We start from the raw sequence: 144,179 nt of genomic DNA, 5'->3' as shown, positions 1-144,179 counted from the left end.
CATATCTGAAAAAGCATTTGCTACTTTTACCCACGTGTTCAACATGCCAAATATAATAATATAGCATCTGCCAGGTATATTGCAACGGAGTATTAAATTTATATTTATCGAATAGGAAGTCGACGCTATGGGACACCGACTAATCCGAATCAATAAGTAGGACTAATAAATAAACTGGTACAACTAGAATGAAATAAAATGCTGAAAATAGAATAACCTGATTCTAATGCTTCCATTTTTTTGTTTCTCGACTTTTCGATGTGTTTATATCTACAGCCTTTGGATGAAATTTAAAACCAGACTTCACAGGATATCGATCAATTTCAAACATATGGGGAATAATACGAAGTAGTATAGTACGAACACACAACTATACATCGTACGAGTAGCATCAGATCTGTGCTTATAAAACGGATTAACCTGAATCGTACATTGCTCTGTTTTTATATTTCTCAACCTTTCAATGTGTTTACGCAAAGATGAAATTAAATCGTAAAATGTTAATTCGGTTAATTTACACTTAACGTATTGATCTCTTCCAAACGGTTGTTGCCAATTGCATTCGTGTAAGTTATAAAATAAAAAGTGTGTCGCAAATTGTACTCGGGTACATTAACACATAAAATCTATGGTTAACAAGATCAACTGCTCTTACATCCTAAGAAAGAAAAAAATCTTTAAAATATAGACTCTCTTTGTTTATATAACAACGGGGAAATGCTGTTCCAACTGATCCCCAGGGAACCAAAGGATGGATTTAAAAGGATACAACTATGTCATACTAGCAATGGATAAAAGTAAAAACAGGGGAAATGTGACACAGCATCCAGTGGGGGAATAACACAATGGGGAATAACTTTGTTGATGTGAGTGTACCTTTTGTGTTATTCCCCCTTTGGATGTTGTGTCTCATTTTCGCTATCTTTGTTTAACTGAAAAGAGAGCAAGGAACAACAACTTGATTTGAGGAAACAAATAAAATACACAACGGTAGACAGGAGGCAACAAACAACAAATGTACGCACAGAAGTAGGTAAAGTTCAATAGCCAAATATTACAAAATCCACTGCTCACAGCAGTGTTAACCTGCAAAACTTGAACAACTTGGATGAACAGTAACACACGTGTATAAAGGTGCACTGAAACAAGTGATGAAAATCACTCTGCACATAAATCTCAAATTTCAAACAAAAAAATTGTCCGAAAATATTTCATGGAAAAACTGACCTTATGATTTTTATTCCTCTTTATGCATTTTCAACGTTTTCTAATATTAATGAAACAACATGTCAAAAGAATTAAAGGATCAGTTGAATATAATCAGCATTTTTGAAAACATTGGATATGATGATAATATTATTGATAATTGTGCTTGATCTTTCATTACATAACTTGTTCCCTAAGTTGTAAACAAAATTCACTCACTACAAATATCCGCTATCCTGGGGGGGCACTTCAATATGAAATGGATATGGGTGTAGGGCTGGCACTTTCGCACTAAGGGGCATTCGGTGAGAGCAAAATGTAAAAAAATATGGGGTCATTGGGTGAGAGCATGATTTTTGGCATTCGGTGAGAGCAAAATGCAAAAAATATGGGGTCATTGGATGAGAACATGACCTTTTTTTAAATGGAATCTTTGGGTGAGAGCCGAAACAGCGCCACAAAACATCGAAAATTGAATTTCTAGTTCTAAATGGCTTAAAATTTTATTGTTTTTTCAAAATAAGTAACAAATTCAGTGACAAATGAAAGTTGCTGTTCAAATTGAACTTGTAAGGGTCTTTGGGTGACAGATCAAATGGAAAAATAGGGGGTCTTTGGGTGACAGAGCATGTGTTCGTAAAAAAATATGGGGTCTTTGGGTGACAGCGATGCTGAAAAAGGGGGCCTTAACAGCCCTACATACGAGTCACCTCCAAAGTTGGAGTGCCCCCCGGGTCCGCTATCACCCACATTTTGAGGGCAGGGGGAAATATTGAGGCTAAAATTTCGATTTTGAAGCCATTTTTCAAACGTCACCACGGTTAAGGTCACATATTAAGATGGATTTGTGTATGTGATGTGGGTTGGGTCTATACGTCACAATAGTGTGTATACAATGCCCTCAATGTATTCCCGGGGGTGGGGAACGTCATTAATGTAACCACACAAAAGATGATCTCCCGGCCCCCCTATCTGAGGGTAGGGGTCATAATTGAGCTCCTTTACTAGTGCAACGTAGTGCATAAATGACTACTCTATTATGTTCTGTCGTTCTGTACCATTTAATGATCACGATTAAGACTCCTACCCTCAGAGAAACTAGGAGGGACCAGGTGGTCATCTTTTGTACGTTTACATTAAAGCCATATTATAACATTTCCTAAGGAGAACGCCCTCAAAAATATTTTAAATTCTGGTTTTTACACGATTGTAATGTACTTTAGTCAATAACGATACTCTGCAAAAATCAAGACTTTAGGTGCTGTAGTTTTGTCAAAATCCGAGATTTTGAATAAAACAATGGAACCGGCGTTTTATTATTACGATGGAAATATTAGTCGAACACGTATGCACAATACGTACACGGCGTGCAGGATACACATACACACACACCGCGAGGACCGTATTACAACCGCGGGAGTAACATGTACGGGTGCTAGTAGTAAATTCCAATTTTCTATGCTTTACCTCACTTGTTCGGCTCAAAATTAAAAGGGGACATATCTGACAATAAAAGCTAACATTTTATGGAAAATAAATACTAATCTATTTTTACAGAAATGTTATAATATGGCTTTAATGACTTTCCCAACCTCCGGGGATACATTGAGGGCATCTTATACCCACTAATGTGACGTATAGACCCACACGCACATCACATACACAAACCCACCCCAGTATGTGACTTGACCTTCCTTGACCGTGGTGACGTTCAAAAAATGGCTTCAAAATCGAAATTTTGGCCTCCATTTTCCTCCATTCACGATGTGGGTGATGGCGGATATTTGTAATGAGTGAATTTTGTCTGCAGCTTAGTGAACAAGTGATGCTATGAAAGATCAAGCACAATTATCAATAATATTATCATCATATCCAATGTTTTCAAAAATGCTGATTATATTCAACTGATCCTTTAATTCTTTTGAGGACTTTTGTAAGTTAGGGATTTATAGTTGTATTTTGCTGATATCATTGAAGGTTAGCCTACCTTAGCAGCCGGCCTGATTTTATTTATGTCACAGCAAGTAGTTCCCACTGCGAATCGGGATGAAACTCGCGCGGTACGGATTATGCGTTATAATACTCAATCCACGTTAAGACTGTATAACGTGCAAACACTCCGATTTGTTGCTTCACAAAACATCTGACCACGCGGATTAGTAAAGTGATCCTTCCCCTGTGGCCCCCCTATATATAATTGAAAGGTCACGCTACCTTCACTTCAGGCTTCTAGGGTTTCAAACATAAATATCAAAGACTTTTATGATAGTGGTCAGATATGGATGACCAAAAAACATACAGAGCTCTGCGCAACTACCACGTTCATTATGCCATCGAAATGCAATCCGAATATCACTACGGTCAACTAGATCACGCTTATGAGTCTTAAACTACAATAAAAAATGAGAGCCACATGCGACGTAAATTCAACCTGGCCATGTGTCCTGAACTCGCCACCCTTAGCGTTACATCACAAATATCATGGATTTTTTACACCAAACGAGTTTCTAATTAGATTATCTCCACAATTATCAACCCTAAACTAGCAAAAGTATACCTTTTTGGAAAGCTGAAAGCATAGGCAATTCAAATATACACATTTCATTTTATTATACAGGGTGACCTTCAAGTTATACAGGGTGGAATAAAAAAAGATTCGGATAAAAATGGGTTACGTAATGCATTGCTTATTACCAATTTGCAGTAATAAACTGGAAGTAAACAACATTCATTTGGCTAGAGGATAGAGGGAGCCCAATGACTTTGGAAGAAACCAAAATCACAGCTGTTAGATTCCTCATCAAATGTCCCTTCAGAAAATATATACTTTGACATCCTTATTACTTACTATAGTGTTTAATATGAAAACGGGTAGTTTTGTATGGAAAAGTTTGTATTTTTTAGACTAAACCAATCATAATTCATTAAAAATAATCAGTAGAATTGTTTAGCTGTAAGGGCATGAGTCTTTTAGATGCTGAATAGAGTCAAAATCCAATTTACAGCCTTTACAGAATATCAATCCCATAGTACGTCAGTGTCAGTATTAAAAAGGCTAGCGGAATTCTTTTTACAGGGTTGACAGTGCATTTTATCTAGCAATGAAATGAGACCACAAGCATGACAATAACGTCTTGCTTGGCAGAGATATCATCATTTAATTTGAGTCGAATTTGGGAAAATGTAACATCGCCACCTTTTTTGATGGCGAGTTCAAGACGCACCACCACCTAGTCTTAAGGGGCTGTGCAATAATTATGAGCCCTGGGGGAGGGCAACATTGGGGGGGGGGGCAAGACATTTTTGGCGAGCCGAGAGGGGTGGTAAGCATTTTTTGGCAAGCCAAGAGGGGGGTGGGGCAAGCGATTTTTGGCACACATTCATGGGGCACCTTTTTAATAAAACGCTCTAAAAAGGCTCAGGAAAACAGTACGGAAACGCTTAAATATGCAAATTTTCCTGCTCGCTGCTCTCGCAACATACATGTACATCATATCTAGGCCATTTAAAGTTTGCAAATTGGGATCCCAAAATTTGGCATGTTCAAGGGGGAAATAATTTTGGCGGTCCGAGAGGGGGGGCAAGCGATTTTGGCGGTCCGAGAGGGGGGGCAAGCGATATTTGGCGAGCCGTTTGGCAAAAAAAAAAAAAATTATGGCAAATTATTAAAAATTTATTTATTTTGTATTTTTTATATTTAATTTAAATATCTGTACTACTACTAATAATGATTATGTACTATCGTTAGCCTTGACGTTAGACTGGTCAACTGTTTGGTCATCAGCGCATGTGCTATCACTGAGTTATTCAGTTACCAATAATTAGCTATTCAACCATTTCTCTAGTGAACTTTATTTTTTCCAATATCTTAAGGGGTGGGGTATGAACGTTTGGACAGTATTTATTGTGGGACATGAGAGCACATCAGACATATCGAATTGCATTCTGAATACGAAGAATGTCCTTCTGATATCAAATAATTTTGATTTTTTTAAATTCGCAATGTAATACACATTTTATGGCAAATGATTAAAAATTGATTTTTTTGATATTTAACATTACTCGAAGTAAACTTTATAAATCTGATGATTTATACTTAAAGTGTAAGTAGGTGAGATGAAAAGCCGACGATCAATTGAAAATTTTGACCTTTTGTATTGAAGATATGGATTTTCCCCCCAAAACACCAACAAAAATAGGTCTTTTGGGGGGAAAAATCCATATCATCAATATGAAAAGTCAAAATGTTCAATTGATCGTCGGCTTTTCCTTCCAGCTACATACACTTTAAGAATATATCATTAGATTTGTAAAATTTACTTCGAGGACTGTTATAATATCAAAAATGTGAAAAATATCAAATTTTAATAATTTGTCATAAACATTTGTATTATATCGTGAATTTCAAAAAAATGAAAATTATTTGATATCAGAAAGACATTCTTCGTACTCAGAATGCACTTCGGTATGTCTGATGTGCTCTCATGTCCCACAAAAATACTGTCGAAACGCTTAAAACGCTCATTCCAGATCCCTTAAGGATCGTAGCTACCTATAAACAGCATAAATAATAAATCAAACACAAAAATTACATCATGATACTGCTTCAACTATCAGCAGTGCCTGTGATATATTATCCGACCAATATCGGCAACCGGTGTAAATGTATACAAATTGGGTACCAGTTTATTTTCGATTGGCAGTATTCAAGAAACGTCCAACTCAATTTACTGTTTACGTTCACCGTGCTTATCACTACGCCATCACGGTACCATAATATATCACGCGACACATGGACGTCTTGTGCCAGAAGCGAGTAAATGTTCCCCTAGGAGCACCAACTGCAACATTATATGGCATATACTCTGTTTGGCAAGCTTTATACAGAACAGGTATTATAGAGCATCAACAACTTTAACTATATTGAAATACCATGTGCGTAGTGGTCGAAAATGTTATCTAACCCTAACACCCAATCCTGCTTTTTGCTATCGGAAGTTAAAGAAGAAACGAAAAGGAGAGAAGATGAAGAAAGAAGTCATTTGGCACCCATCCCTGGATTTTAACCTTAGTCCCCCGCATGCCAAGCACACGATCACCGACCGGTAGCCACACGGTTAACGCTGCCCCGGGCAGCGATTCCGTGAGCATATATCACTTATGGTGATTGCACCATCGCATACCATGGGATTCACGTATGAGCAATGGTTTTCATCGTGCTATTTTGTGGTATTTATGGGTGCTAGGGTTAACATAAGCTTCAATCTAGGAAATGCATGTTATCTAACCCTAACAGCCAACCCTGCTTTTTGCTATCGGAATTTAAAGAAGAAACGAAAAAAGGAGAGAAGGTGAAAAAAGAAGTCACTTGGCACCCCCGGGATTCGAACCTTAGACCCCCTCCCCACGCATGCCAAGCACACGATCACCGACCGGTAGCCACACGGGTAACGCTGCCCCGGGCAGCGACTCCGTGAGCATATAACACTTATGGTGATGGCGTCATCGCATACCTTGGGATTCACGCATGCGCAGTAGTTTACATCGTGGTATTTTGTGGTATTTATTTCCTTTGGAACGTTCATGAGCTTTTACATTGTTCCTCTTCCTTTGGAGGCTAGAAAGCCACCGACTGCAACCACATAATCTGTGCTGCAACAAAACATGGCATTACACTGTTTTACAACCGCTTAATGTACGATTTTTTTTCTTCAGAATATACCTTTTTTTTTTCAAAACCCATTTTTTGGCATATTTGTAATACTTACACAAACTTACATCTATGAGCAAACTGTCAAATTCGCCCTATTTGTAGTAAAATGTGAAGATTTTCTCTTGGTCCAACATATTATCATAGTTTTCAGATTATGATCATATGTCGGAACGATCGCCAATCTTAGTCTCCTACGCAGCCACACATGTGAAGGGAGCATAACCGAACTGGCTGCGTAGGAGACTAACTCTGATTCCGCACTTTGCGTCCTAATCCAAAAAGTGCGAGATATTCAGAGTGACAGAGGTAAAGTTGATGATGTTGTTTCTTTGCAAATTTCCAAAGTTTTTCGCGTCCAAATGTATTGGGACCTTACATAATAATAATTGCATATTAACTATTTTATCATTTTGGAAGAAAAAAAGAAAAATTTAAAAATTTAAAAAGATCGTACATTAAGGCTTTAATATACAAACAGCAATTATAGAACATTGGCAACTTTAACTACATTGAAAGACCTTATTCTTAGTAGTCGAAATGTTATTTAAAGACCTTAACCGACAACTTCATTTGTAAACGTTCATTAGCCCTTTCTTTTACTTCAATCCAAACTTTTAAGGTAGATTAAATTTCATATTTAATAAGAAACCAATAAAACATTAATAAAATGATGAGACTTATCGTAACCCATTACTTTAATGTAGATTCAGCATTCTAGGAATAGAGGATGTTTGGAGATGCACGACTTCTCAAAGTTGTTTACAACTGTTTCATCGTCGCTGTTTGCGTGTTTGAGCCATGTTTACATTGTGGCTCACTTACCGTTTCTCATTGTCTCTTTTGCTGCCCTATTGACATCTTTATCGTGTTATTTTTGCCCTATTTATTGACTGTTGTTATTCAAAAATATTATGCTTTCAACTGTAAGAACCCTTGTAATAATAATAATAATAATAAAACCATGCTTATAAAGCGCAATACACAATTAAGTCTCAAAGCGCTACATAAAAAACACTGTATACAAATAACAACAGAACAACAAGTTTAAAATGTAACCATGGTTACAGGCATGATATAGAAATGAAGCATTAAACATTTTAACATTAAACAAGTATGTTTTCACAGAGCATTTGAATTGATCAACAGTCTTAGATATTTTAATATTGTAAGGAAGATTGTTCCAGAGCTCAGCTGCAGCAGAAGAAAATGAACGTTGACCATAAGATTGAGTTGACACTGGTGGAGTTACAAGAAGAAATTGAGAAGTAGAGCGAAGATTGCGTGTAGGCTTATATTCATGAAGAAGTTCTTGTAAATAAAGAGGTGCAAGTCCATGAAGAGATTTGTAGGTAAGAAGAAGAATCTTATACGTTATGCGGGATTTGATAGGTAGCCAGTGTAGTTCGCGGAGAATTGGAGATATATGATCACGAGATTTTGTAAGTGTTACAAGTCTGGCGGCTGAGTTCTGAATGCGTTCAAGCTTAGATATTTGTGAATCAGCAAGACCATAAAGTAAACCGTTGTTATTATCCAAACGACACGTTACGAAGGCATGAACAAGTTTTTCTGTAGTATGTTGATCAAGATATTGACGAATTCTGCTAATTTTGTAAAGAGCATGAGAGGCAGATCGACAAATATTATTTATATGAGATGCCATGTTTAGATCATTTTCAAACAGAACACCCAGATTGCGCGCATTTAAAGATGGTTCAATCTGAGCATCGCCGATACACACAGTTGGAATACTATCACTGGATCTGAAGCGTGATGTAATATGAAGAACTTCAGTTTTGTCTTGATTTAACTTTAGATGATTAGCAGTAGACCAGTTTTTAATATCCCTAACACATAGTTCCAATCCTGAAATTGTAGCTGATGATTTATCATCTTTCAAAATAACATAAACCTGTGTGTCATCTGCATAGATCATTCTACTAATTCCGTGAGCATCAATTATGCTTTCCAAAGGGATGAGTACATTGTGAAACCTAAAGGACCAATAACAGAACCTTGAGGTACACCCTCATCAAGAACATGAACAGAAGATTCCTTGCCATCAATAACTATCGACTGAGAACGATTTGTAAAATATGACTGGAACCAATTTAGAGCTGATCCAGTTATGCCGTACTTATCAGAGAGACGTTGGAATAAAATGTCGTGATTAATAGTGTCAAATGCTGCTGAATAATCCAAAAGAATCAGAACGGCCTCCTGGCCCTTATCTGCAGCAAGTAACAAGTCATTGAAGACACGTAACAAAGCAGTCTCTGTGCTGTGATTAGATCTATAAGCACTTTGCATTTTGCCATTTAAATTGTTCTCAAGAAGGTAACTTTGTATCTGTGAAGTACATGCACGTTCGATTGTCTTTGAAAGAAACTTTAAATTTGCAACAGGCCGGTAGTTTTTTAGTGTCTCCGGATCTAAACCAGGTTTCTTGATCAGAGGAACAATTTGAGCATGTTTTAAATCGTCTGGAAATTTTCCATTGTTGAGTGATAAATTCACAATTTTGGTGATGATTGGAGCAATTTCATCGAGACATTTTTAAGGGGCCAAGTCGGTATTGGATCAAGTCCACATGTGGAAGAGGGGGATTTCATGGTGATGTTCCTAACATCTTCCTCAGAAAGAGGTTTAAATCCAGAGAAGATGGCTGTAGTAGATTCACAAATATCTGTTGAAATAGCAGTAGTAGAAGGCAAGTTCTTAAATTCCTCACTGATATGCTTGATTTTGTCAACAAAGTAACTTGAGAACCGGTCAACAAGTGGAACATTGGATGTGTCGGCAGGTAGAACCTTTGTAGATTTAGGGGTACATAAACTGTCAACCTTTTTAAACAGCTGGCGAGAGTCGCATCCTTCCAATTGCATAACATGATAATCTCGCTTGGCGTGTTTAATAAGTTGGTGATAACGATTAGACTCTTCTTTGAAGATCTGTCTATGAATTTCCAGTTTAGTAGAATGCCAGCGGCGTTCACAGCGACGCACTTGTTGTTTCACTTTGCGTAACTCCTCATTATACCAAGGTGCGTGCGGCCGACAAGTTATTTTCCGAGTTATAAGAGGGGGATGTTTGTCTTGTAAATTACACAGAACAGAATCATATTGTGTTACTAATTGATCCAGATCCGAAGCAGGTGACAAATGTAATGATGAGTTTAAGATATCACTACGGAAGGCGTCTAGGTCTATATCACGAAGTTTGCGCATCTTTATTTCCATCTTCACTGGATCAGGTCTACCAATATCTAGTAAACATTTGACAGCAGCGTGATCAGAAGGTAGATAGCCAGTAGGAGAAAAATCAGACGCAAAGTTAACAGATTCACGAGTCAAAATTAAATCCAAGGTATGTCCATCTCGATGCGTTGGGAAAGTGATATGTTGCTTCATGGAGGCGGATGTAATAATATCCAAGAACATTGTAGCTTCACGATCAGATAAAATATCAACATGGAAATTAAAATCTCCCGATATCATTACATATCCAGGAATACAGGAAACAAGTTCGAGAAATTCAGAAAATTCGCTCATAAATGTACTTGTAGTTGATTGTTTATTTTTAAATCGTTGTGGCCGATAGATGACAATGAGACGAAGAGGTTTTTGATCATTAGCAGATATTGAAAGATCAATGTATTCAAAGGACAAAAACGGGGTTGTTTCATTTACACGCACATCGAAGTTTTTTCGAAGAAATACCAATATACCACCACCAGTTCTGTTTTGGCGAGGGACATGATGTAATTGATAGTCCGGTAGAGTTGAAGTAAGATCAGCGATGGCGTGATTATCACGATGATCACCATCAAGCCAAGTCTCAGTTATGGCGAGAATATCAATACGATTAGTAATAATTTTAAAGTCCGAGATCATTACTGTCTTAGATCTGATAGATCTGGCATTCCATAGAGCAAAGTTTGAACAAGCAGACTTATGAGATTGTGATGAATTAGTGGGTTGATCAAGAGTATTAGCAGCTTCAGATGTTGTAGCTGGGATTGGTCTATTTCTTCTCCTTCCTCGCTTACCCCGGTGAGATCTTCGAGGTGGACGAGGTTGGATTCCAATAGTATCAATCAAGTTCAGAATTGTCTTGGGCAAAGAACATGTAGTAGTAGTCGAATTAAATGAAAGTAGTTGTTCCCGATTATAAACAATTTTATGTTGGCAGAGTTTAACATCAGCAGTGTTTTGATTCACATTATCAGGTCCAGGGTTTGGATTAACATCACCAGAAACTAAAAGACTTAGTTGAAAAGTTGCTGTAGAATTTGAGTTATAAGCAATGCGAGCAGCTAGAAACTTGAGATGATGTACCACTTTCTGATTACAACAAGGTATATTACATAGGCTGTTAACAGGTTCAAGTTCCATAGTATCCATGTTAGGGCCTATCATAGGGCATACAAGCCCAGACAGGATGATAACCAAGATAAACACTTCCATTGTCAAATGATGATTTTATTGATCCACCACAATAGAAGAAATATTGATTAAGATGGTCAACAGTGAAAGTCATGGATGACTCAACAGGATGTTGTGATGTGTGTGTGTAACCATAGTAGAACAGTGCACAAACAAAATTGAAGATTCATAAATTTAAAACTTTCAGCAAATATTCAAAAAGTATAGCATCCAAAGGTATCAAAAATGTCCAGCAGAATCTAGAAGACAGCAGCTATCTATAGCGATATAATTTTCAAATCTCAGTTCACATTATATCCAGCACAAAGTAGACAATAATACAGACAGTGTTTTTGAGTGGTCACCTGTACAGGAGCGCCAAGTTCATCTGTACTGTTGACAACATCCTCTTCTAACTTAAATTATGCTGCACTCCTCAAAAGAATTAAAGGATCAGTTGAATACAATCAGCATTTTTGAAAACATTGGATATGATGATAATACTATTAATAATTGTGTTTGATCTTTCATTACATCATTTGTTCTCTAAGCTGCAGACAAAATTGACTCATTACAAATATCCGCCATCACCCACATCATGAGGGGAGGGGGGAAATGGAGGCTAAAATATCGATTTTGAAGCCATACTCAAACGTCACCACGGTCAAGGTCAAGTCACATATTGGGGTGGATTTGTGTATGTGACGTGGGTGTGGGTCTATGTCACATTAGTGGGTATAAGATGCCCTCTATGTATCCCCGGGGTGGGGAAAGTCATTAATGTAACCGTACAAAAGATGACCACCCAGCCCCCTCCTCGTTTCTTCTCCGAGGGTAGGGGTCTAAAAGGTGATCATTAAATGGTACAGAACGACAGAACATATAGAGTATTCATTTATGCATTACGTTGCACTATTAAGGGAGCTCATTATGACCCCTATCCTCAGATACCGTATGTGAGGAGGGGGCCGGGAGATCATCTTTTGTGCGGTTACGTGAATGACCCCCCCCCGTGGATACATTGAGGACATCTTATACCCACTAATGTGACGTATAGACCCAAACACACATCACATACACAAACCCATCTCAATATGTGACTTGACCTTGACCGTAGTGACGGTGACTCAAGATGTGGGTGATAGCGGATATTTGTAATGAGTAAATTGTGTTTACAACTTAGGGAACAAGTTATGTAATAAGCACAATTATCAATAATAGTATCATTATATCCAATGTTTTCAAAAATGCTGATTATATTCAACTGATCCATTAATTCTTTTGAGGAGTGTATTTTAATTACCCACTCGTATCACGTTTACATTGCACGCGTTTTGCAAACAATGGAATACAAATTTCAAAATCGGAATATGATCATTGTAATATTAAGATAGTTAACTTTGGACAAACGAAATGATAAAATCAAGGCACTTAAGGAGGTACTACATGCCTGTGGTAAATTTGTGACTATTTTAGCAATTTTCTCAAAAAATAATAACACATTGGTAACAAAAGTTATGTATATTATTGGGGCAAGGAAATTTCAGTGACTCGAGACAAGCGGTTCAGTATAATGATCGGAAATCCTTGCGGTACCTTATTTCTTATCATACGAACCACTTGTCTTGGGTTACTGAAATTCCAGTGTAGTAATTGGAAATAAATTGCTCTCAAGACTGCAAACCTGTTTCTGCCCAGTTTTGATTCGCGGACCTATTTTCTCGATAACTATAAAAATATAACTGTCTTGGCGACTCAAATTCATACATAAGCGTTTCACTTTTATTTAAGCTATCTCTCTGATTATTAGTCTAAAGGGCAGCCCAAAATACCCCAAAAAGATTTTATATTTTACTGAAACTCGTTAGGGTTACAGTCATGTTAGTGGTGTGCTCCCTCACGGGCGCAGGGCCGGCAGGCCAGAGGCCGGAAACTCAGATACGAAAACTAAACAATCCAAGTGAGTTCCAATATGGAAGGGCCCCGCAGGCGATGTTTTGCGATTTTCTTTCCTTTACCTCAGTGGTCCGGCTTAAATATAACCGGAGACATATCTGACAGTAAAAACTAACATTTTGTGAAAAAGAAACACAAATATATACAATGTTACAATATGGCTTTAAGACAATGTTTACTAAATGTTATATCTGTAGACATATATGTTATATAACATATATGTTATATTTGTAGACATATATGTTATATTTGTAGACATATATGTTATATTTGTAGACATATATGTTATTTTCATTTTAGTAAATAGTTACAACAAATCTTTAAAAGCATACATTCGTGACAAGTGTGTGCTGGATAACATATTTTTCACGGATTTTTCAACCGTTCACAGATTGTTGTCTCCTAGTTATATCAAATTATATCCAATTACATTATGTGCATTCCTATGTCTGAAAAGTATTTAAATGAGACGAGAAAAGTAATTTACGTGTGAGGGGTCATAATTCTCTTTATGCTGCCTATAAATTATTGATAAGATTTACTTTAATACAATATGCGACACGATGAGATCCAAATAGAAAGATGAATAAATTCATCATTATCAATGGCGCGGGCCTATGAATACACAGGGGAGGTTGCCTCTGTCCACACAATTTTGTATTGCGCTGGTATAGTAGTTACAAGGGCCTGGTATTATCATCATTATGTTTATCTACCTGGACTGAGAATATTCACAAATTTAGGGCACAAGCACGGTACATTCAAGAACTGAATTGGGTTTACATCAATGTGCATTCTGTTTTTGCAAAGTTTTGATTATGACTGTACATATATTTCTTTTTAAAATATATCTTAAATCAGGAAAGTCGTTGTCACAGCATGTACAAGACAGTATTAGCATTTAGAAACCTTAACAATAGACGAACTAAACGCAAAAAAACACACATCTCAGCTGCATATCACACTCACTTAAATATCTCCCCACCCCCATTTTATTCATTTTAATTGGTCACTTCAAAAGGCTGCATGTCGAAATAGGAACCTCGTCTCATCTCAATATTGGGTCGTTTTAGAAATAAAGAATTAGAATTTTCAGATCTCACACCACCAAATCAGAGTCCCATAGAGATATGTGCTAAATTTGCCTTAAGAAAACGTCATTTTTTTTTACAGGAGCGACTCAGTTTTAAGCGACAGCTATGATGGTTGAAATCAGCCCTTGCCTGATCCCTTTGGCTGGGAAAAAATATAGGTTGACCGTCATTATTTTTTACGACTGGCCCTCGAAGTCTACGATGTCCGGGAATTGCCTATTTTACAGGCAAAACCATGCCAGTGTTTCTGTAAAGAAGAGGCTGCTTAAAATCATTAAAAGTTATTCGATCCCTCCCATCTGTGGTACACTTGCAGGAATGAATATTACTAATCATGACCAATCCAAATTTGGCTAAAATTATGCAAATTTTTGCTCATTTTAATGCTTAAATTGAGAAGTGAAATTAAGGGCGCACAACCATATAATACTATTTGGTGGTGTGAAATCAGATAGTTATACACCATCAACACATATCTGGGACTCAATTTCTCATGGTGCCCAAACTCCTCATTTAACCTATTCTATTCTTAAACTTAATTTATTCCCTTTTAACATTCTTGTTAAATTTGAAGTCATAGTATTGTATTTTGTTTGAAAAAAACCTTTAATTAACTATTTATTTGATAAATGCCATCGAAAAATCCTGATTATATTAAATCGTTGGGTATTGGGCAATGAACTAATGAAAAACATTTACGAGCTGACTTACTATTCAAATCCTGAATAAGCCCAATCGCCATTCAAACTTCCGGTTTTTGAGAACAGTTTTGGGACACTTTGACCTCTGACATATCGGGAAAATTTACGTAATTATTATTAATTTTCTTATTATTGTCACAATTTTGATCATTAAAAATACCAAATAATTAATATATAAAACACTAATATTTTTTATATTTGTTTTAAATATTGTAAAACATTTTAGATTATATTTTGTACGTACAAAAACCCAATATTTCTGAATTTTCTGAAAGGTCAAAGGACAAAGTGTCCTAAAACTGCAAAAACTGTCCTACAATGCATTGCAAACTTCCAATGCCGATTGGGCTTATTGAATTGAACAGTAAAATCATCTCGTAATTTAAAAAAAATGTAATGCTTTGCATGCTGGTCATAGGCTTCAACATAAAAAGTCCAAGTTTTAAGATATTTTCTCAAAATATTAAGAGCTACTTCCATATATGGCCTTAATCTTCCACATAGGGAGAGTGAATTTCAAATGGAGTTACTTTAGGAGTGTGTGAGTTTAAAATAGAATAGCCCACGTTTACTATCGTTCCAGCGCATTTTCGTATTATTGCGTCATATTGTGTACATTTCGTTTTTTGCAAATGAACCTCTAGTTGGCGTGTATTAGCGATGGGGCATAACTACAGAATACCCACCTCACCTCCCAACACAGCGTTAGGGTTAGGGTTGGGGTTAGGGTTAGGGTTAGGGTTAGGGTTAGGGTTAGGGTTAGGGTTAGGGTTAGGGTTAGGGTTAGGGTTAGGGTTAGGGTTAGGGTTAGGGTTAGGGTTAGGGTTAGGGTTAGGGTTAGGGTTAGGGTCAGGGTTAGGATTAGGGTTAGGGTTAGGGTGAGGCACCCTGAGCGGGGTATTCTGTAGTTACTCCGGCGATGGCTCGATGAAAAGCACATCTTCAAATTAGAAATTGAAAGAAGGAAAATTCTTTGACCTTGAATATTAATTGCTTGGCGAAATGCGAAATATTTCGCCACAAACATATTTTCCTACCCCAGTTACACAGTGCAAGGTATGTGAGGATATGGGTACTCATATCGGTTTTCTTTGTGTTACAATGTTATTTTGGCAGGTGAATGAACGACAACGGTATAGGGGAAAGATGATACGAGTTCACCTGTTGGATGCATCCGTCTCGATATGATTATTTTCATTTGATTTAATGAAAAAGCATCTATGCTGTTTCATTGTATGTTGCCTGTATGTTACCAATATATGTGATTATTATCCAACTATTATTGGACAAAAATAATATCAAATTGCTGCATACAATATATTCAATAAGATGAATTACATAAACAATAAAGGTATACGTCTGATAGTTTCAAACGTCGTCCACAATGTTCAAAAAATCAAAGGCAGTCATTTCACAGTTTCATTCTGAAAACAAAGAGCAAATCATGTGAGCTTTCATTCTACCTCAATTTCAATGATGCCCATTGCTTTTCTATGGTAACTTACGTTACCAAGGGTATACACATGCTAAACAGGAAAACAATTGAATCTAAGACAATTGTTGCTGTCATATTGTAAGGTGCATGTCAGGCGGCGGATGACATGATCGAGCCGGCAACTCGTGAAACCGCCCGGCCGTATGGCATTTTCCAATATAGTCGGTTAGTTTTGTGGGGCTCATTATCGAACCCCAACGGTTTTAGCTTGTATTTATATTATTTATCAACCTACCCAGGCAAAAATTTAGGAATGAATCATGCCCATGAACATGCCAAGATCTTGCCATGAACATGCCAAGAACATGCCCTATTTTTGCTAGCAACGGGCATGAAATTTCATGAATTTGGGAAATTTTGATGGGTTGTTCATGGTCACCCATGAATATTCATGCCCTTTCGTGCTTTTCTTTTGTCATGCGTGTAGTCAGAGCCTTGACATGTTCAGGGCATGTTCATGGGTAACTCATGGGCATGAATCGCGGTCAATGTCAAATTCTCTCTACTTTCATGCACATAAATGCCTTATTCATGGGTAACTCATGGCATGACTCATGGTCAATGTCAAATTTTCTCTACTTCCATGCCCATTAATTTTTATTCAAGGGCGTCAATTACAATTTTAATGGGTTCAATATTAACGACCCATGAATCCTTGATAGAGGATTTTCATGCCATATACAAAACAAAAGCATGACATGATTTGCATAGCAACCAGTAGCGAATTTTGGGAATGCCCATGAATTATTTTTGCCTGGGTAGGCCTATTTGTTTGTGATATTTCAAGCGTTTTAAAATTTCAAAATAATCCCATTGAATTACACGGTTGACGATGAAAATTTACTGAATTTAGAGAATGCAATGCGGCCACCACCTGGTACATGTCACATTTTCAAAATCAATGCTTTGTCAATTCTGGATGCTTTTATTTGATATGCAAAATTCAAACAAACTTCAAAGAAAGCACGTTACGAGATTTCCCTGACCGTTTAAGTTTAGACTGCAATGCTTTGTAACAAGACGAAAATTGGAACACCGGCTATCTGAACACGTAACAAGACGGCTGCCGTTTCTAAATCTACCGTGCCTGATCATATCTCCAGGAGTAATAACTCCCAGCAAATAGACTCGGAAATGTGCTGGAAAAAGAACCCAAAGAATTTTCCAGAAGAGTCATAGAAGAGTCTAGAAGCCATACCCATCAGGAAAAAAGGACCGAACGCAGAGACACATGGCTTGACTTGGATCTGTCATGGACAACCTTCTCATATCCAAGACCACCAGGGGGACGAGGAAAAGACCTTTGACGTCATCTACAAGTGTAACGTCATACAAGCTTGTAAAACTTTTAAGTTAAAAGAGCCTGAAGACGCAGTTGGTATTGTGAAAACGCTCCCGGTAAGCGGTCAATTTAAGTAGTGATGAAGTTAAAAAATTCTAATTAAGGCTTTTCGCCAGCCCATAGGGCTGGTACCTAATTCTGAGATGGGATTTGTGTACACTAAAGATTAGCTAAGATTATAGCCTTCTTCTATTGGTATGAATTTTTTTTTTTTACTTCTTGTGGTGGAAATGTTTTTGATGTCTGCTAATTCGATTTGCAAGGAAAAGAAGGTATGTTTTGCCGTTTCAACGAACGAAAACGATTGAGTATTGCCAAAGTTATGTTTGAATTAATTATGACTTAAAAAGTTATCATAGGTTAGGCCTACACATATAAACATAAACTTGTTCAGCAATCAGCATATCAAAAATATGACATGGTCAACAATTAGTAATTAGCGGGGAATGATCACTGGAACAAGGTCATATCAGTGGACTACTGAGCATAGCATGATGTTTGGTTGCCTGTGAGTGCATAATTGATGTTAATAACAGATCTAATAATGTTGTAGAATCAAAATCTTCATTATATGGACCACATTGAAGTCAAAGTTATTATCTATCCTATCCTGTATCGTTTTATGGATAAAATTGACTCAAACTGTTATTGATGATATTATTGCTATCTTTAACATTAGTTTTGTCTTTTCAACGGGAAAAATCCGATGGAAAATAAAGTTTTTAGGGGTTAGCTATAATATTGAACAATAAATCCCATATTTTGGCATGCACTTATAGAAAATAAATAAATTATTGTCTTACTTTATAAATTATAAATACTGTAAAATGACACATAACTAAAGTGAGGCCACTTTCTATCTTTTTTATTTGATTCATAAAATTACATTCAACAAAATGATTGAAGACTGAGAAAACACACAATGCAGACTATTACAGAATGGAGTAGGTAAGATGCCATGTCCATAGCTTTGCAGGAGTTTCGGACTAACAATCAACACATTCAAAAATACAGTTTAAAAGTGAAGATTGTAGTGAATGATCAGTCCTTTTATCATGTGCTTGCCACTATCTACTTTATAGTAAACTATACATTGCGAAATAATATAAAATCATTTTAAAATAAAATGTGCATGTAAGTTGAGTTTATATAGCGAATTAACTAACAACTGCAGTGTATTTCTTGATTTTAATAATAAGCATGCATGGGTAAAAAGCAGTAAAGACAAAAATACAGAACAATTTGGAGTAATGAATTAAGAGTTGACAGGAGTTATAGGAGTTAATGCTTTTTGCTGTTTCAGTGTGCATGTTCTCAGCATTGATGGTTTGGTGAACTGTCATGTAACATGGATGTAAGCGTGATCCTAAAAATGCCTTTCACGGTGACCCAAACTATTTACAAGACCTCTTCTGCATTGAGGCTGGCCTTCCCTTTTAAAGGGAATTTTTATCATGTTTTTCTTCACTTAATATTGATATTTACAATATCATAAATTTAAATACGACTTTAAACGCCCCATTGTTTAAAAGTATCCGACGTAATAGTACTAACCAGGTGGTTCATGATTCAACACAATTCGGTCATTTTTGCTACACAAAGACACGACAGTTGCCCAAGCTGATTTAGGACAAAGAGAGAAGAAAAATTACGTCGTGTGAAACTTGATTGCGATGTGTGTAACGCATTTATATTTCATATCGGCATCTTGAATATCAGTGAATCTGTATTCTTTGTGGGACGCGTTCAGCTTTTTACTCTAAATATTGCTGATCTGTTAGTTCATTTAGTGTTGATCTTTTGAAAGTATTGTTTCCCTGTAAAAGTTCCCTGGTTAAGTGTTTCAGGTAAAATAAATAATTTAAGGGAAGTAATTCTCGTGTATTTTAACACTTTTAGTGTTTTATTTACACTAATACTACCACACAATTCCTGGTATTAATCAGTTAAAGTTTGTAATTGAAATTTTGGTGAATGGACTAAAAACTTATCGAAATGGAAAGAAGGTGAAAGTAAAATGCTTCTCAGAGATTTTCAATATTTATATTACCAGTGGAAGGCCACTGTTGTGGACATGGTGGAAGTAGAGTCTATTGTGGAAGGCAACATTCATAAATGTCAAGCACAAACCGTCCTTGCTCTGTCGTCTATTGTAAACTGGCCTCAAAAAGAAACTTATAATTTTTCACAAGGTCATATCTTAAAATCATCTCCATAAGAATGAACAAAAATTGCACACAGGATTACTTCAATACTCTACTCTAAACACATGTCAGTAACCAAGCAATTGTCCAACTGACACAACAGCAAAATTCACTGTAATCGAACACCTCCCTGGACCAAAATTCACAGCCCAACAGATTTCTTTTGTTGGGTTCCAATTATTCGCCTGTGAATGTGGTCCCGAAAGCTGTGCCGTGTCAGTGCATTTTACTGTTGTGTCAGTTGGACAACTGCTTGGTTACTGATATGTGTTTAGAGTAGAGTATTGAAGTTATCTTGTGTGTAATTTTTGTTCATGTACAGGCGAATAATTAGAACCCAGCAAAAGAAATTTTGGTCCAGGAAGGTGTTCCATGTCAGTGCATTTTGCTGTTGTGTCAGTTGGACAACTGCTTGGTTACTGACATGTGTTTAGAGTAGAGTATTGAAGTAATCATGTGTGCAATTTGTGTTCATTTTTATGGAGATGATTTTAAGATATGACCTTATGTGAAAAATTATAAGTTTCTTTTTGAGGCCAGTTTATATATAGGCCTACCCGTGTCCTAAATATTTATGGTCATAACAGGTGATGGATAACTGTAGTAGCAGAGCATTTTGCGTATTTGAATATTTTCTTGTGTTCATTTTCATAATGTAATACTGGAGGTGTGCCTACAATTGTATACTAAATTCCATTCTAATTTGCCCGACATTACTTCACCCAATTTAGCCCATCATGTACAATATATTGTATTATAGAGTTTGGTCCAGCAAATTTCTGATGCTTCCTCCATTCCACCCAGGGACGACTGTTGATGACGACATTATATTTCAATTACACCGTTTATAATGTCACCTCGGCTAATGTTTCCTTATGGAATTTAGTAAAATATCACGAACTTCAACTGAATCTCGAACGGAAAACAAACGGGAATTATACAACACACAGCTACATTCAGAGGGCAATGCTTTTGTTTGCGGTATTAGCACAAATTTCGCGAATAACACTCCGGTTGCTATTAACATAACCTATGTGATTAAAATGCAACAGATATGATATAAAATAAAAATGGCGAAAGTTTACTTTCTGATAATTGTAGTAAATAAGGTTATATTAACTCAAAATTTGTTTTGTTCCTTGTATAGTTTTAGCGGCGTGATACATTTTGCCCCGGGTTTTGGGGAAAATTGGACAGCACTGAATGGAGATTGGTAATAATTATTACTAAGCAATAATTGGCTAAAATGCCTCCATCGTCCTTTGGCAGTCTGAACAAATAGCATGATCAGGTAGTGTATCTAAATAGCTACGTTCTAAATTCAAATTTAAATTTAATGTAGATTGTATTGTAATGGTATTGTTTTAATTAACACATTAACCTCACGGCAAAATATTAAAACCTCAAAATAGATTTGTAGTAAATTTCATAAAGATCGTTACAAGTCGGTTCGGATCAGGGTAATAATAAGCCCGATTGTTGGCTACACTTGACTGTCCTGCAAAAATTCCCCGACCAGCTATCTACGGCGACCCCCTTCGTTCACCAGGTCACTTGTGCCTGGCCGAAGTTTCGTCAGCGTTATCTCCTAGATTGTTTTAATTAGTAAGTATTAAACGTACAAAACATTACTAATTAAGTCTATTTATCGCACAACTATGAGTCTACTGACATTGTCGGGGTTTTACGGGTGTCCCAAAAAAAGGTTACATGTAGATTTTTGAAAAATAATCTAAGTTAATGTTAACGTATATAAATTTCCTTTTCGTGACATAATCTATGTACCCTCTACTAGTACCCGTGCGAATGTCAAGTTCACAACGTACGTAGTTTGCCCGCATTCCAGACATTCCTGACCAAGCTCTCTACGTGACATAAATACAACACGAGGTTCATACATGTATCACCGTGACAGCCACCGTGCATTTGGCGGGGCACTTGATGTAGTATTTTATTCTGATAAACAAAGAATAAAACTTGTTCAATTTTATTTCAAGAGTTCAGTCAGAAATGCAAAAAACAAACAGCAGCGACTTCAAGTCAACAAAATCAAGCAAGGCCTATATATAAAAATTCCCTTTAAAAGGGAAGGCCAGCCTCAATGCAGAAGAGGTCTTGTAAATAGTTTGGGTCACCGTGAAAGGCATTTCTTAGGATCACGCTTACATCCATGTTACATGACAGTTCACCAAACCATCAATGGTGAGAACATGCACACTGAAACAGCAAAAAACACCCGTCAACTCTTTAATTCATTACTCCAAATTGTTCTGTATTTTTGTCTTTACTGCTTTTTACCCATGCTTATTATTAAAATCAAGAAATACACTGCAGTTGTTAGTTAATTCGCTATGTTAACTCAACTTACATGCACATTTTATTTTAAAATAATTTTATATTATTTCGCAATGTATAGTTTACTATAAAGTAGATAGTGGCAAGCACATGATAAAGGACTGATCATTCACTACAATCTTCACTTTTAAACTGTATTTTTTGAATGTGTTGATTGTTAGTCCGAAACTCCTGCAAAGCTATGGACATGGCATCTTACCTACTCCATTCTGTAATAGTCTGCATTGTGTGTTTTCTCAGTCTTCAATCATTTTGTTGAATGTAATTTTATGAATCAAATAAAAAAGATAGAAATTGGTCTCACTTTACTTATGTGTCATTTTACAGTATTTATAATTTATAAAGTAAGACAATAATTTATTTATTTTCTATAAGTGCATGTCAAAATATGGGATATATTGTTCAATATTATAGCTAGCTCCTAAAAACTTAATTTTCAATCGGATTTGTCCCGTTGAAAAGACAAAACTGATGTTAAAGATAGCAATACTATCATCAATAACATTTTGAGTCAATTGTATCCATCAAACGATACAGGATAGGATAAATAATTACTTTGACTTCAATGTGGTCCATATAATGAAGATTTTGATTCTACAACATTATTAGATCTGTTATCAACATATCAATTATGCACTCACAGGCAACCAAACATCATGCTATGCTCAGTAGTCCACTGATATGACCTCGTGATCATTCCCCCGCTTTGACCATGTCATTTTTTTGATATGCTGATTGCTGAACAAGTTTATGTTTATATGTGTAGGCCTAACCTATGATAACTTTTTAAGTCATAATTAATTCAAACATAACTTTGGCAATACTCAATCGTTTTCGTTCGTTGAAACGGCAAAACATACTTTCTTTTCCTTGCAAATCGAATTAGCAGACATCAAAAACATTTCCACCACGAGAAGTAAAAAAATAATTCATACCAATAGAAGAAGGCTATAATCTTAGCTAATCTTTAGTGTACACAAACCCCATCTCAGAATTAGGTACCAGCCCTATGGGCTGGCGAAAAAGCATAGGAATATTCATTTCACTATATGTTGATGACAGAAGATACAGCGTGCAGAACTGCTTTCACCAAAAACGTGTTCTTCTCTAATGACCATTTTAATTTACTTGCTACCACCAAGAGTCAAGAAGCTGTAAAACTGATTTATTTTCAGTGTACAATATTTAATTTTTTAACATGTTTCTTTTGTGCAATAAGTTCAACAATGAAAAATGAGAGAAACATAAAAAGTAATTAAAAATGCCTGTGTTCAAATTTCGTTGTGCAATATTTTGATGGTTACCCATTCTTGACACCCCTGTCATCTTGCGCTAATAACTTAAGCTGTTTTTTAAGATACGGAATTGAAACTTAGCAAACAGTTAAAGGAAGGATGGATAAATAATATCTGAAAAAATTACATTGTTTTGTTGTACCATCACAAAATGCGGTTCATTTTCTACATGTAACCTTTTTATTGGACACCTTCGACTATGTTTATAAAATATGTATAGTTTGATCAGCTCGTAATCGGCTTGTAATAATAGCAGATTAATATCAACATATTCATTTTCTTGTGACATCTCACCAGAAGTATTACGAATCATTAAATCAAATCCCATATTTTGTCTACTTTCTTTGACACGCATAATATAGACAACTATATCATTTTTAACGTGGTTCTACTTTTCGGCGCAGTAAAATCCGAACAATTCCCGCCGATTTCGAGCTGACCGAACTATAAAGTAAACATGACGCGTATAACGGGTTATCTCCGATTCATGGTACTCTACTATTATAGTACTCTTAGAAGGCAATTTCTTCCTTCATATTGACCACCCGTATTATCCATTGCACGACTTCTTTTGCTTATATGTTGATATACAAAATGCCCTAGTGATTCATTTCTCTGGTAATTACCAGTGACTGCTATTACAGTAATGCAGTTAACGATATATCGTTCTCGTTACCAAACCAATAACGACGTCATGAGATGGGTCAGATCAATGATTGATGTCCGAATCCGTGGAATGGGTTTAAAATGAGGTATTCTCGTAAAATCCTTATGTTTTAAGAAAGAAACGGTCAATTTTCGAAATTCAAAAAGTAGGCTATATGAAAGCTGTTTTACTGCGCAAATACGTAAGTTACAATTCTTTCAAGGACAACCTGCGATGTTGTAATGGTGTAGTGGCAGCAGGTGTTGATGACGATGTTCACAAGATATATTGAAACAGGATTTCAGGCTTCGATTTTTTTTTTCATTTGGAAGATGTGTTGCATTTACGGATAGCGACGTTTGCGTGTATGTTTGCACATCAGAAACACCAAATTGCATACCAAGCACAATTTCAGGGCTCGAATAGAGTAGCATAAATCGCTACCACTCAGGATGTTTCTCCATGATATATTGGCATTTTGTGTAAGACAATTGGCCCTGAAGGAGTTCAAATGTCGATAATGTCCAAATCTACAAAATGATTTTCAATTGAAGTTATTTACTTAACTATTCGTTGACTTCATTCCTGTGAGTTTATCAGTCCGGTCTGACTGTCTCGCCAGGAAACACTTCCTGTCCAGGCAGTACGCTACCTGAGCAGGCGACATGGTATCCCACAATGCAACGCTCTATTTCAAATAAAGCATCATTTAATAGACCATTATTTCTTAGGTTATAGTAAAAAAAGTAAAGGAAATATATGAAATAATCAATGGATATAGAATCAGTGGTATTGTTTCATCAATAGTAATTAGAATCAAGGTAATTTGCATATTTAAATCAAATGGATACAAAAACCGTTAGACCTAGGAATATTGAATTTTCCAAATAAGTCAACTAAACCTGGCAAGAGACTGCAAGACATACAATCATGTTTTACATCAAAACTGTTTAAAAGCACTAAAAATGGCAAGTGCAAAAGGATAACTACTGATTCAATAAATTATTGTATTATACAATATCATAGCATTTGAATTGAATTATATATAAGATCATAAATTGTATAATAATTATAAATTCACAATAAGCTATACTTACATTTATTAATTTATTGTATCATCCAAGTCTTACCGAAGTATTCTTAATTGAATTGCGTTTATAACGTGATCGTCAAATATGTAGAAAAGTTTGGTTTAAGAAGAGCTTCCAAAACATTCCATGATGACTCTTTCATGACTACTGGCGTAGGTATGTAACTTCATTAAACACGAATGTAATAAAAGACAGGGCAAATATCCACTCGATGCTTGTCGTAGTAATAGATAGCAGCTTTGCAACGGGAAAGCATGATTGAATTTCTGTACCAGTTCGTATGATTGATGATTCTTCACGTGGGTGACGAAGTTACTATGCGCTATGCACGATGCGCCGATTAACGCTTTTGAATACTCATACTAGGCTGACTTTTTGAGCCTTTCAACCCCCCCCCAAAAAAAAAAACGTATATGCATTTTTAACCATATCCAAGCGAGCATTGAATTTTTGCGTTAGCCCTAAAAAGCGCAGTGATTTATAATGCACTACGAACTCGCACAACGCCTAGACGTTGATCCACAAGCCTTAGCACACTTTACAGGTTGTCGCTGACCACTACGGCCCACGTCATTCCATAAACCATTTAACAACAAATCAGGGACTTTGCTTCTTCAAGATCGCACACCCTACACTTTCCATAACCTTCGCAACCAGGATCAGCTTCCAGAGCTTCGTAAGGGTTACAACGAGACAATTAGCAGTAAGTTCCTTGTCCAGGATTCTTGTCATTTTTCTTTGCAACCAATATTATCTGCCTAGTGAACCCTAGTTTATTATTTTCAAACCGTCAATTGAATCTGGTATTCAAAAAACATGAATAAGACTTTAGTCAGTTTCTAAAAGAGTACATGTAGAATATTAACTAGAAACCACAGTTGTGTTTGACCAAACACGAATATCTATGCCCGTGACCACACCTAACCCCCTTCCCCTATTCTTAAAACGAAAACTGATACCCCTTGGTATAAGCTTTAAATGATATAAGTATCATTATCATAGCACCTAAAATTTAAAAACCGCCCAATTGGGCGCCAAATCCAAAAGTTGGTGACCATTATGTGGAAGCCCTTTTTATAAGCTTTAATTGATATAAGTATCATCCTCATAGCACTTAAAATAAAAAAGCGCCCAATTGGGCGCCAAATCTAAAAAAACTGGTGACCACCCCCTTGGTCACCCCCTTACAAACCGTGACAACCCTTAACCCTCCTAACACCCATTAACCAACCACACGCCATGTCCCACATTGACAGCCTTTTGAGGTGGTCCAAGGCACCAATATCAAAATGCCTACACATTCCCTTTTAAGGGAATTTTTGACAAGTGATCAATTTCCTTGACGTACGATTCGGGCCGTTATCATTGCAAACACAGGTAGCTAACAAAACGCTACCTATTGCGCTACACTGTGTTAATAGGTTGTACCTAGTTTGCTTTTTAAAGCCTTTGAACTTTGACCTCTGGGGTTGCGGCTACCACAGAATACATCTAGGGTCATGGGCCATCATTGTACCAAGTATGAACCCGGAGGGCGCTTTAGTTCTTGAGCTAGAGCTGTTTGAAATTTTACACATATTGCTCACTGTAGCCCATGACCTTTGACCTCTGGGGGCGATGTTACTGCAGAAAATATCTAAGGGTCATGGGCCATCATTGTACCAAGCATGAACCCTGAGGGCGCTATAGTTCTTGAGCTAAAGCGGTTTTAAAAATGTACACATATTGCTCCCTGTAGCCTGTGACCTTTGACCTCTGGGGTCGAGGCTACCATAAGTTACTTTTAGGGGTCATGGGCCATCATTATACTAAGTATGAACCCTGAGGGCGCTATAGTTCTTGAGCTAGAGATGCTTCAAATTTTACACATATTGCCCCCTGTATCCCATGACCTTTGACCTCTGGGGTCGGGGCTACCCCAGGAAATTTCTAGGGGTCATGGGCCATCATTATACCAAGTATGGGCCCCGAGGCTACTTTAGTTCTTGAGTTAGAGGAGTGCAAAGGACTGGTCTTGAGAAGGAGGAGGAGAACCTGAAGACTAGATGGCACAGTTGTGTTGACCAAACACGAATATCTATGCCCGTGTTTCCCACCCTGACCCCCTTAACCCACCATGACACTTTTAATCCATCAATACACCCCGAATATGTTAAATTCTAAAAGGGCTATCAGTATAAAAGCTAAATGAATTAAAATAAATGAAATATTAAAATCAAGGAATATCCCTTTAATTGCATTTGCTGTGTAAACGCACGAGGGCGCTCCTCCTTAAATAATGCAATAAACATGTTCCATGCAAAAAAAGTTTTAAAAAGAAAATATCTGATTACCCCTTTAAGCCCAAAACGGGAGTGTCCCTTTAAGCAGTTAACCCCTCTTGCTTTAACATTTGGGGCCCTTCGACCCATAATATTTGACTTATGGGGCTTGTGTACATATGTTTGGGTATAATTCTCAAGTGCCATCAGTATACTCAAGCAGGGCGTTGTAGCTGCTTTATTTATTTAGTAACGTCCGGCCCTATGTTTTAGCGTTTGGGGCCCTGGGGCCCATATTATGTGATATATGAGTCTCATATATATATACATATAACAATATAATGCTGAAGACCTATAAGTCTACCAAATCTTAGCCCTGTAGCTACTATATTTGCTGAGAAACGGCTGGCCCTTTGTTTTACCATATAGGCCTCTGGGGCCCCTAGCCTTGAACATCTTGGGCCAAAATGAAAAATAGGCACATCTTTATGTTCGGGCCCATACGTGCGCCACATATGAACCCTAGTGCCCTTGTAGTTTTAGACCTATCCTTGTCAATATGCTGCCCATTATTTTAACATTTGTGGCCCTGGGGCCCATAATATATGACATGTGGGGCTCATGTATACCTGTAAATATAGAGTACCCCTAGGGCTATCAGTGTACCAACTCAGGGCCCTGTGGCTACTTTATTTGATGAGAAACGGCATGGCTTTGTGTTTTTACATTTGGGCCCCTGGGGCCCGTGACCTTTGACCTCTGGGGCCGAGACTACCCTAGGAAATATCTAGGGGCCATGGGCTATCCTTGTACTAAGTTTGGGCCCTAGGGCTCTTTCAGTTCCTATGGTATGCTGGAGCAAAGAAAAGTCTTGAGGAGGAAAAGGAGGAGAAGACTAAAGCCAACAAGCAGAATATCTATGCCCCGTTACCACGGGCATAGATAACTAGAAACCACAGTTGTGTTTGACCAAACACGAATATCTATGCCCGTGGCCCCACTCTCTCTAACACCCCACCAGACCATCACTCTCTTATACTCCACCAGACACTCACTCGCTCTAAAAAAACACCACCAGGCTGGCCCTACTCTCTCTAATACCCCACCATGCCTTCACTCTCTCTTATACCCCATCAGACCATCAATCGCTCTAAAACACCACCAGACTGGACCATACTCTCTCTAATACCTCACCAGACCCTCATTCTCTCTTATACTCCACCAGACACTCACTCGCTCTAAAACACCACCAGGCTGGCCCTACTCTCTCTAATACCACACCAAGCCTTCACTCTCTCTTATACCCCACTATACACTCACTCTCTCTCTAAAACACCACCAGACTGGCCCACACTCTCTCTAATACCCTACCAAGCCTTCACTCTCTCTTATATCCCACTATACACTCACTCTCTCTAAAACACCACCAGACTGGCCCACAATCTCTCTAATACCCTACCAACCCTTCACTCTCTCTTATACCACAGCAGACCCCCACTCTCTCTTATACTCCACCAGACACTCACTCGCTCTAAAACTCCACCAGGCTGGCCCATATACTCTCTCTAATACCCCACCAAGCCATCACTCTCTCTTATACTCCATCAGACCCTCATTCCCTCTGAAACACCACCAGACTGGAGAATACCCCTTTAATCCCAAAACATTTTGTCCCTTTAAGCGGTTAACCTCTTAACCCCATTGTACGTCGTGACGTATATTTGAAGCCTTCATCATTGCAAATACAGGTAGCTACCAAAATTCTACCTATTGCGATACACTGTGTTAACTGGTCGCACCTATTTTGCTTTTTAAAGCATATGAACTTTGACCTCTGGGGTTGTGGCTAGCATAGCATACTTCTAGGGTCATAGGCCATCATTGTACCAAGTATGAACCCTGAGGGCGCTATAGTTTTTTGAGCTAGAGCTGTTTGAAATTTTACACATATTGCCCCCTGTAGCCCATGACCTTTGACCTTTTGGGTTCGGGGGTACCCTAGGATGTATCTAGGGGTCATGGGCCATCATTGTACCAAGTATGGGCCCAGGGGCTACTTTAGTTCCTGAGCTAGAGGGGTGCAAAGGACTGATCTTGAGAAGAAGGAGAAGGAGAAGGAGGAGAAGGAGAAGCCGAAGACTAAACGCAACAAATACAATATCTATGCCCCGTTACACGGGCATAGATAACTAGATGCCACAGTAATGTGTTTTACCAAACACGAATATCTATGCCCGTGACCACACCTAACCCCCTTCCCTTATTCACAAACGAAAACTTGGTGAGCACCATGTGAAAGCACTTGTTTTTTAAAACAAGTAAAGCTTTCATTTGATAAACATGTAATGCTCATAACACTGGACTGGCCCACGCTCTCTCTAATACCCTACCAAGCCTTCACTCTCTTTTATACCCCCATCAGACCCTCACTCTCTCTTATACTCCACCAGACCATCACTCTCTCTGAAACACCACAAGACTGGACCACACTCTCTCTAATACCCCACCAGACCCTCACTCTCTCTAATACCCCACCAGACCCTCACTCTCTCTTATACTCCATCAGACACTCACTCGCTCTAAAACATCACCATACTCTCTCTAATACCCCACCAAGCCTTCACTCTCTTATACTCACTGTACACTCACTCTCTCTAGAACACCACCAGACTGGCACACACTCTCTCTAATACCCTACCAAGCCTTCACTCTCTCTTATACCCCATCAGACCATCAATCTCTCTAAAACACCACCAGACTAGCACACACTCTCTCAAATACCCTACCAAGCCTTCACTCTCTCTTATACCCCATCAGACCTCTAAAACACCACCAGCCTGGACCACACTCTCTCTAATACCCCACCCCTTAACCAACCACAACAGCTCACACCCTTTGTCCCATCATGACAACCTTTTGAGGTGGTCCAAGGAATCAAAATCGAAATGCCTACACATTCCCTTTTCTGGGAGTATTTGTCAAGTGATGAGTTTCCTTGACGTACGATTCAGACCTTTATCATTGCAAACACAGGTAGCTAACAAAATACTACCTATTGCGCTACACTGTGTCGTACCTAGTTTGCTTTTTAAAGCCTTTAGACTTTGACCTCTGGGGATGAACCCTGAGGGCGCTGTAGTTCCTGAGCTAGAGCTGTTTGAAATTTTACACATATTGCCCCTGTAGCCCATGACCTTTGACCTCTGGGGTCGATGTTACTGCAGAATATATCTAAGGGTCATGGGCCATCGTTGTACCAAGTATGAACCCTGAGGGCGCTATAGTTCTTGAGCTAAAGCTGTTTTAAAAGTTTACACATATTGCTCTATGTAGCCTATGACCTTTGACCTCTGGGGTCGTGGCTACCATAGGTTACATTTAGGGGTCATGGGTCATCATTATACTAAGTAAGAACCCTGAGGGCGCTATAGTTCTTGGGCTAGAGCTGTTTGAAATTTTACACATATTGCCCCCTGTAGCCCATGACCTTTGACCTCTGGGGTCGGGGTACCCTAGGAAATTTTTAGGGGTCATGAACCATCATTATACCAAGTATGGCCCCGAGGCTACTTTAGTTCTTTAGCTAGAGGAGTGCAAAGAAGTGGTCTTACGGAGAAGAAGAAGGCGAAGACGAAGGAGAAGACTAAACGCAACAAATACAATATCTATGCCCCGTTGCACGGGCATAGATAACTAGATGCCACAGTAATGTGTTTTACCAAACACGAATATCTATGCCCGTGACCACACCTAACCCCCTTCCCCTATTCACAAACGAAAACTTGGTGAGCACCATGTGAAAGCACTTGTTTTAAGCTTTCATTTGATATACATGTAATGCTCATAACACTGGACTGGCCCACATCCTCTCTAATACCCTACCAAGCCTTCACTCTCTTTTATACCCCCATCAGGCCATCACTCTCTCTAAAACACCACCAGACTGGACCACACTCTCTCTTATACCCCATCAGACCCTCACTCTCTCTTATACTCCACCAGACCATCACCCTCTCTGAAACACCGCAAGACTGGACCACACTCTCTCTAATACCCCACCAGATCCTCACTCTCTAATACCCCACCAGACCCTCACTCTCTCTTATACTCCATCAGACACTCACTCGCTCTAAAACATCACCAGACTGACCCATACTCTCTCTAATACCCCACGAAGCCTTCACTCTCTCTTATACTTCACTATACATACACTCTCTCTCTAAAACACCACCAGACTGGACCACACTCTCTCTAATACCCCACCAGACCCTCACTCTCTCTTATACTACACCAGACACTCACTCGCTCTAAAACACCACCAGACTGGCACGCACTCTCTCTAATACCCTACCAAGCCTTCACTCTCTCTTATACCCCATCAGACCCTCACTCTCTCTAAAACACCACCAGACTGGACCACACTCTCTCTAATATCCCACCCCTTAACCAACCACACTCCTTGTCCCATCACGACAACCTTTTGAGGTGGTCCAAAATCAAAAATCAAAATGCCTACACATTTCCTTTTAAGAGAGTTTTTGTCAAGTGATTAGTTTCCTTGACGTACGTTTCAGACCTTTATCATTGCAAACACAGGGAGCTAACAAAATACTACCTATTGCGCTACACTGTGTTAATAGGTCGTACCTATTTTGCTTTTTAAAGCCTTTAGACTTTGACTTCTGGGGATGCTGCTAATACAGAATACATCAAGGGTCATGGGTCATCATTGTACCAATTATGAACCCTGAGGGCGCTGTAGTTCTTGAGCTAGAGCTGTTTGAAATTTTACACATATTGCTCACTGTAGCCCATGACCTTTGACCTCTGGGGTCGATGTTACTGCAGGAAATATCTAAGGGTCATGGGTCATCGTTGTACCAAGCAAGAACCATGAGGGCGCTATAGTTCTTGAGCTAAAGTGGTTTTAAAAATTTACACATATTGCCCCCTGTAGCCTGTGACCTTTGACCTCTGGGGTCGTGGCTACCATAAGTTTAATACTTTAGGGGTCATGGGCCATCATTATACTAAGTATGAACCCTGAAGGCGCTATAGTTCTTGAGCTAGAGCTGTTAGAAAATTTACACATATTGCCCCCTGTAGCCCATGACCTTTGACCTCTGGGTCGAGGCTACCCTAGGAAACTTTTAGGGGTCATGGGCCATCATTGTACCAAGTATGGGCCCCGAGGCTACTTTAGTTCGTGAGCTAGAGGAGTGCAAAGGAAGCGTGAGAAGAAGGAGAACTAGAAACCACAGTTGTGTTTGACCAAACACGAATATCTATGCCCGTGACAACACCTAACCCCCTTCCCCTATTCACAAAACGAAAAATTATACCCCTTGGTATAAGCTTTAAATAATATAAGTATCATTATCATAGCATATCATATCAAATAAAAAGCCGCCCAATTGGGCGCCAAATGCAAAAGTTAGTGACCATCATGTGAAAGCCCTTGTTATAAACTTTAATTGATATAAGTATCATCCTCATAGCACCTAAAATAAAAAAGCGCCCAATTGGGCGCCAAATCCAAAAGTTGGTGACCACCATGTGGAAGCCCTTGTTATAAACTTTAATTGATATAAGTAGGCCTATTATCCTCATAGCACCTTAAATAAAAAAGCGCCCAATTGGGCGCCAAATCCAAAAGTTGGTGACCATTATGTGGAAGCCCTTTTTATAAGCTTTAATTGATATAAGTATCATCCTCATAGCACTTAAAATATAAAAAAGCGCCCAAATGGGCGCCAAATCTAAAAAAACTGGTGACCACCACCTTGGTCATCCCCTTACAAACCGTGACAACCCTTAACCCTCCTAACACCCATTAACCAACCACACGCCATGTCCCACAATGACAGCTTTTTGAGGTGGTCCAAGGCACCAATATCAAAATGCCTACACATTCCCTTTTAAGGGAATTTTTGTCAATTGATCAATTTCCTTGACGTACGATTCGGGCCGTTATCATTGCAAACACAGGTAGCTAACAGAACGCTACCTATTGCGCTACACTGTGTTAATAGGTTGTACCTAGTTTGCTTTTTAAAGCCTTTGAACTTTGACCTCTGGGGTTGCGGCTACCACAGAATACATCTAGGGTCATGGGCCATCATTGTACCAAGTATGAACCCTGAGGGCGCTGTAGTTCTTGAGCTAAAGCTGTTTGAAATTTTACACATATTGCTCCCTGTAGCCCATGACCTTTGACCTCTAGGGTCCATGTTACTGCAGGAAATATCTAAGGGTCATGGGTCATCATTGTACGAAGCATGAACCCTGAGGGCGCTATAGTTCTCGAACTAAAGCGGTTTTAAAATTTACACATATTGCCCCTGTAGCCTGTGACCTTTGACCTCTGGGGTCGAGGCTACCATAAGTTACTTCTAGGGATCATGGGCCATCATTATACTAAGTATGAACCCTGATGGCGCTATAGTTCTTGAGCTAGAGCTGTTTGAAATTTTACACATATTGCCCCCTGTAGCCCATGACCTTTGACCTCTGGGATCGAGGCTACCCCAGGAAATTTCTAGGGTCATGGGCCATCATTATACCAAGTATGGGCCCCGAGGCTACTTTAGTTCTTGAGCTAGAGGGGTGCAAAGGACTGGTCTTACGGAGAAGAAGGCGAAGACGAAGGAGAAGACTAAACACAACAAATACAATATCTATGCCCCGTTACACGGTCATAGATAAGAAGGAGAAGGAGAAAACTAAACAGAACAAATACAATATCTATGCCCCGTTGCACGGGCATAGATAACTAGATGCCACAGTAATGTGTTTTACCAAACACGAATATCTATACCCGTGACCACACCTAACCCCCTTCCCCTATTCACAAACGAAAACTTGGTGAGCACCATGCGAAAGCACTTGTTTTAAGCTTTCATTTGATATACATATAATGCTCATAACACTGGACTGGCCCACACTCTCTCTCTAATACCCTACCAAGCCTTCACTCTCTTTTATACCCCCATCAGACCATCCCTCTCTCTAAACCACCACCAGACTGGACCACACTCTCTCTTATACCCCATCAGACCCTCACTCTCTCTTATACTCCACCAGACCATCACTGTCTCTGAAACACCACAAGACTGGACCACACTCTCTCTAATACCCCACCAGACCCTCACTCTCTCTAATACCCCACCAGACCCCCACTCTCTCTTATACTGCATCAGCCACTCACTCGCTCTAAAACATCACCAGACTGACCCATACTCTCTCTAATACCCCACCAAGCCTTCACTCTCTCTTATACTCACTATACACTCACTCTCTCTAGAACACTACCATACTGGCCCACACTCTCTCTCTTACCCTGCCAAGCCTTCACTCTCTCTTATACCTCATCAGACCATCAATCTCTCTAAAACACCACCAGACTAGCACACACTCTCCCTAATAACCTACCAAGCCTTCACTCTCTCTTATACCCCATCAGACACTCGCTCTCTCTAAAACACCACCAGTCTGGACCACACTCTCTCTAATACCCCACCCCTTAACCAACCACACCCCTTGTCCCATCATGACAACCTTTTGAGGTGGCACAAGGAACCAAAATCAAAATGCCTACACATTCCCTTTTCAGGGAGTTTTTGTCAAGTGATGAGTTTCCTTGACGTACGATTCAGACCACAGGATTCAGACCTGTATCATTGCAAACACAGACCTCATACTGCAGTTACTGTCCGTTTTCCTATACACAATACACAGTGCTCTCACCATTGACGTGTGACCTCAACAAATGATGTATGTTGGGAGAATGGACACTTGCCTAGTTAACATCACTGTGTGAAAAATAACCAGCCAATATTTTATTTATTCTCCAAAACTTCTAGCAAATATATTTCTCTAACATGACCTAAAATTACAGCTAGGTTAGATGTTCAGAAATGGTCGCACTTTTGTAAAATATGAGTGAGGGCAAGGCATAGCTAGCCAACTCCCCGTGTTAATTGAATGGAGATTTGACCGAAAATATTGGTATCGGACCGCTCACTTCTGAAGGATGCCACAAAAAGCTACATTTAAATTATTCTAAATAGGTTCTAGAAGATAAAGTTTTGTAACATGTCCTAAATTTTTAGCTAATTTAGATGTTTGGAGAGGGTCGCACTTTTGTGTTTTAGGAAGGATATGTAAACGACAGATAACACCAAAAATATGAAGAAATTATTTCCAAACCGTGTTAAGTCAACAATCATTATGTTGCTCATTTTGAAGAATGCTGGTTAACAAAAAGCAGGTCTTTGTCTCATTTCGTGAACAATGGTACACATACCATTGTTTCCTTTCGTTTCCTTTATAATCGGTTACCCAACTGAAGCTGTAATACCAGCTTTATTGCGATGTCGCACATTGAAAACAGACACTTGTACACAACCAGAGAAGATCTGATTTAATCAGTTGAGCTGCTTCAATGAGTGTTATCTTGGTTTAATAGCTTTTAATGGGGTTTAAGTCCTGCAAAGGTCGAGATGAATTCTACTGTAGACATGACTGCATCATGTGTAGCTAACAAAATACTACCTATTGCGCTACACTGTGTTAATATGTCGTACCTAGTTTGCTTTTTAAAGCCTTTAGACTTTGACCTTTGGGGATGCGGCTAACACAGAATACATCTAGGGTCATGGGTCATCATTGTACCAAGTATGAACCCTGAGGGCGCTGTAGTTCCTGAGCTAGAGCTGTTTGACATTTTACACATATTGCCCCCTGTAGCCCATGACCTTTGACCTCTGGGGTCGATGTTACTGCAGAAAATATCTAAGGGTCATGGGCCATCGTTGTACCAAGTATGAACCCTGAGGGCGCTATAGTGCTTGAGCTAAAGCTGTTTTAAAAGTTTACACATATTGCTCCCTGTAGCCTATGACCTTTGACTTCTGGGGTCGTGGCTACCATAGGTTACATTTAGGGGTCATGGGTCATCATTATACTAAGTATGAACCCTGAGGGCGCTATAGTTTTTGAGCTAGAGCTGTTTGAAATTTTACACATATTTCCCCCTGTAGCCCATGACCTTTGACCTCTGGGGTCGGGAGTACCATAGGAAATTTTTAGGGGTCATGGCCCATCATTATACCAAGTATGGACCCCGAGGCTACTTTAGTTCTTGAGCTAGAGGAGTGCAAAGAAGTGGTCTTAAGGAGAAGGAGGAGAACTAGAAACCACAGTTGTGTTTGACCAAACACGAATATCTATGCCCGTGATGACCACACCTAACCCCCTTCCCCTATTCACAAACGAAAACTTGGTGAGCACCATGTGAAACCCCTTGTTTTAAACTTTCATTTGATATACATGTAATGCTCATAACACTAGACTGGCCCACACTCTCTCTAATACCCTACCAAGCCTTCACTCTCAATTATACCCCACCAGACCCTCACTCTCTCTAAAACACCACCAGACTGGACCACACTCTCTCTGATACCCCACCAGACCCTCACTCTCTCTTATACTCCACCAGAAACTCACTCGCTCTAAAACACCACCAGACTGGACCACACTCTCTCTGATACCCCACCAGACCCTCACTCTCTCTTATACTCCACCAGAAACTCACTCTCTCTAAAACACCACCAGACTGGACCACACTCTCTCTGATACCCCACCAGACCCTCACTCTCTCTTATACTCCACCAGAAACTCACTCGCTCTAAAACACCACCAGGTTGACCCATACTCTCTCTAACACCCCACCAAGCCTTCACTCTCTCTTTTACTCCACTATACACTCACTCTCTCTAAAACACCACCAGACTCGCCCACACTCTCTCTTATACCCTACCAAGCCTTCACTCTCTCTCTCTTATATCCCATCAGACCATCAATCTCTCTAAAACACCACCAGACTGGCCCACACTCTCTCTAATACCCCACCAGACCCTCACTCTCTCTTATGCCCCACCAGACCATCACTCTCTCTAAAACACCACCAGACTGGACCACAGTCTCTCTAATACCCCACCAGACCCTCACTCTCTCTTATACTCCACCAGACACTCACTCGCTCTAAAACACCACCAGGCTGACCCATACTTTCTCTAATACCCCACCAAGCCTTAACTCTCTCTTATACTCCACTATACACCATAGGGCCTGCACTTTGGCTCGTTTTTGCAGGTTTACATGGTCCAATAATCACAAGATGACTGACATGTGGTAACAAAGGAAGCAGTCACTGCAATTTGATTATGTCCCATATGATTGGCCATTCAAGACACCCCTGTGAATATACTATAGCGGCCTTTTCAAAATATAATACCTGTTTGCTTGACTGTATTGACAATACCCGGGAACAATAACACACAGTATATGCATTGGACAAACTTTTTACAATAAGCATGATAAGTGATGATGTGACCTCCAGATTTATACATCGTTCGTCTCGCACACTGACAACATTTGATTGAATGGACTGTAGGCTACTGCGCCGTGATTACGGTGAAGGACGCCGGTTCAAATCCTTTGTTTGGAGCCAATCGATAAAAGCATGCAGGGCTTCTATACCCATGTACAGTTTATCCTACATAACCTATGTCTTGAATACGCTGGCAAAGTTATGTAATAATCGGATTAATACTATATAGCAGTAGGTAAAAACAAGTTTTGAATAATCCGCGCTATAAAGTCCCATTCAGTGATCCCAGCGAAAGTGAAAAAAAATCAAATTGTTACGTTTATAAATTTTTTTGATGAAAAACAAATGGCAAAAAAAACCCCAGGAAAACGACAGTATTGACGAAGTTGAAGCCCCATTCAAATACATGTAGCTAATTTATATACAGTCAGTACCGGTATATAAATTACAGACTCACGTAAATGCATTATTTTTTGTCTTAGACACACGGTTTTCGGCTGAACCACTGCACTAGCAAGCTATGTTAGCACATCTATGACAATGACGAAAGGTACAAAATCAGCCATAGGCCTTTAGATAGCAGAAGACACAAAAGTGGTGTTTTATGACCTTTGACATTCTTTTGTGGCGAGTGACATGGTCTTTCAATTCACGCCGAGTGTCCTTGACAGGTTTGACTATGCTTCAGTGGTCATGAACGAATTCAAAAGATAACCTCTGCCCCAATAATCCCAAGCAATTGTCTGAAACTGCTACTCGGATCATAAGTCCTCAAATGATAGTCATAATAATTTCCAAAATATAAAAATTACTGACTATCATTGAAGACTGAGTTCCGCAGTCTAGTATCCAAAATCTGAATTTTGATGATTTTTACGATCGTCGGGATGAAAAAAAATCAAAAAATCACTGAATGGGCCTTTAGTTCCCTCTCCTTACCCTGGCAATATAAATCAAAGAAAAATAAAGAAAGAAAACAAGAAAAGAAAATTAACCAAATTAAGGGATCTGGAATGAGCGTTTTGAGCGTTTCGATAGTATTTTTGTGGGACATGAGAGCACATCAGACATATCGAATTGCATTCTGAATACGAAGAATGTCTTTCTGATATCAAATAAATTTCATTGTTTGAAATTCACGATATAATACAAACTTTATGACAAATTATTAAAATTTGATATTTTTCACATTTTTGATAAATAACAGTCCTCGAAGTAAATATCATAAATCTAATGTTATATTCTTAAACAGTCCCTGGCATGATACCACACATGTATAGGCCTATGTATAGTAAATTTGTCTGCTTTATCTGTTTTGTGCTGTTTAAGCAAATAGTTAAACATAATTTCCATAAAATGTAAGCTTTTACTGTCAGCTAGATATGTCCCCTTTTAATTTTGAGCAGAACAAGTGAGGTAAAGCAAAGAAAATTGAAATTTACTACTACTAGCGCCAATGAATGTTATAAGATTGTAAAACGGTACGATCCTCTGGGTGGGGGTGTGTGTGGGGGTGGGGTGGGTGGGGGTGCGTATGTGTGTCCTGCACGCGTATTTTGTTTCTGCAACTATAACGGGACGCAATACGATACCGGTATGTTATAAGAATCAAACTTACAAGAAAGATGGCTCTTGTCAAATCCTACAATTCTGTCAGAGAAAATATGCATATTTGCATTAAATTTTTAATTAATTGACATAATTGATTAATTAATAAATATTTTATTTAATGATTTACCATAATTCCAAATATGTCAAACAATATGTCAAATTAAAGCTAATGAAATGCTTTATAAATTGGTCAGAGCGCATTTTGCAGAATGCATTTAGTACTTTAGTTACATGATTCCAAACATTCTATTCCAATTTTTTGCTATACACGCATAGGAGCTGTACTTTTAAAATCCGCGCCTAATCAATAATAATAGTCTTTCACTCCATTGTCAAAGTACTGTGCTGCCTGTAGCTGTAGCATTATGGAGTGACCAGGTCCTAGAGTGTGATGGTTTTGTAGCAGATGACAGTGCTCATTCAAGCCTGTCAAGGTCAGTTAGTAGCCACTTGCTGAATGGAAGGCCATGATCAGCTATCAAAGAGATGCCTTGTGCAGCTGCCAATCACAGTAGAGGTTTGATAACATTTTGTTAAAAACCCAAATGTGATATAAGGACAAAGCTGTGCATGTTGGTACTTAATTGTTTGGATTCTTACGTTGAAATTCCCTTGTATTAGTATTTTTATGTGTAGTGTATAGTGGTCATAAATTATATAGCTTTTAAATTTTGGGCATTTTTGCTCTGTTGCACTGTACCATTATGGAATTTGAGCAAATCAATTACCGACACAAGCAGGTATACAGTGTATTATTTTATTTTTATTTCGTATCTCAGGAGCACAGCTCACTTGGTAAGGCATCAGAATTTGGTACACTAGCGCTTCGAACTTTAAATCGGAAGGTGGTGAGTTCGAGCCTCATCACGGTCACATTAATTTTATAAACCAAATATTGTTCGAACATTTCATATTTGTTTTTCTTTTTTTGTTTCTTTTCTTTGTCTTTTTTTTTTTCTTGTTTTCTTAATTTTTCTTTATTTTTCTTTGATCCATATTGCCAGTGTAAGGAGAGGAGGAACTAACGGCCCATTCAGTGATTTTTTTTTCATCCGGACGATCGTAAAAATCATCAAAATTCAGATTTTGTACAAGACTGCGGAACTCAGTCTTCAATAGTCAGTAATAATCTTTTGGTCATTATATGACTATCATCATTTGACGACTGAGTTCTTATGATACATCATCCGAAGAGCAGTTTCAGACAATTGCTTGGGATTGTTGGGGCAGAGGTTATCTTTTGAATTCTTTCATGACCACCGAAGCAGAGTTAAACCTGTCAAGGACACTCGGCGTGAATTGAACTGACCATGTCACTCGCCACAAAAGAATGTCAAAGGTCATAAAACATCAACTTGGTGTCTTCTGCTAGTGGTTCAGCCCTAAGCCGTGTAGGCCTATTTAAGACAGAATTAATGCATTTACGTGAATCTGCAATTTATATACTGACAGTATATATAAATTAGCTACATGTATTTGAATGGGGCTTCAACTTCGTCAATACTGCCGTTTTCTTGGGTTTTGTGTCAATTTTTTTCATTAAATTTTTTATAAAAGTAACAATTTGATTTTTTTTTTCACTTTCGCTGGGATCACTGAATGGGGCTTTGCAACGCGATATATTCAAAACTTGTATTCACCTACTGTTATAGCATTAATCCGATTATTACACAACCTCACCAGCGTATTCAAGATATCCAATGCAAATAATCACCTAGATTATGACGTATCATACCGTAAATATGGCGGAGTACTCAAATTCATTCAACAAAAGCATGATTACAAGTTATTGCAATCTACCGCGACAGCTCGTCTCACACACATAACAAATGCACAAATACGATCAAATAGGTTGACGACAACGTTTGATTGAATGCACTGCATTGTGCCATGATTACGGTGAAGGACACCGGTTCAATTCCTTTGTATGGAGCCAATCAATAATTTCACGCACATCCTCTATTATTGCCCAATTATTGCCCGGGATGATTGCACACTGTAAAAGAGCTATTGTTATAATGTTTGATGAAATCGTGTTTAACTACCGTATTTGCTTAAGAAGGGGCACAATACAGATAAAGCAGACAGATTGACTACATGTGGTACATGTATATACATATTAATATAGGGAATGTGTGTGAGTCGAGTATTACCTAATTATAATAGAGGCGTATCCAAAAATGAATTCACGCCCCTTTCAAATGTCGAGCCAAAGTGCAGGCCCTATGCGCACTCTCTCTCAAACACCAACAGACTGGCCCACACTCTCTCTTATACCCAATTAGACCACCAATCTCTCTAAAACACCACCAGCCTGGACCACACTCTCTCTAATACCCCCAGACCCTCACTCACTCTCTCTCTCTCTTATACTCCACCAGACACTCACGCTCTTACACCACCAGACTGGCCCACACTCTCTCTAATACATACTAAGCCTACACTCTCTCTTATACCCCATCAAACCCTCACTCTCTCTTAAACACCACCAGACTTGACCACACTCTCTCTTATACCCCACCCCTTAACCAACCACACTCCTTGTCCCATCATGACAACCTATTGAGGTGGTCCAAGGAACCAAAATCAAAATGCCTACACATACCCTTTTAAGGGAGTTTTTGTCAAGTGATCAGTTTCCTTGACGTACGATTCAGGCCGTTATCATTGCAAATACAGGTAGCTAACAAAATGCGGCCTATTGCGCTACACTGTGTTAATAGTTCGTACCTAATTTGCAGTTTAAAACCTTTGAACTTTGACCTCTGGGGTTGCGGCTACCACAGAATACATCTAGGGTTATGGGCCATCATTGTACCAAGTATGAACCCTGAGGGCGCTGTAGTTCTTGAGCTGGAGATGTTTGCAATTTTATACATATTGCTCCCTGTAGCCCATGACTTTTGACCTCTGGGGTCGACGTTACTGCATAAAATATCTAAGGGTCATGGGTCATCATTGTACTAAGTATGAACGCCGAGGGCGCTATAGTTCTTGAGCTAAAGCGGTTTTAAAAATGTACACATATTGCCCCCTGTAGCCTGTGACCTTTGATCCCTGGGGTCGAGGATACCATAAATTACTTCTAGGGATCATGGCCCATCATTATACTAAATATGAACCCTGAGGGCGCTATAGTTCTTGAGCTAGAGCTGTTTGAAATTTTACACATATTGCCCCCTGTAGCCCATGACCTTTGACCTCTGAGGTCGGCGGTACCCTAGGAAACATTTAGGGGTCATGGGCCATCATTGTACCAAGTATGGGCCTCGAGGCTACTTTAGTTCCTGAGCTAGAGGAGTGCAAAGGAAGCGTGAGAAGAAGGAGGAGAAGGAGAAAACTAAACTAGATGCCACAGTAATGTGTTTTACCAAACACGAATATCTATGCCCGTGACCACACCTAACCCCCTTCCCCTATTCACAAAAGAAAGCTTGGCAAGCACCATGCGAAATCACTTGTTTTAAGCTTTTATTTGATATACATGTAATGCTCATAACACTGGACTGGCCCACACTCTCTCTAATACCCTACCAAGCCTTCACTCTCTTTTATACCCCATCAGACCATCACTCTCTCTAAAACACCACCAGACTGGACCACACTCTCTCTTATACCCCATCAGACCCTTACTCTCTCTTATCCTCCACCGGACCATCACTCTCTCTGAAACACCACAAGACTGGATCACTCTCTCTCTCTCTCTAATACCCCACCAGACCCTCACTCTCTCTAATACCCCACCAGACCCTCACTCTCTCTTATACTTCATCAGACACTCACTCGCTCTAAAACATCACTAGACTGACCCATACTCTCTCTAATACCCCACCAAGCCTTCACTCTCTCTTATACTCACTATACACTCACTCTCTCTAGAACACCACCAGACTGGCCCACACACTCTAATACCCTACCAAGCCTTCACTCTCTCTTATACCTCATCAGACCATCAATCTCTCTAAAACACCACCAGACTAGCACACACTCTCTCTAATACCCTACCAAGCCTTCACTCTCTCTTATACCCCATCAGACCCTCGCTCTCTCTAAAATACCACCAGCCTGGACCACACTCTCTACCCCACCCCTTAACCAACCACACCCCTTATCCCATCATGACAACCTTTTGAGGTGGTCCAAGGAACCAAAATCAAAATGCCTACACATTCACTTTTCAGGGAGTTTTTGTCAAGTGATGAGTTTCCTTGACGTACGATTCAGACCTTTATCATTGCAAACACAGGTAGCTAACAAAATACTACCTATTGCGCTACACTGTGTTAATATGTCGTACCTAGTTTGCTTTTTAAAGCCTTAGACTTTGACCTCTGGGGATGCGGCTAACATGGAATACAGCTAGGGTCATGGGTCATCATTGTACCAAGTATGAACCCTGAGGGCGCTGTAGTTCCTGAGCTAGAGGTGTTTTAAAATTTTACACATATTGCCCCCTGTAGCCCATGACCTTTGAACTCTGGGGTTGATGTTACTGCAGAAAATATCTAAGAGTCATGGGCCATCGTTGTACTAAGTATGAACCCTGAGAGCGCTATAGTTCTTGAGCTAAAGCTGTTTTAAAATTTTACACATATTGCTCCCTGTAGCCGATGACCTTTGACCTCTGGGGTCGTGACTATCATAGGTTATATTTAGGGGTCATGGGTCATCATTATACCAAGTATGAACCCTAAGGGCACTATAGTTCTTGAGCTAGAGCTGTTTGAAATTTTACACATATTGCCCCCTGTAGCCCATGACCTTTGACCTCTGGGGTCGAGGCTACCCCAGGAAATTTTAGGGTCATGGGCCATCAGTATACCAAGTATGGGCCCCAAGGCTACTTCGGTTCTTGAGTTAGAGGAGTGCAAAGGAAGCGTGAGAAGAAGGAGAAGGAGAAGGCGAAGGAGAAGGAGAAGACTAAACACAACAAATACAATATCTATGCCCCGTTGCACGGGCATAGATAACACGGGCATAGATAACAGAACAAATACAATATCTATGCCCCGTTGCACGGGCATAGATAAGAAGGCGAAGACGAAGGAGAAGACTAAACACAACAAATACAATATCTATGCCCCGTTGCACGGGCATAGATAATATGTGACACGATCTGATGATAATCAAACCAAAGTTAGCATTAATGAAAATTAGATATGGGCAAATAATTGCATCAACAATTAGTATAAAACATAAAAATAATAGGCATTAAAATATGTACGTGATGTGTGGATTTCAACTAACAATTGCCATTAGTATAGCAAGCACTGTGAGACACTAAAGGAAAGAAATGTAACACCTCTGTTGGTTTGCTACTTTTTTTTAAATTCTACATGATCTTTGAGCCTTAAATTGACACCAAAGGGACTCACAGATCATGAAGGTTTGATTAGAATTCCGCAATCAGATTACACAGTGTTAAAGTATACACAGGGATATAAACTGATTCAGATGTCCGTAAAAACAGCAGGGCTGAGATCTTAATGAAATAGCCCCATCAAATAGCGTTATATGTATGAATATATTATGTTAGATACAGTTCAATTCTAAATTACAAATAATTTTTCTGTTCTTTGCGCCTTAAAGTGACACCGACGGGACTCACAGAGTGATTCAAATTTCGTAATCGCGGGGTTAAATTATAGCCTACACATGGATCTAGTGGCAGAAATAAAATACAAACTAGTGGCAAATGGTGGTCATAGACCACAAACCTAGCTGGGACGTGTTGGTGTTGTGGAGGTATCTGACCCCTGCAAAATGTTCCAAAAATGTTCCCCTGGTCATGAGGTTTGTTGTCACCGAGTTTGAGTCCCGTACTCCTTACAGATGTCCAGAAAATACATTTCCAAGATCTGGGTCAGTAAGTTTGTTGTCACAGAGATTGAGCCCTGTATCCCTTACAGATGTCCAGAAAATGCATTTTGGAAATTTGACCTCTGCATGACCTTTAACCTGATCCCTGCAAAATGTTCCTCTGGTCATGAGATTTGTTGTCACTGAGTTTGAGCCCCATACCCCTTACAGAAATCCAGAAAATGAAATTATAAGATTTGACCCCAGTTAACCTTTGACCTGATCCCTGCAAAGTGTTCCAAAATGTTCTCCTGATCATTAAGTTTGTTGTCACCAAGTTTGACCCCTGTACCCCTTACAGTTGTCCAAGAAATGCATGACCTCTGCATGACCTTTGACCTGACCCCTGCAAAATGTTCCCCTGGTCATGAGATTTGTTGTCACAGAGTTTGAGCCGCATACCCCTTACAGATGTCCAGATAATGCAGTTGTAAGATTTTACCCCACCCCCTTAATGACATTTGACCCCAATTCTGTGTGCAAGTTATAGGCGTGTCGTATAGCCGGTACATATGTGCAAATGACGTCATTGTGCTATATAATATGTGGCAGGAGAAGCATTTTGAAGGTATTTGGTTCAATACCGGAAATGCCCCCTTAATGACCTTTGATCCCAATTCTGTCTGCACCCTATGGGAACTGGATATAGCCGATGATTATGTGCAAGTGACATTATTGTAGGATGTTATATGTAGAAGAAGAAGCATTTTTAGCTGAAATCACATTTTTGGCCTACTTGACCCCTCTGTGACCCTTGACAAGTGTCATGTGACATGTATGGTCATGGTCAATGATGGTTGTGACCAAGTTAGGTCAAAATCGGTCAAAGCATGTCTGAGCTAGAGCAAAAAATGTCAGAAAATTGCCAGAAAGAAAGAAAGAAGAAAGAACGGATAGCAAAACAGGACCTAGCTTGGGGGTTGTAAACCCCCCAGCTAGGTAACTAAGCCCACATGAGAATAAATATTTGGGAGCTATGATCTTACCCAGCCTGGTGACAACGCTAACAGCCGTCAGCGTCACAGTCAGTGATGTGTTAGAGACTGTTTTGCACTTACGAAGGTGTAGCATTCCGTGATTTTTTGTTTAGGTCCAAGAAAGTAGCGTATGTGGCACATACGATGGTCTTGCAGCAGATGAAAAACAATCTTATCGTACAAAACTATCGTAAATGGCACATACGATAGTTTGCAGGCATTAATAAAATAATTATTAAAATATAATCAATCAATTTTAAAACTTTTAAGTTTAAAAACACATGTTTTAAACCTGGTTTTAAAAAACCTGGTTTAAAACATGTGTTTTTATATTGCCTTCCATAATTAGCCAACATCTCAAATTGACGAAAAATGTATGGGTAGTTTCTTAATATTATTTACTATAACTCAGATAAAATCTCAAGATAAACCACGTAACTTTATGTAATATGGAGAGTAAACTCTATGGAGGTTTCTTAATGTTTTTTAAGACAACTATAAGTGTATGTATTATAATCAATGGAGAGAAAGAACAAAACTACTCCATCGGTTGAGGCATTCAAGACTGTTAAAGGTTTATCGTTTCAACTTCTTTTAACTCAAACAAAGAGAAGTTGAAGCCTGAAGAGATATTTTTCAAATTGAAATTGACCCACCAGTTTTAGTGGGCTACTCACACGTTTGACAATTGAAATCAAACAAGACTATGAATATAGTGCGCCACAAGCATGGTTCATTAACATGTATCAGGGATTCTATCAGTATGTCGTTAGCCTGTTGCGAAAATTGCCCAAGTCATTTTCGTAACTTTAGGAACAAAGTATAATAATATAGTTCAAGCATGCATTAAAAATATTTATTCACCAATCTTTGAACAAGAACACATAATAATGAGACAAATTAAAGGCAATAATCAGAACAAATTCGGGCGATTCCGTAACTGATGCATTAATGAACCATATTCTGTACTTTGTTCCAAAAATGATTAAAAAAATGACTTAGGCAATTATCGTAGCAGGGTACCTATAATAGGTATCGTATAAGTTTGACGGTCGGTCGGCTATACCGCCGGGTAAGGTGATGAGTTGAATTTGTTATTACTAAAATAAACGAAAGAAATTTACGGATTTACGGTTGAGATATATAATTATTGCACAGCCCCTAAAGTCACTTGAGTGTAAAAACAAGAGTTTCATTATATCGGATTGATACCAACCCCGTCATTTTGGGATCGTTGATTTTTAACGTTTCAATGTGGTTAGCTGTACCAATTCCTCCCAGTTTTGTTGGGAAGTATTGGATATAAATTAAGTTGCAAATCTGAAGAAAGGTCGGGTCGACATTACATCTTCCGATTCCCATTAAAGTGAAGTGCTAAGGTTAAATTATTTGGCAGCTTTAAAAAATAGAGAGGGATAATTGTCAAATTGTAATTCATGAAAGGCCTTTTTTCAGTTAATAGAAACTAAAAAATATTAGAAACGTGCCATGAACAGTAACCAATGCCCTGTATCACATTTGAATTACCCACCAAGTTAGTTGGGCTAGATGTTATTACCATACATACGTGAAACATCTTTCTTGTAAAACGTTTATGACATAATGACGCGGGTATGATTCTCAACACGCTAGCCTGTTCACCGTAGACGGCAGGACTAATAATAACGGTATTAGACGCAGAGTTATGAAAAATAAGCATGACAGCATAATACAGCTCAAAATGTGATTTGATTGATTTCCGGGCATTACATATCAGTATTACTTTACTTTATAACTGATAAAAGATTATATTTTCACCCTACTTTAAGCGATTATTAATAGTCAGAGCCCGGGAATCGGAAGATACATGTCGACACACACTCGAATTTTGATCATTTCAGGTACATTCAAATAAGTGAAGTAATTCATTAGAGGAGTACTCCTTAAAACTAGATCTTTTACAGCTATTCTCGCAAATAAACATCTCAAAAAAGTAACACCCCCCCTTAAATAATGGTCGTTATTCAAAAACGGGAGATTGTATTACACACCTGTAAAATGCGTTGGAAGCAGAATTTTTTTCTGCGCATTTTGACACCTCATTTGTAGCAATTGTCTAAATATTGACGTCACAGCGTACATTTAAATCAATGTAACCCAATATTTGAAAGTTGCAGTAAATTCTATTGATTTGTATTCAGTATAATGGAGGGTAATCTGTGTAATGATATCTGAGTGTTTTTGTATTGTTGTAAGTGCAACTTTCAAATCTGGACCTCACTACATTAGATTAACCGGTGGTTTATTGTTTTCTGGGCTATCGTATCAAATTAAATGAGGTATCAGAATGTGCAGAAATAAATTCTTCATCCAATGCATTTTACAGATTTGCAATACAATAGCCCGTTTTTGAATACTGAATAACCATTATTGAAGGGGGTTTAGTTCCCTTTTTATTTGATCAAGGTCAAGAATGGACCTTGGGCAATGTGGCTTAACCGATGTATCAATTTGGTCAGGCTATTCTATTGTGCTATTGACTGGTTAAAACAGGTTTGGATAAAAAAAATATAATATGACCGGTGATTTTGGTTTCGTAGGTTATAATGCTTCAATTTGATAATTCGATGTCCACATAATATGTAAATGACTAATTTGGCTTGTCGCATTCAGTCCATAACTTTTGCTCTATAGATATTGACCTACCACCGTGGGTAAGGTAGACGATCAGGGTAGGTGGCCGTTGTTTGATGGCTTGTGAACTCTATTTATTTTTAAGCAGAGTTGAACACTGGTGGCGCAATTTTTGCATCTTTACAAAGGGAAGACACTTCTATAATGGCATTAAAACATCATAAAATTTAATAACATATAGCAAGGAGGGGAGGCAGATCGAAAAAAATTGTGGGTGTATGTTCCCCCGGAATTTTGAGCTAGTGGGTCTTTGGGAGCTGACGGCGTACCGATAAAAGGGGGACTTTGGAGTTGCGAACAGTCTAAATCAAGGGTCTTTCTTGGTTTTCTGGTTGAAAATCGCCTGAAAAAACTTTCAGAGCTGAAATTATCAAAATCAAGGGTCTTTCGGAGCTCTATTTTGGTCAAATATAGGGGGTCTTTCTTAGCTGCGAAATCCAAAAGGGGGATCTTTCCGGGGGAGCATACCCGTATGGTCATTTGTGTTGAGTGCCCCCCCCTCGATGTTACAGCCCAGCTAACACACTACGTATTTACGACGTTCGCTGACGTTGGACTTAGGTTGTCATTTACGTTTTAAACACGTAAATCTGTGAACTCGTATTCGTGTAGTGACAACGTTATTTACGACATAGATTTTTGGACGTTGATATAACATCATTATGACGTGGTAATGACGTTGTTTCGACGTTGATGCAATGTTTGACCAGACCTGGTGACAACGTTTGAATAATACGTCCAGAAAACGTCACACAAATACGTATCTGAAAAAGAGTTTAGATCTTGACACCATGGAATGTAAATTCTTCCATTCCAAGGAGATTGTTGTCCAGCCAAAATTTGTCCGGCCAAAATTTCTCCACCGTGTCGTCTGATGATCGCCTTTAGGCGTGAAACTCAAAGTAACGACTTCTATTCCTGAAGTTCTAAACTTTGAATTTTTATACGCTCTCCTTTTTGGGATTGAGCATCATTGTTGCCGGATGTTAATATAATGTCATAATCACGTTGTCTCGACGTATAAAGCACGGGGTTAAAACGTGGTTTAAAATTCATATACTGACCCATATACAACGTCAACTACGGACGTCGTTAGTACGCAAATTTATGACGTTGTTTCGACGTATAAAGCACGTTATTGCAACGCCGTATAAATGTCATGGTCTGACCCCGATACAACGTAATCTACGGACGTCGTAATTACGTTAATTTGTGAACTCGTACTCGTGTTGTGATTTTCGGACGTTGATATAACGACATAGTGACGTTGTTTCGACATTCACAACTTGACGTCGAAACAACGTCATAATGACGTTACATTAACGTTCGGGAATAACGTTGTCACAAAACGAATACGAGTTCTCAGATTTTCGTACTTACAACGTCCATATATTACGTTTGTACGACTTTATGTAACTTTTAGACAACGTTGTATCAACGAAAAAATGTTAGCTGGGAGTATGTGATACACGGCATTGGTTGCGCTCCGTGACACGTTTCAAAATCGCGATGTTTCAAAGTTCAGTTTATCAACTAAACATCCGTCAAATCTTAACAAATAGTCTTTTATTAATAACGATTTAACAATAATAACTCTCTATAAGCTGCCAAGAAATTCAACTTTAGCACTTCACTTTAACGGGAGAAGGTATACTACGTATGAAAGAGTCCATGATCATAATATTATAGTATTCCACATTTCGTTATTCTTGTCACATTTTCTTTACAACCAATATTATCTGCTATTATGCAATATATTTTTCAGTACGTCAAACGGTTCTCCAAAATCGGTAATCACCCCACCCCATGTGATACGCATGAAGGTAGAATCTGTGATTAAAACACATCAAATATAAATTAGAGTAACCTCTATGTACGCGTGCAGCTCTGTATTTTTGTTTCAACCATGTGTTGTGTAAGTGAGTGGCTGTGTTATAATTATCAACCCTGAGGTGGGTATACTAGTTCAAAATAACTTGTCAAACTTTCCCTCCCCGAGGAACAGCAAGCTCCTTGGCTCACTCCTGATGTGTTATATCTTATCTATGCTTCTTCCCCAGAGCATTTAGGAATCATAGTTGGATCTATATAGATGGATGGATGGATGACGCTATAATAGTCATTACAGTATACAGTATTTGAATGCTGGGATTTGTTGTACAGGGTGTCTCTGAATGAACAGTATCGTCGGAAACAGGGGGTTTTTACGCATAAACTAAACATAACTAAATTGCCGATGTGTTTGAGAAATATATCAACTATAATATACTTTTTGAATTTTGACAATTGACCACTCCGTTTGTAAAATAAAAGAATTTTACGAAACTACCCCATTTTCAATCCGTTCCTCGGAGTTAAATATCTATCAATGACACCGATTGATATTTGAATCCGTAGAAAGGTTTGTAAATGAGGTAGTTTCGTAAAATTCTTGTATTTTTATACTCTATGCCATAGTCGAATTTTAATAAAAATATGTTATTATTAGTCATGATGAACCCATTTCGTTGAACTCAAAATTATACTGATGTTTATTAAAATTAAAGTATTCAATAGTAAAATGGTCATAAAGAGTTTTAAAATATCAGATGATTAGTGACAATAAAAGTAATTGAATGCAACACTATCTTGCATAATTATAATGGCTCACTTTAATACTGAAAAATTCTGATTTTGGAATCTACCAGTTTATTGATAGCGAACCCCGAAAATCCGACTATGGACTTTACCCCGGGACTTTACTCTCTAAAAACACACTATCAAGCATACTTGTTTATCAGTCCATTAACCACAAGTACTAAGCATGGTATAGTACAAGACGCGCTAGATGTTTGATGAGTTTGACAAAAGCGCAGCAAATACCACATATAGTTGTGTACGGTGTAGTTAATGGTAATGGCGCGGGCCCGGAAGATTTAAACCATAGCGAGATATGGGCGACCAATCACAAGGCAGATCGATTTAAAGATGCATTACATCATGGCCAATTTTAGTTAGGACAGAAATTGGCCTAACTCTCCATAGAGTCCCGTGTTAAAAATGTTAACCGGAAGGCAAAGTCAGTAGTCCACTTGGGAAGCTAACAAACAGAGGGAGTGCGGTGACTGAAAAGATCAGATACAGATGTGAAAATCTATCAGTTGCACACAAATCAATATAAATCCGAGTTTTATGCTTAAATGTATTATAATAGCCAGAGTATGCAAAATGGGCAAGTGGACTACGGAGAAGAACGGTGTGGTCAATTGTCAAAATTATGTGATTACTGAGTTGTCCCTCAACTACACTAATTATTTAGTTATGTTTAGTTGTGGCGTTACAATACCCAAACAATTAAGTTTCCGACGATACGGTTCGTTCAGGGACACCCTATATTAGTATTTTTTCATTTACGTTTTCCTCGGTTTGTTTTTGCCAAATGTTTGATTGAAAAAATATCTAATGACAATTTTAATGACTTATCCGTCATAAAATTAGGAAATATGTACACCATTTTAATTTTTTACACTTTCAATGGGATCACTGAATTTAAAACCTTTAAGTTTGAAGCAAATTCAAATTGCCATTTGTTGTCACAGACGCTCTAAAGATTGCTTGTCGGTATTGAATAGGAGTAACACACATAACGTACGACAGTGAACTCTTACGTGACTTAATCATAATCAACTTTGTCATGTTATCATATCCATAGCTGAGGTCCCATTATGGTAGTGTTCCTTGGTTTGTTCGAAGCAGGACAATCAAATCTACCCATGGCTCTCCGCATAAAGCTAAGCTTCTTCTGTGTAGGAGGGGACGCCAAATCTCCGTTCCCAGTTGCTACTTTTTCGCGGGCTTTTTCTTCCAAATTGTTATACACAGATTGTTTAATTTCGTCTCCATTTGACACATTTTCGTCCTATTTCTTAAATTGTCTTCCCCATTTGCCACATGTTTCGTTCATTTTGAGTCATTTTGCACTTTCACTCCTTTTAAATCGATTCCAATATTTCAATCGATTAATTTAAGAAAGTCAGTAGTAAACAGCGTATCTTGAAAAGTTGCCCTCAAACCTCATAGTCAAAATATTTTACAGATTTTTACATGTGATGATAGAACCTCTGAAATAATGCATGCTGGGAAGACAATATATATGTTGCGAATTATTCCCATTATCAACTCCAGGCTATAACAAGTGCAGACCATGTCAAACATGATTCTTTACATTATTATGACATAATCAATTTGCCACAGGCTTAATTGTATGGCCGGTAACTAACATTCATGAAATGAACAAAATGCAATGTTAACTTGAGCTTTAAATTGTTCCACTGTTTAGAGAATATTCCCAGATCAACGTTGGCAATGGTCGGTAAGCGGAAGCCAAGCCAACTCTGGACTAACATTGTTGTACCAACCTTATATTATGGTTCGTATGTCATCGTCAAGCCAACCTAGCTAGCCAACCTTTTATGACAGTCGGCATGCCAATGTTGGCGTTTTTGTGGCAAACTGAAATGATGGTCGGTGTGCCAACATTGGGCCAACGTAGTTTACCCGACCAAAGTTACATTGGTCCATTTTGACGTTAACCCAAAACGTAACGCCTTTCGTTGGGCCAACGAAGTGGTGCTATCTGGATTGATATGATGTGCCATTGTTACGAGTCGTACTTGACTCAAGGTCAAAATCACCTTTTACCCGAACTCACACGAATGCACAACACAAATACACTGTTTGATTAAGCTAACAAAATCTAAGTCTTTAATTGAAAGCAAGATATGATTGGTACAATATATGACAACAAATACACAAATAATCAAATAATAATAATCACTCTTTTAACTAATTAGTACTTAGCGAGCATTCTTCTGCTAGATAACAGAGTCCTTGCAATGTTCTGGACAGCTGATGTAAATATCCTCATTCATTTGTCCTGCGAAAATCAGCGAAATCCATTGTACACTTGCATTTATAAATATCCTTGGTTCCTTGAATCCTCACACAAAAATGGTGATGCTTTCTCCAATCACTTATCTCCTTGCGCTGCTTTCTCCAAAAATATATCACCTTGCGCTGCTTTCTCCAAAAAAAGACGCTTCTTCCAACAATCACTCTTTCTCCAGGAAACAGGCTTCTTTAACACTGCTTCGCTGTATTTGACAGATGTGTTGTTTTAAAATACCAGACTCCAGCAAGTCGACAAAAGAACTTAAATCCTTTGATGAGGAGAAGCACATTGGCGTACTCATAAATCTCCTTCGTTGGTCTATTAAAATAGCTCAATTATTGGCTATGTAAACTGGTTAAAATGTACTTCTTTTTTGATGTACGAAGACCAACACACACATGTGGAGTTTTACAATCTCCCATGACATTCTGTAACACTAAACTACAAATCTTCACCTTTTATACACACAATCTGTTAATAGACATTCTGTCACATTTACTTCCCGGGAAATTTCCAAAATTATGTCCATTTCACAATCTCTTATCAGGGATACCCCTGATGGTGCAACTATGCACTGAAATTGAGTAACATGGAAAATCCCCTATGATATTAATAACTCTGATTCAATTTGTTTACAGAATTTAAGGTCACCTAAAACATGTCGTAACACACAAACTCTTGCATGATTACTTCCAAGGTGTTTCCCCTTGTCTCACACTTCTCATGACATACTTTCAGCTTGTAAACAAAGTTAAATAATTAAGTTAAATTACTGAGGGCACATCACACCATGTATTCATAAAGGTTTGGGTAATTGGCAATTCCTGTATCATTTTATATTATTGTGCGATCCCAGTGGGCACATCAGAACGTTGTATAGTGGTTGTAGGATGGTTGTATATGACAGTTTTTTGACGTAAATTGGGTGGTTTAACGTTGTAATAACATAATTTTACAACAGTGGGCAAAGTTTGTTATTACAACGTTAAACCAACCGAAATCTGCCCACGGTTATAACAACGTTAAACCAATTTACGTCAAAAATACTTTCATATACAACCATCCTACAACCATTATACAACGTTCCGACGTTGTATTGACGTCAATTGCCCACTGGGATTTAAATACATCAATAAACATTAGATTTATTCAAGAAGAAAGTGTAGTTTCAGGAAATCTAATTGCAAGGTAATTCGGCTGATGAAAAGGCTACTTTGCTATCAATGCCTTGATAATCATGATAATGCTCCTGCATACCAGCTTACTATACAGCTTTGGGCATTTTGACCATGCCCCCCCCCGGAAAGACCCTGTTTCTTAACCGCGCAGCTCTGAAAGACCTCTCAATTTTACCAAAACAGAGCGCTGAAAGACCCCTGATTTTGATCATTTCGGCTCTTAAAAAAAAACTAAATTGCTCATTTCACACATTTCGCTTTCGCAGAAAACCAAGAAAAACCCTTAACTATGACCATTCGCAGCTCCCAAAGACCCACCACCAGGGGAGTGTATTCACCAAAAAAATTAATGTGCCTCTAGGGCTATTTACAGTGTGTGGACATTGGAGTGAACATGATCATCATCCGGACCATCATCATCAGCTTTTATTTTCTATTATTTTGAAGAGCTTGGTTCCAAACCATGTTAAGTCCACAAACACATGTTTCTGATTTACCTGTGCGATATTGCAATGGGTTATGATGCTATAGGTATAGTCATTTCAATTGGATGAACCATTACAAAGCGAACAGTAAATGGACGTACAGTAACAATACTGTGTGAGGCCTTTGGTTCCCAAAAGAGAACAATAGTCTGCATATTGTTAAGCAGTATTTGTTGTGGTAAATAATGGCTTGTTAATGGTACAACTCATTGTAGCTAATGTCAGACTTGTCAAAGTAATAATATTGTGATTGTATCACACACAAGTAAATGAGAAACATGTGGTTGTGGACTAAACAAGTTATTCATTTGTGTGTATACCTATATGTTGAAATTATTGTTTAATGCCAAAGACCTTTCGTAAGTTATTGTATTGTAATTGTTCTAATTATATAAAACCAATATTGAAGTACGGTTGATTTGATCGTTTTGTGCAGCTGTTACACCATTATTGAAAGTCCTTGACACCATGTGTAAACACAGTTCATATCACTCTCTGTACGTTTACCCTTCAATTACTCTTCAGATCATTCTCTCCGGGGTTTATATGACAAACAATCAAGAAGCATCTGGTCATTGTTTTGCCTTGCTAACACAACATATCCTTACCCTTTGCGGGCTTACTTTTCGCTGTCAGCTATCACGGATGAAATCTGCCCTTTTCTTCCCACTGACCGGAATAAATATAGTTTTATATTTGACGTCTGAACTTCAATGTCCATGTTAACTATCACAATCACCATAGCGTCCTATAGAAAAAGGAGGAAGCAAGCTTGTCCTTAATATCGAGGGTCTGTCAGTATGTAATAAGATAATTGATTTGCACCAGTTATCATAGTACTGAGACCAGCTCTCACACGTGACCAGTCATTAGATTTTAATCTGTTTCATTTTGGAGATAATCAATGTCATTTGTAATAACTGCTTTTTCATTTTCGCCATTTTTGCAGAATAATCTAAAGTTGTTGAAGTTCCCAGATGTCCCATTTCCACCCAAGTTGAATGGCGAGGCTCATATTTTACCAAAAGCAAACTGAGGACCTAGTGTTTATACCTGCCTAAAACTAGTCATAATATATGCACCATGTACTTTTGCTGTTCTCGTACATTTTAAACACATGCCTTTGCTATAATTTAAAAGGCCCCCTTTTGCGTGATTTGGCAGTATCCATAGTCTATTGACTTTATGCTAATGATGTTACGTAATCATGTGTGTGATGTAATTTTTACATGTGTTGTTTAAAAGACAAAGGTATCATGTTCATGTGATCATTGAGAAATACCATGAAAACAATCCATATATGGCGTCACAAGTCAACTCTTATTACATACTGACTGACCCTCGTATCGTAACAAACTTACCCGATGACTCTTCATTTCTAAACATGTATAAAATTCCAAGTCCCCACTTGATTGGATGGTATAAATTTGAGCACAATAAGCCAAAACGGCATTAAAATGCGCAATGTATTGTGGGACAGTTTTGCAGTTGTGTGACACTTTTTTGCTATTAAGCTCTTGTTTATCAAATTATACATCAACGACTTCGATATTGACTGCTACACGTGATGCAAGATAAGTCATTGATTATTGTCTGTCATTATGCAAAGACTGACTTTAAATCACATATCTTGTAAAAAAGTTATCGAAAATACAGGGGTGTCCTTCTATTTAATTTATAATCCCACCACATGAACTTACTTATGTTGCTCTCTCCATGTCTGGGCTATGTTTTTCCTATACATTTCAAGTGATTTTCGTTGAAATAAGAACCACTAACTGCAAAATATGGATATCCAAGAAACTTGAACTATAAACTAGCCCCCGATAGAGGACAGGCCCTGAAGAATGAGGGAAATTATGGGGTAAAAAATGTAAAAAAATAAAAATAAATAAAAACCCTTTATGGGTGACGGACTGTCTTTAAATATGAAATAACGATACCGAAATGGCAGCCTGTCACCTTTAAGGTTACTCTTGCTTTCTTGCCCTGCGGGGCCCTAATATTGGGGTCCCACGTTTTAAGGCACGTGTTGAAGTCAAAACAAATGAAGGTATGAGTACGAGTGTTATTTTTGTGAGCAATCCTGAGACAGGAAGGTCCACGTTGCTCTTAAGACAATTGCTTTACACACACCCACGTCAAATGGGCTGTGACATGTGGTCCAGGAACCTGTTCCATGTCAGTGCAACTGCTTGGCTTCTGACATGTGTTTAGCAAACATGATCTATAATACGTCCGACATGTTTCTTTGTCTGTTATATGTTTGTTATGTTATGTTGTGTTGTGTTGTGTTGTGTTGTGTTGTTTTATGTTATATATGTTATGCTACGAGTATGTTATGCTATATTATGTTTTGTTATGTTATGTTACGTTATTGTATTTTTATATTGTTGGGAGCCGGGGAAGTTTAAGGAGTCGAGGAATTTTGGGTCAAATTGGCCAGAAATGGGAGGAATCTACAATGTTTGCTGTGAATTTTTGCCTAAAAATATTGATCACAGGTTCAACATTTATAGTGCATATCAATTACCAAACTCTATAGTTTTATATTTGAGTATGAACACTTGTGTAAGGTTATACACATGTAGGAAATTTTGTAAATAGGCTTGTATATTTGATGTTGCATTTTAGTTCAGACAGTTTTTTTGGGAAGCCAGATTTCATACATTTTCCGCGCCACGATTTTCCTACAACTTCGCCTTGGTATGTTGAACACTCAAAAGTAATAATTATAGTACTTACCTCCAACTTTGAGAACGGCATATGCCTTAATGAATCTCGTCAATGCAGACAATTCGATCTGATTTTGCGACATTGGAAACGTCTTTTTAATTGTCACACTTTTTAATGAAAAAGACTTTTACAGCGACTCCGTCAGCAAAGAAATTGAAATTGAAATTTGAGTGTATTCAGTACGTGCTTCCTGTTAAAATCGTCCACTTCATTGCGGATTTCTGTTAAAACATGTCACATCTATGGAATTCATGTTACGGAGTTTTTGAGGATTAAATCCTTGATTATAATTATGCAGGGTGTCCCAAACGTCTCGATACCATTTTAAACGTTCATAACTCTAGTATTCAGCACGCGATAACAAAAGTGAAGGTATCGTTGAAAAGAGAAAACTCTGGCAATTTTTTTGACACCAAATTTGACATGTAAACCCACTACCATAATAAATAATCTACGGTGAAACAGCTGGGCATATTACACAAAAAAACCATACAATAAGTTTACTGCTCATCTCCGGATCCCAACTATCCACTACCTCCTCAACATCAAGACCAATGTCTCTCCATTCAATTCAATTGCATATATCAAACAGTTCTCGTATTATAGAATTAGACTATCAAGATGATATACAACACCAGGAATTGTGTACTAATGCTTTGATTTCATTCATAAATCAAGCCAGTAAAAGCTATTTTCTAAAGTTGTGTAATATTCCATTCTTCAATTCTCTGCTCTCTCACAACATGCACAAGATTCCTCCACCAGGAATGTAAGGACATAACTCTTACTAATTCGCAGTGGATGATGATAGACGGGGAGGTGAACATTAAAGTATCGTTCTTCATATTGTAATTGCAAACCCAAGGAAACAGCCAGTTGTTTTCCATTACAAGTGTTCAAAAGTCAAGGCATATTCTAAACATTAATAATAACACATTTGATCTTCAGTCGGTGCTTCATCATCAGTGTGATCAGAGCCAGGGTTGAAACTTCTATTTGAATATATAACCATTGTTAGATTGGAAATTCTATGAAGAAATGATTTCAATATATCATCATCAACCATATCATAAGAACAAGATAAGATTTTTCTACAACATTTTACTAGAATAGAAGGCGAGGAGCGAAGTCTAAAAATAGATTTTATAATTCTCAACGCGAAAAGCATATTTTGGTTACCACTATTGACATGTTGCATTTTAGTTGCATTGTTCATTGGTCATATGTGTCTTATTAACGAAGGAAAATGTATCATGTTTGGCATCCAAATAATTGCCCTAATTTAAGGGGTGGGGTATGAACGGTTGGACAGTATTTATTGTGGGACATTAGAGCACATCAGACATATCGAATTGCATTCTGAATACGAAGAATGTCATTCTGATATCAAATAATTTTGATTTTTGAAATTCGCAATGTAATACACATTTTATGGCAAATCATTAAAATTGATATTTTTGATATTTAACAGTACTTGAAGTAAACTTTATAAATCTTATGATTTATACTTAAAGTGTATGTAGGTGGAATGAAAAGCCGACGATCAATTGAAAATTTTGACCTTTCGTATTGAAGATATTGATTTTTTTCCCAAAACACCAAAAAAATTAGGTCTTTTTGGGAAAAAATCCATATCTTCAATATGAAAGGTCAAAATTTTCAAATGACCGTCGGCTTTTCCTCCCTGCTACATACACTTTCAGAATATATCATTAGATTTATATAATTTACTTCGAGGACTGTTATATATCAAAATTTGAAAAATATCAAATTTTTATAATTTGTCATAAAATTTGTATTATATTGTGATTTTCAAAAATGAAAATTATTTGATATCAGAAAGACATGCTTCGTATTCAGAATGCAATTCGATAGGTCTGAGGTGCTCTCATGTCAAACAAAAAATACTGTCGAAACGCAATAAGCGCTCATTTTAGATCCCTTAATCTTTTCAAATATATATTTTGATTTCCCCTCGGTCAATCCTAGCGAAAGATATGACGGTTCAAAAAGGTATCGAGACTTTTGGGACACCCTGTACTTACCTATTTATCGCCACCAAATTGGGCACGATTTAGATTTTGCCTCTTCTAATTTGCTGTTTTTCCTGCAAAACTTCAGCCCAACATTGCATGATCATTGCTAACTGTCAAACGTGTGAAACTCAGTGGGAAAAATACTTTGAAAACAACATCCCAGCAGAGACAAAGTTCAGTCCACATTCAAGTGTGCATTAACAACCCACATTAAAAACCATGAAATGATGAAACTCTATTGACCGGTGTGATGATGAAATGACCCCAATCAAATCTATCGTCATTATCACTGGTTCTGTATACATTGTCGCTTTACTCCGCGACACAAGGAGTGGTCTGCATTCAATAGCAAATACAAAATATGACGCGCTCCAATACTGCCGGGCAAGGAATAATGTCATATTGTTACGAGTCGTACTGACTCAAGGCCAAAATCACCTTTTACCCGAACTCACACGATTGCACAACACAAATACACTGTTTGATTAAGCTAACAAAATCTAAGTCTTTAATTGAAAACAAACAAGTAGGCCTATGACTGGTATAACAACAATAATTGCATAAACAATAAATCACACATTAATCAGTTTTATTCTATCGGTACTTAACCAGCGGTCTCCTTGTTGGTGATCCTAGAGTTCTTGAAATGTTCTGGACGACTGAGGTAATATATCCTTATTCACTTGTCCTGCGACAATCAGCGAAGTCCAGTGTACACTTGCGTTTATAAATATCCTTGCGTATGAAATCCTCACACGAAAATGATGCAGCTTTCTCCTATTACTTATCTTCTTGCGCTGCTTTCTCCAAAATATATCTCCTTGCGCTACTTTCTCCAAAAATGGTGTTTCTTTCACCAATCACTCTTTTTCCAGGGAACAGGTTTCTTTAACACAGCTCCGCTGTTTTTGACAGATGCTTGGCCTTCACAACCCAGCAAACTCCAGCAATTCGACAGAAGAAATTTAATTCTTTGACGAGGAAGAGCACATTTGTGTGCTCGCTATCTCCTTCGTTGCTGTATTAAAATAGCTCAATTATTGGCTACATAAACTGGTTAAAATGTACTTCTTTTTTTGAAGCACGAAGACCATCACACACATGTGGAGTTTACAATCTCCCATGACATTCTGTAATCAGCAAACTCAAGCTCTCACATTTTTATACTCCAGAAAACCCAAGATCTATTAATAAACCATCACTTCATTCACATCTTCACAGATGATGCAAGCTTGGGATTTCCCAAGATTAATTATACACATTAACCTTTCTCATTACATCACTTCCCGGGGTTTTTTCTCTGTGGTGCAATATACTGAACTGGGGATTTCCAAGTTCCAAACATAGATCTGACTTTGTTTACAATAATTGGGGGGGGGGGGGTTCCAAAATGACTTTCCACACCATTATCTTGCACGTACAAGGGGGTTTCCCATCTCATGACATACTTTCAGATTGTAAACAAAGTTAAATAATTAAATTAAATTACTCAGGGCACATCACAATATCGTTTCTTCTGTCGCAAAATGACAACTAAAATTCCATATTCCAGCATGTATAATTATTTTTAGAGATTTTAGTGACGAGTTATATTAGTAGAATTAGAGTTAGAATAGAGTGAGATATTTGGGGATACGAGTGTGTTTGAAGTCGATGAAGTACGGAATTGTGGATGTGGGTGCTGCTTTCACTTAATTGACATTAGTAAATGAATAATAATTATGATAATATTTATTTCAAAATCATAACATTCGTTACATTGATATTACTGAAAATGGACAAAAACTACATTTGTGTAATTTACAACGCAAATGCATCATAACACATGGATGTTTTATCACCATCGTCCAGCCGTTGGAGAAATCTTACATTCTTACAAAGAAAGAAAGAAAGAAAGAAAGAAAGAAAGAAAGAAAGAAAGAAAGAAAGAAAGAAAGAAAGAAAGAAAGAAAGAAAGAAAGAAAGAAAGAAAGAAAGAAAAAAGAAAGAAAGAAAGAAAGAAAGAAAGAAAGAAAGAAAGAAAGAAAGAAAGAAAGAAAGAAAGAAAAGAAAGAAAGAAAGAAAGAAAGAAAGAAAGAAAGAAAGAAAGAAAGAAAGAAAGAAAGAAAGAAAGAAAGAAAGAAAGAAAAGAAAAGAAAGAAAGAAAGAAAGAAAGAAAGAAAGAAAGAACACAAAGTGCGCCAGGTCAATGACCATGGCGAGGATTATGATAGTTATGATAGTAATAATACCTGTCGAAGAACCAGTAACATAATCGATATTAGAAGTATTAGCCATCGGTTTATGAACCGGATATTGAACTTGACAAGTACGTGATAACTTGACTATGAAAACAACTACCTGGGTCTTTTTCTACAATTATTGTATGACCTAGATCAAAATCAATTAAACTTTAGGAGATTATATGACGGTTATATTTAAAGAAGGAACAAAAGCGGACAAAAACCTGGATGCCTATTTATATAGTCATGAATATGATACGGTTTATCGATGTCTGTCATATTTGTATTGTTCTTATTCTTTAACAAAAAGGATAAACTACTTACTTACTGCGCTGAGGGAAGATCAAGGATGCAAAGTGGGAATACTTCAAATCTATTCACCAAAGATTAAAGTAAACAGGTGTATAAACAAAGAGTTCTCAAGAAATTAGGACCATACCTCAAGAAAGTCTTCCATGGTTACATAGATCAATCATCTTTGATTTGACTATAAATATTGGATTTGACATACTCAGCAGACTTTGAGGACCCAGAACTTCTATATTATTGAGGCTTTTGGATTTTGAACACTTATAAACTCAACCCAGAAAGTATCGAAACGATTATAGATAGTCAGATATATCGAGAACTGAAATATATAGCAAAAACTTATTTAATGTGTATAAAGCGCAGCTTTCTACTGCGGATTTTGATACCTCTTTAGTTGCTCTACGATATCATTTGGTCGAGTTATGGGCGCTTGAGTGGCTTCAAGTCGGATTTTGAAAGTTGCACTTAGCTCCTATTCAAGCAAAAACGTTCAACATATGCAAACTTTATTTCTTTGAAACCAAAAGAAAACTTTAAACAAGTTGGGTCAAGATGGCAGTTTTTGGAGTGAACGTCCGCAACAGTCTCACATTATTTTGTAAAAATAAACTTGCTCTGATTTTCTTGAAATTGGCAGCAAGTTGTTCATCTATTCATGGCAATTCAGAATAAGAGTAGTTTGCATTATCTGCAATGTCAAATTACTGAGATAAAAACTAATTTCAAATTTCGACCTTTGGTTGACATAATTATATTACGGAACTGCCCATTAAGTGGATTAAGACTACTAATTGTAAACCGTTGTTTTTCCTAAGCGTATTTTATAAGAAATAAAATATATTATCATTAATTTGATTCGATCAAACAGGCAAACGTCAAGTGTTGAAACTTTAAAGCTCTTTTTCTCGAAACAGCGATTTTCTAGTTGGATCATTTTATCACCTAATGTCCGCGATATGACAAATGATGGCGAAGATAATATGTTTAAGCTCTTATGTGTCATGTTTATATAATATATATAAAAACATATCAGAACAGTTGGACTGACGGCTGCAGCGCCGTCGGCGGCGGTGGCTCGGCGCCCCTCTATTGAATATTCCTGGATCCGCCCCTAATTTATGTTGCTGTTATTGTTTCTAAATTGAATGTTATCGGCATTAAGTGACTTTTAACTTTTTCGCGCATCTTTTAATCACAAATTATTTTTTCTAGAAATAAAGGAATTAGAGGTACTCTCCAATTTGATTTGATTTAATTTCAAACTCAACTTAGTTCAATTTAATATTGTTTTAGTTTTCATTTGATTTAGCTTATACGACGTATTATATTAGACCCACTTCATTTTCATTTAGTTTAAAGAATCGGATATTTTAATATCCGATTATAAACGTTTGCAAAGTATTTTTGAGGGAGCTGAGAGTACATCAGATATATCGAATTGCATTCTACATGTTCTGAATACGAGAAATATTCTTTTGGTATAATTTTTTTTAATTCGCAATAGATCTTTAATACAAATTTTGTGACAAATTATTGAAATTAGATATTTTTTAAATATTTGACATTCAGCAGTCCTCGAAGTAAACTTTATCTATCAAATGATATGTATATATGTATATAAAAGTTAGTTTAAGTGCATGTAGCTGGGACGAAAAGCCGACGATCAATTGAAAATTGTACCCATTTATATTGAAGATATACATTTTCCCCAAAAAAGACCTAATTTTTGTTGGCGTTTCTGGGAAAGAATACATATTTTGAATACGACATGTCAAAATTTTCAATTGATCGTCGGCTTTTCATCCCAGCTACATACCGTACACTTTAAATACATATTCATTTTTAATCATTTGCCATAAAATGTGTATTATATCGCGAAAAAAAATCAAAATTATTTGATATCAGAAGGACATTCTTCGTATTCTGAATGCAATTCGATTTGTCTGATGTACTCACAAAAAATACTGTCCAAACGCTGCTACCAGAGCCCTTATTTTCTAGTTTGCTCTATTTATTCACACAATAAGGTACATTTTATTCTGTCATCCTATTAATTGCACCATATACCCCTATTATAACTCAAAACACTTGGTCAAATTTATCCATGGATTTTTATTCCAAATTGTTTCCTTTTAGTTTTCCAAAAATTTGATCCTCATTCACCGTTAAGGGATCCAAAATGAGCGTTTATTGCGTTTCGACAGTATTTTTGTGGGACATGAGAGCACCTCAGACCTATCGAATTGCATTCTGAATACGAAGCATGTCTTTCTGATATCAAATAATTTTCATTTTTAAAAATCACAATATAATACAAATTTTATGACAAATTATAAAAATTTGATATTTTTCAAATTTTGATATATAACAGTCCTCGAAGTAAATTATATAAATCTAATGATATATTCTTAAAGTGTATGTAGCAGGGAGGAAAAGCCGACGGTCAATTGAAAATTTTGACCTTTCATATTGAAGATATGGATTTTTCCCAAAAAGACCTAATTTTTGTTTGGTGTTTTGGGAAAAAAAATCCATATCTTTAATACGAAAGGTCAAAATTTTCAATTGATCGTCGGCTTTTCATCCCACCTACATACACTTTAAGTATAAATCATAAGATTGATAAAGTTTACTTCAAGTACTGTTAAATATCAAAAATATCAATTTTTAATGATTTGCCATAAAATGTGTATTAAATTGCGAATTTCAAAAAATCAAAATTATTTGATATCGGAATGACATTCTTTATATTCAGAATGCAATTCGATATGTCTGATGTGCTCTAATGTCCCAAAATAAATACTGTCCAAACGTTCATACCCCAGCCCTTAAAGCGTCAAATGGAAAACCTGCATTGCTATCAAAATTGTCGACGCTTGCTGCGTGGATCCTGGGTTAAGTGCGTCCGATTGGTTTGCCAACTATTTGGAAAAAATTACTTCCCTGTGGTCCTTCCTTAATATATATCAATGTTACACGTGACTATATTCATAGTACTAGTAATATCACCCTTTATTCAATTTCTATTTTATTGTATTGTATTTTACTTTATACTTTTTCTCCATAAAAAAAACTCCATAAAAGCCTTTTGGATTAGCTCGATTTATTTCGTGTCAGTGCTGTATAATGGTAGCGTGGCCGAGCGGTCTAAGGCGCTGGTTTTAGGCACCAGTCATTTCGATGGCGTGGGTTCGAATCCCACCGCTGCCAAGTATTTTTTTCTTAACTGTTCTTCTTTATTTTTGTACTTTCTCCCTTTCTCCTAGTTTTATCCTTTATTAGCATTTTTTAGCCTTTTTTAAAGTCCTAACCGATTACCCCCTTTTTTTCTTTTTTAGGTTCAGTTACCCAACGGTGATCCATTTTTCAAAATTGTGTACCCATTTTTTTACCCAATTATGCCCCATCCTTTCAAATATCAAAAATTTTAAATATTGGAAAACACAGCTTCCTTTGTTTGTTATCCGGCCCGTAACCAGGGTTTTGGGGGGGGGGGGGTGTTTAAATTAGGACCTTTTTTGAACCCCCTCCCCCCAAAGAAAACCCCATAAAAAACCTATATTTTTTCTTTCGCTATGCTCGTAAATATGATTTTCATAGTGCAGTTATGCTGCACAGCAAACATGATTCGACCTTTGCAGTAGGGGCCTACTAGGAAATTACTCCAGCAAAATCAATCGATAAAGTCTAGTCTATCATCCACATTGAATGGTGGTCTGCACTTATGCCCAAATATGTCACTTGCCAATCAATAATCACCCACTTGAAATCCCATGACTCTCTCCACTGACCAAAGTTATGGACAGATTTGGGAGTTGTTTTTGCTGTTATCTGTCATTTACATATCAGTGAGGTACGACCATTTGCAGATGCCCCTCAGTTTTTAGCCTACATGTAATGGATACATTATTATTGATTGACGTAACGACAGCAAGTTCAAACAATATCCGTCAGGTGGTTTAGTTTTAATGCCCTTCGGAAGAGAGCAGTCCACAAAATGAGCGAAAAGTTGCATTCGATTTACACAGGGAATTTTGCAGGCCATGCCGTGCCCTTCCTTACTAAAACACAAAAGTACGAATATTTCCAAACATCTAAATTAACTAAAAAATTAGAACATGTTACAAAACTATTTTTTCTATACTTTAAAAGAGTACAAAAAATATTGGCAGGTTAGTTTTCACACAGTGACGTTAACTAGGCAATATACCTCTAACATACACTATTTGTAGAGGTCACACGTCAATGGTGAGAGCACTGTGTATAGGAAAATTGACAGTAACTACAGTATAGGGTAAAGAAGGGTGTGCTTTTTGGACTAGTGCCGAGGGGGGGGGGGTCCGCCCCCTTACCCCATGCCTGCAATAATGTTTCGCTGTTACACTTTAGTTTTGCTTTATTGTATACATAAAAACTTTATTCTCCTTTTCGCCATAGTTAAAAAATATAGGGCCTGTTGGATTAGCTCGATTTGTCTGTGTAATGGTATTCTATATGGTAATTCTATATTTTGTCCCTTCTCCCTTTTCCTTTGGCGAGAGGGGATGGCACCCCCCCCCCCTCGCCCCCTGGTTATGGGCCTGCAATAATGTTATGCTATTTCCCTTTACTTTTATTTCATTATATTATACTTTTTTCTCCATAGTTAAAAAATATAGGGCCTGTTGGATTAGCTCTATTCGTTTGTGTATTGGTAGCGTGGCCGAGCGGTCTAAGGCGCTGGTTTTAGGCACCAGTCATTTCGATGGCGTGGGTTCGAATCCCACCGCTGCCAAGAAAATATATTTTTGTTAACAAGAACTCCCTTTTTCCTTTTTCCATTTTATCAAGCCCTACCCGATGACCTTTATAGGTTCAGTTAGGCCTATCCAACGACCCCTTCTATTCTTTTTTTCTGATATTTTTATGCATCAAAATACAATTAAATAATGCAAAAACTATCAAATTCACCTTTTCCAGCAAATTTGTATTGTAAATTGGGAAAATTTGAAAAACAAAACAATACAAACAAAACTGAATTTTGCTACTCTGATGGCGTATACACACAGTACCGGTAGTGAAATTACAAATTCATGTAAAATGTATTATTTTGTCTAACGTGGCTTTCGGCTGAACCACTAGAAGCTAGTCTACGTTAGCACTCTATGGCACCATATCAATTTGTAAGCGCTCTTCAGCAAAGGCATAGTTCATTGAATAATTACAACCCTATGACAAAACAGGCGAAAATAGTAACTTTTTGCACAATATTTGAAATTTAAAGAGAATTAGAGAATTTGCCATTGCTCATTCTAATTCTATATCTCTTCATTTAAGAACATAAAATTTGAAAAATATTGCAAGGAACACTTGAGGTTTTGACTTTTAAAACATACATTTTGGTCAAAAAATGTGCTTGTATTGGTAGTTTTCAACAGATTTACAACATTCGCCTTGCTATAACATTAAATTGCGTTATCTGTTGACCTAATGACGAAAAGTGTTTTTAGGTTTAAAAGTGTTAGCTTTCGCTTGATATTTAAAAAATCTGATTGGATGAAGGGAACACTTGAGGTTTCGACAAAAACCAATCACAGAGGACCAATTTCCAGAAGCCCCGCAACTCTTACGATGCTATGCACTCAACCGTGTAGTGTAATCAAAGACTGTGTGGTATCATGGGAAAAGGTCGACATCCAAGTCCGCGCAATACGAATATTACCATGCTATTACATAGGAACACGTGACAATATTTTTAGTTTGTCAATATAACGGTATTACACGCAAATCGATAGAGAAAAAATTAATTGTGCACATTTCAAATCACATTATTAAGTATTATTGAGTATCGATTCGCGTGTAACACCTTTATTTTGACAAACTAAAAAATATTGTCACGTGTTCCTATGTAATAGCATGGTAATTGGACTTGGATGTCGACCTTTTCCCATGATACATCACGATTACATCGCAAACCGCTGGCGGCGCCCTTATTGCGAATAGCGAGAATTCACTGCTTTTTTGAGAGCTCTTGGACGACAATGTACGCTCAGGTGTATCGAGGTGGAAACTGTGCGTAGATGGTTTATAAGAGGATCGTTTTTGTTAGAAACCATTCCATATGTAAACAAAAGGTTCCAAAACCTGAATTTTGATGATTTTTACGATCCTTCGGTTGAGCAAATTGCTGAATATGCCTTTACGCAGAATAAGAGACATCCAAGTAGGCCTATATACATTTTCATATTAATGTATTAACTGTATTCATTATTTCAAAAACAAATGATGGAAACAGTTCGTTTCTTTCAAACAATTTTGACCACCGTTTAAAAACAGCAACACAAGAGATGTAATAGGCCACCTTTAAGTCAGCGATGACCGATATTTAAAGTTCAAGGTAATTCGAGGAATGGAATGACGATTTTATTCGTCAGAGTAAAATAAATGACTGACTGAGTAGGTGGTGGGCACATATATACAGATCCGCATAAAATGCTATTATTTACTTAACAGACGGTAACATACAACCAGTTTCAGCTTACATGTATTTTAAATCTCTCCACGCGGGAGTAGTCTTTGTCAAAGACTGACTCGAGATAGTGTCGGACTCGCGATCAAGGGGGGGGTGAGCGGCGAAGCCGCGATGAGCCGCGAAGCGGCGAGTCATGGTTTCCGAGAGTGTGTGGTTCCCAGTAGTTTCTCTCCCTATGGATAATATAGGTACATGGTCTGTAACACAGACTACGCGGGAGTCGACTGCAGACGAGAGGTTTCAAATTTTGTTTTAAAAATTCAAAAATTTCAGAAAATAATGTAAATTATATTATGACCATGTTTGGAATCAGCATGGAAAATGTATTAAAATGAGTACAAACAAGCCTAGTATTGCTTCAGTGGTTTTTCAAGGTTTGGACTTTTTATGTCGAAGCCTATATGGCTAGCAGTGTATTAACAAAGCTGAAACTAACATTCTCAATATTGAATAAAGACAACCGTCTTCACAAAACACACAACGAGTTCCTGATCCGAGGAAAATAAATGAAGCCACGGATGTGTAAATGACTCTGTGTGTTGACATTCTATGTTATACAGACGTGACTTGTCGTTGTTAATTATTACCATGTCAAGATAATTGACTTGGTAATGGAAGATGGGTTATAAATAACATGGTTTTACTTCATATGGTATGTGAGTGGAATAATTAACCATTTTAAGGATTTAAAGATAATGTTGTGTGGCTCATGGAATGTGTCTATGAATTTGTCGTTTTTTTCCTTCTCCCAGCAAAACTTTAAAAAGTACTTTAAAAGGTTTTAACTAGCTTTCAGCATACCAAATCAAACTAGAGCGGTTCTCGGCTTTCACGGTTCTCGGGTTTGGCGGTTATTAGCTGATGTTGGTGTTAGATGGAGAGTGGTAGTGTTTGGAAAACGTGTGTGGTTGTAGCTGGTTGTATACTGTTTCTGTTCAGAACCTTGTGTGTTTGGACGAGTCGATGGGTCGGGCATTTGGTAATATTGGGAAATTAGACTGTTTGGTTTTAAATATGGAGAGATGACATAGTTGGAAATTGCTATGAAAGTGTTTACAAAAACATTTAAAGAAGAGTTAAATATTAAAATGGATACAACAATAACATAATATAATTGTAGATTGTTTTTCGAGTTTCGGCAATTATTGATATTGACTTATGCTATGGTTTTATTACAAGGTGTAAAAACAGAACTGATACAGTAGACCTAGGAAGAAAAACATAATTTTAAGGTGTTTTACGCTTTTCGGATTATGTTGATAACTGAACAGGCCTTTCAGGAAGTAATACAACATATGAGCATGGACTGTTAACATGGTTAAAGAATATATGAAAATAAGTGTAAACTTTTTTAATTACCCCAATGCAGTGCATGTCTCAAAAATTCTATTACTATTTGGAATTGTCATAGGTTTTTTACACTTTTAAATCATGAAAAAATAGAAATATGAATGGAATTTTGAAATTTTGACAACTATTTTGATACTTGGCTAGTCTTCAGTTGGGCATGTTAGGAGAAATAATATAGAAATATTTCATCATACATTAAAACAACAGCATGGTGTATGTTTTTTAATGGTTCTTCAAAATCATCATGGACGACAGTGTAATATTTGAGTTAAAGTTTATCTGTACCGTAATGATTGCCTGTGTTAATATTGTTTGTGACAAAATGATGAATTGAACATTTGACAATACAAAAATGTCAGTGATTGCCGTCATATATATGTGTTCCTCAGTCCTTTAATAGAAATATGAGGAGCTCAATTATTTGTTCTCCTGGAATTATTCAGGAGCTCAACTTTTGAGCACCTAAAATTGCACCCCAGGGTGAAATTTCAAACTTGCTCAAATTGTGTTAAATACCATTCCAATGTATTCATCTAGACTCCCTCAAGCATTCAGAAATTGTATAGTTTGACCTATCTAGGACGTACCATTCTTGAGTCATAACCAAAAAGGTCAAATGTCACGTTTTTGTCTCTATGGGGATCCAAAAATAAATCAAAGTGCTCTGATTATGTCTAAATAGATAAGTTTGATGCACCAATTGAGCCAATTATGAGCCCCCCCCCGGGGTAAAATAGGCCGTGTAAAATTAATATTTTGGTTCTCGTCCCTCCCTCCTCAATTTCTGGGATTTGTCAGATTTTTTTTAGATTTTTCAATTTTTTAGACTTTGGAATGATTTATGAAATGTTCATACATACAAATAAGTTTATTAGAGAACAAGCATCACTTCCAAGTCTTTTTGTGGTACTCTAGGGGTTTATCCTCAGAATCTCACATTTGAAAAAAAAAAAAAAAGGGCCTCGTCGTTTCCTCAAACACTGTTGGAGAATACCGAAAACTACTGACAATGCTAATTTTACATTGAAAAAAAACAACAAAAAAACACCTCCCTCCCTCATCAATTCATGAAAATCCTCTGGACGAGAATCAAAACATTAATTTTATACGGCCTTACGGCCGGGGTCCAGCTCTGGGGTTCTAGATGCTGTCTGGTGCAATCTGAGTCCTTATTTGGAGCCTCCGTTTCACAAAATTTATGACCAATATTTCAAGAAATATATCCAGAAATGTTCAAAATCTTCATTGTGAAAATGTGTCTCAGTAAATTTTTGTTTCAAAATGGCAATATGACTTAGTTCACCACGTAAACTTGTATGGCTCAAAATTCGGACCGCTCGCCATTAAGTTTACTGATTTCTATGTTTTGAAATTTGTTGATGTTTTAATGATCCTTGATTCCCGGTCGATTATTTTAGCTGTGTCACGTCATGTGCATGACGCCGCGCTGGTAGGTACCAGCCAAACTTCAGAGAAAAAAAACGTGATCGCCGATAACGATGTGATATGGGACTTACATAGGATTACACAGAGATATTTCTTGCCAAAATTTGACCATTTCTAGGCAAGTTGGCCCTACTTTGTCTGCGCTATATGAAAAAGGACAGTCTTAAGTAAGTAAATGTACAATGATTTTGATGTTTTGATGTTTTGGGAGACTGGGAGGATCAGAACCAAAAGATGATGGAGCCTATTCTTGACTGTGTAATATTCCTTCACCACATTATCGTACAGTAAGAGGCTTATACGATGGACAGATCTAGTATCAGTTTGTGAATGAGGACATCGTATAAGTTCCTTGTACTAAATATGACTATCTGAGACGAAAATTGCCAAATGGGTAATGAGTTTTTATTTTTTGCCAATACTTGTTGCAAACTTTACAGGTAGCTTTAGTTTAACTGCCTTAATCCCGTCAGAGTCGTATTGCCAATTGTACGTATCGATCAACTCTTGTTTCCATTTCAAAAGAGTTGCCTTTGAAACAGACCTAGTAGACGACGCATCTGGAGCCGAATTCATGAATCGGTTCCAGACACAGAATGTTTTTTTCCATGCAAGCAATCCAGAATTTCCTTCCAGTTTTACCAAATTTCCCTCCAGTATGACATATATTTCCCATACCGGTATGTATTTCTTTAATTTTTGGTCAAAAACCAAAAATTTCCCTGCAATGAGCTTCCGTATTACCCACTTTTTTTCCTGCCATGACAGAATCAGTGAATATGACATGATAAAACTACAGGCTTTTACAAAATCAAATCATGAAAATTAATAAATTTAAGCTTAACAACCGGTTAACAACTCATGAACCAAGTTATACGTTTACAGTTATTTATAAATGATGACAGGCAACAAGTACTGGCAAAAGCTTACAAACTAATCGTGCTATATCCCTGTTTGAGTCCTGCAGCCATTAATTCCCCGTATGAGTTCATTTATAATTCTTTTTGGTGCGGATAAATCTCCCGATATTCATGTATTGCTCCCAAATAAACACACACGCTGTCACTGGCATCAGCAAAATTGTTATACCGACGTGCTCCATAACCCGTTTTGTGATTGGTTGCACAGACGATTTTACTAAATCATAAGCCAATCAATGAATGCGACGGCCTGGTTTGGCAGCACACAATTGTTGGCAGTGAAGCGAAGTACGAATTTTCTGATTGGTCGAATAAACTACTAAAATATTGGCTAAGCCAATCAGCGTGCTCGATACATAACAAACAACCACGTTGGGTATAAATGGCCTACGATACGCGATCGAGGGGATTTCCCGTACTCGTGTAAATCGATGGGTGATCTCCCGGTGTACGTGTGAGCAATTGATGGTTTGTTTGAATGTAAATGTTTTATTTCTTTTCTCTTGGTTTCTTTCTGTCTATTCTTTTCTTTTCTTTCTTTTATGTTTCTTGCATTTCTCTTTATTATTTTTGTTTTATTCTTCTTTCTTCTACGCGAATCAACTTCAAATTTGAGTCTATAAATGCATGTTTTATATTTTTACCAGTATTAAAATTTTAAATGGTTCTCGCCCGGGGTTCTCTTAATTTATTTACTATTTTGTTTACTTCTAATTAACATATGAATGAAAAGTTAGTTAACTTACGGGGGTGATCCAGAGATGAAACAAAAATTCGTTTGCTAATACTTGATTAAAAAAAAAGTTAATTATTACGTTTCTGTACTGATTTTGAAATCTGGATGAGCTTCATAGTAAAAAAAAAAGAAGATTACAATTTAGCGATTTTACCGGGCGATTTTATTATCAAACATATAACTAAAATTTGCCGACAAGCGGGCCGACAAGTCACAATAAATCAGAGAAGAAAAGGCCTATTGTTAGACAATTATGAACATTTATTAAGATAAAACGTGAAATTTGCACAGCGAAAATTTTCATACCTTAACTTGAAAGACTTAAAATATATCCTTGTTTCGAAGTTTTCGTCTCAGTGATGGGCAATCCTAGTTAATATTCTTTACCAAACTTGAATAATGTCCTATAACATAATTCAAAACATTGCAAGCAGAGAACGATGCCTGGAACGAAAAATTTTACCATTACAAAATCAGATACATGTTCGGGACATGAGAGCAGCCCGGGAGAGCAGAGAAGATGATGAGAGGGTGTCACTATGCTAATAGCAAGGGGGTGACACTAAATTCACGGTTGTTCTATTAGCAACGCAAAACCTATGAAAAATTCCGCTGGTTTACTAGCTAGAAAGTGAGGCCAGTTATCGATCCGTTATGAATAATTCATGTTCGACCCTTGGATCATGTTAATTGCTATTGGCAAATAACAACGTTGTTAGTTTTGCGAACTTTGCCTTTTTAATGAGAGTATAGCGCGCCCTCAATACATCTGGGCGCAAACCAGGCGAAAACGATCCAGTTTAATGAAATGGCGGACGGATATTCCCATCAGGCACCAGTGATATGTTTGTTTCAAAGAAAGTCTACTAATTTGATATGAAATGACATTTTGCAATAGCAAAGTCAAAATTAGGACTTGAGGTCAATAACATGAAGGAAATACGTGACAGAGGCAAGGTGTGAAACACAAGTAGTATTTGAAGTTAAAATAACCTTTGATACCCGACCTGACCTTCCATAGCTTTCCATCATGGCGCCTTATTCGTCTTTATGTATTTCTATATGCTCTCAAGTAAAATAAAATACCAATATGCACTAAGCAGACAGAATGTTACTTGGCTCCCAGCATGAATTATTGATTTTATACGGAGGTAAAGAAATACACAGTTGCCTGCAAGCCGTGCACCATACTCCAAATACTTCGGTAAATCTTAATAATGGTCACATGTAGACATATCATGTGTTCGGGAAATCACGTGGCAACATTTTAAGATTTCAGACTTGTTTACTAGTTAAATTGTCATTTGTACTGTTGATTATTTATCTTTGTTAATTAATATATCTTTTAAATGCTGATAAATCGTGGTTGGCTGCCCATATTATATGTTAAATTCAATGTTTTATGAATATAATTCTACCACGCAGAGGGGGTCACACAGCATAATTTCACACTACACGATTTAGCTAGATTTGGAGCTCTGCACTTCAAATTCACGTCAATTTCAAAGTTTATACACTTAATATATTTAATATAATACTTATTTTTTGTTATAACAAACTGGAACACGAAATGTACTAGCTTATTACCTATACAGAAAGGGATTTATACACATTCACTCAGCAATTTGACATGCCTGGCGCATCAAGACATTCTCTGTCTGGATAACATGACTGTCGCCCTCAATACGTCTGGGCGCAAATTTAAATAACAATACGCTATTTACATATGAATGCGGCTTCATGCTAATGTCTAGTGCCGCTTCCAGGCCTATTCCGTGCTAATAGGCTGTAATGTAAACTTACGTCATGCAGCTTGTGAAGGTGGACACGCCGCTAATTGGTCAAACTTTCGCTATGCAACAGGCTATTGACTGGTCAGAATTGTGCCGTCAGATGTGTTTACCAATTATCAAGTCTGTCGGCGGCGTGGAGATATGCACAATAAATTAGTATAAAACCCAGGCGACTCTAGAGCGAGCCAATGAAATCCAGCGACACTTTTATACTTTGGAATTGATCAACATTGATTGGTTCAATGCTAGTCTGACCTCCGTATAATCTAGTGACCTAGTCTCAGTGTTACCGGGTATGCACACCACTCCACGCCATACATAAATTCTCCCAGTCACATTTCCCCAATATGAAATTTTTAAAAAGTAAATTTTTTAATTTTACTTCTTTTAAAGTTTGGCAGTGGCGGGGTTCGAACTCACGCCCCAGTCGCCCCACCGCTTTGGCTATCACGTACGGTATACCATATTACCAGCGCCTTAGACCGCTCGACCACGAAGGACTTGATAGTGTCATTGTGAAAATTTAAACATATATTATTAATAAATCGCAACTTTATTACTACATCATATTTTGGAATTTTATCGGCTTAAAACATTAATGTGTATTATAATAAAGCTACCATTATTTATATTGTTGAATTCTTAAGCGCATAGAGACAATTAATACGAGGGTCTTATGAATAGGCCTACATACACAATACATAAAATCGATTTTGATATCGGCCACGTGCTCTGCTGTGCATGTGGTTTCCCGTAGAGTGGCGGAAGTTGTATTACGAAGTGCATCCGAACTCCATTTTGAAGCAAATGCTTTTGACAAGGCATTGGATTGTTCCAGTTTGCATCCTAAATCCACATTAGACCCCTACTTTTATTTACGAAATCAAAAGATTAGATTATCATAACAACAAAACGGTAATCTTTTGTCGGGTCTAATGTGAAAATTACATTAAAAAAATACAGTTTTTACAGAATTAATTTTCACTTAATTCCAAAAAAAATGGCGTATATAAGATTGAAATAAATTCTCTACCTTCTATACTAGATCAATTGTGACGCAAGTTGTTATCAAAAATTGTTGTGATAGATGTACAGTTAATATTCACATATTCCATTACCTATCTGATGGTACAGTTTTTACACAGAAAATATTTATTTGAAAACCTGCCACTCGGCTTTTTCCGGAAAGGTCACAGGGTCGCCGTGACCTGTGCAATAATTACAATTAAAATTTTTCTTATTCTAACAGCAAGCGTTTCTAAAATGCATTATGGCGAAATGTGGTGTACCGGGTATGTAGACAAAATGACAGATCTAGCCAGATTTATCTTGGCTCTAGCGCCCATATCAGAGCTCAAAACATCATGAGTACGGCAAACATACACCCATATGTTAAATACCCACCCACTGCAACGCCTTTTAGTGTAGGATAGGTAGGGATAAAAGAGTTGCCGATGTACATAATTAGCAACCAGTATTGGGTGACCGGAAAGCTGTTCAATGCCTTTGCTGTTTTTTTTGGGTGTTTTGGTTTTAATTAATTTCTCTGTTTCTACATCTCTGGTACGATTCAAATACAATAGGTGTCATCATTAGCACACACTTTACATATCCTGAAAGTGTCACTGACCAAAAATACTTCGTTTGTCTGCTTTTTTGTATACAAGAAACACATGGGGCATCTGTTGGTGTGTTGTTACCCAAACACAACCCAAACACACAATAACCTTGCATTTTCAATATGTGATACATACGACGTATTTTCCAAACAACAATCCAAACATCACTGTAAAGTATTAATTAGTCAAAAAAGTGGTCTAATTGGACTAATTTATAATTAGTCATGCAAGAATTTTTTTAAATTCATGAAATTATAAATTAGTCCAATTAGACCACTTTTTTGACTAATTAATTCTAACAGGGGGTGGAAAACATTTCTTGAAGTATAGTTAATCCAGCACCTTTTGGCGATAGAATAAGTATATTGTACAAATGCGTGCGAAAAATGTTTCCATTCTGAAGCTTTTGAAATATGGTGCTAAAGTGGAATAAATTCGCACAAAAATTTTGGGGGAATTTGAGAGTTTTCGCCCTTTTTATTTTTTTATATTTTTTTTATTCAATTCTGTTTCTTTCTTTCTCTTCATCACATTCATACAAGCCATATGCTTACATAAGTTTTTCAGCTTGGCTTGATTATTTTGCTGGAGCCAGTCTATAGGAACAGTCTACATTTTACTGCAATAACATATTGTTAAACTGGCCCGTATGAAGAAAGAGAAAAACATAAATCAGCATTGAATAAAAAAGGAAGGAAAGGAAATGCCACTCCGATGAAATCAAATGTACAATGCTCTTAAACACTCCTGCTATGCTGACAAATTAATACACAATTCCTTTCAGAGGAACAAATAAGAACATTCTATCAAGCGGGCGCCCACTTTTTTTGCACTTTGTGCAATTTTTGTACTGTTTTGAACTTTTTTGCAACTTCGCGTAACTTTGGGCGCTCCATTTTTTGTCACCTTCTAAGTTCCTACGCGCTATTCTATGGACACCATGACTAATTGCAATGGATTTCAACTAATACTGAAACTAACGTTCTCAATTAAATAAAGAATGCTATTGCTTTTTATTTAACTGTCTTCACAAAGCACACAACGAGTTCCTGATCCGAGGAAAATAAATGAAAGCACGGATGTGTAAATGACTCTGTATGTTGACATTCTATGTTTTACAGACGTGACTTGTCGTTGTTAATTATTACCATGTTAATTGACTTAGTAATGGAAGATGGGTTATAAATAACATGGTCTTACTTGATTCATGTGTAGAATAGTTTTGTACTTTACACTATACTCATAGTACTAGCCATATCACCCTTTATTTAATTTCAATTTTATTGTATTATATTTTACCAGAGAAGATGTAAGGAAGAGGAGGGTTAACGGAATTGTATACTTGAGATAATCCCGTAGGTAATCCGATTGCACCTATTCATAGTCCTTTATTCATAGTCTCAAGTAGTTAGACATCTACTTGCAGTAGCCTTTGATGTGATGTGTGAGACCGCTCACGGTCGACCGATTTGCACTCAACAATTGGAAATATTTCGAATGTTTCTATAGAGAATTTGTTGAAAAGTATGAAACGCGTGTATGGTATTAAGGACCTGCTGCTTGGATGGGATACCACATGTGGATAATACAAGAAAGAAATCGAGTGTTGTAAAAATTTCCCCCAAATCCGGCTTTATTTGTTAATATATAAATTTCTAAAGAAGATATTTTTAGGATTTTTTAGAGAAGTGATGATTGTTGATCATTTCTATTTTCAAGTTTTTATGTATTTTCCGATCATTTCCTGTAAACCTAATAAAGATTCGGATAATTGAAAATATTCTCTATCACAAATGATAGAGGCTGAAAGTGACAGCAAGCGACGAAAATTATAATTTGCCATGGAACTTCAGTCATATTTTATCTGAAATCTGATCGGATGACAGGGCCTGCATGTATGGTATGCATGGTACGATGACATACAATCACTGACCTATCCCTAAAAGTAGTTGCGTGCATCACACACGTCAAGGGTTCAAACCCCATTGTGGTATTCTATTGTTAAGCGGCTAAATAGGGCGATTCATCATTTACTTTGAATGGGCGGTCTCACACATATTTTGTTTGAGGATAGCTGGATCAACCTCCTCATCCTTAAGTTACTGTCACACTACACCGAATAGGTCTTCCGTACAAGAAACGGATGGTATTTTAGTAAATCCGTTGTTGTTCGTCAATGATCGTTTTATGTTCTTTTTATGTCCTGCTATCATCCGCCAAATGCGTTTCGTGTTAGGTGATGTTCGTTAATTCCGTCAGCAAGTTTTGTGCATGCACAAAACTTGAAACGGAGTGTGCCGAATACACATGTTCGGTATTTATCCGATGTGTGTTCGTATGGTGCTGCATATTGCCGGAGTTTGTTCGCTCTCCTTTCGTTCATGTACGTTCTTTGTTCGTTGCACTCGGCCCGTGTTCGTTGCAAATACGTTCCTGTGAGGCCTTCACCACCGGATAGCATATTTTTGCATTCGGTGATGTACGTTGACCCAGACCGTGTTAGTGTCACACTACACCGGATCGGTCTTCCGTATAAGAAACGGATGGTATTTTAGCAAATCCGTTAGTGTTCGTAAATGTTCGTTTTATGTTCTTCATATGTCCTGCTATTATCCGCCAACTGCGTTTCGTGTTAGGTGATGTTTGTTTAGTCCGTCGACAATACGTTTCAAGTTTTGTGCATGCACAAAACTTGAAACGGAGTGTGCCGAATACACATGTTCGGAAGTTGTCCGATGTGTGTTCGTACTGTTCTGTATATATACCCAGGGTTTGTTCGTTATTCTTTCGTTTATATACCGCAGGTGTTTGCAAGGTTTCGCAGGCGCTTGTGCCGGATGTAGGCCTATGGCGAACATGTGCATCGATCATGGGGGGGCTTTCTGAAGGGTGTGTGACGCAATATCATATTTCCCCCAGTACTTTAGTGACTGACAAGTAGAAAAAAGGGGAAAGGAGAGAAAAAAAAAGAAAGTGAGAAAAATTGAAGAGAGAAGAGAAGAGAAAAGTTAAATTGCACGTAATTTAGTAGGCCTATGCATGTAAGTAGTATTGAGGGAGGGGCACTTTCTGAAGGGTTGAGGACGCAATATCAAATTCCTACCAGTTTTAGTGATTAACAAGAAAGAAAAAAGAAGAGAAAACATGGAAAAGGTTAAATTGTAGGCTACGTTATTGAGTAGGCCCAGGATAGTAGGATATAGTAAGCGTAAAGTATAGGCCTGTGATTATTATAGGCAGTGTTTAAATGTGGTTCCTTGGCCCAAAAGCCTGTGAAAATTACTGCCGGCCCGTCGATATGTAGGGCCCGTGACATTTTGTCACCAAAGTCAGTATTTAAGACGGACTTAGGTCTATTACTGACTTATCCATGCATGCTTTACCTGAAATTACGAGTCTGAAGTCTTATATCTGACACTTAGTCAGTGGATCAGTGTAACATTTTAAATTTTGCAAATTCAGTTCGGGCCTTCTTTGTTTTTTTTTGTTTAAGGCAATAATAGTGTAAAAATGATGCACCAAAAACAATTTTCCAAATTTTCCATTTTTAAAACTAAATTTTTACACAATAGGCCTAGGCCTAATAATGTAAATAGGCCCTACAGTCCCCATGCAAATGGCTTCAATTATTGGACCTTCATTTTGAAAAATGGACAAGTCTTCCTTTTTGCTTCTGCTATGGACATCCACGTGTTATTTTTAAAGCAATTGTTTATATTATACAATAATCATGATAATGGTGAAAACTTTTCAATGGCTTCAATTAGGCTTTCGTTTCACCAATTTGTGGCTGTTTCAAACTAAAATAGTACGCAATAATAGTGCTAAAATTGATCCAAAAATGACAAATGGCTTCAATTGGGCCTTCATTGTCCAAAGGTTTCTCATTTTTGATCACCTCTATTGCCCCCGGACGCTGGTTGCCCTGATATATCAGATTTGTAACCCTTTTGTACTTATTAGCCAATATTTGACCATTTTCGTCAAAGTTTTCCCCCTTAAAAGTTGTCTTTCCCCACTTTGTTCACCCTCTGAAAAGTGCTTGCTACGTCACTGCCTCTAAGGGGTCAAAAACCCTCTCAAACACCCTCTCCTCCCCCACTTTTCTGATAGGGCGGCCGTCCCTGTTGGTGCCACATGCCACGGATTCGCCGGTCATTTGTCGGACGTTGAACGATTGAATATAAAACGCCTGCAGGATTATTAGCGGCCACAACGCATAGAGAGACGAACGGGAATCGGACCCCAAATCCGGACATTTGTCGGACGTTGACCCCCAAATCCGGTCATTTGTCGGACGTTGAACGATCGAATATAAGACGCCTGCAGGATTATTAGCGGCCACAACGCATATAGAAACGAACGGGAATCGGACCCCAAATCCGGTCATTTGTCGGACGTTGAACGATCGGATATAAGACGCCTGCAGGATTATTAGCGGCCACAACGCATAGAGAGACGAACGGGAATCGGACCCAAAATCCCACCGAATCTTCTGCCGGACTGGTGATTTTTCCACCGAATAAAATATTTTTGTATTCGGTGATGTACGTTGATCCAGTCCGTCGTAGTGTGACAGACCTATTACATCTTCTCTGATTTTACTTTATTCTTTTTCCCCCAAAATAGCTCCATATTAAAGCCTTTTGGATAAGCTCGATTTGTTTCGTGTCAATGCTGTATAGTGGTAGCGTGGCCGAGCGGTCTAAGGCGCTGGTTTTAGGCACCAGTCATTTCGATGGCGTGGGTTCGAATCCCACCGCTGCCATTCTATTTTGTCTTAGCTTTTCTTCTATATTTCTGTACCTTCTCCCTTTCTCCATTTAATTACTTCCCTGTGTGTGGTCCTTCCTTAATATATATCAATGTTACACGTGACTATATTTATAGTACTAGTGATATCACCCTTTATTTAATTTCTATTTTATTGTATTGTATTTTACTTTATACTTTTTCTCCATAAAAAAAGCTCCATAAAAGCCTTTTGGATTAGCTCGATTTATTTCGTGTCTGTGCTGTACAGTGGTAGCGTGGCCGAGCGGTCTAAGGCGCTGGTTTTAGGCACCAGTCATTTCGATGGCGTGGGTTCGAATCCCACCGCTGCCATTCTATTTTGTCTTAGCTTTTCTTCTATATTTTTGTACCTTCTCCCTTTCTCCATTTAATGCAGTTTCTTTCTTCGCAGGCAGGCGTTATAACCCTTTTTTAAGTCCTACCCGATGACCAACTTATAAATAATGCAAAAACTATCAAATTCCCCCATTTCAGCAAATTTGTATTGTAAATTAGGAAAAACTCAAAAAAACTCACAAAAAAAAAAAAAAAAAAACTGAATTGTGTTACTCTGTGGCGTATATAAACGCATCCCAAAAAGAAAGTATCCAGTTTGATTTTGGTCCATAAATCAAAGATGGGGTATTAAATCAAGACCTACCATAAGTATGTTACAGATGAATTTATTCCGCACAGTTTGTTACCTCATTTGTCCAAATCGATACAGAATTGATGACACAATGACTTTTTGAACGCAATCACTTCAATTTTAAAAGTTGCAGCAAATTCCTATTGATTTAGTCCTGCTACTCAATATGGGTAGCGATATCAAGAGCATGCATGAGGAAGGAGTAAAAGAGTATCTGTATTGAATAAAACACATGATGTGAGGTCAAAAAGTCTCAGACCGTCTCTGTTATTGTGCACCTTTATGAAGAATCAGGAGAAGCAGGAAAACCACATCAATAGGGATTATTGCAACTTTTATAATTGGGGTGATTGCATTTAAGAGATCACTGTGTCATCAGTTCTGCATCGATTTGGACAAATGAGATATCAAACTGTGCGGAATTAATTCATCTGTAACATACGTTTGGTAGTTCTTGATTTAAGACCCCATCTTTGATTTATGGACCAAAATCAAACTGGATACTTTCTTTTTGGGATGTGTTTAGTACACACAGTAGCTAATTCCTGTACTCATACGGTAAGTTAGCACTAAACAAAAAAGGGCCAAAATCTTAATTTCACACTATACTTAGAAAAGCCGCCACCTCAGCGTGTCAAGCAAACTCTCAGAAATTTCAAAGCAATTGATAGCTTGGCATTTTCAAAAACTTTGACTGACCATCTTACTCCCATTCCTGATGTAAATAGTCCTGATGATCTTTACAGTTGGTACAACACGACCATAACTGGTTGTTTGGATGAACATGCTCCCGCTGAAACGCGTACTCGGACTATTAGAAACAGGCAACCATGGTACAATCAATCAATCCATTCTGCTCGTCAAGAACGTCATAGGGCCGAAAGAAAATGGCGGAAGTCTAGAACTGAGTCTGATCGCCAAAACTATGCGTCTGCCAGGAATAATGTGTCCAAATGTATCGTTGAAGCCAAACAATCACACTATTCTGATAAGCTATGTCATGCCAATGCAAAAACTATTTTTCACACTGTAAATAGCCTCCTCAACAATCAGGCCAAGCCATTGCCTGCCCATGGTGACTCAAGAGACTTGGGCAACAAATTTGCTCAGTTCTTCAGGAATAAGATCTGTAAAATCCGTGATGAGCTTGAGTCAAATAGTACCAAAATTGATGCTTCCAAGTTCGTTGACAGTTGCTCACCTTTCTGTAGACCTCTAATCGAGTTTCACCAAATGACTGAAGAAGAGGTCCACAATGTTATCTCAAAGGCATCCAATGCCTCATGCATCCTCGATCCTCAGCCAACCTGGCTCATGAAACATTATTTGGATGCAAATTTACCTGCTCTGACAAGCATTGTTAATGCCTCTTTACAAACAGGGGTTTTCCTTACGGCGGCTCACAAAGCAATTGTAACACCACTGCTTAAGAAGCCATCCCTAGACAAAGACGAGTTTAAGAACTATAGGCCTGTCAGTAATTTAACTGTTACTGCAAAACTGATTGAGAAATGCGCTGCTTCGCAGCTTGTTGATCACATGAACAATAACAATCAGACCCATTCCAGTCTGCTCACCGTCCCAAACATAGCACTGAAAGTGCTTTAATCAAAGTGAGTGACGATATCTTCAGTGAGATTGATTCTAGGAGAGTTGTCTTTGTGGTGCTATTAGATCTAAGCTCCGCATTTGACACTGTTGATCACACAATTCTCCTAAATCGTCTGCAGGACCGTTTCGCCATCACCGGTTCTGCACTGGAATGGGCCCAATCTTATCTGAAAGGTTGGAGTTCTGAAGTCAGCATCAATGGTCACCTCTCCGACCCCATCTCAATGGATTTTGGTGTGCCACAAGGCTCCGTTCTAGGACCATTGCTTTTCTCCGCTTATACTGTTCCCATTGGAGAGATCATCCAGAAACATGGTATCAACTATCATATCTATGCTGACGACTGCCAGTTATATGCTTCTTTCAACCCTCGGATTCGTGGCGATGTGCTTAACACTCTTGGCAAGATTTCAAGCTGCATATCTGAAATCAGAGAATGGATGACTGTGAATTATTTAAAGCTAAATGATGCAAAAACTGAGTTTTTTGTTGCTGGCTCTATCTACAACATGAGAAATTTTCAGCTTAATGACGTTACCCTTGAAATTGGTTCATTGAAGATCACACCCTCCACGGTCATCAGAAATCTTGGCATCTACTTCGATAGTTCAATGTCACTCACCTCTCACATTGATAGTCTTCGTCGCTCGATCCTTTATCACATCAGGAACATCTGGAGAATCCGAAAATATATTGATTCTGACACATGCCATCATGTTGTCCGTGCGCTGGTCCTGTCACGTTTAGACTATTGCAATGCACTTTTCACTCACCTTTCATCCAAGAATATGATTCGCTTGCAACGCTTACAGAACAAAGCCGCACGGGTCATAGGTCGCTGGACTCTGAGACTAGTATACCTATACTAGTCTCAGCTGGACTGAAGCTGCATCCTTAATCACAAAACTCCACTGGCTTCCAATAGCACAAAGAGTAACTTACAAGATCCTGCTCTATGTATACAAGGCTTTGAATGACCAATCACCAGCTTACATAACTCAATTGTTCTCTTATTATGTTCCCGGCCGCCCTCTCAGATCTTCAAATGATCCTTCACGTCTGGTAGTTCATAGATATAACTCTGTTGTGGGAGAACGCAGATTCACTGCTACTGCTGCCAAAGCCTGAAACAATCTGCCACTGCACATCAGGGGTGCAACATCCACAAACACTTTCAAGAAACTGTTAAAAACTCATTTATTCTGAACTTTTGTTTGTTTATATTGTTTTACTGCTTTGATGTATTTGTAAACGCAATGTTGCCTTGCGGCGAATTGCGTCATAAATAACTTTTGTATGTATGTATGTATGTATCTTTTTACGATCCTTTCAATGAGCAAATCGCTGAATAGGCCTTTACGCAGTTAAGATTACTTATTACTTCAGCGGTACCGAAATTTAAAGTTCAAGGTAATTCGAGGAATGGAACGACGACTGTATTTGTCAGAGTAAAATAAATGACTGAGTAGGTGGTGGGCACACATACAGATCCGCATAAAATACTATTATTTACTCAATAGTCGGTAACATACAACCAGTTTCAGCTTACATGTATTTTTAATCTCTCCACGCTGGTGTCTACTGCAGACAAGAGGTTTCAAATTTTGTTTCAAAAATTCAAAAATGTAAATTTTTATGACTATATTTGGAATCAGCATGAAAAATGTATCAAAATGAGTACAAACAAGCCTAGTATTGGTTGAGTGGTTCTTAAGATAGTTTCATATTTTGAGAAAATATTTCAAGGCTTGGGCTTTTTATGTTGAAGCCTATGGCTAGCAGTGTATTAACAAAGCTGAAACTAACATTCTCAATATTGAATAAAGACAAACGCCTTTTATTTGACCGCCTTCACAAAGCACACAACGAGTTCCTGATCCGAGGAAAATAAATGAAGCCACGGATGTGTAAATGACTCTGTATGTTGACATTCTATGTTCAATACAGACGTGACTTGTCGTTCTTAATTATTACCATGTCAAGATAATTGACTTGGTAATGGAAGATGGGTTATAAATAACATGGTCTTACTTCATATGGTATGTGAGTGGAATAACATTAACCATTTTTAAGGATTAAAGGTAATGTTGTATACTCAAAACTGCACAAATAGTCCTGGACCTGTCCCATAGACCCGTATACATTTTTCAAAGAGGAAAGTTTCGAGTAGGGTCTATAGGACAGGGCCTGGACTAAAATTAGAATGCTCCAAGATCATATCATCCGATGAGCCCCACCTTTTTTCATCTTGAACGACCTCCTAAATTTTCTTCATTTTGACTCCTAATTAAGTGTCCCTCATAATAGATTCCATTCATTGACCATTCTTAAAGAAAAAATGGGTAATGGTGAATCCAACGGACGAGGACACAAAAACACCAAGGATCAATAAATGATACAAGAGGATACCTGGAATATGAACAACTGGAAAGAAAAAGAGCAAGGTACACCAACTTGATGTGGGGTAACAAGCAAGGGGGACAAAAACAGCAAATGTAGGCATTAGAAGTAGGTAAAGTTCGATAGCCAAAGAATACCAGTTTTAAGGCCCACAGAAGTGCTACATTAATAATTGGGAATGCAAAAATGCACTAGAACACTTTGAAGTGATGAAAATCATTCTTAAAGAAGGTAATTAATTTTGCATGGTTCTCGGATTCTTGTAATAACGACTAGACTCGTGTTCTCCAAAAAGCAGTTGTTTGAAATAACACATAATCACTTTACCATACTGCAATATTGGTTTTTTTTAACTTGTGCTTATATATCGCTTTTTGCTGCAAAGGGACAGTGGTATTCCAGCATGCGTTGGATTCGTTTTGCTCCAGTGCTTACGTTAACATCAAGTCGTATTCAGACATTTAGTCCCTCATTCGCCACTTGCACGGTTCCGCCATTATGCACTATATGCGGGGAGAGCCTCGAACTGGCAGCATACATGAAAGGAAGAATTACGTAACCTTACACAGAATGTTATATGACTGGTTCAATTCCCATTCATGTATGCTGCCAGTTCGAGGCTCTCCCGCACATAGTGCATAATGGCGGAACCGTGCAAGTGGCGAATAGAACTCAATGTTTTAACAATCAAAATAGCCATTGATGTTTCTTTGACTTGACCTTGATATTTCGGTTTAAAATGGACATAACCCTTTCCTGACTGTTATTACTATCACATCATAATATAAACTGAGCTCAAAAAGAAACTTATAATTTTTTACAACTTTTGAATCACAAGGTCATATCTTAAAATACTGTCAATCAATATGAACCAAAATTACACACAGGATTACCTTAATACTCTACTCAAAAAACCTGTCAGTAACCAAGTAGTTGTTCAACTGACACAACAGCAAAATGCACTGTCATGGGACAGCTTCCTGGACTTCCTTCACTTTCACAGCCCAACATTTGGCACCCAGGACAAAAATCTGTGAGAATGCACACAAGATCCTTGCACAGATGATAAAACGGTGCTGCTTTCTGCTTTTCATACACTTTTTTCATGAAACAGGGCTGGGCTGTGAATGTGGACCAGGAAGCTGTCCCATGTCAGTGCATTTTGCTGTTGTGTCAGTTGGATAACTGCTTGGTTACTGACATGTGTTAAGAGTAGAGTATTGAAGTAAATCTGTGTGTAATTTTGGTTCAATTTGATGGACAGGATTTCAAGATATGACCTTGAGAAAAATTATAAGTTTCTTTTTTTGAGCTCAGTTTATATGGCTTTAATACAGAACTTCTGCAGTCAATTTCAGACAAATACCACATAACAAAGATGACCAATTGCACACAATGTTTCAAATAACACATCCCTGTGTGCTAATTTATTTTTCACATTTTATATACAGAAATGAAATATATATTGTGAATAAAAGCAATTCTATAATAAAAACTTATAGGTTATTCATTATCACACTCCTTGATTTGATGAACTAAATACTGAGCAATTGATGTCTTTGTAAACATGATAATATGCTTTTTTTAAACATACCATTAGTACCATATAACTCTTGTGATCTTACAGATAGGTTTATCACAAAAAATGAGGAGACAAATTTTGGGGTAAATCAATGCATAGAATTACAAATCAGGCCTTAATCTTGACTGTGACATTTTAGTTAAGCTTTTGTTATGAAAGTAAACACCCAAAAGAAGCTTTAAAAAGAAACCAAGAGCTTACAATTCCTTTTTAACCCTAATACGCCCAGGTACTACAAAACACTACTTGATATATGCGCTGTTTGTGCGTGCATCCCATGTGGTATGATGACGCAATAGCCCTAAATGATATATAGACACGGTTTCGCTGGCTAGCGAAGCCCAAGACCCCTAGCAAAGTGTCCCCGACCTAGTGCTTGGCATGCGATGGGTCTCGGGTTTGAATCCCACCCAGAGCAAAACAACTTCTTTCTTTGTTTTCTCTCTTTATTCCTTCCTTCTTTCACTTCCCGTCGCCAAAAAGCCCCTGGGGCATTAGGGTTAAGATACAAATGCCATTGTGTTGTTAGAACTATACATGAATAATAAATGGAGCTATTCCTAGATTCCACACAACTTTATACTACAAGGACTGCTTCCAAGAACAGCACCCGTGGTCAGTGGTATAAAGCTCTGAAATCTTGTCCTGGTTCCAAAAACTTTGCATATTAACTTCTTATGAAGGTTGAACTTTTTTCACAACACATGAAGTTGCTCAGCTTATATTTTTCGTTGGTTAAGCTACAACCTGTGTTAGCAGAATGGTAGTGCATTGATCGACTTAATAATGCAGGACTTGTGACATCAGAACTGAACCAAACAATGAAGCTTAGAGCAAAAAAAGAAAAGAAAAAGAAAGATTTGTCTCATGTCCCATGGGATTTCGAAATCTAATGCGTTATGCGTTTTTTTAATTTTTAATTTTATCAATAAATCAGGTGTTGTTGGAAACTCACTGGTTTTGACCCATTATATTTTGCCAATGGCAATTTGTCTTCATTTTTTAAAAATAAAATAAAAATTTGTGAAATAAAATTTTATTTTTGAAGTTTCACCATCAGAAATACAATGCGCGTGGGGGACATGAGACAAACTTTTTTTTTTGCCTTATAAGCAGATGAATTAATGATACTTAAATACATGTACGCTGCAAGTTCACACATTTTTGGGTACTAGAGTTTTAGGATTATTCTTTGGTAATAAGTGTATAACTTGAGGAGAACTTCCAAAGTGGTTGGACTTGCAGAGTTTTGTGCATCCTTCATGTAAGCCTACACCAAATTAGGCTTATGTCAAGACTTCATTGAGGGATAGCTGTATAATCCTTTGATACTATGCTAACTCTATAAAATACTAGGCTTACATGAAGGTACAGTTAGTTTTTTATTACTTCCGTGCTCCAAGCGTACACAATCGTAAACACAGAAAAGATAAACAATCACGCTGATTGGCTGATCAACGCTCTTGACAACAATACGGTTGACCCATTGGTTGTGAGCGCGGCGGGTAGTAGGTGTCGGCGACCTTGTCACTTAATACGCGGTCGCCAATTACCACCTTGTACCAGATCACAGAATTAATAAAATATTTACTGTAATACCAAAAGTCCACACTCCATACATTATAGCTTAAATGCATAACGCTTTGGTAATGTCCATATTGAAGGTTGAGCATGTGCTCGAGCCAAAAAAGTGTATGTATCCTGCATTTATCAGCAAAGTTCCAACACTGAAATAAATTTTTGAAATTGTTTCTTTAAAGCCACAATGTATGATTTCCTTCAAATTTTTAATTTGTTATTCAAACTCAAATTGCTGAAATAATACCAGCTGAAGACTGAAGGTTTCAGTCGCAACGTCGGTTCGTCCGTCAAAATAGGTATGTCTGGTTGACCAGATTTAAATTAAATCTTAATTAACCCTAACACTGACCCAGGTTTTTTGCTATCGGAAGTCACAGAAGATCCAAAAAAGTGAAGAAGAAGAAGAATTTTTGACTTGGCACCCCCGGGATTCGAACCTTTGACCCCCCGCATGCCAACCACACAATCGCGGACCGGGAGCTACACGGGTTATTGCTGCCCGGCCAGCAATTCCGTGAGCATTTGACACTTAGGGTGTTGCGTCATCGCAGGCCCTGGGATGCATGCATGCACAAAATTTTTCATCGTGGTATTCTGTGGTACTGTATTTATGGGTGTAAGGGTTAATACCAGTTATAATTTTCAGGAATTGTTTCTGTCCATTTTGAGCTGAAATTACAAGGTAAAGTGAAAGAAACCCTACTGGATATTTTGGCCGTTCAACATGCAGTTCTATAGGAGAACGTAAAGTCATAATTCACGAATTATGACTGTGTCGAACTTTGTTCTGTTGACCTACAAACACAACAAATTTCATGTTGGTGCAAGTTGGGACATGTGTAAATATCAAAAAAAAAGCAATTTCATATTATAAGATTGTACATTATGGCTGTAAACTTTAGTGTTACACAGGTTTGAGCATGAAGTGTTTATAGTGAATGATATTGCCACTACAACAAGCAATGGGGCAATGGCATGCACTTTAAAATCAAAAGTTTCCTGCCTGGATGACAGCAGATACATCATACATGCAAACATGGCACAGCTCAAACTCACGGTCTACTCTTCTTTGGTATACCCAGGTTAATACATAATAGAGATTAAAATTGCATATAGAAAGGCTAACTAAACTGAGCTCAAAAAGAAACTTATAATTTTTACAACTTGTGAATCACAAGGTCATATCTTAAAATACTGTCAATCAAAATGAACCAAAATTACACACAGGATTACCTTAATACTCGATCTACTCAAAACACATGTCAGTAACCAAGCAGTTGTCCAACTGACACAACAGCAAAATGCACTGTCATGGGACAGCTTCCTGGACTTCCTTCACTTTCACAGCCCAACATGTGGCACCCAGGACAAAAAAATCTGTGAGAATGCACACAAGATCCTTGCACAGATGATAAAACGGTGCTGCTTTCTGCTTTTCATACACTTTTTTCATGAAACAGGGCTGGGCTGTGAATGTGGTCCAGGAAGCTGTCCCATGTCAGTGCATTTTGCTGTTGTGTCAGTTGGATAACTGCTTGGTTACTGACATGTGTTAAGAGTAGAGTATTGAAGTATATCTGTGTGTAATTTTGGTTGAATTTGATGGACAGGATTTCAAGATATGACCTTGTGAAAAATTATAAGTTTCTTTTTGAGCTCATTTTATTATACCATTTGTACATTAAGCCCAACAAGTGTGGGGTTTGGTAGGCAATGTCGCCCTGCCGCCCCATTCATGTGTTCCACTCACGATTACTTACAAAGTTATATGCGCACTTTGGAAGTTAATGAAAAGTGGGTTTAGCACTGTTGCCCCCACCCTCTTTATGTAACTGGCCTACATTAAGGGATGATCAGAGCTCTCAATTTTAATTTTGCAGTGTGGCATATTTCAGCGGTATTAACTTTTCACACTTTTCACTGTTTTGTAGTTTCTTGCATCCACGGTTTCAAATAACTAAACATTAAAGTCTCAAAACTAAAAACTATTTGAGCTGGTTTTTAAACTGCCAATTTGTGGTTCTAAAATAATTGGGCTATTATAGCCACAAATGTATCTTCATCACCTACATGAGTGACCCAACATATGTAAATGAGGCTCATATTAGCATGATTTTGTTATCTTGATTCATGGAAACAAATGTGCCAATTAACTGTGCATTTCATGCAGTTATTTGTTCTTACAAACAGAAAAGTTTTGATGTAAGTGATTTGACAACTTTTAAATTTCTGTGTTTTGGTATATTTATACGCATTATGTAAAGTGAATCTAAATGTTTATATGTGGAAGTCTGGTTTTGAGATTAATGATCAATATCACTTTCTGGAATAATTCATGGTCAACTCCCCGATATGTGCCTCATGAAATTGTGCTGGGTCACATATTATTGTAGCAGATTAGGCCCTTCGCACTTGATTATTAGTTTCCTGTTAAAGATTTTGAAAAAGGGACGAGGTGACTTTTAATTATTAATTATTAATTATCTTTTATTTTCTTTATTTAGTTTGATCTATTACAAACAACTATTGACTCGTTTTGACTAGAGCGGGCATTTAATTATTTTACAACAATATTTGATTTTATAATTAAGTGAAGGTGGAGTTGTATTCTTTGTTCATTCATCATTATTGTTGATATTATTAAAGTCAGAAAATGACAAGTAGAAGTAGTTGAAAGTTATTTTAAAGGAGAAAATTAGAAATAAAAATAAAATAATTAATTATTTTGAGATTTTCAATTTTGGACGCGGGCGGTAAACAGGAAACTAATTATCAAGCGCGAAGGGCCTTAGGCGGGTTAGTGCGTACACACACTTTACTCCAGTAATTGTCCAATATATTCTGGTATATCACATGTAGTATCTTCATCTCCTTCTTTCATTAAGTCCAACTATGTTACGTCCCTAAATGGAAATAATAAAACAAAATTCAACATGATGATGATTTCTTGCATATTGTGAAGAATATTGTGTTTATTCCACAGCTTCAAAGAACATCAGCCAAGGATTACCCAGTCATCCAAGACAACCAAAACTATATGTTGGTCACCTCAAGTTTGGTATTATTGCCGACAAATTGCCCCTGTGTATGTGTATGTACACTTTGCCCGATTATCTTTATAACACATGTGATTTAATAGTGCAAACACTTGAGGTGATCCGAAGTTTCAGAAAATGATGCTATCTAGGTCGTTTTACTCACCCCAAAAGGGTAGGAGCAACAAGATCCTCATATTTGACTTTATCACATGGGTGCATTTCACTCAACTATATCATTTAAATCCTACAGAGGAGGTTTGGGACTTCAATGGGTTGGTCCAGGGACTTACATTGTGTCGTAAATGATAGTAAAATGCATACATGGTAATGTGTCTGTGACCCTTGAGGTCAGTTAAAAGTACACCTGTCAAGTCAAATAATATTAGTAACAATATATATTAATATTTGCTCTTAGTTTTAGAGCAAGAGAAAGTTTTAATCAAAGTTGCACATAAAATGCCAACTGTGCCCACAATCCCAACCTCCCTGCCAGGGTTAATGTATAGGCCTAATTGCTGGGCACGAAAAACCTTTGTTAAATACCTCCTATGTAATCTACATGTATGTATTAAAATAGAGGGCCCCACTTTCAAAATCTCCAATGTGCAAATGATGGTCCAACAACATGCCCTATATATAATATGTTCACTCAAGATCTGAATTCAAATTTATTGACACCAAGCCAAAAGTGGTTTTGCTAATACCAAATATCACATCAGAATGCCTAACATGCATTAGGATATCCCAGCTGAAATCCATACAACCCATATGGAAGTCATGACCTTAATCTCCCACACATTCAGGTAACTCCATTTGAAAGTCACACTCCCTGTGTAGAAGATTAAGGTCATGTCTTCCATAAGGGGTGTATTGTTTTGAACTGGGATAGCCCATTAACCCTAACCCTACCCGTGGTTTTTTTGCTATCGGAAGGGAAAGAAGAAACGAAAAAGGAGAGAAGATGAAGAAATAAGTCACTTGCTTGGCACCCCCGGGATTCGAGCCTGGGACCCCTCGCATGCCACGCAGAAGATCCCCAGCATGTAGCCACACAGGTGACGTTGGCCCGGCCAATGATTCCCTGGGTATATATGACTTGGGCTGATTGCGTCATCAAGTCCCGTGGAATGCATGCACGCAGAGTGGTTTTAATAGTGAGCTTTAGTGAGACCTAGTTGGGCTAGGGTTAAGGAGGCCGAAGTCTAGGAAAAACATGCATATTAACTAATATTTTGATTCAAAACATTTTTGATAATAAATCCAACATTGCACGTAGAAAGTTTTGAAACTGGGACCAATGTTCACATATAGGAGACTTTGATTTCAAAGGTGTACTTTTTTTTCCGTCCTGAGACAGATATTCAAGATTGCCAGAATAAACTTACAGTGGTGAATGCTGCTGAGGCAATTTTCTCTATATCCGTCATACTGCTTTCAAGCTGGAAAAAATAAATAAATACATATAATGTCAAACTTTATATTCAGATATATACTAGCTGCTATAATAGATCCATATCATCTTGGAGTTTATCACTAGAAAGTCCAAAAATGACCAATTTTAGGAGTGAAAAGTCCAGATGGGAAGAATTTAGGCAAGTAAAGTCCAGGCACACTACTAATGTTCTCAATCACACTTAGTCTCATACTGGAGAAAGTTCGGAAAAGAGCATAAATAATATTTGGTTGTGAGTGTGTTTCCTATGAAAGTGTCTGCTCAGAGAGATACACACTTCCTAAATCTGAGCGTACTAAGACTTTGTTACCCCTATCCGAGATTCATGACAAACAGTTGAGAGATAACACCCACATTACCAAGTTACCTGCACACAAACAGGTTTACAGAGAGCCTTCCCAGTCCTACTCAGAGAGATACACACTTCCTAAATCTGAGCGTACTAAGACTTTGTTACCCCTATCCGAGATTCATGACAAACAGTTGAGAGATAACACCCACATTATCAAGTTACCTGCACACAAACAGGTTTACAGAGAGCCTTCCCAGTCCTACTATATTATTGCTAAATTCTTCCTAGTTTGTAATTTTGGTGGCTTTTTATAGTCTCTTCCACCTGCACTATGGGATGTGGGTTGATCCTATGTGTAATTATTTCATGCAATTTAATCCTAATTAAGCGGGAAAGCCTAACCCTTAGGTACAAGAAACAAATTTGTTCAATCTTTGGATCGACCGTTGATGCTGCGTCAATGCTTGTTATTAATGAACTATTACTAATTAATCAGAATTAACGCTTAATTTATATAGGTCAATATCGCTACAGGCAAAAATTATTATATTATTACAATTAACAATAGTAAATTTATTGATTTCATAAATAATAAGGATCGCCCAAGCATCGATGGTCGATCAAAAGATCGAACTAATTTGTTTCTGGTGCCTTACTCTAATTGTTATTCACACATTTCTTAATAACACAATTTGACTTTGGGCCACGATATTTCACAATAATAGCATCATATATCATATAATAATAAGAGCCAACTGTTCCATGAAGTACACTAAACAAAATTACTACCCTCACTCTGCATCTGTTACGGCATATTTTTCAGGGCACAGATGTGATAGATTGTACAGACAAGATTATCATCACAACACCATCATCTGCTGAAGATGCTAGTCAATCTAGTGAATACATTCCAATCGAGCGAAAAATAGTGTAATGTTGAAGTTTAACTCTTTAATCAATTTAACTACCACTCACAGACTACTACAGACCATGTATAAACAGTCAAAGTCCCTGTGTATTGTATAGTGTGATTTCTCGCATATTCATTCATGAGGGCCGATTGTTCGATCGTGCCGTGTCTAACAATCAAGCCAACGCTGCGTGCCTTCGCGTATACGCGATAGAGCGTTGCGTATTTTCGCGATTAGGCGATAGACCGTGAAAATACGCAGTAGTTGCGTAGCAGTCTCGCCTGTCCCATTTCATGGAACAATCGGCCCTCATTATCGGATGATGCGGAGACTTTGACTGTTTGTACCGGCTCTGTATGTGCTACCACTACATATGAGTATCTACTCGTAAACTTACATTTGTTTTAAAGCTTCCAAAGAAAGCCACATCAGCTAGTCTCCTATCCATGAAGGACCAAGTCTCCTGGAAGTCTTCTGATTCATCCTGCACTAGATGCAACTCTGTACTCTTGTACACCACAGCCAATGAGAATCTCTTTGTGTACCAGTTGAACTAAAAGGGATGAGAATTAACAGGAATAGTTATTACTATGTGGAAGAAGTACTTTTCGATATTAAGGGTTGAGAGCCAGAGAGGCACACACACTCACAAGGCAGGACACTATAGAAGATACAGTCCATTAAGCCTAACTGAACCAGGTCTCACTAAATTTCACTATTAAATAAAACCACTGCTCGTGCATGCATTGCACGTGATGTGATGACGCAATCAGCCTATATATACCCAGGGAAAGCATCACACGTGTGGCTACATGTCGTTGATCTTCTTCGTGGCATGTCAGGGTTCCGAGGTTCGAATCCTGGGGGTACTATAAGTGACTTCTATATTCATCTTCTCTCCTTTTTTGTTTCTTCTTTCCCTTCCGATAGCAAAAAAAACCTTCCGTTCAGTTTTCAATAGAAAAGATATCCTAACCATGTTTGGTATGAAGTTGAAGGGTATAAAATAAAGGATATAAAATCTGGAATATCGCAGAAAGTTATTTTGCCAACTTTATGCTTATTATGTGAGAGCTGGTCATAGTGAGTTACGGCTTTCTGGTTCTGAACCGTCAGTAGGGCTGAAGGGGATGAAGCTGAATATCGCTCAAAGATCAAAAAGCTGTATTTTGATTGGTTACTCAGATGATTATATCATGTTATTATTTTTTATTAAAACCAATAAGGGGCTCTTTAAGAAAGGCCATAACGCTTAAGGGACAGGGTTGCCATACCCACGATTTGGTAGCCCATTTGGGAGGCTTTCGAAGACTTCCCAAGATTTTGGGCAATTTCATGTCGCCATAGAAACCAATGGTTAAGAAAAGAATTGATAAACTTTTCAATTATACCTGTGATTCAAGCAGAATTTTGTTGGCAACCCTGTTAGGGGGTTAACTTACATCTGTTGACTTATCCCCAGCATAGTACCAAATATCATCCATTAGTTGTGACAAATTAGCAAAGTGATCTTCTATGTTTGATGGTAGAGCTGCTAGTGCCATGGCTTGAGGCCATGAATCAACGTATGGGATGATCATACGCAGTCTTGTTTCCAAGGCATCTCTGATGAAAGCACCTGTCTTCCGCCTCCTGCATAGAAACATAGAGGAGGGAGGATGAAATATGTAATGTGACAGGATTTTATATATAGCAAATTTTTGACATTGGGGTGATGGGGTGGGAACAAATTTCTTGGAAGTATAGTGAATCCAGCACCTTTTGGTGACAGCATATGAATATACGTACAATTGAGCAATTAAGGTACAAATGCACACCAATCATGAGAAAAAGGTTGCCCCAAATATGGGGCAAAAGAGGAATAAATTTGTGTGAAGCACAAACAAATTTGCACTTTTCGTGCTAAAATGGCCAAATATGAGGTTAATTTGGTCAGAAATTTATCCCCCATCCCCCGGGATCTACGCTTATAATAGTCCTGTACAGTGTACATAGCTATGGGAAAAGAGCCACAATGGACTGTCACACAGAGACTAAAGGCCCACATGAATTAAGTATGGGTGTTACAAAAGTTTGAAAAGGTAGTGCTAAGTGCACACATACATAATCCAAAAACATCACCCGGTGTAGATTTATTATGACGCATCATTGGAGTCAGGACTTTGTTTTGTGCTGTGTTTATACCATTGCTGACTTGTGCTAATTTTACCAATACTGTTATTGATAGTATAGTGTAATTTCATATTTTAATGTAAGAAAGTATATATATCTAATGAATATTCTCAATCATCCAGGTAGTTGAATAAAGTTAGATTAGGTTATAAATCTTTGCAACTGGACTTACTGTTTTTGTTGATTACAGTATCACGTCATATCTCTGACACTTCATCAGGCCTAGTGATGTGAATTGGCTCTGTGTTATTGACCTGTGACGTCACTGTGGTAGGAGTGACGTCACACTGGAGTCGCCGAGTAATATTGTGTATGCCATCAATTGCCAGGATACGGACTGTGATGACTATTATATAGGAGAGACTAAACAGCCGCTCCATAAACGGATGTACCAACATCGTCGCCCCAGCTCAACAGGGTTAAACGATTCATCCGTTTATACGCAACTCAAAGCAGCCAAGCATACTTTTGAGGATAAAGACGTTATTGTGCTCGACAAAGAACATAGGTGGTTTGAAAGAGGGGTAAAGGAAGCAATATATGTTCGCAGGGAGGAACCAACTTTGAATCGCGGAGGGGGACTATGCCACAACCTGTCTCACAGCTACGAACCAACGATCAGGAAAATTCCTCGGCGACTCCAGTGTGACGTCACTCCTAAGTATATATCAAACCTTACGTTTTGCCCTCCTCTTCTTCTTGTTCCATTTCTTGGACTTCTGCATCAAGTCTATCAGCCAACTCATCGTTACATTCCCTCACAAAATGATGCACAAGATCCCCACCGCCTCTTGGAAACATCCCATGTGACACGGCAGGTAACCCTTGAAGCTTGGCTCCTTCTGCAATAGACTGAAACCACATCAAAATATTAGATCTTAGTGTCAACACAAAGCCTCCAGGCCTTATCTTTTGAAGCGAGTGAGAGCAATTACTCGCCATCACTCGCCTAAAATGAAGCTGAGGAGAGCTTTTTATCACTCGCCTACATTTGGTGTAATACTAATACTGTGAATAAAATCACTCGCCTACAGCTCACCTGAGGAGTTTTGAGGAGAGTGATTTGTCACTTGCCAGCAATTTTCAAGAGACAAGGCCTGAGCCTCAGATTTTTCTTTAATCCCGAATTAAATTAAATCTACAGTTTGTTCGGTTTATAATTGGGAGAAAAAAATGAGACTCATAACATTGTGTATTGATATAGAATGGCGTGCCCTCGCATATGCTAGTTGTGCATTGTATAATGTGTGACTGGTGTGGACAAATTGTGACTTAAATGATGCACAATTGATGAATTTAAATGAATGTGATGTAATTAGACAATAACTATATGTGTTAACCCTAACACCAGTAAATACCATGAAATACCAAAAGGATAACTACTGCGCACTGGATGCACCCCATCTTTGTTCATCTTCTCTCCTTTTCTGTTTCTTCTTTAACTTCCAATAGCAAATAAAACATGGTTTCGTGCATATATAGGACTTTTAAGATGATTGCTTCATGGCATCACATTGATATGCATGCATGCGCAGTGGTTATCCTTGTGGTATTTACTGGTGTTAGAGTTTTAACATAGGCCAGAATCTAGGAAACTACATGTTAGTTAACCCTAACACCGATGGGTTCAAGGTCTAAATCCTGAGCGTACAAAGTGACTTCTTTGTTCATCTTCTTTCCTTTTTTGTTTCTTCTTTAACTTCCGATAGCAAAAACCATGGGCAGTGTTTTAGGGTTAATATTTTTGCACTCAGTTTACCTAAGGTGGTACTACACCCCTTGATAAATTTGTAACTATTTAAAAAAATAATAACACACTGGTAATAAAAGTTACATATATTATAGGGGCAAGGAATCCAGTTACTACACTGGAATTTCAGTGACTCAAGAAAGCAGTACGTTACTTATGATAAGAAAATAAGTACCGCTATATAGAATGTACCTCATTTCTTAACATATAATGAACCACTTGTCTTGAATCACTGAAATTTAAGTGAAGTAATTGGATTCCTTGCCCCTATAATATACATAACTTTTATTAATAATGTGTAGTTATTTTTTGAGAAAAATGCCAAATTAGTCACAACATTTATAAGGGGGCGTAGTACCACCTTAATATGGTACCTCTGTAGTCCATCCATGGATAGGTACAAAATCTAGTGCTGCTGTGAGTATTTTATGCTTGGTGTCATCTTCTGGTGATGTTGACTTGGAGTCATGTTTGCTCTCAGTGGATTCTCGTTTGGATTGTCTGCTTTGTTCTGAATCACTGGAATCGCTGAAGAAAATTATATTGCACCAATTTGTTGTTTATAATATTGAGTTTATCCACAAATTCAGTTTGAATGGTATTCATATCTTGGGATGTACATGTATATGGGGAAAGGTGGCCCTCGACCATTGTCAAAAATAGGAGCAAAATGAACATTTAATGATCTGATTATATTCTGCGAAATAGAACTACTGCATATATAATAAGACAGAGATAAAAAGACTTTATCGCATCTGATGTCACTGTCAATTACAATCCTTGCTTGGTTTACACAGGTTAATAACACATTAAAGGAAGGCAGATTTATCTGGTACCTATCAGAGAAAAGGAATAGCAGAAAATGGCGAAAAAATGCATACTTTTAAAAGGCAAAAAGCAACTTTTCTGGGCATGTTGACATGGTGCCTTCACAAAAGGAAGTTTCCTACTATATAAAGACCTAACTTTTGAGATGGTTTGTATATATATGAAGATGCAAAATTAACAATAAGGTGCCCGGTTATATTGCCGCGTTCAGCAAGTCATCATCATGACACTTGTAAACAATTAAACCGTGCTCAAGTTTGATTGAAAGATGACGTCAAATGCGATAAAGTCTTTTTATCTCTGTCTTTCATTATCGTGTAGAGTCAATGAGACCCTCGTTATAAAAAATACAGCTTATACTCGAGATTAATGTGGGATCAATCAAATAATCGGCTCTGATACAGATGGCAAAACAACTCAAGATTTGTTGTTTTGAGAAAAACGTACTGAAAGATTGATTCTTTGACAAGCTGATGTCTTGCCAAATATATCCAACACCGAACCCCACCCCAAAAAAAATATTGGCAGAACAACAAATCTCCGCCTATTTGGTGGATTTTAACATTCGCAAAATAGCATTACTTTAATACTCCATGCTATGGCAGAGTCATGTCATCTCATAGATACAGCTGTTTGCTAAAAAAATTCTCTCAGTACAGCAGGTACTGTTTACGATAATTTGTTTTACCACATTGAATTAGTGAATATTGCCAAATTAGGCTGACATATATGTGACATGATCAAGGGGAATGAGTCACATGTCGGCCCTGGTCGAAAATGAGTTTTACACATGTTTCTAAAGAAGACATTTTAGAGCTTTCAGAAACTGAAAACTCCATGTTGATGCGACTTTTCTTTGTGAAGTTGCGTCAATTTATCAATCGCTGAAAACAATATAAAACAAAAGAATTTTAACACTTTCTTTGCCAATATCTCAAAATCAATATTAGCGACATCTGACTCATTTCCCTTGATCGTGTCACATATGTCAAGCATCTTTAAAATGGTATGAATTCATTTCCTAAGACTGTCAGAATTGAAAAGAGCGCCCATGATTTACCGAGAAATACATTTAACTCCAAACGTCCATGTCAGGGCCAATAAGCTTGTGAGTGACGGTTTCAATGCTGCATGATCAAGGTTGCCACACCACAAATTCGGTACCGTACCGCCGTTACCGGTAGCCAAATTAGGTGACTTCTGAAGATTTTCCCTGTAACAATTGTCCAATGGTTAAGAAAAAATTGGGCAACTTTGGCCTGAAATATTTTTGGTAACATTGTTCCTGATCAAACTGACAACCGTGAAGTTTGTACTCCTATACATGTACTTACCTATCATGTTCTGTGTTGAGTTGTTGGCAAGTATTTATGCAGTCTGCAAAACAAGTAAGAAAAGATTCTGAGCATTTCTTGAAATCATTCTTAAACAAATTGACACAAAAAAATCTTATTTTAATTTCTTAGTTTTGCAGTTTAGTTCTATTAACTTACCCTTAAATTAGATCAGGTTTTAAGTAGGTATGAGAGGCAAACCTCAGTTAACACATTTGCTAGTCAGCCAAAATGGCCTAAACCGGGCCCAAACACAATATATATTTACATAGAAATTTAAAAGAACAGCTAGCTCAAGGAAACCTACATAAATATATTGTCTATACAGTCCAACCTCTTTTATCCGGCCATGGTGGGACCGAGCATTGTCCGGATAAGTGAAAAATCCGGATAAGTGAATTACATGTAATATCTGCATTGACTGGCCAAGTACCGAAATTGTGACAACAAAAGATTGTTTCAACATGAGGTAATAATACATGTAGATGACATTTTAGAGCATTATGAAACATAGATATGTCATTCTAAACATTCAGAGCATATAGAATTAAGGTGTTGAATTATTAAAAAACATGTTTTCCAGTGAAGATTTTAAAGCCGGATAACAGAGAGATCCAGATAAAAGAGGTCCAGATAAGAGAGGTTGGACTGTACATTGTACTTCACTTTACCCAAATATATGATTTTTTTTGGTGATGAGACAATCAAACATGGAATTTTAGAGGGATTTTGATAGCAGTTCCACATAGAAAAGCTGCTATCATCAATCATGTGACTATCCAGGCCCGTACGCAGGATTTCATTTGGGGGTGCTGATTTTGAAAAAGTGGACTTTCTGGGGAGGTGAATTCAAATTTGCCATCAAACTGCATCATTTTATATCAAATTAAAGCCCTTGAGTAAAGAAAGCCAAAACTGAAAACCTATTTGTCATAGCACTTTCCGTAGCAAAGTTACATCTTGTCATTTGAAGACTGACTTTCATCAAAAAGATTCAGCTATAGTAACAAAACAGCATTTCGGCAGTGTTTCTAGATCTTAGTCTCATGATGATCATCAGCTTTTCTATATATGGAACTGCTAGCCTAGCGAATTTGGCTGACTAGCAAATGTGTTAACTAAGGTTTGCCTCTCATACATGTACCTACATATGAGGGGATCTGCCCCTTCAAACCCCGCTGAGGGTTTCACTAACTTGAGATACGTTATCTAAAATACAGGTTTACATTAACAATCTAACATCATACTGTATTTCAGCTAGAGTGCCATAGGCATGATGCATAATGTAGGTAGAAAACGTAAAACCCTGGGTCTTTTTGAGACCAATTTTAATACAACATATGTACAAGTTGTCAAGTAGGCTACCGTACCGGTACGTAATAAATCTATTCATGACTTCAGGGACACAACAATCATTTCTATTCACCATGATGTCCATTGAAATGAGAGAGAATTGAATAGTTGCATGCACTTCACAACAGATACGTACAATGACGTAATCTTTAAAAGATGTCATGTCTGTCAACGTCTGTTACTGTATTTAGGCTGGCATTTTCGGTCGGGTAAACGGGTACCCGCCCGAGATTACATTACCCGGGTAGGAATACCCTCCCCGGGTACCCGAAATTCAACCATGAATGATCCTGGCATTTAGGTCTAGGTCCAGAGACACTACAAAACCGAAAAAATTTTTTTTTTTTTTTTTTGTATTTGGTACCGGTTACCCGCCCGAAAATTTGCGGCGGGTACCCGGTACAAAATTACCCGAAAATGCCAGGCCTACTGTATAAGTGGACATTTTCGCGAGGGTTTTATTTTCGCGAATTTCGCGAATAGAGCTCCAACCGCGAAAATAACACCTCACAAATATATGCAATAATGTATTACAAGTATAGGGATGGACTGGGCAATCCCGAAAATAACATTCGCGAAAATGTGTCTCTCACTACAAATCGCGAAAATTACCACTTAAACAGTATAAGAGGGCGCAACACTAAATCACTCTGCATTTTATGTAACAACGAAATTCGGCTAATATAGTCCATAGTGAATATGAGATTGTAGCAACCATACATGTATCTACCGACATGTTTACTTTAAATCACTCAAAATCGGCTCCTATGAATTCGACAAAATTGTGTCTTTTAAGGGGGTACTACACCCCTGGCCAATTTTGTGCCTATTTTTGCATTTTTCTCAAACATTAAAGCGCATTGGTGACAAGTAAGATACACTACAAGATTCCTGGCGACGTAGTACCTCTGCTGCAATGTTACTTCGCGGCTACTACCGCTGCTACTACCGAGTACTCAATCCCCTTGTGGCCGACGTCGGTACTACACCAAAGTACCAGCGTCGGCCACCATACTGTAGATACCCCCGTAGCAAAGTACTTACATCGATACTCCGCCATGCGTCACCTAAGAGCAGTGTTGTAGTCGAGTCCTCGTCATCCGAGTCCGAGTCCGAGTCCGAGTCCTTGGTGTCCGAGTCCAAGTCCGAGTCCGAGTCCCTGCCAATTTCTGATGTCCGAGTCCGAGTCCGAGTCCTCAATGTTCGAGTCCGAGTCCGAGTCCGAGTCCTTATGTATCAAATTCAAGCATCAGGGTTTTCACCAGTACTTTATCAACATAGGCCTATACTTTACCAGAATTTTAGTTCTATATTATTTTCTTGTAAATACATAATTTGCTTGTCCCACCTAGCATGCCTAGAATTGTTTTGGGGCTGTGCAATAATTATGCAGAGCCTGGGGAGGATGAATTAGCAAAAAATGCTTATCCCCCTCTCGGCCTGCCATAAATCTTTGCACCCCCTTTGCACATGCCATTTTTTGAGATCCTATAATTTACAAACCTTAAATGGTTTAGATATATAATGCGAGCGCAGTGAGCAGGAAAATTTGCATATATGTAAACGGTTCTGTACATACTGTTTTCTATAAGCGTTTTAGAGCGTTTTCTTTGAAAGGTGGCCCATATGTGCCAAAAATTATTTGTTCCCCCCTCTCGGTTTGCCAAATATTAGTTCCATCCGCCAGAAAAATTCTTACCCCAATTTTCCCTCCCCCAATAATTTTTGCTCAGCCCCTTAGATAGCATACCTTGGAAACAGAGTATCACAGAGTCTCAGTTAACTTATTAGGCTTGTGTTTTAAAGAGGCAATATAGCGTCACTACCAAACTTCAGGTGCCAAACGAAGGGGTGTTGGATCTGGCTGTAGGCCTATGCAGTATTATTCGGGGTGAGGGATCACTAACATGTAAAGGCAGTGGCGAGCGTGGGTCGTCATATTGAGGAGGGGCCGGGTCTGATGGAGGGGGGCACAAGCCATTTTTTGGCACTTTTACTATGGGATTTTCTCAATTTTGCCATCGATCGGGGGCACATCCCCCGTGCCCCCATGATGCTACGCCACTGTGTAAAGGTGGTACGGGTATGTGCGACGGTCAAGAGTCCCTTTCCAGACTCTCCTGTAGTTCCTTAAGATCCCCATTTGCATCATGCTCCAGTTCATTAAGCCTAACACTCTGCAAATTGTAGCTCTTCAGCTCAAATTTGGAAACATTTTGAATTTGTTAGCTCCAAAGCCTATAATTTCGCCCAATTTTAGTTCACAGACCTCCACAAAAATGTTGAAATTTCAGTTCATCAAGCCCCTATTTCCCCCCCAAATCAGTTCTTAGTTCCCAAGTTTGACACCGGACACACCTACCAAAATTTAACTTGAGTGCCCCAAGGTATTATTATTCGTATACATTCTAGATGTATAATAAAGCAGTCATATCAAAACAAACGATCATGATTAAAATCCATTTAACCAATTAAAGATAGGCCTATAACTGAAAACAATCTTGCTTGTTGGTTGTACATTTATTTACAAACTGAATTTATTTGCATGCAAAATTACTTAGATTAATCATGTGATGTGATCATTGATCAAGTGGAAGTTTACAACTAACAAAAATAAAAGACCTAAAAGACCCTATTTTGCAGGACTCGAGGAGGACTCGAGCCGAGTCCCGAGTCCTTGGGGTCCGAGTCCCGAGTCCCGAGTCCAAGTCCTTAGCTCCCGAGTCCAAGTCCGAGTCCGAGTCCGAGTCCCGAGTCCTCCAACACTGCCTAAGAGTCAACTGCGATGCACCAAGTAGGTGACTTATAGGCACACCATAGTCGGGGTACTTCAATGGCCCTTCAGCGGAAGTACCTGCACAGTAACCGCATACATGGTGTACCCATGTGTCAGCAGTGAAGTAGCAGTGAAGGTACTCACCCGCGAGGTACTCTGTCGCCAAAATCATTCGATCGTAAAGTTCATTGACTTCAAGGCGCGCACGCTTATGATACAACTACGCGGGCCGACTACACGCTCAACAAGGTTTGCACACGAACGCGTTGAAGTGGAATTATTAATTTGTTATGATGGATGCAATAATGCTTGTTGCACAATGCAGTTTTTCCGTACGGCGGCGAGTAGGCGGCGACAGTGTTATATTATAATCCCGTCGTTTTCTTTTGTTTTCTGTGTTGTTTTGTTAAGAAAATAACACTTTAATTTGTTAATACCAAATTACCATCATCATTGTTATGTTAATAATGTTTTAGCATGTTACCTAGACCGATGTTATGTGAAGATTTTTCTGGTTTTTTTTAAATTGCCTTGTTCCAAAACCTGAAGATTGTTATTTATTTTCTTGTGCTTTGATTTTTGTATCGGTTTTATGTTTGTTTGATTGTTTACTTGGTTGGTTAGTTAGCCGTTTGCTTGGCTGGTTGCTCAGCTTGGTTATTTTAATTTGTAATTTTTATCTTATTTAATTAATTATTTAGTAAGTTTATTATTTTTCAGAAATGTTTAGAAAAGATTGGAATCATGTATTTTATTAACATGTTCATACATACATGCTATGTAACGGCGCGCGTGATTGGTCGAGAGCCGGGCATAAACAGCGTTTATGTTCGTGGCCCGGATGTGCTTGATCACGGGGTAGGGAAAACGAAGGAAATTTACGGTTTTTAATGATGTTACTTGGCATTTTTTGTTATTATTTTGATGAAATAAGAAGCACAAAATGTTCTTGTATGTATGAACGGGTGAAGCGGCCCTCGGGCATAAACAACCGTTTAGTCATGAAAATATATGAATGAACCCCTAATTCATATGTTTTTTATTCATTAAATCATTATTTGCTTTAGTTATTTACTCATTTATTTATTACCTATTTATTTATTTATTTAGTTATTTACTTATTTATTTATGTAGGCCTACTTCCTTTTCTTTACTTATTTCACTATTTATTTTTTATTAAGTTGTTTATATACTTATTTATTATCTTCACTTAGGCCTATTTATTAAATTACTCATTTAGATATTTATTTATTTAGTTGCTTATTTACTTACTTGGTTATTTTTTTATTTCCTTTTTATTTACTTACTCATTTAGTTATTATTTACCTAATTATTTACTTATTTTTATGATTAGTTGTTTACCAATCTCCTTATTTATTTATTTATTTATTTACTTCAAGTTGGGTAATTATTTAATAACTTATTTATTTGTTTACCTATTGCCTTATTTATTTACTTAGTCCTTTAGTTAGTTGTTTACTTACTTATTTATATTTACTTATTTATTAATAGGCCTAGGCCTACTTAACTTTATTATCCGCTTAAAATGCCCCAAAACAAATCAGAAACATAAATCAAGAACATATATTAATCAATATAAATCAATATGGCAACAAAAACAAATAAGAAATGGCAACCCGCTTGGCTCATTTTCTTGCCAGAGTACCGACGTCGGTACTCAGCTGCATATTACCTGGCAGGTGAGTACCAGTGTCGGTACTCGGAGTACCTTCAAAGTACCAACGCCACGAGGTATTCGCGAGTTGCAGCCGGCTTGCTGGGCCACAAGGGTCTGGTGGCCGACGTTGGTACTCGAGAGTAGCAGCGCTGCTACTCTCATGAGAATCCCGTAGTGTATATATATTATAGGGGCAAGGACTACAACTACTGTACTGAAAATTCAGCAACTCAAAAGCAAGTGGTTATTGATTTATTGATAAAATATTGGTTTTCCCTAATTTTTGACTGTAACTCCACAACTGTTGCATCATGCTCAAATAAAATTTCCAGTGCAGTAGTTGTAGTCCTTGCCCCTATAATATACATATCTTACTTGTCACCAATGCGCTATAATTTTTGAGAAAAATGCAAAAATAGGCACAAAACTGGGCAGGGGTGTAGTACCCCCGTAATGATAACATGCAGAAAAAAACTGGACAATTGATCTCAAAAGCAATTCTCTGTGGCGGATTAAGAGAAAACCCGATTTTGAAATGTGAGTGGTGAGTTTAGACTTAAGTATTATGTTTACCTCTGTTTTTTGCACCGCAAAATAGCGAAAAAAGTCAATGGTCATCGTCATCGATATATGCCGACAAAAGTTTTGGAATCTAGAGAAACCTAGTCACGATTATTGCACTTTCAGTTTCCCACGCGTTTGAACGGGAATTGGATTGCGTACTTTTTCGATGTCTAGTGAGCAAATTTCTTCAATATTTTGAGAAAATGATGTCAAATTTTCTATTCTATATTGTTTGGTAATAATGTCTTTTGCCAATAGTATGTTTAAAGTTGTAATTTTGTGTTTTTGATCTTAAAGATCGGATATTTTCGCTTCGATTCAATTCTGAATCCTTCGCAAGGGTGCCGATTTCGCAGAACTTTGACGATAATTTTGCCTTTTGGACACTAAAATGCATTCGATCCTTAATTTTGTTTCAACCGAGTCTTAAATTAGCAAGCACAATAAGGTTGGTACCACTTTTATATACATTGATAAAATTTTAAAGATTTTCAAGTTTCTAACCGGCGCAAATCGTTAAGTGTGTATTTCCCATTGACATCCAAAATGGGAAATACGAGTCTGATGGACATAGGAACGGCGTCCATGAGACTCAGCGAGTCTAGAGAAACCGAGCTTTAAATTGATACCAAATTTATTTTACTGAGTATTGCATGGACGCCAGAAATGGCGCTTGAAGTAGGCCGAATTCACACGTTATCCTATGGGACTCTGAATTAGTGCTGCGCCCCCTTGAACATGTACATGTAAGGTATGCATGTATGTTGAATTCAACAACCTTAAAAAAAATGATGTAAGCTTACTTACTTTTCGGCAACCAGAATGTAGATCTTGCGTTGATCAATACTTGTGAACAAATTCTACGTGATGTCAATATAAGAGACATATTGAGGTCTTACATTGATAAGCAAATATAATACAAAAATTATACTGCTTTTGACAGATGTTTACAAAAGTTCAGTCTTTGTAATAACTACTCATAGTTTAATATTGAATATTCATTAGCTGACGTCATCTGTGATTGCCCTTCTGCTGACCAAAATCAGACCTTGATTTCGCTTTTGGCAAAAATCGGGCTTTTTTATGATTTGACCATTTTTGGTGCAAATTTCGAAAGTTGGTCAAAATTCAAAAAAATGAAAAAACGGCTCCTAGATATTTTATCTAGTTTTTAAAAATTAATAATAAAGTTTTGGGGGATTATGGGCCAAAAATGGGTAGATGCCTCATTTAAGACATCACGATATGGTAATGATCACCTCATTTACATGTGTACTATACGTCATTTGCATGTGTACAGTACATTTGCATATAATAAACCAACCGTCACCAACCATCACCAGCTATCATTAGCCATCACCAACCGTCACCAGCTATCACCAGCCATCACCAACCATCACCAGCTATCACCAGCCATCACCAGCCATCACCAACCGTCACCAGCTATCACCAACCATCACCAACCATCACCAGCTATCACCAACCATCACCAACCATCACCAGTCATCACCAACCATCACCAGCTATCACCAACCATCACCAACCATCACCAGCTATCACCAACCATCACCAGCTATCACCAACCATCACCAGTCATCACCAACCATCACCAGCTATCACCAGCCATCACCAGCTATCACTAGCAATCACCAACCGTCACCAGCTATCACCAACCATCACCAACCATCACCAGCTATCACCAACCATCATCAACCATCACCAGCTATCACCAGCCATCACCAACCATCACCGGCTATCACCAACCATCACCAACCATCACCAACCATCACCAGCTATCACTAGCCATCAACAACCATCACCAGCCATCACCAACCATCACCAGCTATCACCAGCCATCACCAACCATCACCAGCTATCACTAGCCATCACCAACCGTCACCAGCTATCACCAACCATCACCAGCTATCACCAACCATCACCAACCATCACCAGCTATCACCAGCCATCACCAACCATCACCAGCTATCACCAACCATCACCAGCCATCACCAACCATCACCAACCATCACCAGCTATCACCAACCATCACCAGTCATCACCAACCATCACCAGCCATCACCAGCTATCACCAGCAATCACCAACCGTCACCAGCAATCACCAACCATCACCAACCATCACCAGCTATCATCATCAACCATCACCAGCTATCACCAGCCATCACCAACCATCACCGGCGATCACCAACCATCACCAACCATCACCAGCTATCACTAGCCATCAACAACCATCACCAGCCATCACCAACCATCACCAGCTATCACCAGCCATCACCAACCATCACCAGCTATCACTAGCCATCACCAACCGTCACCAGCTATCACCAACCATCACCAGCTATCACCAACCATCACCAACCATCACCAGCTATCACCAGCCATCACCAACCATCACCAGCTATCACCAACCATCACCAGCCATCACCAACCATCACCAACCATCACCAGCTATCACCAGCCATCACCAACCATCACCAGCTATCACCAGCCATCACCAGCTATCACTAGCCATCACCAACCGTCACCAGCTATCACCAACCATCACCAACCATCACCAGCTATCACCAACCATCACCAACCATCACCAGCTATCACCAGCCATCACCAACCATCACCAGCTATCACCAACCATCACCAGCCATCACCAACCATCACCAGCTATCACCAGCCATCACCAACCATCACCAGCTATCACTAGCCATCACCAACCGTCACCAGCTATCACCAACCATCACCAACCATCACCAGCTATCCCCAACCATCACCAACCATCACCAGCTATCACCAGCCATCACCAACCATCACCAGCTATCACCAACCATCACCAGCCATCACCAACCATCACCAACCATCACCAGCTAATCACTAGCCATCACCAACCGTCACCAGCTATCACCAACCATCACCAGCTATCACCAACCATCACCAACCATCACCAGCTATCACCAGCCATCACCAACCATCACCAGCTATCACCAACCATCACCAGCCATCACCAACCATCACCAACCATCACCAGCTATCACCAGCCATCACCAACCATCACCAGCTATCACTAGCCATCACCAACCGTCACCAGCTATCACCAACCATCACCAGCTATCCCCAACCATCACCAACCATCACCAGCTATCACCAGCCATCACCAACCATCACCAGCTATCACCAACCATCACCAGCCATCACCAACCATCACCAGCTATCACCAGCCATCACCAACCATCACCAGCTATCAATAGCCATCACCAACCGTCACCAGCTATCACTAGCCATCACCAACCGTCACCAGCTATCATCAACCATCACCAACCATCATCAGCTATCACCAGCCATCACCAGCTATCACCAACCATCACCGACCGGTCACCAGCTATCACGAACCATCACCAACCATCACCAGCTATCACCAACCATCACCAGCCATCACCAACCATCACCAGCTATCACCAACCATCACCAGCCATCACCAGCTATCACTAGCCATCACCAACCGTCACCAGCTATCACCAACCATCACCAACCATCACCAGCTATCACCAGCCATCACCAGCTATCACCAACCATCACCGACCGTCAACGACCGTCACCAGCTATCACCAACCATCACCAGCTATCACTAGCCATCACCAGCTATCACCAGCCATCACCAGCTATCACCAACCATCACCAGCCATCACCAACCATCACCAGCTATCACCATCACCAGCTATCACCAGCCATCACCAACCATCACCAGCTACCACCAACCATCACCAGCTATCACTAACCATCACCAACCGTCACCAGCTATCACCAACCATCACCAACCATCACCAGCTATCACTAGCCATCACCAACCGTCACCAGCTATCACCAACCATCACCAGCTATCACCAGCCATCACCAACCATCACCAGCTATCAATAGCCATCACCAACCGTCACCAGCTATCACTAGCCATCACCAACCATCACCAGCTATCACCAACCATCACCAGCTATCACTAACCATCACCAACCGGCACCAGCTATCACCAACCATCACCAACCATCACCAGCTATCACTAGCCATCACCAACCGTCACCAGCTATCACCAACCATCACCAGCTATCACCAGCCATCACCAACCATCACCAGCTATCACCAACCATCACCAGCAATCACCAACCGTCACCAGCTATCACCAACCATCACCAACCATCACCAGCTATCACTAGCCATCACCAACCGTCACCAGCTATCACCAACCATCACCAGCTATCACCAGCCATCACCAACCATCACCAGCTATCAATAGCCATCACCAACCGTCACCAGCTATCACTAGCCATCACCAACCGTCACCAGCTATCACCAACCATCACCAACCATCATCAGCTATCACCAGCCATCACCAGCTATCACCAACCATCACCAGTCATCACCAACCATCACCAGCTATCACCAGCCACCACCAGCTATCACTAGCAATCACCAACCGTCACCAGCTATCACCAACCATCACCAACCATCACCAGCTATCACCAACCATCACCAGCTATCACCAGCCATCACCAACCATCACCAGCTATCACCAACCATCACCAGCCATCACCAACCATCACCAACCATCACCAGCTATCACCAGCCATCACCAGCTATCACCAACCATCACCGACCGTCACCAGCTATCACCAGCCATCACCAGCTATCACCAACCATCACCGACCGTCACCAGCTATCACCAACCATCACCAACCATCACCAGCTATCACCAACCATCACCAGCTATCACTAGCCATCACCAACCGGCACCAGCTATCACCAACCATCACCAACCATCACCAGCCATCACCAGCTATCACTAGCCATCACCAACCATCACCAGCTATCACCAACCTTATCACCAGCTATCACTAGCCATCACCAACCGGCACCAGCTATCACCAACCATCACCAACCATCACCAGCTATCACCAGCCATCACCAGCTATCACCAACCATCACCAGCCATCACCAACCATCACCACCACTATCCATCACCAGCTATCACCAGCTATCACCAACCATCACCAGCTATCACCAGCCATCACCAACCATCACCAGCTACCACCAACCATCACCAGCTATCACTAACCATCACCAACCATCACCAGCTATCACCAACCATCACCAACCCATCACCAGCTATCACCAGCCATCACCAGCTATCACCAACCATCACCAGCCATCACCAACCATCACCAGCTATCACTATCCATCACCAGCTATCACCAGCTATCACCAACCATCACCAGCTATCACCAGCCATCACCAACCATCACCAGCTACCACCAACCATCACCAGCTATCACTAACCATCACCAACCATCACCAGCTATCACCAACCATCACCAACCATCACCAACCATCACCAGCTATCACTAGCCATCACCAACCGTCACCAGCTATCACCAACCATCACCAGCTATCACCAGCCATCACCAGCCATCACCAGCTATCACCAACCATCACCAGCCATCACCAACCGTCACCAGCTATCACCAACCATCACCAACCATCACCAGCTATCACCAGCCATCACCAACCATCACCAGCTATCACTATCCATCACCAACCGTCACCAGCTATCACCAACCATCACCAGCTATCACCAGCCATCACCAACCGTCACCAGCTATCACTAGCCATCACCAACCGTCACCAGCAATCACCAACCATCACCACCATCACCAACCATCACCAACCATCACCAGCTATCACCAACCATCACCAACCATCACCAGCTATCACCAGCCATCACCAACCATCACCAGCTATCACTAGCCATCACCAACCGTCACCAGCTATCACCAACCATCACCCATCACCAACCGTCATCAGCTATCACCAACCAGCACCAGCTACCACCAGCCATCACCAACCATCACCAGCTATCACTGGCCATCACCAACCGTCACCAGCTATCACCAACCGTCACCAGCTATCACCAACCATCACCAGCTATCATTAGCCATCACCCGCTATCACCAACCGTATTGAATGCTATTTAGGCCCTAGGCTTATAATAGTCTCTATCATCATGATTCATGAAGCCTAATCGCATCAGCGATTCTTCCCATTTTAGTAATCGCTCCCGTTTACTCAATTAGCGGAGGCCCGCAATGTATAACTTGCAAACTCAAAATCACAATGAACTGAAATGTTGGAATAAGTTTTAACGTAGATATCTACCGGAACATACCATAGAGAGGGGGGATTTTAGAAACACCCCTTTAACAGTACTGTTGATATTATCAATATCATTGTAATTTTTAATTAATAAAACGGTGACAATATCTTGAATAACTGATTTCTTTTATAATTTATTTTGTACACGTTGTATTACTAGTAGTCTTCAGATTTCTGAATGTCCATTTAGTTAACTGTCCTACACAAAATAATGCACCATTGGATTCCTAGAGATGCTGGATGGTATTTGATTAATTGCTTCATATAACTTGCTTCATATATATGTCTTAAAACCATGAATCATTAAGGGATTTGGAATGAGCATTTTGAGCGTTTGGACAGTATTTTTGTGGGACATGAGAACACATCAGACATATCGAATTGCATTCTAAATACGAAGAATGTCTTTCTGATATCAAATAAGTTTCATTTTTTGAAATTCATGAAATAATACAAATTTTATGACAAATTATTAAAATTGGCTATTTTTCACATTTTTGATATAAAACTGTCCTCGAAGTAAATTTGATAAATCTAACGATATATTCTTAAAGTGTATGTAGTTGATGAAAAGCCGACGATCAAAATTTTGACCTTTCATATTGACGATATGGATTTTTTCCCCAAAAAAGACCAAATTTTTTTTGTGTGTGTGTTTTGGGGAAAAAATCCATATCTTCAATTCAAGAAATTTTCAATTGATCGTCGGCTTTTCATCAGATTTATAAAGTTTTCTTCGAGTACTGTTTAATATCAAAAATATCAATTTTTTAATCATTTGCCATAAAATGTATATTACATTGAGAATTTCAAAAAATCAAAATTATTTGATATCAGAAGGACATTCGTCGTATTCAGAATGCAATTCGATATGGCTGATGTGCTCTAATGTCCCACAATAAATACTGTCCAAACGTTCATACCCCATCCCTTAATGTGTTAAACAACAAATTAAATTAAAAAAATACTGGCTCAACTTCCAATACCCTATGGTGTGTCTTTGGTTTAAAAATTACGTCCCTGTTTTACAATAGTATCTGTCAAATGACTTTGTGATAATACTACATGGTCCTCCATCAAAAAAAGAGTCCCCTCATTGCGTCCTCTTTTTCTCCTATTTCAGAAAAGTTGATCAAGTATATGTTTGTGTATCTAAAGAACCACCGGTTGAAGATTTCTAGTGTCAACCTCCTTTCAGAAAAAAAAGACATTTCTTGTTTTATTTGGAAGCAATAAGTACACATCTTCAGTAAAGGAAAAAGTTATAATGCTATCTTTAGTATACAACAATATTGATGCTATCGGTTATCCTCAATAGATAACAACATTATTGCTATCAGATATAAGCTATCTCAAGTAGAGAGCAACATTAATGCAGTCAGTAAAGCAAATCTTCATAGATGGCAATATTGATGCCATTAGATATAAGCTATCTTCAGTAACTAACAATTACATAATGCTATCAGATATAGTCTATCTTTAGTATATAGCACTATCGATGCTATCAGATATAAGATATCTTCAGTAAAACTCAACATTAATGCAGTCAGTTATGTTATCTTCAGTAGATAGCAATATTGATGGCTAGTGATAGCTGGTGATGGCTGGTGAAAATTGGTGATAGCTGGTGACGGTTGGTGATATGATGGCTATTGATAGCTGGTGATGGTTAATGATGGCTGGTGATAATTGGTGATAGCTGGTGACGGTTGGTGATGGCTGGTGATGGCTGGTGATAGCTGGTGATGGTTGGTGATAGCTGGTGACGGTTGGTGATGGCTAGTGATAGCTGGTGATGGTTGGTGATGATTGGTGATAGCTGGTGATGGCTTGTGATAGCTGTTGATAATTGGTGATAGCTGGTGACGGTTGGTGATGGCTAGTGATAGCTGGTGATGGTTGGTGATAGCTGGTGACGGTTGGTGATGGCTAGTGATAGCTGGTGATGGTTGGTGATAGCTGGTGACAGTTGGTGATGGCTAGTGATAGCTGGTGATGGTTGGTGATAGCTGGTGACGGTTGGTAATGGCTAGTGATAGCTGGTGATGGTTAGTGGTAGCTGGTGACGGTTGGTGATGGCTATAGTTGGTGATGGTTGGTGATGGTTGGTGATGGTTGGTGATGGCTGGTGATGGTTGGTGATAGCTGGTGACGGTTGGTGATAGCTGGTGCCGGCTGGTGATGGCTTGGTGATTGGTGATAATTGGTGATAGCTGGTGACGGTTGGTGATGGCTAGTGATAGCTGGTGATGGTTGGTGATGGCTGGTGATGGTTGGTGATAGCTGGTGACGGTTGTGATGGCTAGTGATAGCTGATGATGGTTGGTGATAGCTGGTGAAGGTTGGTGATGGCTGGTGATAGCTGGTACCGGCTGGTGATGGTTGGTGATAGCTGGTGATGGTTGGTGATGGCTGGTGATAGCTGCTGGTGATGGTTGGTGATAGCTGGTGACGGTTGGTGATGGCTAGTGATAGCTGGTGATGGTGATGGGTGGTGATAGCTGGTGACGGTTGGTGATGGCTAGTGATAGCTGGTGATGGTTGGTGATAGCTGGTGACGGTTGGTAATGGCTAGTGATAGCTGGTGATGGTTAGTGGTAGCTGGTGACGGTTGGTGATGGCTGGTGATAGCTGGTGCCGGCTGGTGATGGCTGGTGATAATTGGTGATAGCTGGTGACGGTTGGTGATGGCTAGTGATAGCTGGTGATGGTTGGTGATGGTTGGTGATAGCTGGTGACGGTTGGTGATGGCTAGTGATAGCTGATGATGGTTGGTGATAGCTGGTGAAGGTTGGTGATGGCTGGTGATAGCTGGTACCGGCTGGTGATGGTTGGTGATAGCTGGTGATGGCTGGTGTTGGTTGGTGATAGCTGGTGACGGTTGGTGATGGCTAGTGATAGCTGGTGATGGTTGGTGATGGTTGGTGATAGCTGGTGACGGTTGGTGATGGGTGATGGCTGGTGATAGCTGGTGATGGCTGGTGACGGTTGGTGATGGCTGGTGACGGTTGGTGATAGCTGGTGATGACTAGTGATAGCTGGTGATGGTGGTGATAGCTGGTGACGGTTGGTAATGGCTAGTGATAGCTGGTGATGGTTAGTGGTAGCTGGTGACGGTTGGTGATGGCTAATGATAGTTGGTTATGGTTGGTGATGGCTGGTGATGGTTGGTGATAGCTGGTGACGGTTGGTGATGGCTGGTGATAGCTGGTGCCGGCTGGTGATGCCTGGTGATAATTGGTGATAGCTGGTGACGGTTGGTGATGGCTAGTGATAGCTGGTGATGGTCCTCGAAGTAAATTTGATAAATCTAACGATATATTCTTAAAGTGTATGTAGCTGGGATGAAAAGCCGACGATCAAAATTTTGACCTTTCATATTGACGATATGGATTTTTTCCCCCAAAAGACCAAATTTTGTGTGTGTGTGTGTGTTTTGGGGAAAAAATCCATATCTTCAATTCAAGAAATTTTCAATTGATCGTCGGCTTTTCATCAGATTTATAAAGTTTTCTTCGAGTACTGTTTAATATCAAAATATCAATTTTTAATCATTTGCCATAAAATGTATATTACATTGAGAATTTCAAAAAATAAAAATTATTTGATATCAGAAGGACATTCGTCGTATTCAGAATGCAATTCGATATGGCTGATGTGCTCTAATGTCCCACAATAAATACTGTCCAAACGTTCATACCCCATCCCTTAATGTGTTAAACAACAAATTAAATTAAAAAATACTGGCTCAACTTCCAATACCCTATGGTGTGTCTTTGGTTTAAAAATTACGTCCCTGTTTAACAATAGTATCTGTCAAATGACTTTGTGATAATACTACAGGGTCCCCCCTCAAAAAAAAGAGACCCCTCATTGCGTCCTCTTTTTCTCCTATTTCAGAAAAGTTGATCAAGTATATGTTTGTGTATCTAAAGAACCACCGGTTGAAGATTTCTAGTGTCAACCTCCTTTCAGAAAAAAAGACATTTCTTGTTTTATTTGGAAGCAATAAGTACACATCTTCAGTAAGGGAAAAGTTATAATGCTATCTTTAGTATACAACAATATTGATGCTATCGGTTATCCTCAATAGATAACAACATTATTGCTATCAGATATAAGCTATCTCAAGTAGAGAGCAACATTAATGCAGTCAGTAAAGCAAATCTTCATAGATGGCAATATTGATGCCATTAGATATAAGCTATCTTCAGTAACTAACAATTACATAATGCTATCAGATATAGTCTATCTTTAGTATATAGCACTATCGATGCTATCAGATATAAGATATCTTCAGTAAAACTCAACATTAATGCAGTCAGTTATGTTATCTTCAGTAGATAGCAATATTGATGGCTAGTGATAGCTGGTGATGGCTGGTGAAAATTGGTGATAGCTGGTGACGGTTGGTGATATGATGGCTATTGATAGCTGGTGATGGTTAATGATGGCTGGTGATAATTGGTGATAGCTGGTGACGGTTGGTGATGGCTGGTGATGGCTGGTGATAGCTGGTGATGGTTGGTGATAGCTGGTGACGGTTGGTGATGGCTAGTGATAGCTGGTGATGGTTGGTGATGATTGGTGATAGCTGGTGATGGCTTGTGATAGCTGTTGATAATTGGTGATAGCTGGTGACGGTTGGTGATGGCTAGTGATAGCTGGTGATGGTTGGTGATAGCTGGTGACGGTTGGTGATGGCTAGTGATAGCTGGTGATGGTTGGTGATAGCTGGTGACAGTTGGTGATGGCTAGTGATAGCTGGTGATGGTTGGTGATAGCTGGTGACGGTTGGTAATGGCTAGTGATAGCTGGTGATGGTTAGTGGTAGCTGGTGACGGTTGGTGATGGCTAATGATAATTGGTGATGGTTGGTGATGGCTGGTGATGGTTGGTGATAGCTGGTGACGGTTGGTGATAGCTGGTGCCGGCTGGTGATGGCTGGTGATAATTGGTGATAGCTGGTGACGGTTGGTGATGGCTAGTGATAGCTGGTGATGGTTGGTGATGGCTGGTGATGGTTGGTGATAGCTGGTGACGGTTGTGATGGCTAGTGATAGCTGATGATGGTTGGTGATAGCTGGTGAAGGTTGGTGATGGCTGGTGATAGCTGGTACCGGCTGGTGATGGTTGGTGATAGCTGGTGATGGCTGGTGTTGGTTGGTGATAGCTGGTGACGGTTGGTGATGGCTAGGTGATAGCTGGTGATGGTTGGTGATGGTTGGTGATAGCTGGTGACGGTTGGTGATGGCTAGTGATAGCTGGTGATGGTTGGTGATAGCTGGTGACGGTTGGTAATGGCTAGTGATAGCTGGTGATGGTTAGTGGTAGCTGGTGACGGTTGGTGATGGCTGGTGATAGCTGGTGCCGGCTGGTGATGGCTGGTGATAATTGGTGATAGCTGGTGACGGTTGGTGATGGCTAGTGATAGCTGGTGATGGTTGGTGATGGTTGGTGATAGCTGGTGACGGTTGGTGATGGCTAGTGATAGCTGATGATGGTTGGTGATAGCTGGTGAAGGTTGGTGATGGCTGGTGATAGCTGGTACCGGCTGGTGATGGTTGGTGATAGCTGGTGATGGCTGGTGTTGGTTGGTGATAGCTGGTGACGGTTGGTGATGGCTAGTGATAGCTGGTGATGGTTGGTGATGGTTGGTGATAGCTGGTGACGGTTGGTGATGGCTAGTGATAGCTGGTGATGGTTGGTGAGCTGGTGGTTGGTGATGGCTGGTGACGGTTGGTGATAGCTGGTGATGACTAGTGATAGCTGGTGATGGTTGGTGATAGCTGGTGACGGTTGGTAATGGCTAGTGATAGCTGGTGATGGTTAGTGGTAGCTGGTGACGGTTGGTGATGGCTAATGATAGTTGGTTATGGTTGGTGATGGCTGGTGATGGTTGGTGATAGCTGGTGACGGTTGGTGATGGCTGGTGATAGCTGGTGCCGGCTGGTGATGCCTGGTGATAATTGGTGATAGCTGGTGACGGTTGGTGATGGCTAGTGATAGCTGGTGATGGTTGGTGATAGCTGGTGACAGTTGGTGATGGCTAGTGATAGCTGGTGATGGTTGGTGATAGCTGGTGACGGTTGGTAATGGCTAGTGATAGCTGGTGATGGTTAGTGGTAGCTGGTGACGGTTGGTGATGGCTAATGATAGTTGGTTATGGTTGGTGATGGCTGGTGATGGTTGGTGATAGCTGGTGACGGTTGGAGATGGCTGGTGATAGCTGGTGCCGGCTGGTGATGGCTGGTGATAATTGGTGATAGCTGGTGACGGTTGGTGATGGCTAGTGATAGCTGGTGATGGTTGGTGATAGCTGGTGACAGTTGGTGATGGCTAGTGATAGCTGGTGATGGTTGGTGATAGCTGGTGACGGTTGGTAATGGCTAGTGATAGCTGGTGATGGTTAGTGGTAGCTGGTGACGGTTGGTGATGGCTAATGATAGTTGGTTATGGTTGGTGATGGCTGGTGATGGTTGGTGATAGCTGGTGACGGTTGGTGATGGCTGGTGATAGCTGGTGCCGGCTGGTGATGGCTGGTGATAATTGGTGATAGCTGGTGACGGTTGGTGATGGCTAGTGATAGCTGGTGATGGTTGGTGATGGCTGGTGATGGTTGGTGATAGCTGGTGACGGTTGGTGATGGCTAGTGATAGCTGATGATGGTTGGTGATAGCTGGTGAAGGTTGGTGATGGCTGGTGATAGCTGGTACCGGCTGGTGATGGTTGGTGATAGCTGGTGATGGCTGGTGTTGGTTGGTGATAGCTGGTGACGGTTGGTGATGGCTAGTGATAGCTGGTGAAGGTTGGTGATGGCTGGTGATAGCTGGTACCGGCTGGTGATGGTTGGTGATAGCTGGTGATGGCTGGTGTTGGTTGGTGATAGCTGGTGACGGTTGGTGATGGCTAGTGATAGCTGGTGATGGTTGGTGATGGTTGGTGATAGCTGGTGACGGTTGGTGATGGCTAGTGATAGCTGGTGATGGTTGGTAATAGCTGGTGACGGTTGGTGATGGCTGGTGACGGTTGGTGATAGCTGGTGATGACTAGTGATAGCTGGTGATGGTTGGTGATAGCTGGTGATGGTTGGTGATGGCTGGTGATGGTTGGTGACAGTTGGTGATGGCTAGTGATAGCTGGTGATGGTTGGTGATAGCTGGTGACGGTTGGTAATGGCTAGTGATAGCTGGTGATGGTTAGTGGTAGCTGGTGACGGTTGGTGATGGCTAATGATAGTTGGTTATGGTTGGTGATGGCTGGTGATGGTTGGTGATAGCTGGTGACGGTTGGTGATGGCTGGTGATAGCTGGTGCCGGCTGGTGATGGCTGGTGATAATTGGTGATAGCTGGTGACGGTTGGTGATGGCTAGTGATAGCTGGTGATGGTTGGTGATGGCTGGTGATGGTTGGTGATAGCTGGTGACGGTTGGTGATGGCTAGTGATAGCTGATGATGGTTGGTGATAGCTGGTGAAGGTTGGTGATGGCTGGTGATAGCTGGTACCGGCTGGTGATGGTTGGTGATAGCTGGTGATGGCTGGTGTTGGTTGGTGATAGCTGGTGACGGTTGGTGATGGCTAGTGATAGCTGGTGATGGTTGGTGATGGTTGGTGATAGCTGGTGACGGTTGGTGATGGCTAGTGATAGCTGGTGATGGTTGGTGATAGCTGGTGACGGTTGGTGATGGCTGGTGACGGTTGTGACGGTTGGTGATAGCTGGTGATGACTAGTGATAGCTGGTGATGGTTGGTGATAGCTGGTGACGGTTGGTGATGGTTGGTGATAGCTGGTGACGGTTGGTGATGGCAGGTGATAGCTGGTGATGGCTGGTGATAGCTGGTGATGGTTGGTGATGGTTGGTGATAGCTGGTGACGGTTGGTGATGGCTAGTGATGGTTGGTGATGGCTGGTGATAGCTGGTGATGGTTGGTGATAGCTGGTGACGGTTGGTGATGGCTGGAGATGGTTGGTGATAGCTGGTGATGGATGGTGATAGCTAGTGATGGTTGGTGATAGCTGGTGACGGTCGGTGATGGCTAGTGATAGCTGGTGATGGTTGGTGATGGCTGGTGATAGCTGGTGATGGTTGGTGATGGCTGGTGACAGCTGGTGATGGTAGGTGATAGCTGGTGATGGTTGGTGATGGTTGGTGATAGCTGGTGATGGTTGGTGATAGTTGATGATGGCTGGTAATGGTTGGTGATGGCTGGTGATGGTGATGGTTAGTGATAGCTGGTGATGGTTGGTGATGGCTGGTGATAGCTGGTGATGGTTGGTGATGGTTGGTGATGGTTGGTGATAGCTGGTGATGGTTGGTGATGGTTGGTGATAGCCGGTGATGGTTGGTGATGGTTGGTGATAGCTGGTGACGGTTGGTGATGGCTAGTGATAGCTGGTGATGGTTGGTGATAGCTGGTGACGGTTGGTGATGGCTAGTGATGGTTGGTGATAGCTGGTGATAGCTGGTGATGGTTGGTGATAGCTGGTGACGGTTGGTGATGGCTGGTGATGGTTGGTGATAGCTGGTGATGGATGGTGATAGCTAGTGATGGTTGGTGATAGCTGGTGACGGTCTGTGATGGCTAGTGATAGCTAGTGATGGTTGGTGATGTCTGGTGATAGCTGGTGATGGTTGGTGATGGCTGGTGATAGCTGGTGCCGGCTGGTGATGGCTGGTGATAATTGGTGATAGCTGGTGACGGTTGGTGATGGCTAGTGATAGCTGGTGATGGTTGGTGATGGCTGGTGATGGTTGGTGATAGCTGGTGACGGTTGGTGATGGCTAGTGATAGCTGATGATGGTTGGTGATAGCTGGTGAAGGTTGGTGATGGCTGGTGATAGCTGGTACCGGCTGGTGATGGTTGGTGATAGCTGGTGATGGCTGGTGTTGGTTGGTGATAGCTGGTGACGGTTGGTGATGGCTAGTGATAGCTGGTGATGGTTGGTGATGGTTGGTGATAGCTGGTGACGGTTGGTGATGGCTAGTGATAGCTGGTGATGGTTGGTGATAGCTGGTGACGGTTGGTGATGGCTGGTGACGGTTGGTGATAGCTGGTGATGACTAGTGATAGCTGGTGATGGTTGGTGATAGCTGGTGACGGTTGGTGATGGTTGGTGATGGCTGGTGATGGTTGGTGATAGCTGGTGACGGTTGGTGATGGCAGGTGATAGCTGGTGATGGCTGGTGATAGCTGGTGATGGTTGGTTGGTGATGGCTGGAGATGGTTGGTGATAGCTGGTGATGGATGGTGATAGCTAGTGATGGTTGGTGATAGCTGGTGACGGTCGGTGATGGCTAGTGATAGCTGGTGATGGTTGGTGATGGCTGGTGATAGCTGGTGATGGTTGGTGATGGCTGGTGATGGCTGGTGACAGCTGGTGATGGTAGGTGATAGCTGGTGATGGTTGGTGATGGTTGGTGATAGCTGGTGATGGTTGGTGATAGTTGATGATGGCTGGTAATGGTTGGTGATGGCTGGTGATGGTTAGTGATAGCTGGTGATGGTTGGTGATGGCTGGTGATAGCTGGGTGATGGCTGGTGATGGTTGGTGATAGCTGGTGATGGGTGGTGATGGCTGGTGATGGTTGGTGATAGCTGGTGATGGTTGGTGATGGTTGTGATAGCTGGTGACGGTTGGTGATGGCTAGTGATAGCTGGTGATGGTTGGTGATAGCTGGTGACGGTTGGTGATGGCTAGGTGATGGTTGGTGATGGCTGGTGATGGCTGGTGATAGCTGGTGATGGTTGGTGATAGCTGGTGACGGTTGGTGATGGCTGGTGATGGTTGGTGATAGCTGGTGATGGATGGTGATAGCTAGTGATGGTTGGTGATAGCTGGTGACGGTCGGTGATGGCTAGTGATAGCTGGTGATGGTTGGTGATGTCTGGTGATAGCTGGTGATGGTTGGTGATAGCTGGTGATGGTTGGTGATAGCTGGTGATGGTTGGTGATGGTTGGTGATAGCTGGTGATGGTTGGTGATGGCTAGTGATGGTTGGTGATGGCTGGTGATAGCTGGTGATGGTTGGTGATAGCTGGTGACGGTTGGTGATGGCTGGTGATGGTTGGTGATAGCTGGTGATAGCTAGTGATGGTTGGTGATGGTTGGTGATAGCTGGTGATGGTTGGTGATGTCTGGTGATAGCTGGTGATGGCTGGTGATAGCTGGTGATGGTTGGTGATAGCTGGTGATGGTTGGTGATGGTTGGTGATAGCTGGTGATGGTTGGTGATGGTTGGTGATGGCTGGTGATGGTTGGTGATGGCTGGTGACGGTTGGTGATGGCTGGTGATGGTTGGGATGGCTGGTGATGGTTGGTGATAGCTGGTGATGGTTGGTGATGGCTGGTGATGGTTGGTGATAGCTGGTGATGGTTGGTGATGGCTGGTGATGGCTGGTGATAGCTGGTGATGGTTGGTGATGGCTGGTGATGGTTGGTGATAGCTGGTGACGGTTGGTGATGGCTAGTGATAGCTGGTGATGGTTGGTGATAGCTGGTGATGGTTGGTGATGGCTGGTGATAGCTGGTGATGGTTGGTGATGGTTGGTGATGGCTGGTGATGGTTGGTGATAGCTGGTGATGGTTGGTGATGGTTGGTGATAGCTGGTGATGGTTGGTGATGGCTGGTGATGGTTGGTGATAGCTGGTGATGGTTGGTGATGGCTGGTGATAGCTGGTGATGGTTGGTGATGGTTGGTGATGGCTGGTGATGGTTGGTGATAGCTGATGATGGTTGGTGATGGTTGGTGATAGCTGGTGATGGTTGGTGATGGCTGGTGATGGTTGGTGATAGCTGGTGATGGTTGGTGATGGCTGGTGATAGCTGGTGATGGTTGGTGATGGTTGGTGATGGCTGGTGATGGTTGGTGATAGCTGGTGATGGTTGGTGATGGTTGGTGATAGCTGGTGATGGTTGGTGATGGCTGGTGATAGCTGGCGATGGTTGGTGATAGCTGGTGATGGTTGGTGATGGTTGGTGATAGCTGGTGACGGTTGGTGATGGCTGGTGATGGTTGGTGATAGCTGGTGACGGTTGGTGATGGCTAGTGATAGCTGGTGATGGTTGGTAGCTGTTGGTGATGGCTGGTGATGGTTGGTGATAGCTGGTGATGGTTGGTGATAGCTGGTGACGGTTGGTGATAGCTAGTGACAGCTGGTGATGGTTGGTGATTATATGCAAATGTACGTACACATGCAAATGACGTACCAGGTATAGTACACATGTAAATGAGGTAATCATTACCATATCGTGATGTCTTAAATGAGGCATCTACCAAAAATGAGCATTTTGGCCCAAATTTGACCTCACAGATAAACTTATCAAGTCTTTGCCATTTTAAAATATGTATAGGCCTACTTTTATGTTTGTACTCACTCGGGTAGCATTGTGTGTAAATTGTACCGGTACATCCGAACTAAGTGCTATTCTTTTTTATAGGCATTTTTGTGTCTAAAATGGCCCAAAATGATGATACATCTACCGATTTTTTACATCACCATGACTGCCCCTTCCCCCCACCCCCATTTTCAAAATCGTTCCGCCGCCTTCGAATTTAAAATCATTCTGTAGGCCTGAATTTTGAAAATTTGCAATTTTAGGCCTAACTAAAGGACAATTCAAATGTGACTAAAAAGTTTTTGTATTTCTTTATTTTTTCATTGTTAGTGTTCACTAGATTTCGCGGTTCTCGGGTTGGGCGGTTCTCGTGATAGGCCTATCTCTAATACCCAACGCCCGTTACCTATAATACTTGTCCTGACCTATACGATATATATGTCTCTCAATGATTAAGACACAACTATCAACTCTGTTTTGTAGCTGTGACGCTTACTTCGGAACCTATAATCTGAAAACCCATCGTTCGCCTCTTCCAAACCCTGTCCTGCAACCACATCGGAGGACCCAAAAATACCCCGAAATTTTAGTAGTGTCTGGATGTAGGCCGTCAATTCAATCGGGAGAAATGTGAACGCAAACGGGTTTGTTAATCATGTCTTTAAAATAGGCCTATTGGTCCGATGAGATGCACCTGTTAGTCACTGTAATACTTTCCGATGCTCGCACTGCGCCCGTCGGTACTCCGCAGCACTACGCGAGAGCCCACCGCGCACACGCGATACGCACCGCGCGCTCGCGTTATACGCACCGCGAGCACGCGTTAGCGAGCCACGCGCACGTGATAGCGCGCGGACAGAGGACAGACACGCCATAATTAGTATTAAGATAAATAGGGCCTACTTTGGTGGGGAGTTATCCCGGGGCAAATATAGGCCTAGGCCTAGGTAGATCAAAATCCGGGATCAAAACCCGGATCAATTAAACAAGTATTCCTGAAAAAAATTGGTGTCAGTTCCAATTTACAATGTAGGCCTAATTATTATTTGAATGTAATGTTAAAGAGAAGTTTTGCACTGTAGCGCTGACAAGAACATGAGTGGTAGTTCATATATCATTAAATAGGCCCACATGTTTTGGCGCAACGTCAGCCTTCTATTCTTCAAATCTTTCCAGAGGGCGCACCACCAAATCACTCCACGATTTATGTACCAGTGAAATTCGGTTAAAATAGTCCACCGCTTATTTGAGCTTGTTGCGGCTTTATTTTCTAAGATAATTGTCAAAATTCGCCCGTTTTCAGCTCATTTGCTTCTGGCAAGTGTCTACATGAAGGAATCTGAGAAAAAATCCCAATATTTTATTTCAGAGGTGAAGTTTTGGCGCAAATTTGAACAACGTCCGGTTTCAAAAATGAGTGATTTTTTAGGGTTAAATTTGAAATGGAGCCTTGATCTTTGGTTCGAGTTGTATTTTTTCCTGAATGTATTTTATGCTTTCTCCCCCACCAGCTCCAAGTACAGATAAAATACAAAAAGCTGAAAAAAAAAAAAAAAAAAAAAAAGATGTGGACACCGTCGGCTTCCCCCGTGTATTATTCGCCGGGCCCTGCACGTTACCAGATGATGGTGGATGCGATATCGCTATTTTAGACGTCGCCATTGGATTAACACATAATCATGAAATCTTCACAAACAATTCTAAATTTGTTATGTGGTGTCAAAGCAAAATTATCTTACTCTAAAACCGTTGGGGTTCTGCAAAGTACCCCACTGCAAGTATGTTAATTGTCAATTTATAATCGCTAACCGTGTATTGTGAATGGGGCTGTCAGCCCTGTATCTTCGCCAGCCTCGTACGTCCGTGTTGCGTGTCCTATGCCGCCTGCACGTTACTGTAGAAAAATGCTGCTGCCACCAGATATAGGCTAATTAAAACAGCGTATTACTATCAAGACTTATGTTTGAAAGCTGTCCTCAGATCGATGCGTGAACTTTTTCCCAGGCCATCACACTACGTGCTCTATATTAATTAGTCCATGTCGATATTATCAAGACAGAGATTGCGTCTGATGACGTCATCTGTCAAAGTTGTTGATGATGACCCGGCGGTAACGGCGCCTATTTTAAGCTTATTGTTAATTTTGCACCTTCAAACCGTACAAACCGTTTCAAAAGTTAGGTATTTATAGTAGGAAACTTTCTTTAGCGGGGGCACCATGTCAACAATGCCTAGAAAAGTTGCTTTTTGCCTTGTAAAAGTACGTAATTTTTCGGCATTTCCTGGTATCAGGTCGATTCGGCCCAAACCAATTCGTCCACAGTTGACTTGGCCATATGCCAATTCATGCATTGGCCCCAAGCTAAGTCAGCCACAAACCAATTCGATATTGACCAAAAGGGATAAAAGATTTAATATGTTAATGAATATATGTGACCGTCCATCACGAAACAGCTGTAAAGTCGGCTGGCGGTCAATTTGTTTTATTTCGTGTTTAGAAAATATATCATAAGCTTTAAAATGAAAAATCATTTGACTCAAACGATACCCAGAAGTAAAAAAACAAGGGGTTAAGTGCACAACGTACAAAAAAGTGACTATATCTCATTAACCGATGATCCTACAGATATGCGACCACTGACTTTTCTGTTCCTTTTTGACATATGGCACGACTCTCTAAGATAGGCCTATTTGGTTAAAAATTTAAAAAAGTGACTATATCTTATTGACCAATGATCCTACAGATATGCGACCACTGACTTTTTTTTGTTCCTTATGACTAAGGGAAAAGTTTGACATAGGCCTATCTCACGACTCTGTAGGAAATGATGTACATCATCATCATCATACATCATCATTTTATTTTCATACAAATCGACCCCGGAAATCGACATACAAAATATATATAAAAGAAACAACATTTGAATAAGGAGATGCTCAAAAGGCCTGAAGCGAGCACCCCCTTACACTGCCTTAAGTTACAACATACAATTACACAAAGCTAACAAATAAAAGAAAGAGGAGAAGAACATGCAAAGAAAGAAGCACATTCCACAGTTCACAGAAGAAATTGATAGTTGGGGTGGAGATGGGTGGGGATGGGTGAGGTCATTAAATAATGCCTAAATATTAGATGTAATTTTTATTAGACTTTTCTTTATTTGTAACTTAAACTAGATACTGATTTTGCCATCTTTATATATTTATCAGTAATATTCCATTTCCTAGGACCGGCAGCTCACCGGAAGCCAATGTTGTGAGGGCCACAATAACTGCGGCTACGTACCCCGCTACGTACAGATACGCGAACGCTGACTTTTTTTGTTCTTTATGACCTGAGGAAAAGTTCGACATATCACACAACTCTTTAGGATATTTGGTTTAAAAGATAGAGGGTTAAGTGCACAAAGTACAACGAATTGGTTTGTGACCGAATGCAAGACATCAAGGCATCTAAATATACAGATTTGGTGTAAGAACAACGGTTATGGATAAAATCACGAAATAGTTAAATGTGGCCAACTTTTTTTGTAGGCCTACATCAATATACAGGGTTCGAATTAGCATGTGGGCGAATTGGTTTGGGGCTGAATTGACGAATAGTATTGATATCGATATTGATATTTTTACCCACGTGATATTTCGATATGATGATTCGAATTGTCACGTGATCGTCAAACCTGTACTAAAGGTGTCAGTTCTGCAGGAACTGACACAAAAACATCAATTTCTAAGCGCTCAGAACAGAACAGAATTTACATAGGTACATTAACCTTGACTAATTTCCATGTCAAGATCAAATGGAAAAATAGGGGGTCTTCGGGTGACAGAGCATGTGTTCGTAAAAGATATGGGGTCTTTGGGTGACAGCGATGCTGAAAAAGGGGGTCTTAACAGCCCTATACACATGTACGCGTCACCTCCAAAGTTGGGGTGCCCCTCCCCCGGGGGTGGGTTAGTAGGACCGGACACCTTCAATGTGGTGGGTATTGCGAACGATCCAGTCTCCCCTACAGTCAAGGGGGCGCAACACTAAATAAGCGTCCCATAGGATAACGTGTGATTTTGGCCTACTTCGAGCGCCATTCCTGGCGTCCCTGCAATACTTGGCAAAATAAATTTGGTATCAAATTAAAGCTCTGTTTCTGTAGATTCCAAAACTTTTGTCGGCATATATCGATGACCGTTGACTTTTTTCGCTATTTCGCGGTGCAAAAAATATGGCCTAAAAATATACTAAATTCACCACTCACATTTCAAAATCGGAAGTTGTCTTCATCCGCCACAGAGAATTGCTTTTGAGATAAAATGTCCGGTTTTTTCTGCATGTTATCATTGAAGACACTTGTCGAATTCATATGAGCTGATATTGAGTGATTTAAAGTGAACATGTCGGTAGATATGGTCGCTACAATCTCATACTCACTATGGACTATATTAGCCGAATTTCGTTCTTACATAAAATGCGTAGTGATTTAGTGTTGCGCCCCCCCTCAACATTTAGAGCCAAATTTTTGGAAGGTCATTTTGGGTCATCCGGGGTCACTAAGGGGTCATCTGAGGTCAAATTACTAAAAACTGCCGTATGAGAGGGCGCACCACCAAAGCACTCCACGATCTATGTACCAGTGAAATTCGGTTAAAATAGTCCACCGCTTATTTCAGCTTGTTGCGGCTTTATTTTCTATAGATATTGTCAAAATTCGCTCGTTTTCAGCTCATTTGCTTCCGACAAGTGTCTGCATGAAAGAATCGGAGAAAAAATCCCAATATTTTATTTCAGAGGTGAAGTTTTGGCGCGAATTTGAACAACATCCGGTTTCAAAAATTGAGTGATTTTTAGGGCTAAATTTGCACCTTTTTTCTTTGCGGCCAAATAGCAAAAAAAAGTAGATGGTCACCAATATATTCTGTTAAAAGAATAATATTCTACACGTGATAAGCTTTAATTTGATACCAAACTTTTGATCTATATTACGTTTTTGCAGTGACAAAACGCCATCCAAACGTGCGTATTTTCCTGTGTTATCCAATGGCGCAATCATTGGTGGTGCGCTCTCATGAGCATAGGGCCTGCACTTTGGCTCGACATTTGAAAGGGGCGTGAATTCATTTTTGGATACGCCCCTATTATAATTAGGTAATACTCGACTCACACACATTCCCTATACGGTTATACATGTACCACATGTAGTAAATCTGTCTGCTTTATCTGTATTGTGCCGTTCTTAAGCAAATAGTTAAACACGATTTCATCAAACATTATAACAATAGCTCTTTTACAGTGAGCGTGTTTATAGTGAGACAATCTTTCCGTTATTTAGCTAAACTACCGCGTAGTCTAGATTTGCAATGGTTAGTAAAACATAAACAAATATAGACTGCGTGGCAGTCCAGCTAAATACCGCATAATCTGGCTCACTATAAACACGCTCAGTGTGCAATCATCCCGGGCAATAATTGGGCAATAATAGAGGATGTGCGTGAAATTATTGATTGGCTCCATACAAAGGATTTGAACCGGTGTCCTTCACCGTAATCATGGCGCAATGCAGTGCATTCAATCAAACGTTGTCGTCAACCTATTTGATCGTATAATAGTGCATTTGTTATGTGTGTGAGACGAGCTGTCGCGGTAGATTGCAATAGCTTCTAATCATGCTTTTGTTGAATGAATTTGAGTACTCCGCCATATTTACGGTATGCTACGTCATAATCTAGGTGAGTATTTGCATTGGATGTCTTGAATACGCTGGCGAAGTTGTGTAATAATCGGATTAATGCTATAACAGTAGGTGAATACAAGTTTTGAATATATCGCGTTACAAAGCCCCATTCAGTGATACGTCATAATCTATGGTGATTATTTGCATTGGATGTCTTGAATATGCTGGCGAAGTTGTGTAATAATCGGACTAATGCTATAACCAGAGAGTTGATATTCTTGAGAGGGCACTCTATTCACGTGGTTTCTTTTCCAACGCTAAAAGATCACGAATTTTGGTGGTTTGCAAATGAAAAGTGTCCGCACTATCGATTGATTACGTAACTGTTATGAATAATGTATTAGGTTTTCAATGCAATCGCCTCGACCCATCAATACATATTATCTGTATTTATCAAAGTACTTGGAATAGCAATCTGGTGAGTTCACTGAACTACGCCCTAATACTGATGGAGTTTTAATGGCGTTTAATGGCGCTAATCCTCTCCATACACAGATGAACAAATACAATAGGAGAAGGTCAACACATATGACCTCCTATATGACATGTTATATGAGATGTACAACAACCTGAATATCATAAAGATCAGTGTTCGTTTGTGCATATGAACTGCATATTTACAATACTAAATATTAGTCGTTATATATTATGCCAAATATTGGTATTATGACAACACGGTATATGCATTGTATATAAAACAACTAATAGATCCTGCTATCATGGCGTCAGGTCATTGGTTCATCATATCCCGTATGTTTCTTAAAATTCATTCATATTTGAGACAAATTTCTGTGCCCATTTTATAGGCGTACAGGTGGATCCGGTTTTTTGGTCATTTTCATTTCTTTTTGATGAAAGAATTAAGGTTTTCCACTGCACGGAGGCCACTATGTGATACTAATTTAATGCTATATTTATAAATTGAATACGTGTTCCCGATTGGCTCTATAGCGATTTCACAGAAAAGGTATTTCTAGTACAATGCAGCGTCGGACTCTAGCTGAGAGCGTAGTAGCCTAAGTCATGGACTCCAAGAAAGGCTCTCCATACACAAATGAACAAACACAAAGGAAGGTAGTCTCCTCCGTGACCAGCTTGATTTCGATGGAGCGAAAACAAATTGGCTGCAGAGGAGACGGGTAATTTTGCCATGCAAATGAGGTGAGTGTCATCCCCCTGCTATAACAGTAGGTGAATACAAGTTTTGAATATATCGCGTTGCAAAGCCCCATGCAGTGATCCCAGCGAAAGTGAAAAAAAAATCAAATTGTTACTTTTATAAATTGGCAAAAAACCCAAGAAAACGGCAGTATCGACGAAGTTGAAGCCCCATTCAAATAGGCCTACATGTAGCTAATTTATATATACTGTCAGTATATAAATTACAGATACACGTAAATGCATTATTTTTGTCTTAAATAGGCCTACACGGCTTTCGGCTGAAGACACCAAATTGATGTTTTATGACCTTTGACATTCTTTTGTGGCGAGTGCCATGGTCAGTTCAATTCACGCCGAGTGTCCTTGACAGGTTTGACTCTGCTTCAGTGGTCATGAAAGAATTCAAAAGATAACCTCTGCCCCAACAATCCCAAGCAATTGTCTGAAACTGCTCTTCGGATGATGTATCATAAGAACTCAGTCGTCAAATGAGTATTACTGACTATATCATTGAAGACTGAGTTCCGTAGTCTAGTACAAAATCTGAATTTTGATGATTTTTACGATCGTCCGGATGAAAAAATCACTGAATGGGCCGTTAGTTCCCTCCTCTCCTTACCCTGGCAATATGAATCAAAGAAAAATTAAGAAAAAATTTGATAAAACAAGACAAAAAAAGACACAAAAAAAAAAGAAACAACAAAAGAAAAACAAATATGAAAAGTTCGAACAATATTTGGTTTATAAAATTAATGTGACCGTGATGAGGCTCGAACTCACCACCTTCCGATTTAAAGTTCGAAGCGCTCGTGTACCAAATTCTGATGCCTTACCAAGTGAGCTATGCTCCTGAGATACGAAATAAAAATAAAATAATACACTGTATACCTGCTTGTGTCGGTAATTGATTTGCTCATATTCCATAATGGTGCAGTGCAACAGAGCAAAAATGCCCATAATTTAAAAGCTATATAATTTATGAACAATATACACTACACATAAAAATACTAATACAAGGGCATTTCAACATAAGAATCCAAACAATTAAGTACCAACATGCACAGCTTTGTCCTTATATCACATTTGGGTTTTAACAAAATGTTATCAAACCTCTACTGTGATTGGCAGCTGCACAAGGCATCTCTTTGATAGCTGATAATGGCCATCCATTCAGCAAGTGGCTACTAACTGACCTTGACAGGCTTGAATGAGCACTGTCATCTGCTACAAAACCATCACACTCTAGGTTTGACAATGGAGTGAAAGACTATTATTATTGATTAGGCGCGGATTTTAAAAGTACAGCTCCTATGCGTGTATAGCAAAAAATTGGAATAGAATGTTTGGAGTCATGTAACTAAAATACTAAATGCATTCTGCAAAATGTGCTCTATCTGACCAATTTATAAAGCATTTCATTAGCTTTAATTTGACACATTGTTTGACATGTTTGGAATTATGGTAAATCATTAAATAAAATATTTATTAATTAATCAATTATGTCAATTAATTAAAAATTTAATGCAAATATGTATATTTTCTCTGACAGAATTGTAGGATTTGACAAGAGCCATTTTTCTTGTAAGTTTGATTCTTATAACATACCGGTATCGTAGTGCGTCCCATTATAGTTACAGAAAAAAAATACACATACGTACACCTACACACACACACACACCCAAAGGATCGTACCGTTTTACAATCGTATAACATTCTTTGGCGCTAGTAGTAGTAGTAGTAGTAAATTCCAATTTTCTTTGCTTTACCTCACTTGTTCTGCTCAAAATTAAAAGGGGACATATCTGACAGTAAAAGCTTACATTTTATGGAAATTATGTTTAACTATTTGTTTAAACAGCACAAAACAGATAAAGCAAAATTACTATATACATAGGACTATACATGTATGGTATGCCAGGGACTCTTTAAGAATATATCATTAGATTTATGATATTTACTTCGAGGACTGTTATATATCAAAAATGTGAAAAATATCAAATTTTAATAATTTGTCATAAAATGTGTATTATATCATAAATTTCAATGAAATTTATTTGATATCAGAAAGACATTCTTCGTATTCAGAATGCAATTCGATATGTCTGATGTGCTCTCATGTCCCACAAAAAATACTATCGAAACGCACAAAACGCTCATTCCAGATCCCTTAAAGTCATAATGTACGATCTTATAATATGAATTTGGTTATTTTTTTTCAAACCTGATTTTTTAGCATATTTGTAATGTTTACAACTTGCACCTAAATGGAATCAGCCAAATTGCTTGTGTTTGTAGGTAAATAGAGCAAAGTTCGACATAAAGTCATAATGTCCCATAGAACTGCGTGTTAAACGGCCAAAATAACAAGCAGTGTTTCTTTCACTTTACCTTATTATTTCAGCTCAAAATTAACAGAAACCATTCCCGATAATTATTACTAGTATTATTTCAGCATTTTGAGTATATAATGACAAATTTAAAATTTGAAGGAAATCGTACATTAAGTCTTTAATTTGGTTAATTTTCTTTGTCTTTTTTTTTTCTTTTCTTGTTTTATTTATTTTTCTTTGACTTGTATTGCCAGGGTAAGGAGAGGAGGGAACTAAAGGAATATTCAGTGATTTTTTGATTTTTTTTCATCCCGACGATCGTAAAAATCATCAAAATTCAGATTTTGGATACTAAACTGCGGAACTCGGTCTTCAATGATAGTCAGTAATTTTTATATTTTGGACATTACTATGACTATCATTTGAGGACTGAGTTCTTATGATCCGAGGAGCAGTTTCAGACAATTGCTTGGGATTATTGGGGCAGAGGTTATCTTTTGAATTCTTTCATGACCACTGAAGCATAGTCAAACCTGTCAAGGACACTCGGCGTGAATTGAAAGACCATGTCACTCGCCACAAAAGAATGTCAAAGGTCATAAAACACCAATTTGGTCATTTGGTGTCTTCTGCTATCTAAAGCCCTTATATGGCTGATTTTGTACCTTTCGAAATTGTCATAGATGTGCTAACAAAGCTTGCTAGTGCAGTGGTTCAGCCGAAAGCCGTGTGTCTAAGGCAAAAAATAATGCATTTACGTGAGTCTGTAATTTATATACCGGTACTGACAGTATATAAATTAGCTACATGTATTTGAATGGGGCTTCAACTTCGTCAATACTGTCGTTTTCCTGTTTTGTTTTTTTTGCCATTTGTTTTTCATTAAAAAATTTATAAACGTAACAATTTGATTTTTTTTCACTTTCTCTGGTATCACTGAATGGGACTTTGTAGCGCGGATTATTCAAAACTTGTTTTTACCTACTGCTATATATATAGTATTAATCCGATTATTACATAACTTTGCCAGCGTATTCAAGACATAGGTTATGTAAGGGATAAACTGTACATGGGTATAGAGGCCCTGCATGCTTTTATTGATTGGCTCCAAACAAAGGACTTGAAAAGTGTCCTTCACCGTAATCACGGCGCAGTAGCCTACAGGCCATTCAATCAAATGTTGTCAGTGTGCGAGACGAACGATGTATAAATCTGGAGGTCACATCATCACTTATCATGCTTATTGTAAAAAGTTTGTCCAATGCATATACTGTGTGTAGGTCTATTGTTCCCGGGTATTGTCAATGCAATCAAGCAAACAGGTATTATATTTTGAAAAGGCCGCTATAGTATATTCACATGGGTGTCTTGAATGGCCAATCATATGGGACATAATCAAATTGCAGTGACTGCTTCCTTTGTTACCACATGTCAGTCATCTTGTGATTATTGGACCATGTAAACCTGCAAAAAACGAGCCAAAGTGCAGGCCCTATGCGTGAAACATTTAGAGCCAAATTTTTGGATGGTCATCCGGGGTCACCCAGTGACCCAGGGGTCATCTGATTCTGAGGTCAAATTAGCAATAACTGTCGTATGGGCATAAAACTTGGTGGGTACATACCGGGGGGGGGGCACTTCAATATGAAATGGATTAGGGCCTAGGTGTAGGGCTGGCACTTTCGCACTAAGGGGCATTCGGTGAGAGCAAAATGTAAAAAATATGGGGTCATTGGGTGAGAGCATGATTATTGGCATTCGGTGAGAGCAAAATGTAAAAAATATGGGGTCATTGGGTGAGAAAATGACAAAACAGCGTCAAAAACCTCGAAAATCGAATTTTAGTTCAAAAAGGCTTCAAATTTCTTAGTTTTTTCAAAAATAGGTAACAAAATCAGTGATAAATGAAAGTTGCTGTTCAAATTGAAAAGTAAGGGTCTTTGGGTGACAGATCAAATGGAAAAATAAGGGGTCTTTGGGTGACAGAACATGTGTTCGTAAAAAAATATGGGGTCTTTGGGTGAGAGCGACGCTGAAAAAGGGGATCTTAACAACCCTACATACGCGTCACCTCCAAAGTGGGAGTGCCCCCCCCCCCGGGGTACATACAGTCAACATTTAGAGCCAAACTTTTAGAAGGTCATTTTGGGTGTCATCCAGGGTCATCTGAGGTCAAATTACTAAAAACTGTCGTATGGGCATAAAACTTGGTGGGTACAATTAACATTTAGAGCCAAACTTTTTGGAAGGTCATTTTGGTTTCATCCAAGGGTCGTCTGAGGTGAAATTACTAAAAACTGTCGTATGGGCATGAAACTTGGTGGGTACAGTCAACGTTTAGAACCAAATTTTTGGAAGGTCATTTTGGGGTCATCTGAGGTCAAATTACTGAAAAACTGTCGTATGGCATGAAACTTGATGGGGACGGTCAACATTATTAGAGCCAAATTTGTGGGGATTTTGGAAGGTCATTTCGAGGTCATTAGTAAAAACTGTCCTTTTGGAGAAATGAATTAAGGGAACTGGAATGAGCGTTTCGACTGGAACATGAGAGCACCTCAGACGTATTGAATTGCATTTTGAATACGAAGCATGTCTTTCTGATATCAAATAATTTTCATTTTTTGAAAATCACGATATAATACAAATTTTATGACAAATAAAAATTTGATGTTTTTCAAATTTTTGATATATAACAGTCCTCGAAGTAAATTTTATAAATCTAATGATGTATTCTTAAAGTGTATGTAGCTGGGAGGAAAAGCCGACGATCAATTGAAAATTTTGACCTTTCATATATTGAAGATATGGATTTTTTCCCCATAAAGACCTAATTTTTTTTGGTGTTTTGGGAAAAAAAATCCATATCTTCAATACGAAAGGTCAAAATGTTCAATTGATCGTCGGCTTTTCATCCCACCTACATACACGTTATTAAATAAAGGATCATCAGATTTATTAAGTTTACTTTGAGTAGGCCTACTGTTAAATATCAAAAATATCAATGTTTAATGATTTGCCATAAAATGTGTATTCCATTGCGAATTTCAAAAAATTAAAATCATTTGATATCAGAAGGACATTCTTCGTATTCAGAATGCAATTCGATATGTCTGATGTGCTCTAATGTCCCACAATAAATACTGTCCAAACGTTCATACCCCATCCCTTAAGAAGGACAAACCTTGCACAAAATCATTATTATCAATAGATATACAAAAAAAACTAGTTGCAAATGGTGGTCATAGACCACAAACCTAGCTGGGGCGTGTTGGTGTTGTGGAGGTATCTGACCCCTGCAAAATGTTCCAAATATGTTCCCCTGGTCATGAGGTTTGTTGTCACCGAGTTTGAGTCCCGTACTCCTTACAGATGTCCAGAAAATGCAATTTTAAGATTTGATCTCAGATGATCTTTGACCTGACCCCTGCAAAATGTTCCAAAAATGTTCCCCTGGTCATCAAGTTTGTTGTCACCAAGTCTAAGCCCGTACCCCTTACAGATGTCCAGAAAATACATTTATAAGATTTGACCTCTGTATGACCTTTGACCTGACCCCGGCAAAATGTTCCCCTGGTCATGAGATTTGTTGTCACTGAGTTTGAGCCCCATACCCCTTACAGATATCCAGAAAATGAAATTATAAGATTTGACCCCAGATAACCTTTGACCTGACCACTGCAAAATGTTCCAATATGTTCCCATGGTCATTAAGTTTGTTATCAGCGAGTTTGAACCATGTACCCCTTACAGATGTCCAGAAAATGCATTTCTTAAATATGACCTCTGCATGACCTTTGACCTGACCCCTGCAAAATGTTCCCTGGTCATGAGATTTGTTGTCACTGAGTTTGAGCCCCATACCCCTTACAGATGTCCAGATAATGCAATTGCAAGATTTTACCCCCTTAATGACCTTTGACCCCAATTTTGTGTGCAAGTGATGAGCGCTGGGTAAAGCCGATGCACATGTGTATGTGACGTCATTGTGCTATGTAATATGTGGCAGAAGAAGCATTTTGAAGGTATTTGGTTATATACCAAAAATGCCCCTTTAATGACCTTTGATCCCAATTCTGTTTGCAACCTATGGGCACTGGATATAGCCGATACATATGTGCAAGTAAAGTAATTGTAGGGTGTAACATGTAGGAGGAGAAGCATTTTGAAGTTTGTTGCCAGAAGAAGAAGAAGAACTAGATCTGGTTACAGATCTGGACCTAGCCGGAGCCGGAAATGCCAGTCTTAAAGTTTATGGACATCTCACACCATTAATGGTGCATCACTGTAGCATGTAGGGGCTTTATCAGTCTTCCATAGGCTGAGATACAGTTCCTTTTCCGTAATTTTAAACATTTTTTGCAAATTTGACGTTTTGACCTCCTTAATGACCTTTGACCCCAATATTAAAAAAACCTCATATACACCGAGAAAATGCATTGTTACAATTTAAATTTAAAAAATCTACTATGCTTAGCTATGGAGATAAAAATTCTTAAAGTTATTTAGCTTAAAACCGGAAATGACGTCTAAATGACCTTTGACCAACAAAATAAAAATACCGTACATACATCGGGTAACACTAATGCATATATGAAGTTTATGTCACTCTGGTCTGGTTACGTTTCGAGATAAAAAAAATGAAAATATTTGATGATTTTTGGTTTTTGACCGGAAGCGCCCCCTTAATGACCTTTGACCCCAAAACTGTAGACACCCCAAAGACCCTGGTTAGTAACAATGCATGTGTGCTAATGACAAGCCTCTGCTATGTAATTTCTAACAACAGTGATTTTTGAATATTTTTAGCTTTCAGACCGGAAATGACCCCTTAATGACCTTTGACCCAAAATCGGAGAATAACTTTTGTGTACCTGTAATAGCCGATGCATATGTGTAAGTGACATCATCGTACTATGTAATTTGTGGCAGAAGAAGCATTTTGAAGATATTTGGTTTTATACCGGAAATGAACCCTTAATGACCTTTGACCCCAAATGTGTGAATATCCTATAGACACTGGATATAGCCGATGCATATGTGCAAGTGACGTCATTGTAGGATGTAACGTGTAGGAGAAGAAGCATTTTGAAATTTGTTGCCAGAAGAAAGAAGACGAAGAAAGATCCGATAGCATCACAAGACCTAGCCGGTGTCCCGGCTAGGTAAGAAGAAGAACTAGATCTGGTTACAGATCTGGACCTAGCCGGAGCCGGAAATGCCAGTCTTAAAGTTTATGGACACCATTAATGGTGCATCACTGTTGCATGTAGGGGCTTTATCCGTCTTCCATAGGCTGAGATATAGCTACTTTTCCGCAATTTTAAACATTTTTTTTGCAAATTTGACGTTTTGACCTCCTTAATGACCTTAGACCCCAATACAAAAAAAACCACATGTACACCACGAAAATGCATTGTTACAGTTTAAAAAAAAAAAATCTACTATGCTTAGTTATGGAGATAAAAATTCTTGAAGTTATTTAGCTTAAAACCGGAAATGACGTCTAAATGACCTTTGACCAAAAAAAAAAAATTAAAATACCGTGCACACATCGGGTAACACTAATGCATATATGAAGTTTATGCAACTCTGGTCTGGTTACGTTTTGAGATAAAAAAAATGAACATATTTGATGATTTTTGGTTTTTGACCGGAAGCGACCCCTTAATGACCTTTGACCCCAAAACTGTAGACACCCCAAAGACCCTAGTTGGTAGCAATGCATGTGTGCTAATGACAACACTCTGCTATGTAATTTGTAAAAACAGTGATTTTTTGAATATTTTTAGCTTTCAGACCGGAAATGACCCCTTAATGACCTTTTGACCCAAATTCTGTGAATAATTTATAAGCACTGGATATAGCCGATACATATGTGTAAGTGACGTCATTGTAGGATGTAACATGTAGGAGAAGAAGCATTTTGAAGATATTTGGTTTTATATCGGAAATGACCCTTAATGACCTTTGACCCCAAATTTGTGAATATCCTATAGACACTGGATATAGCCGATGCATATGTGCAAGTGACGTCATTGTAGGATGTAACATGTAGGAGAAGAAGCATTTTGAAATTTGTTGCCAGAAGAAAGAAAGAAAGAAAGAAGAAGAAAGATCCGATAGCATCACAAGACCTAGCCGGTGTCCCGGCTAGGTAAAGAAAGAAGAATCGGATAGCAAAACAGTACCTAGCTCGGGGGGTTGAAAACCCCCCAGCTAGGTAAAAATACAAGTTCACACAGGACTCGAAAGTTTTCCAAATTTTATTTCTTAACATAAACATTATGGTCTTAATTACATGCACATGTACCCGGAATCACATGACTAGGCCTACTACATAGTGTCAAGTTGCAGGGCTTTAAATAGATAATTTTATAATTTATTCTATGGGTGCACGACACGATAAATAATTTGATTATTGAAATATGTCCAAATCAACCTGTTCGTAGTAGGCTAGCACTTTCATGAAAAACATATGCAGGGTTGCAGCACTGACCCTCTCCAGAGAATGATTATTTTTTTAAAGTAGGCCTACTTCCCACCACGCCACTGGGTTTACTGTGCAGCATGACACTACTGCTATGCTATGCTGCATACACGTGCATGGTTAAATTTGAATTTGTACATAAAAAAACGCTGTGAAGATTTCATTTCATTTCATTTTATTTAGGATTCAAACCAAGGATAAAAAACACAGAAAAGAATACATTTAAAAGCACACTTATTTCCACTGTGGTCCTTGATGAGCCTAAGACTTAAAGGTACAAAAGTAAAGAAATATTTGGATTGCACTTTACATATGATATTACACACATCAAGGTGGTACCACACCCCCTGACAAATCCTGTGACCAGTTTCGCACTCCTCCCAAGAAACAACCACACACCGGCAACAAAAAGCCATGCACACTACAAGGGCAAGGAGCCCAATCTCCCCACTGAAAACCCAGCGACTCAAGACCAGCGGCCCATTTCATATGTCAAGAAAAAGAGGTACATTCTAGTGGTACCTCCCTTCCTAAAACAAAACAAATGCACCGCCCCTCCTGAGCCACCGAAAATTCCAGCGCAGCAACCGGACTCCCCGCCCCCACAACACACACAACTCCTCCCACCCATGCACGACTATCCCCGAGAAAACTACAAAATAGTCACACACCCATCAAGGGGTGTAGTACCACCCTAAATTTAAACTGTTCAGCAAGCATAAGACATAAAATATTACAAATACTGTTATCATTACCTACAAATTTTGAAAACAAAAAATAAAATAATATTAAACACACACAATATATTAATGTTGAAAAAACATGCATCAGGTCCAGCCTTAGTTAAAAAGATAAATTGCACGTTCATTTTTTGAAATTTCCTTAAAAAAGTGATGTTTGACCTCTTTCCTGAAAATGTCTTGACATAGCTGGGATTGCACAGAATTTGGAAGCGAGTTCCACACATTTATTGCATTATAAACAAAGGTTTTTTGCCCATGGGTGCCCATACGAGGCTTGAATAAAGCATATGTTCCTGACCTGGTTGAATGTTTGTGTACGTTTTAGACTTAGAAATACCTTCAAGAAAATAAGTAGGACTTTTGCCATTCAGGATCCTAAACATGTGATTTGTCATAATCTGGAAAACCCTGTACTGGGTCGGGAGCCAGTTTACCTCCTGGAATTCACTAGCACCAATGTGAGACCTAGGGGACAGATTTAGCACATTTCTGATGATTTTATTTTGGGCAATTTGGAGTTTTTGTTTTGTTTGTTTGGTTAAAGCAGGATACCAGGAACTACAAGCATAGTCATAATGACACTGGATGAGAGCCGAAACAAGAAGTTTTTTTGTGTATACATTCAAAAACCTTCCTTTTCTTTGAATAAATTTGAGTCTGGAATTAGCCTTTTTTAGAACTTTATCTGCTGTATTTTGCCCACTTAGAGTTTGATGAATATTGAGGCCTAAATACTTTACTTCAGATTTGGGAGTAATTAGTGTGTTACCACATTTGATGCTGAGCTCTGATTGTCTCGCAAGTTTACGTGCAGTGCCAAACAGGACCGACTCAGTCTTCCCTAAGTGAAGGGATAATTTATTATCAATCAACCACTCGTTCACAGCCTTGAGCTCCAAACTGAGCTGTTCCTGAATGACATTGACGTCACTATGCGAGACCATCAGAGCTGAGTCATCTGCATACAAAAGTAATTTACACCCCACTGCAGAAGCCATGTCGTTGACATAGACTAAGAACAAAAGAGGCCCCAATATTGAGCCCTGGGGAACTCCGCACGTAATATCCTTGGGCTGTGATTTCACTCCGCCTATGTCAACGACCTGTTTCCGACCTGTAAGGTACGAGTCAAACCATTTAATTGAACTTTCAGCCACGCCAAGGGCCCCCAATTTTCCAAGAAGAATTGCATGATTCACCGTGTCGAACGCCTTTTGTAAATCAAGAACCACCATACCAGTAAGATTACCTTTATCCCATTCCTTTCTTATGTAGTCCGACAGGTGAATCAAGCAAGTATCTGTAGAAAATGACGGCCGAAAGCCTGACTGAAATTCATAAAGGAGAGACTCGTCCTTCAAATATTTTTCTAACTGGTCATAAACAACCCTTTCAAAATTTTTTGAAATAACACTAAGGATGGAAACTGGTCGGTAATTGCCAGTTTCTGTCTTACTGCTTTTCTTATGTATAGGCACCACTCTAGCATTTTTCATGTCATTGGGAATTACACCAGATTTTATTGACAAGTTAATAATGTGAGTAAGAGGCTCGCATATCACCGGTGCAGCATCCTTGATGAATTTTGCAGGTAGATTGCCAAGACCAGTTGATTTGCTAGTATTTATTTTCATCAGTAATTTTAAAACACTATCCTCATTTACCTGGGAAAGATCAAAATTATTTTGTTTGACATTTCTCTTTTGTAAAATTCAAAAACAGAATCCAGGCCATATCTGCCAGAGCCAGTGGGGAGTTTGCTGACCAGTGTGGAGGCCACTGTAACAAAGAAATCATTAAACTTCTCAGCCACAGTTGCTTTGTCAAAGCAGACCTCTCCCTCTATCTCAAGGCCGATACTGCCTGATT

General features: G+C 39.0%; 1 protein-coding gene and 4 non-coding genes across 5 annotated transcripts; 4 read left to right on the top strand and 1 right to left on the bottom strand.

Annotated features, from left to right (window-relative positions):
• Nucleotides 1-66,320: 66,320 nt before the first annotated feature.
• Trnal-uag (transfer RNA leucine (anticodon UAG)) lies at nt 66,321-66,402 on the top strand. Its single transcript has one exon. It is a non-coding gene; the product is annotated as a tRNA-Leu (tRNA).
• A 1,482-nt stretch (nt 66,403-67,884) lies between these two features.
• Nucleotides 67,885-67,966, top strand: Trnal-uag (transfer RNA leucine (anticodon UAG)). Its single transcript has one exon. It is a non-coding gene; the product is annotated as a tRNA-Leu (tRNA).
• Nucleotides 67,967-82,253: 14,287 nt separating this feature from the next.
• Trnal-uag (transfer RNA leucine (anticodon UAG)) lies at nt 82,254-82,335 on the top strand. The gene has a single exon. It is a non-coding gene; the product is annotated as a tRNA-Leu (tRNA).
• Nucleotides 82,336-82,591: 256 nt separating this feature from the next.
• Trnal-uag (transfer RNA leucine (anticodon UAG)) lies at nt 82,592-82,673 on the top strand. The gene has a single exon. It is a non-coding gene; the product is annotated as a tRNA-Leu (tRNA).
• A 6,929-nt stretch (nt 82,674-89,602) lies between these two features.
• Nucleotides 89,603-109,273, bottom strand: LOC140140026 (ubiquinone biosynthesis protein COQ9, mitochondrial-like). The gene is made up of 8 exons (XM_072161838.1): nt 109,120-109,273; nt 101,942-101,984; nt 100,154-100,307; nt 98,709-98,881; nt 97,300-97,489; nt 96,255-96,410; nt 94,587-94,640; nt 89,603-93,066 (listed from the first exon to the last, which is right to left on the bottom strand). The coding sequence occupies exons 1-8, from the start codon at nt 109,196-109,198 to the stop codon at nt 93,028-93,030; spliced, it is 888 nt and encodes a 295-aa protein (XP_072017939.1). The 5' UTR covers nt 109,199-109,273; the 3' UTR covers nt 89,603-93,027.
• Between the last annotated feature and the right edge of the window lie 34,906 nt (nt 109,274-144,179).

Source organism: Amphiura filiformis, chromosome 18 (genome assembly GCF_039555335.1).
Source record: "Amphiura filiformis chromosome 18, Afil_fr2py, whole genome shotgun sequence".
Classification (NCBI taxonomy): domain Eukaryota; kingdom Metazoa; phylum Echinodermata; class Ophiuroidea; order Amphilepidida; family Amphiuridae; genus Amphiura; species Amphiura filiformis.
The sequence above is the reverse complement of the archived record's forward strand: the minus strand, read 5'-3'. Positions and strand labels throughout refer to the sequence as shown.

Excerpts from the sequence above, each read along its gene's own strand:
- LOC140140026 (XM_072161838.1), bottom strand. The coding sequence starts at position 109,198 with ATGTCTCTTATATTGACATCACGTAGAATTTGTTCACAAGTATTGATC. Across the intron at positions 98,882-100,153 it reads TCCATGGATGGACTACAGAG|TCTATTGCAGAAGGAGCCAA; the intron begins GTACCATATTAA and ends ATGTGGTTTCAG. Across the intron at positions 96,411-97,299 it reads CTGGGGATAAGTCAACAGAT|TTCAACTGGTACACAAAGAG; the intron begins GTAAGTTAACCC and ends CATCCCTTTTAG.